Source organism: Ostrinia furnacalis, unplaced genomic scaffold (genome assembly GCF_004193835.3).
Source record: "Ostrinia furnacalis isolate ACB-3 unplaced genomic scaffold, ASM419383v2 OfSCF3549, whole genome shotgun sequence".
Taxonomy (NCBI): domain Eukaryota; kingdom Metazoa; phylum Arthropoda; class Insecta; order Lepidoptera; family Crambidae; genus Ostrinia; species Ostrinia furnacalis.
Window position 1 is genome coordinate 217,012 of NW_021133788.1, and position 144,179 is coordinate 361,190.

A 144,179-nucleotide genomic window follows, 5' to 3' on the forward strand; every position below is an offset into this window, starting at 1 on the left:
ATTTAATACCCGATCACTGTAAAGTTCACACCGCATTACAAATACAATTTAAAAAGTGTTGCGATTTAGAAATAATGGTTGTTGCTGGACTGTAAGTAAGATTTAAAGTAACTTTTAATTATAAGCGAACTTTAGCGGCAGTGAGCGGGGCTCATACCTCGTAGAACTGATGGCCGTTGAGGCAGAAATGTTTTCTAGTGACGACCACAGACTGGAAAACATAGTGTAGGCAGGCCTCCATTCAGTTGACCAACGATCTAGGAAGGGAAGTACCTGGATCTGGTCAACGTAGGACCTAGGAATTACGTGGTGGAGACTGGAGAGGCCTTTGTCCAGCAGTGGATGACGCTGCGTGGAAACGAGACCTAATCATACTTACTTAAGTATTTTTACATTTTTGTTCACTGAGCTTATCGTATTTTTAACTGATTTCAACAAAAGGAGGAGGTTCTCAATTCGGTTGGTACAACCCGATCGAGCTAACTGCGCACCGCGCTGGAATGCGACTCTCCCTCCCACTTACCCGCACACCTCCCCGCGTTCGCCCCGTTCGTACCACAGCCAGGCCTGGCTCACTCCGCGCGGTACATCCGATAATTACCTACAGCGAAGCGCCCCGCCGGCGGGTATTATATCAGTCGAGTGTCACGCGCGCGCCCGTCAGGACGCTGGCGTGCGTTGTAGTACCTAATTCTATGATCGAAGTATTATTACAAAATGGATATAAAGAGAAAGAAATATTATTGTGCGGCGTTCGGGTGTTTAAATTCGAAAAGAAATCTACCGGATTTATCTCTTTTTTCGCTTCCCAAAGATGCTGAAAGGTATGTTGGCCATGTAGATAATCAATAATTCTTAGGATAGTATAGGAACCTAACCTACCATGACTACTGCTCAGAATGCGTTCGTTCGTTTCAGCAAATTAATGACGTCCACTGCTGGACAAAGGCCTCTCCCAAGGTTTTCCATAATGAATGCGTACTTACCTACATACGTACCTCATTACAAATAAGTATATTAATTATTTTTTTACTAGACACTACTAGACAGCAACCCTAACAGCGTAAGAAGAGTTCAGAGGCACGCGATAGAAAGAGACAAAACTTGTAGGTGAATAAAATTGTAGGTACGTAGTGCTGTGCGAGCTGAATTCCACTGTATCGCGTCGTAGCAAGACTCGCATTTATTTAAATCGTCTTGCGGAGTAATCCTTCTGTACCTGTACTATTACTTATTCTGTGCCACAGCGTCGATGTAACGTCACGGCGGCCAGGTGCGCAGTAAGCTAGACTGGTTTGTATGTTATTTTTTTTATCCACAACGAGGAAGCTCTTTGCCTGTATCTCACCTGATGGTAAGTGACGATCAGGCCGAAGGTGGAAGAGAGCTACACCCGGAATCCTCTACCACGGAGGAACTGGCTATCTTACCTCTAACTGCCGGAACACAACAATGCTGTTAACATTGTTGTTATGGCGACAGACTTGACTAAGATGGTGGTAGCTAGCCAGGCGGACTTAGAACAAGCCCTACCACTAACCAAACCGAAACAGACAACAGAAAAATCTGCCCCCACTGGGAATGAAACCCGGGAGCTCTGCGTCTGAAGCAGGTGGTCTTACCACTAGACCACAGAGGCGGTTTAATAATATTAATAGTCCTGAAAGTATTCCTTTTTCAGCGCTCTTCTGACCGGAGCTATCATGGTGACCATATTCCTGGGGGGCCGGTATCTACTGGAGATGGATCGCAAGAACAACGCCGTCCCCATCACCAACCTCACGGGACTAGGTTGAAAGGTTTTATTCCTATAGAAACTATGTTGATTTTAGAAGAATTGTTTGTCAAAGAATGAGATTACTATGGCTGGGTTGCACCATTTTATTTTGACTTTAACAAACGTCAAAAATCTGTCAAACTCCATATAAAACAACACCAGTTATCGTTATAGTTACGGTTAAAGTTTGGTGGTGCAACTCAGCCTAAGTAAGTGGTTCATACATTTTTCAGGAATGTCATTTAGGGCCCAAGCAAACCACGTATTTTTCCAGCACTGTCAACGCTCGTGTGAGGCCAATATTGCGTTTCAGGCAAAATGAATCTAGCAAAGTAATTAAAACCAGCACGGTAAAAGTGCGTCCATGTCCTGAAAAAATGTAGTTTGCAAGGTGCCCTTAATTTGCAGAAAATATTCAGATAATTATTAGTTGAACTTGTTTTTAACATGCTGAACAAAAAGTAGTAGCTATCTTTATTTTATTTGGTTAAAAAACGTTTATTATTTATATTTTAGAGGAAGACAAAATACTGAAGCTGATGACAGGAAGAGGGATATATGGATGAACTAAGATACACTCTTACCCAAAGACTACCTACGAGTTAATTAATCAATTAAGTACTAATTATCTTTATTATCATGTAGGTATTAAGTTCTTTAAACTTGTGAGGCAATTAAGGCCTTATTTAATGCAATATAATAACTTAATTTTTAATCATTTTATCAATAAATTAGTAACTTCTAAGTAACTTGTACACTAATTAATTAAAAAAGTAATAAAAGTTGTGAAGTACCTAAATTATTATTTTTTTGCTCATTCTCCATTTTCACTAAGGGTCTATAGCATACTTTTCGAATTAGGTACTAGTCGACTATTTTTTGATAAGTTAACTGACGGACCAATTATTATACTCTTAATTTTTTACCCAGGAATCATACCTTTTAGTAACCGCCTCGAGTTGATACAATACGATCCGTTCCCTCCCGAGTGCTTCCAGCTTCATCCTTCACCAGTAACACATATTTTTTTAAACTTGTAATCTTTGTTCACGAGTCTTGAATTCTTATAAAACGCAAGAAATTAAAAAATACGACAACCAGGCACATGAATGACCACCCATCTCATTAGGACATAAATTAGTTACACTATTACTGATATTACCACTGCCATAGTTCAATTAGTAAATTGTTTATTTATCTATTAGTTCATTCATAAACAACCAATCTGAAATAATGCATTTGATTTGGATGTTATCAATAACACTTACGTAATTGTGACAGTATATTTGGTAGGTGACAAATTCAGTTACCTTTGAGATGCAGTTAGTGCTGAGAACTAGTGTTAATTGGGTGCTCAGATGGGATTGAACTATTTTCTATTGTCACAGAATAAGTGATATTGGTTATCAATATGGCTGGCGTCGGATTGTAAGTATTTTTGGCTCTATAATAATTCTTTTACATAGATAGAGTTAAGTCTTTGTAAAAATTGTTTTAGTTGTTTTACAAAGAGGAATAATGTTGTCTTTACGTAACGTAACGTGGTACTAAGTCTAAGTAATCCTAGATTTTTTACTGGCAAATACTCTATTGAAATAGAAAATGAGCTATTACTGAACTCAAAATTGTTTCAGTTTACTATCAACGCACGTCACATTACAATCTCCTATAAATATTTCTGATCCTTTTTATTGGCAAATTGCTGAATTATATTGATATTGTAGACTATCCTTGCAGTAAACGTGATTTGTAACAAATCATTTGTTTCCAGTGTCCTTATACTAGGCGCATTTGCTTTCACGTTGTTTTGGACATCGAAATTCGTTCAAGAAATATACCATGCACCCGCGAATAAAACTGCACCAGTGGTGAAAAATGTGTCTGTAGTAAACGAAACCTTCCTACCTGGAGAATTCATTGAATATGTCGAGTGAATTGTATTTTGGATGTATTGTAAGTATTTTTAGTAGCATTTTCACATTCTTATCTAATTTCACAGTCTCACTATACTGAATGTGAGTTTAAATGGAAATGATACTGAATCGCATACCCAATTTAGATCCTAAATGAAGTCGGTTGAAAATACTAATCTTTAACTTAAAAAACACAGACGAAACTAAATTGGAGTTATAAAAGTTTTTAATTATCTGCATGTGGCAAAATGGAGGTTTTAATACAGAAAAATATATAAATCATTAAATATACGTTTTTCAGAGCAAAGTCAAAGTAAGCAAGCTAGTATATGAGATTTTTGCATTTTATTATTATTTACAGAATGATGTTGGTGGGCACAGCTTTCTTTGGACTCTACTTAGTTACAAAAGGGGTGCGGCAGAAATATCTAAAACTGAGCGACGACTTTTCGGACGAAGAGCCGTTATTACCGGAGCACTGGCCTGTCAATACGAGTACAAGTCTCTATTAAGTACTAAATAGTCTCTATAAGCTCGTTATTTCATTAAAGGGTAGCATATTGGTGACTACTGCCCGTTTTCATAATCAATCCCTAATTTTTAAGTGACCCCTATAAAAACAAAATTCCTGTTATGTGTTACCATAGGGGTCACTTAAAAATTAGAGATTGATGGTAAAAACGGGCATAAAGCTCCTATTATTGCTGATTGTGCTTTGACGTGTCTGTTTTTCAGTTTTTACGTATTCTCTATGGGAATACCAATACACGAATAAAAATACATACGTTTAAAATGTACCATTTTAATGCTGTTTTCCAATTATTTTACAGTCAAATGTTTAAGTTTTAAATACAGCAATTTCATTTGCTGAAGTTAATTTTGTTTTGTTGTTAATTTAATTTATGCGTTGATTAATTTCAGGTACCTAAATACTTAAAATTAGGTAACTATACCGAATATATAAAGCTTGTTCGATTAAGTACCGTATATACAGGTCACTAATAACAGTAAAATACCATAACATTAAAAACCAAAAATAAACTCTATCAAATCGTATCCACCAAGTTCATTACAAACACTAACTTTGATGAATCGTTTTGTGTTGATGATTTGTTGTTTTATTGTTTTTTTTACCGAAATGTGGTGTTCATACAAATATATCTTATGCATCAACAAATAAAGGATATCGTTTAACAAACGCCAAAAATATACATTGTTTTATTAGTAAATACTAAAACATAAGTCTGTGCTACATTCGAGACGATTTTAAACATAGAATAATCATACAACATACAAACATTAACATAATGGTAAAATCCAACGGTTCACAGCATAATTTTTATAGCCTTCAAGTCTGCTACATATTCATACGCTACAACATCTAAAACTACATAATATTATAATTAGTTAGTAATATGTATAATACTAAATAATTAAATACTTACAACACTTATAAAATACAAATATTGTGCGTCTCTATAGGCTAAAGCCCGTATTACAAAACGAAGTTTAAAACTTGAACCAATTTCAAGAGTATATTCAACTCCATGCTTAAGATGAAATCGAGTTTTGTGTTTGAGTTTTTGATTTTCGTAATATTGGCCAAAGTGGTCTATAATAAGATGATCAATAGATCACTATGAATCTAACCATAACAATTTTATTACCAATTTTATTGTATAATAAATACTATGGACTGAATTTTGCCTGTAAAAACTGTGATGTAACCTTAGACATGTTATTTCAATTCGAGTTACAAAAAAGAATGATTTATCTTTCAATTATTACATAATATTCGAAGTTTAGACGATAGTCGTATTTTATATTTTACAATTTGGCGTCGAACTAAATTCAATAATTTAAACAACATAAAGTTTTCCTATTCAAAATATTTAAATAGGAAAAAACGACGACAAAAATACGGTGGATGTAACTATAATTTAAAAGAGATGAATTCTTTCTATTACAATCCACTAATAATATGGAAATCAACACAACATTAATTATTCAAACAATATAAAAAGTAAAATGACACATAATAAAAGGCTGGCAAGATATTTTATTTGCTAATAATAATATCATTTTTTTAAGAATTGTGAAATGTGAAACAAAATCGCCTACCTATTTCTAATGAACACCATTACAATAAATATTGTTTGTCGTTTACTCTCTACCGATTATGGACCATCCGTCCATTTAAATATTAAGTACTATGTCGGTTTCATACCAATTTAAGTGTTACAAATAAAGTTGTTTATAAAGTTGAATGTGCTTCATTCATTATTTCCTTTATCAAATTTATCATTATCATTATAATTATCATTTTCCTTTATCACTTTCACTATAAATTGTTGTGATTTTGTGTCGTAATCATGTGTAATATCATAAACTAATGTGATTTTTATAAATAGTTTATACAAAATAGTGAGATTCTACGCCTATTATTATAATATCTATTCTCTGCCAAAATGCCATAAAATTATTCGTGACATAATACGTAGTAGGCAAGTATTTTTTTTTTATTAACAATAATAACGTTCGTATTTGCAAACATTACTATGAGGTTCCACAGTGCGCGTGGACGCACAGGGTGACACACGAATCAATCACAGAGCTCTATTCAACGCTGTGAGTTTGATTTAATGCTTCACATATGCAAGCATTGTTTGTGAATACGGGCGTTAGGGTACGGCAAAGAAGATTAAATAAGCCATGGTCATTGGTCATCCTTAATTTTTAAGTGACCCCTACAGGAATTTTGTTTTCATAGGGGTCACTTAAAAATTAGGGATTTATGGTGAAAACGGGAATAAGCAGATTTAACGGTGCTACAAATATTATTGGGTTGTCAGAACTTCAGAAGTGTTTTAAAATATCGTAGGCAATCAAGAGACTTCGTGCACCGAGGTACATTGAGCCAATTTGTACAGGACATGCAATGTTGCAATATCGAAAGTCAATAAAATTAGGCTGAGTTGCACCACCTAACTTTGACCGTAACTATAACGATAACCGGTGTTTTTTGTATGGAGTTTGATAGATTTTTGACGTTTGTCAAAGTTAAAGTTAGATGGTGCAACCCAGCCTTAATGTTCGTATAGGTCTAGTTCGTGACTCAGTCAATGCCTGAGTTAGGAGGAGGTCAGTGTAACATCAGTGCACCTACCATGAGTTTACGTTAGGTGTGCTCGCTAGCGACTGCGTAAAAAAATGACATTAAATGTATGACATATTGTGTAGCGCCCCTAGTGGCTACTTTCAAGAAATAAAAACTTCATAGATTTCTTCTCGTACTCGCTAGCGACCAAAACTAACGTAAACTCATGGTTAGCACTCAGTGCACCTACCATGAGTTTACGTTAGGTGTGCTCGCTAACGAGTACGTCAAAAATCTCTATGAAGATTTTGTTTCTTGAAAGTAGCCGCTAGGGGCGCTGCACAATATGTCATACAATTAATGTCATTTTTTTACGTAGTCGCTAGCGAGCACACCTAACGTAAACTCATGGTAAGCACACAGGTTTGTATGCTCTGTCACGTCTTAAGTGTCTTAAGTCAATGTCACCCACGCGTGCCGCTCCCATACCTCCTCATAGTTAAGCGACACCTTAAATTAATTTCCTTTTACGTAGATGTTTCATTAAAAATGTTTGTTGTGAAAGACAACCTCACTTCCTATTGTTTATGGTGTGATTTTATACTCAATTGGAACATGCACTTAATCTGATGGCTTAACATTGGTGGTTACCCACTATCATTACCTTTATTGCCTTTTGTTTCGCATAACTGTGTGTACAGCAGGCACTGAAATGTTTACACTTTTTATGGAAATTGCGCTTTACTGCAATATGCTTAAGGGTCTACATTCAACTGACGTAGTAACTATTTCAGTGTAGTGACTGTACTTGCTCACGCACTAGCTTGTTATCCAAGTTATTGTGTTCGCAATGAAATGCAAAATCGTTGTGAAAGCGAAAATGTAATTTTATAGTTGGAAACACAATATCGATAGATGATGTGGTTGTGGTAAACCTGAATTGGTTTCCATTAACCTTTTATTAACATCGAAAATGAAGTCGTACAATTCGGTCGAGTTAATTGAGCACCTGGCAACCGTGACGTCACATCGACGCTCTGTATGGCTAGCTCGAAAAACTTTCGAGTTAGAATCGTTTGCGTATTTGAATCGCCATCAAAAGATTTAGTTCGAAAACCACAACAGCGCCCTTGTGAACGTGTCGGAAATTGAACTTAGTATGAGAAATGATTGCACGAAACTTATTTTGAGAATCAAAATTGTCACGTTATCGTTTAATTCGAAGGTTGAGTATCGAATTTTATTGAATACGCAAACGATTCGAAGACGAAAGTTGTTCATGCTAGAGGTAGGTACTGGTACGGACACGAGGCGAAAGCGGAGAGGTGTGCGAATAAGTGGGAGGGAGTCGCATTCCAGCGAAGGGCGCACTTCGCTCAATCAGGTAGTCTTAAGTTTTGTTTATTTTAAGCTTACTTTGATCTTACAGTTTGAATATGATGGGAGCAATTAAATCATCAGACAGTGGCGGCGTAGCATGGCTTGGCACCCGGGGCGATCAACACNACCCCAGAATGGGTCAGGTCTGCTGGCCCCCAGAATTGATTGAAAAATGTACGAATCAGCTATAATGATACCAAGAAGCTATAATGTAATGTTGTTGGTATACCTCAATAAATAAATACCAATCGTACAATCGTACCACCACATCCCCCCCCCCCACGTATCATGATCTTTGTCATGCAGTGAGCATGAGATGTATATAATTACCTACTTTATCACGATATAATTATGTTTTATTTTATGAAAAAGAGTCAAAGGAAATTAGGGGTTTCAAAACTTCACACATTTATGTACCAATTTTTACTTGCACTAGTTACTTACATCTAGCTGTGTGTGCAACATTGTACGTACAACCAAACGTTGAGTGACCAATAGTATTTTTTTTATAATTTCTAAAGAATCTTGATCCTTAAAACTAACTGGACAAATACTAAGGCTTAAACTCTGAACTCAAGTGGAGTTTTTGTCTAATTTCTTTTTACTCTTCGGGTATAATCCATCCATGCCTTTGCCGAACGGGGAAGCGGAATTCGTTGTCAGGTAGAAATTGCCGTTAGCACTGCAAATAAGAAAAAACACTCGTTATAAAACTATTGTTTAAATAATGAAAACATGAGACCATAAAATATGTAATGGTCAAGAAACGAAAGAGACAGTAATCTAATGGTGTAGGTGATCCATCGCATAAGTAAGAAAGGGACCAAATGAGTTTTTACGCTTTGCATAGGCACAGAAATAGGCACCCCTGCTCCTGTAGCCACTATAGTAAGTGCAACGCCTTGCGCTAATTGAGAATGTTACTAGGTATGCAAAATCACTTGAAACCTATGTTACAGTTAAGCTTTTACATTTACAAATACATTAGTTTTTATTTCATTCAAAAATACCCAGTAGTTATGATTTTATAGGCATTCAAAGTTCGCTTAAATATTGAGTCCCGCCGATGGTCACGTGACCCCGCGTGACGTAAGTACATTCACAGTGTCCGCTCACTAGAAAACGGATATAAGCATACTTAAATATTTTTTTTTTGTAAATACAAACTTATTATACATATTAACACCCAGACCCATCACAGAAATTAAAATTGAACCAAACCCAAACTTGATGCGATTGTGTCGTTTTATTGCGAATTACCTTCCAGCTTCATCATTAGACCCCGATTACTATATAGAATTAAAATACTCATCAATACAAAACGAACGAGCCCAAACTCGATGCATTTAAGTCGTTTTATTATAGAGTTCCTATGGCCACCTTCCAGCTCCATCATCAGATCAGCTCCATGTCATCATAATATTGCATGGTCATCCAAATCACATGTGTTTGCGAAATTTCAGCTTAATCGGTTGCCTGGAAGTGGGTCTTAATTCAGTTTGCAAGATTCCACCCATACAAATATGAGCCAGTCGTTGTAATATGACGTCACGCGCATAAAATGGCGGGCCGGCCGCCGCCCGCACTTTTAAAATTCAATATCTTGGAAACTAATTGACGTATCGAAATAATTCTTTCACGTGTATTTTTTATTTTTAACAGAGAATACAGAAAGCTAATAAACAAAATTAGTGAATATTCTTCATTGGTGAAGGCACGCGCATAAAGGGCAAACTCAATGCAATTTAATGTATGAACTGTGCCCCAGTGGCGTAACTATACCGTCCAAGGCCCGTGGAAATTCTAGGGTATTTTTCAGGGGGGGCCCAGGACCATCGCCCTGAAGCAGCGCAGGGGGGTTGATTAGGGACTTGGGCCGGGGGCCCGTGGTAATTTTCCAGCTCTGCCATCCTATAGTATAGTAACGCCACTGCTCTGCCCTGAAAGAGCAAAAGGCAAGTTTATAACTTACCTAGTATCACATTTGTAGCCCATGTAGATCATGCCCTGCTCAGGACAGGGGTTGTCCCGGAACTTGTGGTAGGAATCGGCGGGCGAGGCCGGGAACGCTTCGGGACTCCGCACCGACTCCGCGTAGAAGCGCCACGAGCGCCAATGGCTGCAGAGATCTGGAAAAGACCACATAATCATCAGCATCTTCAACACCATCAACCCCGAAAAGAAATTTCAGAAAACGAATAAGTTTACAAAACGGTTTTAAAAAAAAGTGTGTACCGCGAGTCATCTGAGATTGTATGCTTTTCCAATGTTCTTTGTAGAAGTTAGATATTCACCGTGGGTGCTTATGTAAAGTCAGGTCGAAGAATTTTGTATTTGATGAGTTGGGTATTAATTCCCTTTTTGGGTTTAAATATTTCCCGACCGCATTGGGGCTCGGCAGTCGCCTGTGTAGCACGTCAAAGAACGCTGAGTATTTGGGAATGTCATTACTTACTATTTATGCTATGCCGCCATTAGGCCAGAAATTCACCATGCTGGATGGGCTCCGTAGCCCCAAGCCTGCGTGAGTACCAATTCGATGAACGCCGAAATTTATAGCTAGTTATGTCATTACTTACTATGTTCAGCAGTGGACGTCCTGTGGCTGAAATGATGATGATGATGATGATGTCATTACTTACAATCATCAGATAGGGACTCAGGGGCGATCCCAGGGCAGGCAGGTTGTATGCTCTTGCCACCGTTAGGCCAGAAGTCCACCGTGCCCGTCCGCACTGGGGCCCCGTAGCCCCCCACATCCATATGGATCACGTCCACAAACTCCCCATCTTTATGGTTATTATGACTCTACTTACTGTCATCTGAGAGAGGTACAGGGGCGAACCGAGGGCAGCCGGGCTGTATGCTCTTGCCACAGTTAGGCCAGAAGTCCACCGTGCCCGTCCGCTCTGGGGCCCCGTAGCCCCCCACATCCATATGGATCACGTTCACAAACTCCGCATCTTTATGGTTATTATGACTCTATTTACTGTTACCTATCAGAGAGAGGTACAGGGGCGAACCGAGGGCAGCCAGACTATGTTATTGCCGCCGTTAGGCTAGAAGTCCACCGTGCCCGTCCCTACTGGGGCTCCGTGTATAGCCCACCCGCATCCATATGGATCACATTCACAAACTCCGCATCTTTATGGTTATTATGACTCTACTTACTGTCATCTGAGAGAGGTACAGGGGCGAACCGAGGGCAGCCGGGCTGTATGCTCTTGCCACCGTTAGGCCAAAAGTCCACCGTGCCCGTCCGCACTGGGGCCCCGTAGCCCCCTGCGTCCGTATGAATCACGCCCACAAACTCCCCATCTTTATGGTTACTATGAATCTACTTACTGTCATCTGAGAGAGGTACAGGGGCGAACCGAGGGCAGCCGGGCTGTATGCTCTTGCCACAGTTAGGCCAGAAGTCCACCGTGCCCGTCCGCACTGGGGCCCCGTAGCCCCCTGCGTCCGTATGAATCACGTCCACAAACTCCCCATCTTTATTTATTTATTTATTTATTTATATTAGGGAAACAAACTTATACTTTATACTTTATGGTTATGATGACTCTACTTACTGTCATCTGAGAGAGGTACAGGGGTGAACCGAGGGCAGCCGGGCTGTATGCTTTTGCCACCGTTAGGCCAAAAGTCCACCGTGCCCGTCCCTACTGGGGCTCCGTGGATAGCCCCCCGCATCCATATGGATCACGTTCACAAACTCCGCATCTTTATGGTTATTATGACTCTACTTACTGTCATCTGAGAGAGGTACAGGGGCGAACCGAGGGCAGCCGGGCTGTATGCTCTTGCCCCCGTTAGGCCAGAAGTCCACCGTGCCCGTCCGCACTGGGGCCCCGTAGCCCCCTGCGTCCGTATGAATCACGTCCACAAACTCCGCGTCTTTCGCGTTGACATGCTCCATCACTACTCCATCGGGGTAGAACGCGGGAAATGCCGGGTCCAAGGCTGTTAACCTGGAAAATAAAAATATTCATAAGTTAACCAAGCTTACTTGAAATCGAATAGGTCTGGAAGTCAGTAAGTATTGCCCTGTAATGGACGACGGACGTATTCTATGTATTTATGACATTAAAAGCGCTTTAAAGTTTAGAAATTGACCATTTAGGCCTGGAACTCTTTGCAATTGGAAATCCCAGCTTATTCAAATAATTTATAACAAGGCAACAACTTGATCATACATGAGTAAGTTTTAATTTAATATGTCACGAACATACCTACTACATGTAAGACGTTATAATAAATTAACACTGTTCAAATACGAATACCATTAATTACATACTTTTGCCACATAATGTACTTATAACGATAATACGGGGTGGAAATTAAACGTAATTTTGGCCTAATTTGCGGTGTATTATCATAGGTTCATTAAGATGAAAAGTAACATACAAGTATAACAGCATACAAATAAGTAAGTACAAAATGAGATTTGTAGTACAGTCACGGAATGAAAAGGTTCGTCAGGTCAGTTTTCAAATTGATTCCTTCAACGAATCGCGAGCACATATTACCTTTTGAAACTATGTTACAGAATAATCTCGAGTTAGAGAAAATAATCTTTAACTGTTCGTCACTGAAGTTTAAAATTATTCAGATCAAAGTTGTTTGACGTTTTAACTTGTCAAGAAGATTATTATGATTGATAAACTAAAACCTTCTTGTTGGTTCCACCTGCCATTATCTATTAAATTAAAAAAAAACTACATTTTGTAACATTTGCACTGATGGGATAGAAAAATAAACAAGCAAAACCTTATTCGTTAGCAAACGTCATATTTATTTAAATGTTAGCAGCACTGTTTCTTGCACGGTTATGTTGGCAGGTTTGACTCTTACAGTACCTAGTGCAAGCGAAAACCGACACTAAGGTGACGAACCTTTTCATTCCGCGACTGTACAAGTACAAAAATTTAAATTTTCAGCGAAATTTTTTAACGGATTTACAACTTACACGTATGCAATGGTCGATGAAACCATCAGTTAAGTTTTTATTGACTAATCCTATTCGCACATTCGACAATCTCACCTTTTAGCTCACCTTGACCGAATCATAATTATTGAATTAAATGTTATTTATGTCTTCATCACTAGTAAGACGACAACGGAGTTAAATTGAATTGATTACTTCGTAAAACTTTCCGTTCAATTATTAAAGTGTTCATGTTTTAAAGTGCTAACTACGAGTACGTTCTGCTCGCTTCGAACTAAAATCCCAAGGTTCTACTGTACTTAGCGACTCGTGATTCAAGGAAAACTGGCTGTCCGTATTATTATGTTAGTTATTTTGATTAATATATTTATATTTAGCCCATTGAAGTTATAAATAAGTTGTTAATATTGTAATTTACATTGGGAAAGTAGTAAAGTAAAACTCCGTTCCTTATCTTATGAGCTATTACACTTTATTCATATTTTATCAATATTTTGGTATCGAGTAATTTTTTTATGAATAGGACAATGCTATTGCTTTGTGATAATTTTAGAAAGTGTGTCAATGATGATTAAAAAAATTACTTTCGCGTGTTACGCTTATTCTTTTAACAATGTTTAGTAACTGAGTCATATTATACTACATTATGAATAGGATATGGTAAATTTTTACTACCATTATCCTGGTTAAAATACCGCATATTTTGAACCGAAATAATGATTACGTTACTTTTGCACGTTACTTCATACTTATTAAAATAATGACGCTTGCATGATGCTATGGTATACAATCGTGAGAAAATAATTGACTCAAACTTTTAGGCTCTTATTACAAAACGAAGTTTGTAGTCTATGATCAAGCTCTAACAGAGGTTCAAGGATAACCCCTCGTGGTAAGCTAAATATGCAGCGAGGATCGAACCCGCGTTCCTCGGATCTCGAGTCGACCAATCCGACCCCTTCACCGTTCGGCTATCGTGGCTTGGCTTGCTTGCGATTGGTAACTCTTTGATATTCATATAATATACCTTTTGACAGTCTTGTTATATGTATGTTGTAGATCCCTCGCCGTGTAGCCGGCCACGTGGCTGCCTAGCGAGTGGCCTATGATATGAACTTTGTCTAGACATAGACCGGCTTCCAGGAGAGAGTTCAGGTGTTCTGCTGCTGCTGCACCCACCTGTAAGGAATATGACTTTGCTTTATATTTATAGGGTTCCGTAGCTAAGGGTATCGGGTCCTATTGATATATACAGGGTGGAATTTTGTAATGCCACCTGGAGGGAAAGTACTCTTAATACTGTAGATAGAAAATTTTACAGAAAGAAAACATTCCTTTATTTTTGAAAAAAAAAACTGCATTCATAGATTTTCGAAAAAAATTCGAAAATTCACTACCATACCTACCTACAATTTTCTGTACGTACTTAATTAAAATAATTTAAGATTTCATGATTTTCCTTTCATTTGATTTATCAAGTTTGTTAGAGAGATTTCATCCTTATACTTAACCCTAACGATCGATGCAATAAAAATACAGGGTGTAATTTTTAACAGATTTTAGTTGGTTCGATTCCCGGGTGTGGCAAGCAAATTTTTGGAAATCTTTGAATGCAGTTCTATTTCTTTTCAAAAATAAAGGAATGTTTTCTTTGAGAATTTTTTCATATCTACAGTATTAGCATTCCAGGTGGCATTACAAAATTCCACCCTGTATACGCTGTTTTTGTCCAGTCAGCGTCAAATAGGTCGTGACACCCAAAGTGGGCAAAAAGTTGGACGACACAACTAACACAACCTCAGATCATGGAAGGGAATAGATGTGAAACGGGGGCGTGGCGCGTGTCTCCGCGATATGCCCAGAAACGAACATCGGCCGCGTAGCTAGGTTAGTCGCGATTCAGTCGTACTAAGGAAATGTTCTCCGAATTTTTTGGATAATGCGTCGTTACGTGCAATAAAACAAGTGAAACGAAGAACTACAGGAACAATGGAGTCATTTACTACATGTAAGTATTGCAAATCCATTGGTATTTTGGTTATAAATAAAAAAAACTTAACATTTTTACGAACGAATTCAGTGCCGTAACAGTTACTGCGATATCGAAATCAGTGGTGATAAAAATTCTAACACACTTGTACATTGACGATTTAGTTAGCAACCACTTTATGTCATGCTCAACTACTGCGCGATGTATTTAATTTCTTCCGATATCCACTGTCGTGTGAAAATACACAGTACGGCCGCATGTGCCGGTCGTAACATAGTGCCGTGCTCGTGTTCTAATGCGGTTTCCTATTATCGATAAATAGAAGTAAATTATGATTTTCTATTTTGTAATTTTAAATAAAAAAATTATGTTTTACAAAAAAAAAAAATAACAGTAGAAGTAATTAGTAACTGTCAACTATGTAATTACTATAACAGCTAGTTGAAAGCCTAATATAGGCATTATTTTTGATAAACATATGCGGTACGCAGATCGCCATAATTAATCCTTCAAGGCCCGCGAATCTAGACACAATAGATAATCAATTGTTATGACATTAATTAATGCCGTCTGGGACTCAAGCGGTTAAAAAGTAAATGCGTGATAGTAGTTAATAATAACGTATAATAATAAAAAGGTTTTCATACATAAGCATTTTGTGAAACCAGTTTCTAGCCTTGCCCCTAGCGATTTAAAGTATCGATATCTTGTCGACTTCATTTTATCTTTGTTCTCTCACTAGTTTTCAAAGTGTGCGTCACGTCACGCGGCCATTGATTGGCCTTAAGGCACGCCTTCTGGCCAATCACAGCACTTTTAAGCCGGTTGCACATGTTGTCGTAGACTCTCAGTCGCTTTGTTTTTACACAGTTGAATGTGTGTGTGGGAGCTGTGGTGGGAGAAATGTGGGGACACTGGTTCTCGTTGTAGTTACGCGCGACTTCATATCTATTCTCTTTCTATGATCTGAGAACACAACCCTATTCCACTTGTAACAAAGACGTGTTGCGAATTTGGACGGCTACTTTGGGTGTCACGAACTATTTGACGCTGTTTGTACTATGAAAATTGAATGTTCATTGAATGCATGTGTTCTCTTGTCCCTTAAAACTAATTGTATTAACAGAAGTACCTACTCGTAGTACTGATACAAAATCATGATTCAATATTGTACGATCTTACGGAACCCTTGTTAGAGCCAGACTCTTGGGTAGTTTTTATTTTATTTCAAAAACTTTGGAGAACACTAGAATGTTTTAATAAATAAATTTAAGCAAGATTCAGGTTAGCTAGACACTCTTATCTGATTGATAACTGATGTTTATCTAGTACATCTCACGTGTGCAAACCTTGGAGTTGCCGCACACGTAAACTGACAGATATATGTGTCCGGGCATGTAGTGATCAAACTTTAAGGGCCAAATCTAGGGACAATTTTATCGATAAAAATATTTCAAATTTGGGGCTTGACCCATTTATCGCAAAATTACAAGGATTTAAGTTTTTAATTTTTACTTTTCACCTCTTCCTTCAAAAACAAGTGAAAGCGTGGGTAGCTTAACATTAATAAGCAAATATTTTATATCATGCGATAGCCAATAAAATTATCTATTAGTAATAGTAGAAAACAGACACAAGTTTCATATATTTTATGGGAGTAAGAATGGTTTTAAATAAAAAAATACATAACTTTTTTCACTTCTTTTTCAGTTATTTTCCAACACAAGAAAAACCAGGTCGTTAAGGTATGTTTTATTTGCATTGTATTATTAGTATTTGAGCTATTCTACAAAACGAATGTAAATTTATTAGTCTACGTCTATTAGTTTCGACGTAATTGTTGAACAAAGATACCCCTTCCCAGCGGTTTCCATAGTAATCGGAATAGGTTGTGTGATTCTTTTACGCAGTCCATTTTCGCATGTCGCGTGCGCTATGGAAACCGCTGGGAAGGGGTATCTTTGTTCAACAATTACGTCGAAACTAATAGACGTAGACTAATAAATTTACATTCGTTTTGTAGAATAGCTCAAATACTAATAATACAATGCAAATAAAACATACCTTAACGACCTGGTTTTTCTTGTGTTGGAAAATAACTGAAAAAGAAGTGAAAAAAGTCATGTATTTTTCTAATTAAATCCATTCTTACTCCCTTAAAATGTATGAAACTTGTATCTGTTTTCTACTTCTGCTAATAGATAATTTTATTGGCTATCGCATGATATAAAATTTTTGCTTATTAGTGTTAAGCTACCCACGCTTTCACTTGTTTTTGAAGGAAGAGGTGAAAACTAAAAATTAAAAACTTAAATCCTCGTAATTTTGCGAGAAATGGGTCAAGCCCCAAATTTGAAGTATTTTCATCGATAAAATTGTCCATAGATTACGCCCTTAAAGTTTGATCACTACATGCCCGGACACACTGTATAATATAGGGTGTCCACGATTATGTCAGCTTACTATATTGCATTACATTTAATACAATTTATTTGATAGTGATTTATTTATTTTTCATTTACAAATAAGGTTAATATAAATAAATTTCATAATATACTGCCTACCAAGTAGAGTTATTAGTTGTAATTAATTGAAGTCTAAAACCTGTAGAGAGACGGCAGGTTAATTAGGCTTTTTAGCCTTAACAGAAAACGTGTTATACGTAACGAAAATATTTATTGTGGAAACGGTAAATTTTTATTACCTGTTTGATTGAGTAATACTCGCATTTACTAATCTTTCAAAGTAATTGAATGATTTCAATAACAAGCAACCAATAAATAAACGTAATAACTTGAAATAATTTAGGGTCTTTTTAATTTTTTTTCCTAAAAACTTAGGTTTTCTTGCTACATCTCAAATATTCACCCCGTATACAACGCTATCTCCGACATTATCTAATGCCATTGCGTGTAAGCATGCATATTGTTCTCGTTGAACATAGTCTCTACATTTGTTTCTGAAATACATTTATATTATCAAAAAATTGTAAAAAAAAAACTTTGTATACTAAGGTAGCACAGTCAGTATATGAATAGATGATTTTCAATGCTATTAACGCTATGTTTCGTAATTATTTAGCATCTCCCACGGTTTGTTTACATAAATCATCGATTTTGAAAATTATCACGTACGAAATGTATAAATGTTTTGCATATTAATAGTTCGACACGTACAAGCCTTGAAGTAATCTTGTGGTACTTAGGAAATAATTATGAATCGTGAATCATACTTTACATTGTCGTTCGTTCTCTGTTTATGTACAAAATTATTGATACTTAAAAAATAGATAAGTTTACAAGTATTTGCTGGGGTCCTAGATGTGGTTAAATGGTAGGTACATACTAATTATTATGTTCGTAACATAGTAATATTTTACTAGGAAAATCTGTGTGATCATACCTTTTTTGTGTTCCTTGCAGCATTAAGTAAATAAGAGCCGTGGGACATATTTGACCAGTCCAGAAGAATCACGTTTGTGCCAGGTCTGGATTCAAGGTAGGCATTTACTACCACCTGAAAAAAAAGCAGAACATATATAAAAGAATCCTTTCGATGAAAAATTACCTCACTATATATTTTTATAAATTGATGTAGGTAATATGCTGTAACATTCCGGTTTTCATTCACTAAAACTGTGTGTGAAAGTAACATTCTCACAAATTATATTACTTTTTTAACTCGTTAAGTTGTATTAGTATGAACTATCTGAAATAATTATGTAAGAAATCATTAACTAAAACTTAAATCTTGATTTTTTTCTGCAAATCTTAATTTAAAAGATTTATTGGATTGGTATTAAGAATCATTAATTTCAGTGATTACAATAAAAATTAATGTTCTTCATGATATATTGATAATTATTAGTACGAAATCTAATTATTACTTGGTTAATTGCTAATGATGATTACGATATTTTTGTACTAATTACTGATCGAGAACCTAAGTAGTCAGGCAATCGGCTCGCACAATTTTTATATTGAACAGCACAGCTTGTCTGAAGGTTTAAAAGATCTTAGTTTCACTTTCATATAAAAGTGAGACTAAGATGCAGGCCAAAGTTATAATTAATCGCTGTCTTTTAAAAACTCATACCTGAATAAATTGGTAAAATCGAACTGCCTAAGGTGGGAATTGAACCCACTACCTTTCGCTTGCCGAGTGACTGCTCTTCTTACTGGATTAACTAGTCGAAATTTTCAAGTGTAATACGCTTAACTTCGAACTCCTCCTGTGTTCTTCTGATTAATTTCGTTGCGGGTCTAATTACAATTTAACTTTCCCCCGGGACAAACTTAACCTACACTGGTTAGTATTTTTTTATGTGACAGGAGGCAAACGAGCAGACGGATCACTTGATGTTAAGTGATTACCGTCGCCCATACACCCGCAGTCCCAGGTGCGTTGCCGGCCTTTAAGGTGAAGATACGCTCTCTTATTGAAAGCGATTAAGCTTTAGATCCTGGGCCTGGCCTACATAAATTGCAGCGGTGGGAACGAGAAGTTAATATTCCCGTTAAGTGTAATACGCTGTAACGGCCAGCTCATACCTGAATGCTCTCCTGCTGCGCTGTCTCTATGAAGCCGTGGATATAGAGCACGGTGGGGCTGTTCTTGTCGAAGCCCTTGATGTCCACCAGCCGGCTGGCTTGCGATAGAGGCATGTCCACGTAGTCTTCTGTACTCGTTCTAGAGGTAAAGAGGCGATTTTTGTTATGGAAGGATTTTGGTAGAGAGTCAGTGCCAAAACGCACGATTATACGTTGCGGCGCTGTGTCGTCACATAGAAATATCTGTGGCGGGCACACGATCGGTGCGGCACGCGCGATACGGCGAAAGCCAAATTGTGGTGCGGCGCCGCAACGCATCATGTGCTTCGGCTCTCAGAAGTGTGAGTAGTCTTATGTATTTGTTCTAGAGAAAAAAGGCAATTTTTTTAAATAGTTCGTGACACTCAAAGTAGCCAAAAAGTTCGCAACACGACGTCTTTGTTGCAATTGGAATAAGAGTGTTGTTTTTGGCCACTTTGGGCGTTACACATGAAATATATTTTCAAAATAACTATCAGGGGGTGATTAGTGATCGATACTGTGTGCTTACCATGAGTTTACGTTAGGTGTGCTCGCTAGCGAGTAGGTACGTCAAAAAATCTATGAAGATTTTATTTCTTGAAAGTAGCCGCTAGAGGCGTTGCACAATATGTCATACATTTTAATGTCATTTTTTTACGCAGTCGCTAGCGAGCACACCTAATGTAAACTCATGGTAAGCACACTGATGTCAAAAATGCAATCAGTAAAATTTTTGTCTGTCTGTGGGAATTCCTAAGTACCTATGCCTGCCCAGGAGTATGAAGTATAATAGTAGAATAGAGTAGTTTTTGTTTCTATAAGGAACATACAGACAGACAGACAGATAAAAATTTTACTGATTGTATTTTTGGCATCAGTATCGATCATTCATCACCCCCTGATAGTTATTTTGAAAATATATTTCATGTACAGAATTGACCTCTCTACAGATTTATTATAAAGTATAGAATAGATGAAGGCAAAGAAGAAAAAGATAACTTCAGAATTAAGTCTTAAATTATATCTACGAGTAGATACCATTGCACTGAAATGAATTCAACATTATAAGGTTTCGTTGTGGTATCTTTGCCGGAAGCCATTGGAATTTAAATAGGTCATTATCAAAGAACATCACCAATTAACTTGCGAATAACTTGTCTTCAGTTCAATTCATTATTACTTGCATATAAAAAGTTAGATTAAGCACGTACGTACTGTATGTAGTTACAAGTGACTTATACGAAATAGACAGTTTAGTACAGCCATTTACGAAGGAAATAAGCAAGTTTTTATTTTAAAACGCAACAATCGTTTTAATAAAATTAAAATCGAAAAAAAAAAAAGGTTTTCGTGTCAGTTACTGTAAGTACTTTTCGGGGTTTTTAATACAACTCAATTAATTTTATTATTATTGAATAATCGAATTTTGTCGTGCTACAATAAAATAAATAAGGTTTTATTTTTATCAACTGTTTTTATTAATGATGTGACCTGTCCATTACTTGATTATGAGTGACAAGAAGCTACGAGTACGAGTCTTAACAAAGAGAACACGTAATTCGTTTGCATTGTAAATGCAATTCATTTACACAAACATTTATAATTACGCATCAATTATTAATAAAATATTTCAGTTTTATTATTGCCACGCTCAAAATACAATAAGATAATTCATCATTATTTCAGCCATAGGACGTCCACTGCTGATTAATATAATTAAATGATACTGATAAAATAATACGACGACCTCATAAAGGTAGCAGGAAGGCGCTGGCCGCTACCAACCGGGCGATGTGGAAATTATTCAGCAGTGGACGTCATGTGGCTGAGATGATGATGATGATGATGATGATGATAAAATAATACGCACTTACCCATTGTAAAACCGCACATAAATATCTTCTATCCGATTGCTTCTGTCGGGTAGGATGCCTGCAACAATAGAACGATGCGAAATTTAAATACAAATAGGATAATTAATTAAATTAAAGCACAATACGATAATAAGGTACAGAGTTTGATAAACATTGTGGATTTTATAAATTAAAATTTGAACATGTTTTCAAAAAGTCATAGAAAAAGTATGTTGACATGATTCTTTAGAAATAACGAAATAATAAATAACACGTTTGGTGTGTGTGTATTAGTCCTTAAAATTTCGGATCAATATCTCTCCAATACCTATACTAGTGACCGTGTGTTTGCTTTCAAAAAGGTGTATTAAGATTTTTAATCAGGAAACTTATTTATATTTAAGTACTTATAAGATTACTTATAAGCCATGTCAAGCTGTATGATTATAATATCATAAATGGAAAAGCGTTTACTTCAATAAAGATTTATTCATTATCTCTGATAGACTATTAATAATCAATGCCCCTGTAGTTATTTGTACGAACACTGATTAAAGGAAGTTATTATTATTTATTAATTATATTTAATTCTGTGGAGCGGCATGAACTTTGCTCGTGATTATTTCATAGTCTAAAGATGAAAAACGGAATAAAAAGCAATCAACACACTTACTTGTTTGATTTTCATTTTCAGCAGTCGTGGATAAAATTAAGCAGAATTTGATCGTGAAAAGTACGAACAACATGCTGAAGAACTTTAGACTTCAGCTCAGTTCTTCAGACTGCCGAGAACAATGCAAGTCGAAGCTACTTATAAAGAAATGATGTGGCTCTATTATACTCTAGGTAGCTAAGTTTTCTTGTAATAATACCAATCGTTTTAGGGTTCCGTGCCTGAAATGGAAAAAACGGAACGCTTATAGGATCACTATGTGGTCATGTCTCCGGAACATTAAAAAAATGAAATGAAATAAAAAAGGGTCTATAGGGAAGGATGGGGCGGCGTACGGTCAAAATTTTGAAGGGAGTTAAACGTGTCATGTGGGGCATATCGTATGAAAGGACTTAATTGGTATAGTTTTCAATTTGTGAGATGACGTAAAAGGAAAAAATAACCTACCTACAAAGTCCGGAACGGAACTCCGACTCGCACTTATCCGGTTTTATATTGTTTTTTTTACTGTGCAGTTTACAGAGATATGAGAGTTTCCACGTAAATTGGCTTTGATCAAAGGTAATAAGTGTGTAAGAAGGAGGCAGTCATGATTACACTTTGAACCACGATTGAACTTTATTCCAAGCGAATAAAGTACAGAATTTGATAATTATTTTCATACAGGCTTTAGCGGCTGACTGTACGTGTGATGTTAAGTGGAGGCTGTCCCAGCAGTGAGCACAAAGCTTTGGTGACGCGAAGGTGTTAAATGGACGCTTTTGACCTAATTAACCGATGGAAATGAGTCCTTACTTCGTAAACCTACGGCGTGAACCTTGCTTGAAAACCACAGGTTTAATTTCGTTTTCATCTTAACTAATAGGAGAGCAGAAGTACAGTATTACAGTACTAAAATAAGTTAGTTCTGAAAATGTGACAAGACAATTTTGTGTAATTTTAATAATAAAGTAACTTGAATAAAACTCTTTTACTATAATAAAAATGTTATTATCCAAAACCCATAGAATATATAAAAACTTAGGAAGTTTTTGCTAGAAGTTTAGATGGTAATTTTCCACCAAACAGCCAAGTCAAGGACACAATTACAAAAACTCATAGCATGGCGCTTTGAAACGTAGGTATACTTTAATGTTTCGTACCTACATTAGCCATGCCCGCGACTTCGTACGCGTTAAAATATGTAGTTTGAATAATATTTCCCGTGTTTGCAACAGTTTTCTTTTGGCTGGCTCTTTTTTTCCCTATTGGCTGTAGAGTGATGCTATAAAGCCTTCATCGACACAAAAATATATTTTTTCAAAACGGACCAGCACTTCCTGAGATTAAGAAAACAAAGAAATAAACACTTTCAGCTTTATAATAATTATTAAGTATAGAGAACAAACAAAAACATACCTACTATCTGGTTGTGTTGATAAGCCGTCTGGCGATGTGATGGGCTGACCTAACAGAGACAAGGGCCAGGCTGACCTGGATTTCACAATTAAAAATTCATCTTAGAAGTCTTTCAACTGACATTATAAATAGCGACAGCCCTTTGAATCGTTAACGATGTAAGTGAAGTGTTTGAAACGTCGAAATTGTAGCGAGAATGTGGCAAGAATGGGTTGTGGGCATTATATTGTGTGTGTGTATAATAGTTTAGGTTTAGGGTCAAAAAACTTAAATTTCATTAAAATTTGTAATACCTATGGTCATACAATTCTATGACATCAGTGTATTCGATTTATCAGAAATCGAATAACAAACCTTTTTACTAAAAAAAACACATTGCGAGAAATTAAACAACCAGAAGTTAAAAATAACAACAAGCGAAAATGGTTCATGTTTAATTGGTTTAATTTATTTTGATTATTTTTCTAATTAAGCAAGCTAATTAAGAAATAAAATTAAAAGTATAAGGAACCATACGAAACTTTTGGCTATCAGTAGCAGTATTATCATGGTAAATTGTTATCTGTTATACATTTGCACTATTTATTACATGCGAATTTGTGAATGTCACTGTGTTCGTTACATTTTTCAGACATTAAGTTTACAGGAATTTCGACATATATATAAATTGGACTTTGGAGAATCACCTAGGTACCACAATGAGGGTTTTCGCGATTGAAAAATCCGCCAGATGGCAATACGTAGACGGGAGGTCCAAATGCTGCATGATTGGTGGATTTTGACATATCTGTCAATTTCATGTCAAAAATAACCAATCATGCAGCATTTGGACCTCGCGTCTACGTATTGCCATCTGGAGGATTTTTCAATCGCGAAAACCCTCATTGCCAAAAAAACTTGGAGTGGGTAAAATAGGTGATAAAAGGTGATAAATAAGAGAGATCTTATTTACTCGTATATGGTAGAAAAGCTCTATGTATACTTTTTGTCGTTCTAAGACCTTACTCATTCTAATTTTAGCCCACGAAGTGAAACCCTTTTTCATGAAGTATTCAAAGAAGTATTGAACCATCTTGGTGTCGATACATTGGAATCCAGCTCCAATTGATTCCAATAAGCCCCGAGTGGCCGCAATAGAACAAACAAACCGATGATATTCATCTTGTCAATGAAAGTATATGGACGCAAAGCAACCAATTAAAACGTCGACATTGGTTGGTTTTAGAATTACATACCCTCGCGTAGGGACTAATAGCATTTACTGTAGGTTTTTTTTCTACCACATGTGATTCACAATATTTTTATGTTCAATACAATTATACCTCGATTGTGCATTGTGTAAGGTTTAGTAGGGTAAACCAGAGAGTGATTGCCCACTGGTAGTGATTGCCCGCTTTAAGAATAATATCGTCAGGTGCTGACTTTGAATCACTCTAGTTAGATTTGAATTGACTAAGTAGATGGCTCCGTGATCAATGTACAGTAGATTTAAAATTTACAATAGGAAACACTAAAAAAAACAGTTATGGCGGATTTTGTCAAGACGGGTGAAAATGTTACTCAAACAGGTAAAGACTTTAACAATTTTACTAAGGAATTACTTGCTTAGAGGTTAATTTTTTTTCCAAGTTATTTAATATTCAACTAATGGTGTATAGTCATGATGAAATTATAAGTGTTTTCTTCATTATCAATGAAAATAACTGATAAAATTTGATTTCTAACGGTCATTTTAACGGTGGGTAATCACTGCACGTAAATCTGTATATTTTTAGTTATTGCCCGCCATCATTTCAGTTATTGCCATAAGTTAATGTATAGTTATTGCCCAGGGCAATTATTATTAGAGTGTTGCCACCATGCAGTAGCAGTGTTTAAGTTGCTCATTGCTAGACTTGTTTTGCAATTTACAGGCATAAATATTGAAATGGCTTTTAATGTTTCATTTTCAGTATGCCAAAGACTCCAAAAGTTCAATATAGCATAGAAAATTTGTAAAAAGCGATCGAAGCTGTACAAGATGTATCCAACAATTTATCTACTTGCTGAAAAATATGGTTTGGCTTGAAAAAATTGAAAAAAATTCAAACGCAAATACAAAAATTGAAAAACCTACGTTAAATATACTAGTGAAAATGTTAATTGTAAGGAAATAATAGATACAACTTTAGGGAAGAATAACCAACAGCTAATTGAACATTCTGAGCAACCACTTGAACTGATATCAAAGAAGATAAAAAAATAAATACATATAAAATTTACATATAAAATTCAAATTTTTGCGTCATCTATGTTTTGAAGTAGATGATTCTGTCTCTACCGATTCTGACTCATCAACATCAGCTTAAGAAATATTTGATAATAATAATATAGTTAATAAGGCCAAACGCAATTTATTTTGAAATTTTGAAAACTGTACTACTAGAATTTAAGTTTAATGTTTTGTTTTGTTTATTTAAAGCCTATTTTGTCATTTTAAAATTGATTATTTTGTTTTAAGAAAGTGGGCAATTACTGTGCTTTGATGTGGGCAATTAGTGTAAGTAATGGGCAATGACTGTACTTTTTGGAGGATTTTAAATTTATTTCAATATTTTCTAAGTTACGTAAGTTTTAACTAAAAACTGTTAATATTCTGTTTAACAGTTTATTGAGTTATAAGAAAAAAGTTATAAATGGTCGATAATTAAAATACTTTCTTTAATTTTTCATCTCAATGTGTTTGAAATCTTTAAGTGGGCAATAGCTATATGGTTTACCTTATCTTAGTATCTTAGGCTGGGTTGCACTATTTTACTTTAACTTTCACAAACGTCAAAAATCTGTCAAATTCCATACAAAAAGCACCGGTTATCGTTATAGTAACCGTTATATTTAGGTGGTGCAACTCAGCCTTAGTAATTAATACCTACAGACGTAAGTAGCGTTTAGTCCTTTTTTTGGGTTTTCATCCAGTCACTGTCATCTTTAGTGATCCCCGTATGCCATTTTATATTTCTACATATACTAAAGTCAAAGTCAAAGTCAAAATTTCTTTATTTGTTTAGACTAATAAATAGTTCTTACAAACTATTTATTAGTCTAAACAAATACGTTATCTATGAGGGAGGACGGATGGATATTTGTTACGCTTTTACGCAAAAACTACTTATTGAACGGATTTTTATGGAACTTTACATTATTTTTGACATAATTTACAACGATATTTTAAACCCACCGCCTCAAACCGCGGGTAAAAGCTAGTCTACTCGTATTAAAATTCGACCATGTTTTGGAAAATGGGTTTTTCCAAATTTCGCACCTTCACGTATTAATTAAGCAGGCTAATTAGTAAAACAATGAAGAGTTTAAAGAGCCATACAAATCGATTGGCTTCAGTATTATCACGGTATTATCATGGTAAATTGGTGTTGTCTATACATTCACGACATCTTACATGTTTAATGAATGTAAATTGTCGACAATCGGACGGGGGCTGAATGTCAATGACATCGGTATTACTAATTAATTAAGTTACGTCATACCGATTGAAGGCGGATTAAAAATTAGGTTCAATATTAATTATATTCATGATGGATATTATCTAACTTAGTATATTATTGGATCTGTTAGCTTTTGTAAGTCGCTTCACTTCAGTTTTCGGTTCCTTTAAAAGTATCTGTTATCGCGCTTCACAGGTTACAAATTACTTTATTTCAGATATTCTTATCAGTTACAGTATGTTTTTAGTCTTCACACGACTAAAAAGATACTTGATTAATTTTATTACCAAAAGTATAATTATTGTTAATTTTAAGATATCTTGTCATTACTTTAATTACAAATTTAATTCCCTAAAGATTTGCGATCTTAGCTAGCTAGCTAGCTAGAGCATGCAGGTGTGTCTATTTAAAAAATACAATTAGAGTAGGCGCACAGCGTTGATTTTTAGTTGGCCGATAGTTGTGCCCGATTTCAATTTGTATGAAGAATCGGCCAAATCGAATCGGCGTAGTGTGCGCACTCCCATACATGCCCATACTGATCAACTGCCCGACTAAACTATCGGCCGACGAAAAATCAACGGTGTGCGCCTACTCTTACGTGTAACGTAATAGGGACGTTTCCTGGGTAAAAAAGCAAGAGTTTTAATTAGTCCGTCAGTTAGCTTATCAAAAACTACTCGACACCTATTTTTCACTTTTTAATGAAAATTTAAATGTAAAGAGATAAAGCGTACCAAAGTTCTAAGAAAAGGCCCGTGACGTCAGTGAGTGCGTAAAATTGCAGCACTTTGTGACGTCGCGCGGAACTTCAACGCACTATAATTTTGTAATTATTTGTTTGATTGACAAACTTATAAATTGCTTCATCAAGCCCGTACATCTGGGTGCACGATCGAGTTTGCGTGGATAAAAGCCCACGTCGGTCTTGAAGGTAATGAAGAAGCTGACTCGGCTGAACCCCAGAATATAGTGCAGTCCCCATTAGCTGTATTAAATTAAAAAATAAACAAAAGAGCAAAGATGCGGCTGAAAAGCTATACATGGACCCTACCACCTGCGTCCACACCAGATCCCTCCTTCCTAGTTATGACGCATTGCAGGAGTACATAAAAACTGTTAAGCCGAATTTCGCAATAACACAAATGTTGACCAACCACGGCTACCACAAATCTTACCTGCATAGGTTCCATATAGTCGCAGATGATCACTGCCCCTGCGACAATCAAACTCCTCAAACATGGAACCACCTTATAACACAATGCCCACGATTTGCGTCTAAACGCCTAGATCATGAATCCATCTCTCACGCACAAAATCTGAACCCATATAGTCTTATAGAAATCATTAAAAAACACGAAACCAGCAACAGCTTTCACACATTCATCCATTATATAGTAAGCCATCTCAAAGAATTCAATAATTAATAATTAACACTAAATAGCCCGGAAAGATAAACACTGCCTTGCTCTCGGAGTAACCCATTAGCTCCGATAGTAAGTGCAAACCGATAGCACTTCAACAAAAAAAAAAAAAAATAAAAAATATAGGTATACGTACGTGTGCAATAGTTTTTATACTAAAATTGACGGACTAAAAAATTTTTTTTAGGAAACTAGCCTTTGTATTTTTGAAATATAATTACGTTACGTGAAGAAGACGGTGGGCGGGAGTTTGCATTGTGCGGTCCACACAGCTGTGGAGGAACACTATCTGTGGTCGCGATCCTCATCAGTGAGGGACCGAGGAAGAAGAAGTAACGTAACACACATTCTACGTGTAGACGGCATTACGAGCATTAAGTACGTGTAAAGTGCTGCTGTCTGCCCATACCTATTGTTTCCATTACATTACACGATACATTCCATTACACGTTACACGCGTCTGCACCCGGCTTTCAAAAAAACGTAGGAAACAAAATAATAAACAGTGTCATTGCAGTGTCCGACAGTTTACTCGAAATAAACGGCCATGACCATAATAATTCCACAGAATGAATGTTCCTTACGTTTTTGTAATATTTACGTGATCATATTCTGTGTGCACGGAGTTCATAACTTCCTTATACTTTATCATAATACACACACATACATACTCTGTGTAAAAAAAGAGATGAAAACATAGAGCTTTTTTAACTGAACAGCAAATTAAATTCCGTCGATTATTTGGTACTCATACAATAAAAGAAAAGCAGTGCGATGAAACTATATCAGATAATTATGTTACATCGTACCTACATCGTTTAACGTAGTCTTATCATTTAATTATGCGAATGGTTGTAGTACACCAATGTTGCCGCACGTATTACTAGGTAGGCTGGGTTGCAGCATCTTACTTTAACTTTGATAAACGTCAAAAATCTGTCAAACTCCATACGAAATACCCGGTGTATTATCGTTAAAGTTACGGTCAAATTTAGGTGGTTCAACTGAGCCTAAGTGTTTATCTGTAAGTGCCGTATTTCAGTCACAATACACATCTAGGACAAAACTAAACTATCCTCATGATCAACATTATTTACAGATTTTGAACCGCAATTTTGTCATTATAATCATACAAGCTATTTGTTTAAACATAGTAAATAATAATAGCGTTTGTTAAGGATCGCGTGCGTTTAAATGCCTGCGGTCAATGTCGTAGGTATCGTACCATAAGATCATTAACTTATATGGAGTAGGTTTATTGTCATGCACGTCTTTAGGCCCTTTTACATTGCGACTTTTTGCAGCGATACAAACGCGATTCAGTTGTGATGCAGCATCGATATAGTCACAAAAACATCTACTTTTACACACATACGATACTAAAAGCAAAAAAGCTAAAAGTAGCAATGTGTAAGCTCCCTTATACAATCATCATTATTATGAACAATACAAAAGTTTTAAAGTTCACGAACAACATAAGCAAATGTAAAGTTACACTACAATAAAATTATTTTAAACAATATTTATGGTTTATTTAAACGAGTAGCTTCTCGTAGTTACTGGAACATTTATTTTACTTTCACTAGCTAATAATAAACTGGCGAAAATACATAAACGTGTATTTTAGAAAACAATTCCTAGGCAGTTTCCTAAAAATGGCACGCCAGACTGACTGGAGATAGCTCAGCTAAAGACCTTTTAGCTAAACATAGCATGCTTATGCTATGCTTTGCTATTTTTGGACAGCATGTATATAAAGTTTATGGTCGTAAAAAGGTAGGTATAGTCAAATACATAGTTTGTGACATCCAAAGTAGCCAAAAAGTTCGCAGCACGGCACAATAAGGATAAAGTAGTGTTGACAACTTTTTGGTCACTTTTTTTTTATTCTTCATTTATTTGGGGCTTGATATGTCAGCTCCATAACTTTTTGATCACTTTGAGTGTCACAAATTATTGTTCGCTGTCGGTACCCACTACCCATTCGTTTTCTGCCTCGCACGATCTAGTAGCTGATTTAGAAGAACCCTATATTTTATGAGAGAGGCTTCTGATCCAAACTCATTTGCGCAATTACGAAGTGCACCGAAGCGTGTGTTATCACCACCATGCTTCGGCACACCACAATTGACTACAGACTGGTTACTGTTTCAATATTTTTAGTTTGAAAACATTTGTATACAGTTTGGTATTATTTTTGTTTATCGAAAATTAATGCGAACAAAAATATTCTTAATCAATGAAAAATATATGCAATCACAAAAGATATACGACTCCCTGAATAAACAGGTTTAAGTATACTACCCAAAGTAAACTGAAAATAAAGCATGTTCTAGTATTTTAAATCTTTAATAGATGTGGTAGAGTCCCATTTTCAATAATTATCATAATTATGTAAAATCCTTTCATTTCTGTGTGTGACGGAATGTTTTCTTAGCGTTTAAACTCATTCCACAATGTAGCTGGTTTCACTCTTGCTTTCATTGAAAATAACGGGATTTGTAGAACTGAGTCAGTCACGTAGAGACTTAAGAGCATCAACCTTTAGTTGTGCAAAATGCATTCTAACGTACAGTCTCACTTTTGCACGTGGGTTTGCTTGGCATTTAACAGTGTATGTCGAGAAAGCTTTTTTTCATCTTAATCTCTTGACCCTCTAAGTAATAAATTATTACGAGAAGTTTGTAAGTCTTCGATGTATTATTGCGATAAAAGAACAACAATCGCATGAACTTACTCAATATTTCAAGAACGATGAATCATTGAGAGCCCTAAGAAAGTAGCTTGGCCTTTTACCTTCGTCGAGGGTAAACATAGTGCGCGCCAATCAATTATTCTCAATTATGTCCATCCATCTATCGGCTTATCGATGCGTTGTAGATTATTGCTATCGAGATCAATTGTTGTATTGTATTGTATATCAAAACCGGAAGGCGAACATTTTATTATCACCTGTCAAGCAAGCCGTACCTTACCCACGTGCGCCGAAATCCCCCGACTGTCTGCGAAGACGAACGAACCAAGGCGGTGCAGCTGTAAATAGTTTTGAACTTGTGTTGCGGCTCGCACTTCGAACCGCTCACTCTCTCATAATAACACTTTGCACACCCAAACCAACTACAAAGAAACTGACCGAATAGTAGTCACAACAAAAAATAACAATGACAGATACCCTTACCTTTTTACTCACTTATAGGGTTGCGGCACAATTGAGCGTTACGAAAAAAATTCCGAGCAAAATTCTCGCCGCATTCTGTGTACAGTCAGTACCGGGCGCTACATGAATGAAGTTTCTCACATAGCGTTTGTCAATTCGGTGCTATTATTGAGGAAGTTGTGATTGCTTGTTCCGTACCTGTTCCCCACCAATACCGCTTCCAGCCATCTGTCACTGCGCGGAACATCGCGGTGCGTGCCGTACGTGCAACGCCGTCAGCGCGTGGCGGCAAACTGAGGCCTGTCACCTCGGATCCAATCACGTTCGCTTCCAAAACATTCGATATTTGAATTGAAAATTTTCTTTTTTCTCTGAAAGTGGCCTGAAAGTTTTGTGCCAACTATAAATTGAATGTCACCTACTTAGATAGAGGTACTTAACTAATCGACGAAGGGCCTTTCGTAGCACCATGATTGAATTAATCTCTAATTAGATGCGAGAGTGCTCTTAAGTAGAGCAGGGGAAATGACATCGTGCCCGTCGCTAGGGTAATGGGGATATGACAGCGTGATAGGTGTCCTTAGAACAAAGCTGACATTGAAAATCAGGTCACTGCTGTGTCAACAGAGGAAAATATAGTGAAAACTTAAAATGCAAAACAGGTATACCGTTTCAAGAAAAACAAGTGAAGACTCTGTGATCTTAATCTCAAAGGTACTACAATTAATTGAAATTAAGTAAAACCTCTGTTGGCAGCTTTTTAAATAATTTTTAATGTCGTTTACATTATTTAATAATATGTACATAACATTTTGAATAATTAAGAAGTTAAAGACGATTGTAGAGTAGACTGAAATCACTAAACACATTATTATAGTTACTACTTACATAATGCTTTTATTTAAATGTAATTTAATGTAATTTAAGTTTATAGCCAAGTTTGTAAATTTTCATTTAAAAGAACGTTGTTTTTCATAAACGCTATTCAAAAGAGATATTTAATATTTAAAAAACTTAAAACTATCTTTACTCAAAGAGGCTGCTCTTTATTTTAGAGCTCTTTTAGTGATTTAAAAAATTATTCCATGACAATTCTGAGATTTTATTTTAAGATCGTTAAAAATGCTTTTTCACTTCTTTCTGAATGCGTGCCGCATCATTATAGAAAAAAAATTTTTTTCGCTCTATAATTTTATATTATCAACATTACCTTATTTTTACCCGACTGCGCTAGAATCAGGGTTAATTTCATTATTCGTTTGCAATTTAGGCAAAATTTAGAACTCTACACCTGCAATAAAAAATTATCAACACAACCTATTTTTTTTTCTTTAGCGCCATCTGCCGGTTAACCGTTGCACTTCCTCAGAAGTGCGCTGATTGGTGCGACCATTGTAGAGCCGCATTGATAATGTCTTCAATACCACATAGATAGCGTTTATTCATATAGTACAGAGGTTCAAAGTATAATTATTTTCTTTTTATAGTAGGCGAGTGAGTTTTAAGTGTGGTGGCGCGATACTATTCGTTTTTCAAAAGTTTTGATAGACATTACACGTTATGTGCATATACACGTACACACACTAACTACTAACTGTATTAAAATAAAAACGTTTGGTGCAACGTGACGTTGGCGGAATGCATTGGGGAGGTCTGCACTTTGTGGGTCGTAATATCCCAAACCTGACCTCAAACAAAAAAAGAACTTTTCATGCAACACAAAGTGTCAGTGTCGGACTACCGATTCAAGAACAGAGGCTATAAAAGTTGGGATTAATCGCTATCCATCTGTTAAAGAGGACACGTGAGATCATTGTTTGGTTTTATAACCATAAAAATTGGTCTAATTGATCCCATAGGTGGGCCCAGAGTGAGGTATTTTTTCAAGTCACATTTATGGTATAGATATGTTAATCATTTATTAAGAAATTAAATGTGTTTTTCTTAAAGGATATTTATTAGGCTTTCAAATAACACCATGATTGTGTCAGAAGAAAATCGTTAAAGTTCGCGTCGCGGAAGGTGCGGTTTATTTGATGTTGAGTATATTATTATTATTATGACGTGACAGAGCACAAATCTAAGACTAGGCGCAGACCACCAATTTTTAGTTGGCCGATAGGTGGGCCCGATTTTAATTTGTATGAAGAATCGGTCAAATAAAATCGGTGTAATGCGCGCACTTCCATACATGCCCATACTGATCAACTGCCCGACTAAACTATCGGCCGACAAAACAATCGATGGTCTGCGCCTAGGCTTAAGGATATCTGAAGTTTCGCCGACGTTTGAGGTCTCAAAAACATCCTCCCGTGCCTCTCCCATACTTCAAGCACTGACTGAGTAGACCTATAGTTTTAGGCGGTTGTTTCAGCCTGACGTCCACAAAGTTTCGTTTGGGCGGAGTTAGGCTTAGACAAAGGAAACTCGAACAGGACGTCGACTGCTAAGTATAAAAGTACGCTTTTGGTTTTCCGTTCCATGCGCTAAAAATATTTCTCGACTATTCGGTTTACATTTTTTTGTACTGTGTTCGTGGATTTTGTTAATTCTTAAAGCATACATGAAATCATCTTTTAAAATGTGATTTCCCAAACAAAACAAATGATAGAGCTAGACAATTCTGCTTAGCTTTTGCGTACTTTTTGCTTATTTTGTGACAGATTTCGAATGGCTGTATCACGAATAACATAATAGCTAGGTATAGCACTCATCCTTGAGTTATGTCAAGTCAACCGTTTATGGCAGTTTATAAAGCTTGTGAGGATGATTAATGAACTTTGAATTGAAAGCATCTGAAATCCATTTATAAATTAAAAATATCCTTGGACAAAATGGACAACCTCTCGGCATAGTAGTCCGTTTTGAACCACTACACCAAACGGCCGACAATTTGGCTTACAACTGCTTACTGTTTGCGTATTTTATGTAATTAGAATCCCGATCCATTAAAATAATGTTTATTTTTGTGCATTAGTCCAATCATTCTCAGCTATTATCCAGAAAAACATTCACCAAAACAAATATTAATATTATATGTTAGATCACAAACATATATCAGTGATTTCCCCAAAAACTATTGGCATAGTACTGACGCAGCGACCATGGTGAATCACCTTGAGCATGGTAAATATTTAGAACCGACCACGATATATCAAGCTTAACACTGTGCCACCTCATATTATTGGAATAAGTGATATTTTAGAACAAAATTTTATAGCCTGATGTGCTGTTGTTTGTACAAAATATGTCCGTCATGCTCATGAGATGCAAAACAGTGAATTTAATCACATCTAGGTGCAAAAGCGATTCATCATCATCATCATCATTTCAGCCATAGGACGTCCACTGCTGAACATAGGCCTCCCCCAATGCTTTCCACGTTGATCGATTGGTAGCGGCCTGCGTCCAGCGCTTCCCTGCTACCTTTACGATGTCGTCGGTCCACCTTGTAGGTGGACGTCCCACGCTGCGTTTTCCGGTACGCGGCCTCCATTCCAGAACTTTGCTGCCCCATCGGCCGTCAGTTCTGTGTGCTATGTGCCCTGCCCATTGCCACGTCAGCTTGCTAATCCGTCGGGCTATGTCAGCGACTAGCAATTCATTCATAGCTATATTTAGAAAGATATTTTTAATTCATAAACAAGAAATAGTATAACTAGTAGGTGCTACAACGTTAGGTCAAAGTACAGTCGCAACCAATTCTGACAAATTTTTAGATGAAAAATAACACCTCTATTACAAACAACAAAAGATGACACACGATGGTTAGTTTGAGATTGACACGGTTTGTCCATTTTGTATTTTTTGTCATATTACATTAAATGGAGACAAACACGGAGTCTTCTTGAGAGGTTTTTGCCAGGAATAAATAATACAATATTTGTCCTCTGGTGACCATGAGTTCGTGTACTTGTGGTTACAGTTAATACTCTTTTACTTTCAAGATAACTCACACCTTATTAATTAACCACAATTTGGCTTCTTATTTTCTGAAAAGCTTCCTTGTAATTTTTAGGCATCAAATTAGGAAAATAATGCCCGTTTTCACCATTAATCCCTAATTTTAAGCGACCCCTATGAAAACAAAATACCTGTTGTGTTACCATAGGGGTCACTTAAAAATTAGGGATTGATGGTGAAAACGGGCATACCTACGTCTTCTTACCTCTGCAAGCTGAAAGTGAACTAAATATTATTTATGTAATACTTAGATGGCCTTACAGCGCGGTTGACGTAGACGGGGATCGAACTGGGAACCTAATTGGCGATCCAAAACCATTGGCCTACTATTGTCACCAATAGGTAAATGTGTTTGCCTTTGAGATTTTAACCAACTGGTCTCATCCCGTGTTATCTTACCAAAACCGTTTTTAGCGATAAAAGTAAAACATCCTCCTACAAATAATTACTTTCAACACTTAGGCTGAGTTACACCATCTTACTTTAACTTTGGCAAACGTCAAAAATCTGTCAAACTCCATGCAAAAAGCACCGGTCATTGTTATGGTTAAAATACGGTGGTGCAACTGAGCCTTATTTTTGTGACTATCAGTAGTAGTGGAGTCAGAAAAGAGTAACAAAAGCCACCTAGCTTTGACCGTAACCTTGACGATAACCGGTGTATTTTGTATGGAGTTTGACAGATTTTTGACGTTTGTCAAAGTTAAAGTAAGATGGTGTAACCCAGCCTAAGTAATATTCAAGACGATGTAGGTAGAGCTACATATTTTGGCGACTACCATTAACCCCAGGTACAGTCGACATTACATCAGATTATACATTATTGTCGCAAAATCGCCTCTATTGCAACAGCATAAGATGACACAGTGTTTCCTTTATCTGCTGTCGTCCGTCTGCCGAGCCGTCAAAGAAACACTAAGGTAACTTTTCAGGATGAATATTTCATTTGGGTAAGGAGCGGTACCTTTGCACAAACTGGTTTATTGATGGAAATCAACGGTTTGGTAAATTTCTATTGCCTTCCTCGCAAGAAACGTAATATGGTCGGAATCGTCAGAAAAAATAAAATTTTAGGGCCATATATTATGTTTAATGTAATATAGAGAAAGAAGCTTGTCTTATAATTAAAAATACAATTCATATTGTATACAATAAAATTCGATCACCACTAATTTATTATTTTCAAAATCATTGAACGGTTGGAAATAATCAACTTCCTTGAAATAAGTTACCAATATTTATGATGATGACCACAAACTTTATCATGTCATTGACGTCACCAATTTGATTATCTTTTCCTCGCCGAATCGCATTAGCCATCAACCTTAAAGTTAGTAACGATTATTTCAATGTCTACGAGCTATTCAAATCAAAGGTAGTGCCAATTATAGAGCAGCGACTAAATGCGGTGTTATAACATACGGAAAATACACAACTACTGATCTATGACAGGTCGCAAGTCGGTTGCCGATAAGGCCAAACGATTTGTCTCATTCTGAATAGGAATCTCACAAGTGACGGACACAGCACTAAAATGTGGAAATTCGACAATATAGTAAAGTTTATGGTGAATGAAAAAATTAATATACCAACTAAAGGGGGTTATAAAACAAGTGAAAAACTTTTAAAAGTGCGGCTATGCGTTTTTATTTCGGCGTTTGTGCATTTAGTTTTTATAGCAACGAAACTGTTGACGATTGACTTCACTAAGGCTGAAGATCCTGCGCTGTGGCCGTATGCGAACGTGAGGTGGAAACTCATAACATGTTGGTTTAATGTAAGTGGTTGATAAATAATAATTATTCGCCTACTTTACAAGTTCCTGCAAATTTCAGTACTGACGTGCATTGTCGTAAACTTTTTAAATGAACAAAAACGTTTATTTCCATAATATTTTTAACAGTAGTTTATTGATACCTAACACTGCACTGCTTTTCAACATTCCTGTGGTGAAGCCGGTAAGAGTCCTAGGTTCGAAGAGGGAAATAAATAAATAAATAATATTACATCTAAAATTTACATGTGTCTACCTAACTTTAAGAGTCTAGTGATTTCTGGGTAGTTGTAGGCTTAATTTTAAAGAGACGAATTTAGATGTTTCTCATAGGTGAACGTGTTCTATATTCGATTAAAAGGTAGTAATAATATCATCTAAGTAGCATAGTACTCAATAATCGAATAAGTTTATTGCTTCCATAATAGTAAATAGGTGTTGGAGATTCCATGCCATGTTGGGAGATGAAGGGAATTTCACGTAGTATGCTGGCAAAAACAGAAAGAAAATACTAGCAAAAGCATTTGGAAACTTGATTAATTTCTTTATTTATTAAGAAAACTTAAATTAAATAAGTATCATACAAGTAGGATTCTAGGAATATCCTGTTACATATTTTATCAATATCCATTTATTTGTCGACTGTCAAATAACATATTTTGGGTTAGTTGTGTGATGATGATAATGCTATCACAACTGTCTTATGTATTCTCGTATGTAGGTAATCAAATTGATAATATTATGCTTTTCATCGGAAAATTTAGGAAATTAAGAGATTAGGGATTATATAGGGTGTTTGGCGGAAGGTTAGACAAACTTCGTGGGTGTATGGGTAAGATCATTTTAAGAATACAAGTTCGCCCGTTTTACCCTAAGTGAGCTATTTTTTTAAATTGATATTTTTGTTTTTATTATTTTATTTCCGATAGACCTAAAAACTGGTTAATTTTTTTTTCAAACACCCACGAAGTTTGTCTAACTTTCCGCCAAACACCCTGTATAATAGTCGTACATTATTTAGAACGATTATAAATAAAATAAAATCTTTGGACAATTTCACACAGCTATAAGAATTTATTTTATTTTAGAGTAAAATTTTAAAATCGTTCTCTTGGTTTGTTTAAGAGCATACAACGGTTCCAAATCAATACTTTTCGCACTTTTATATTTATTAATTAGTGTTTGTTAAAAATTCAAATCATACAGACGTTATTGTTTTCAAGAATATTTGAATCTATGCATTACTTATTTAAAATCTATGCTGCATATTAACCTCGCGCCAAAAGTCAACTTTTTTCTACTACGTCAACGATGTTTACTAATGTTTGGAGTTCTCAGACTGAGTATCTTCTTCATGTTGATGGCAAGAAGAACTTAAATTCCTCTAAAGAGTGTAGCCATGCCCTAAAGGTTCAACCAAACTAGCGCGTGAAGCCCGCATGCGCAATGGCGAGCCATAAGAACTTGAACTCTACATGGATTATTTATTTGACTTTGAAATTAAATTTATAATTTACTTGACAATTTGACATAATATGTTAATTATTTATTAATTAATTTGACATTGTTAATTATTAAATTTTATTTTCATAATTTCTTGAATCATGATTTATTCTGTAACATGCCGATATGGAAAACGTATGATGTGTAACTACATTGTGCAATAATTATAATAAGCAGAGCTAAATTTTAATTATAGGAAGTCCCGGAAAATGTAAAAAAAAAAAAAAAGTTAGCGTTTTTCATTTACAATCAAATAACCAAATTCCATACTAATTTGATACTTTTGTGTTCTTGTAAATTAAAAATATATTACATTTCTTTATTATGAACTTGCTTTGTTATAATGATAATAAAATTATAAAACTATGTTTTAATGGCTTAGCCGCCTAATTGCAGCACCTAACTTTAAAACCGTAACTTTGTAACGAGTTATGGCACATTTTTGACGTTTGTCAAAGTAAAAGTAAAATGGTGCAACTCAGCCTTAGTGTTATTGTGATTTTAACATACACAATAGTAAAAAAAACCTATACTGTTGAGTTAATATAAAAAATACCCATAATGGCAACAAAAATAATCTTACATTTTTTTTGTGTGTGAGAATTTAGGTAAAAATGTGTGAATTAAGGATAAAAGGAATTTGCAAAAAAATATTGTCAATTAACGTATACTTACCTACGTTCGAAGGTCAATTTTCCGGATTTATAAAAAGAAAACAATGATTTTTACTTTAAAGAAAACTACGAGTATGATCAATCGTAGTTTATAATTATTTGGAAGTCCCCGAAACTACTTTATTGCTTCGTGAAATTTTATAAGTCTGATTTGCAGTTGGTAGAACCAATTCTTGAGTAATATATCCAACTTAAGGGTCATTAAACAAAATTAAATTGTAGGTCAATTTGAGATTGCGAATTTTCTGTTAATAATTTTGTAGACCAAGAATTCGGTAGGTATATTACACATATGATTTGTTATTTCATCGTAGTTTATTGACTGAATAAGTCATTACGTGCTAATTTTGCATGTCTATGATTTGTTGACCTTGATCTTCTTAGCTAAGTTGCACGCCGTGATTAAATCTTATCGATGACTAGCTGTGCCTGCGACTTTGTTCGCGTGAAACCCCGTTTTTGCATCATTTTTCGTTGTTTCTTTGTTGCTCTGATCCTATTACTCGTATCGTGATGGTATATAGCCTATAGCCTTCCTCGATAAATGAGCTTTCTAACACTGAAATAATTTTTCAAATCGGACCACTAGTTCCTGAAATTAGCGCGTTCAAGTAAACAAAAAAACAATCAAACAAACAAATTCTTCAGCTTTATAATATTAGTATAGATTTTAAACGGCAAACGTACTTATGTGCTTATCGCGTAAATTCGATAAAATGACACGATAAAAGTTTATCGCAGTGCGCATCAGGATGCGCTACGCATTAGGGCGGCCGCTAGTTCTAAAATTTTCATTTGTTTTGCTTTCGTGCCGTGAACCCGTGACATGACACCAAGGCCACAAACAAAATAAAAAGAAGACATGACCCGAAATAAAAAAGTTTCTGTTACATTCTCCATACAATACGACACCCGTGACGACACTTAACCTTCGGGGAAAAAATGCATTGAATTGCATACCTATCCTGCGGGGACAGGGTAGGTTATGTGGGGCTCACCAAGTCAGAAGGACAAAGGCATACCCACTAAAAAGACCCCGGTCCTCCGTCATTCGCCTTATGTGGGAAGGAACTGTGGGATTCCGGACAAAGCCTTCACTACCACAGTCCGACGACACTTAACCTAACCTAACCTAACCTACATTAGATATAATATAGTTCATTGTCCAGTCCGCACGTTATCAAGGTCTTATTCTTATCACGAAACGTCAACTTTCCGTGCTCTAATCATGAATCTCCTTTTATATGTATGTAGGTAGGATAAAGTACCGTTTTTGGTTATACTAAATAATTTTTCTTTGTAAAACATTTTAAACTTATAAAATGATCCTCATTTTAGCCACAAACGGGGTTTTCTAGATTGATATGATTTCTACTAATCATAATATTTTTTTGTTTTAGCTAGCATCATTGGCATATCTCCCAGTATGTATATATTGCGATTGGAGGGAGATCAGAGGAGAAGCACAATGGGATCACGTGAAGAATCTCAATCAAATCAGATTTTTGGTATTCACCGGCTTCATATTCCCCACTACCGCTGTAAGTTTTTAGAAAACATTTTTCTTGTCTTTATTAATGTAGGAATTGAAACCCAGGTTGTATTTCTTTAGCTTTATTTGTATTTACTCCAGGATAAACCACAAAAAATAGGAACGTCTTAGAACCGTCTTAATACTAATCGTCTTCTGTTTAAATCCCGTCGTTCTTACTTCCTCACTCATTCATTCCGTCTCACTCACTCCCTTGCGTTCCGTTTCACACTCCCACACTCGGCCATCCTGCGTACAGTCCGCCCTCGGACTGTTTCATTTCAAAACTTTACATTAAAGCATCTTATAACTAATCTTGTTTAATACAATTCTTATAATCATCTAATCCTTTGTAATACTTTACTAGCTTGAACATTATACAAGACTACTTTGCAACACAGTTCTTATAACAATGTAATAATAACACATCTTAACACTGGTACAACTCTTAAATACTTGTTACAAAAATACAAATAAAAATGTATGTTGTTTGCCTAATTAAATAAATAATATCAAACTACTTTAGTCTTTTATTCTTCCCATTCAAACACAACTTAAAAATATCATATTAACTTAACTAAAAACTCTAAATCCATTCATTCATCATCTTTCTTACCTGCTGGCCATCTCTTCATATAATCACATGAGGTGGTGGTTACTCTGGGTCCTTCGGTAGAGTCGGTTACCTTCTCTACCTGGTACCGATCTGTACCTNCAATAAGACTCGCCGTAGCTATCGCGTTGTTGTCAACAAATTGAACTTCTTTTAGCGGCCTCGATGTTTTTTACACTTTTGTTGTTTACGGCCCCCTGTCATTGAGTTTGGCGGGACAGTTCAGAGTGGGTCATCTATACCATGAAGTTGGCAGAAGTGTCATCTGTCAGTTCTGCGTTTCGTTCTACGTTCGGTTTCGATCTCCAGTCAGTTGTTGATTGCGTCGTGTTGGCAACACTGTATCGTTCGGGTGTTTTCGTGAACATCGCTCGTTTCGGACTGGCATGACGTTGCTGACGATTGTCTGACTGCCATTTTGAATTTTCACTGGTCACTTGTTGATGATTTGCAGGTTTTGAACATTCACTAGATCTGTGTCCAAACTCATTACACCGGAAACATTTAACCCCTCTTTCCTTGTGAAAACATTGAGCCGAAATATGGTTGCTTCCTCCACAGTTAAAACATCTTGGTCTTGTCGTCTTATTGTAATTTACCGGTGCCGTCGTGCTGCTACTGGAGGGTCTACGTCGTTCATCCACCATTTTCGCCTTTACTGTCTCGTATACTTTCAGTTTCTCTTTCAGCTCACCGTATGTAGTTGCACCGTACAGCATGATTTTATTGGTTTCTACGTCAACAATGCCGTCTATGATATATTTTATTGCGACGTAGTCGGGCATTTTCCCGCGCCTTCCCAACTCCTTCATGACAAGTAGGTAATCAGTACAGCTCTCACTATTGGCCTTCTTTCTCGCACTCATCATTTCGTGGACTGTCTTTACGTCTAACGAATCCGGGAACTCTTTGAGTAAACCAGTTTTGAACTCGTCCCACGACCTGAATGGCTTCTCCGACCGCAACCAGAGTGCCGCTGTTCCAATGAGTGATCTGCGTCCCACAATGAGTTGGTGTAATGGTGACCAACCAAAGATCTCAGCGTTCTCCTCCACCTCTTGGACCCATCTTGATGCGGTGACAGTTTGATCTCGACCACTAAATTTTGGGATCAGCTCCTCGGCATAGGCAAAAGTAGTAGGTATGCGCTGCTCCAGGGTCTTGCTCGGGCCAGCATCTTCCGCATCTTCGAAATCATGCTTACTATGTCGTCGTCTCATGATTGATAAAAATACGTCTCACGTCTCAATCCGTCGTAATCGTCGTGAATCGTCGTGTTTCCTTTTCTTGGGCTATCCCGGACGAGCCCCCAAGCTGTAGGAATTGAAACCCAGGTTGTATTTCTTCAGCTTTATTTGTATTTACTCCAGGATAAACCACAAAAAATAGGAACGTCTTAGAACCGTCTTAATACTAATCGTCTTCTGTTTAAATCCCGTCGTTCTTACTTCCTCACTCATTCATTCCGTCTCACTCACTCCCTTGCGTTCCGTTTCACACTCCCACATTAATGATTGTTTTTTTTTAAGTTGTTTCTGTAGGTATATTGCAGCATTTTTTAATGGCAATCTAATGTGTTTATAGTGATGCAAAAGTAAATATGTCTGTCCATGAATTTTATTATGTACTAGCGGCCGCCCGCGACTTCGTACGCGTGAATCCCATTTTTCCCGCTAATTCCCGTTCCCGTGGGAATTTCGGGAATTCCTTTCTTAGTGCACCTCTACGGTACCTAAGCTACGTCCCTTCCAAATTTCAAGTGCCTACGTTTAGCCGTTTAGGCTGTGCGTTGATCTGTCAGTCAGTCAGTCAGTTTCTCCTTTTATATATTTAGATGGTATAACATGGGATCTAGGGGAAGGAGTAAAGAGAGAAATAAAGTTACTACGTGGGAAGTCGTGTTGGCGATTTGAAAAATCTATTTAGGTACATATTAGACTTTTGAAAATGAATAAAGTGTTATTTTGTATTTTTGTGGTTCTATCGAGCAAAACCGAGGGTGGAAGCTAGTTTCAAATAACAATGATCTAAACAAAGAAAAGTCATACTCTTTTTTTCGAAGTATTTTTTTTTTCGTAATAGCTTTGAGTATTATAATTAAATCATCATTTTTAATTGAGGTTACAGTGCTTGAAAGATCTAATTTTGATAAAACGTTTTTTATAAAATAATAGACATAGTTATTAAAAGATGTTTAGTCTTACAATTAGATAAGAGTGATTGAGTGATTTACTTTAAAATGCTATAAAATGTAAATTCCAGCTGGAAATTCCAATATTTTTAATGACTATAACTTTTTAAAATTGTTCTAGCGGTTTAACACAGAGACAGACAAAACTTCCTTCGTAATAAACTATGCACATAATTAGTATTCATTTTAGGTCAACAAAGTAATGTGATTTACTATCCATTCTTCGGTCCATGTATAAATCCGTCACGCCAAAAAAAGATGATAATTAATTTAGATGTCGTAATTACAGTTCGCAGACATACTTTTTTGGCGGCTGTGGAACAAGGACCATCTGCTTCTAGCACCATCAGGGGTTGATAAACTTGTACCTTTCTGGACCCAGCACTGCATGCACACAGTTTCCCTGGTGTTTACCCTGCTAGACCTGGTGCTAGTACCGCGGAAGAGACCAGCTAGCATGGTGCCTGGTTTATCTATCATGATGACTGTTATCACTGTCTATTGTGGTGTGTAAGTATATTTTCCATTTTCGTCTTTATTTAAAGCTGAGGTTATCACCCATTATTTTCATGAACGTAGTTAAAGACGACTAGAGGGACACTATCCGTTCGCGATAAGTTAGCCGCTGGCGATATGACGTCACTCGAAGGGAAGCGTCTATAACTGCAGCAAATGAAAATATTTTTTATTTATTAATATTGATAAAAATTGTGTATTTGCGTAAAATAAGATACATTAATTGAGTTTCATCACTAACTAATTGCGTTTAATCGCGGTTGGGAGAGGGGACGCGCATTCCACGGACCGGTAAACTTAGCGCGAACGGGTAGTACAATGCGAATAAGGCCTCGCCAGGTCGTCTGGCCAGCGCGGGGATTACAGGCCAAATTATCCCAACTATAATATTATAAATGCAAAAGTAACTCTGTCTGTCTGTCTGTTACGCTTTCCCGCTTAAACCTCACAACCGATTTTGATGAAATTTGGCATAGATATAGTTTGAGTCCCGGGAAAGAACATAGGATAGTTTTTATCCCGGTTTTTGAAACAGGGACGCGCGCGATAATGTTTTTCTGTGACAGACAAAATTCCACGCGGGCGAAGCCGCGGGCGGAAATCTAGTACTTTATATTGGCCGTTGATTTAGGAGAGGGCGTGCTACCGCAGTGAAGACTAAATGACATAATGATTTTATAGAAAGATAATGGCACATCAGGTGGCATCAATAACAAAGTGGCAGGCACTTATTAGTTATAATAGGCGCTATTTTGCATTGTCAACCATTGTTCAGATTTAATTATTTCATATTCACAGTTAACCCTTTTCTTGGCATTGTGCATTTAAAGATACGTTGACCAAAACAAAAATATGCGGGAGAAACCAAAAACTATTTTTTAATGTTTTTTTAATATAACGTTAGCCCAAATACTACAGATTGTGTTACACAGTATAGAATCGCTACAGGCTGCACAGATTTAACAGTAATATTCAAAATGTCAGACCGTTGACAGGCGTCTACGCACCAGCTAATATTTTTTATTCTTTTCGGTGTTTTTTTTAAAGCATATTGGTCATTATCTGTAGTAATATGGATAGTAAATAAAGGTTTCTTGATGATAGTGCTGTTTTTTCATCCCAAAACTTGTATAATTATTCTTGTACGATGCGAATTGTCCGAATGTATCTCTAAATGCACACTGTCAGATACGTAATAATTTACTTTCAATTTTGAATGTATTTATAAAGACACATTGCCAGGTTCTCGTTGACTTTATTTTATGATTTTTTTCATAGATTTTATCGCATAAAAAGGGATCATGTTATTAGTTAGTAATATTTAAAGCTGTAAATTATAAGCCGATGTGAATTTTAATTCATGTACTAAAGAATTTTGTTTTTTGGACAACTTTGTGCTGCAGCAACAAAATCAGGCGCACAAAATGCTGGTTCTGGTTCCAAAATCTGGAACCAGGTCGAAAGTCAGTGGCGGTGACACTTCATCTGATGATTTAGAAGCCGCACTTAGCCTCCTGATTCTCTTGGGTGGTTATCTTCCTACTCCAAACAACCCAGATCACCCCCAAAAAGCGAGCAGCCTTTTCAGGCTGCTGCATGCTTCTGGTTATAAAGCTGGTGATTGAAGAATTTCAGCCAGTTCGACTGCTGCATAGTTTCCCAGAGAGTTCCAGAGATCCATTTCCGCTATCTTGCGTTTCCACTGTAAGTTGGGTATCAAATTATCTTCAATCGAAGACCAATGCCTTACTTTTGAATAAATGGGAAAGTATGAAATTCACGATAGTAATTTATTATCTCCTCATTATTTAGGGAGTAATATTATAAATTAATTCAAATATTAAAATCAAATCAAAATCAAAAATATTTATTCAGTTTAGACCACAAGTGGCACTTATAATTTAATTAATCAGGTTGTCATATTGTCATGGATGAAAATACACTAAAAACTAATTAAAACAAAAAGGATGGGGAAAATATTCCATTATTCTGTGGTAACGCTAACAAAATTAACGCGTGAATTTTTTATAGACAAATGTAATTCAATATAAAAAAGTAGGGTAAAATATTCCGTAGACTTGTGGCAACACTTACAAAATACAACCGTGATTTTTTTTGAAAATTATTATTTAATTAAAATGAATTGGAAATGTGCTACTTACGGATAAAACATGTTCCCATGCACTTTCTTCGTAATTCCAGTAGCATTCCTACATGTTGGAACGGCACAAGACGGCATAATTTAATTTTAAAGTGTCAATCTGACGGATATGTAAACAATGCGCGCGCCGGCCATTGACTAATTGCTCTAAAGTCAAAGTAGTGCGTTTTGGAGTACTTTATATGAATACACATTTACGCCCGTTGACGGTTTCTGGTTTGTTCCGTATTCTGAGGGGGGGAAATGAAACACAACGCGGACGGTTGATATCTGGTTTATTACTGTAATGCTATTGATATATACAAGATTTACATAATGTACACAATCCAATGTGTCCAGTCCAATGTGCCGTCGGTGTAGAGTGCCTACGGTGCACGTTCGTTCAGGGTTCATGGGCCAGTCGGCTAGTTGTGGTCGATGCTGACGTGCTCGTACAGTGTCCTTGTGGGCAAGTAAGATTATAACCAATTCATCTTTTTCCTTGAGGGAAAAAAATTGCCCCCATTTCCTTTTACCATTGTCGTTCTTATCGTTAAATTGCACAACACTACACAAAACATCTTTATATACTGGACTGTCCTGTCGATGACATTGACAGTGGGGCGCCACCGTCAATACCGGATCGCTGGTTCAGATTTTTGCCATGTTGGAAACCATATAGTTGAACGATGGTAGCGCCCCCCTGTCATTGAGTTTGGCGGGACAGTTCAGCATGGGTCATCTATATCAATTTTCATTTTCATTTTCGGTGCAACAGTCATCTTGACATTTACTTTTTTTAAGGCAAAGGAATTACATTATGCACCCAAACTACAGAGTACATAATAGTCTAAATATCCTTTGTGTCTTTAATAATAACTCAAAAATACAAAAATACAAAAAGACATCAGTTTTGGTCAACTAGGTATTTCTAGTGGCTCTAAATTAATGACTGAGACGTTAGAATTGCTCTAGGGCCTTTGAGAAAGCTGCAGACATGTACATTCTCAATTATTTTGTTCTGCAGATAAATCATTTTATTTATGAAGTTGAAGAAACAGGTTCTCGAGAAAACTAGAATAATTTGTTTATTACATAAAAATAAATTCTGATATTGGTACTTTATTCTAAAACCTTTTTTATTATTCAAGTAGGTCAGACTAGTGGTATGTTAGGATTAATTCATTTTTAATTGAGTAAAAACTTTTTAACAGATCCTACTTACTATTTATTACAACGATTTTAAAAAACAGAAACGTCACAGTGACAAATTTCGCGATGATCGCTGATCGCTGCGTGCAGACGCTGCATAGATCGCCGCGACCAATGACAGGACGCGTTGATGTGAACACATCGCTATAAATTCATATAGTTCCAAAATACTGGACTGTCCTGTCGATGACATTGACAGTGGGGCGCCACCGTCAATACCGGATCGCTGGTTCAGATTTTTGCCATGTTGGAAACCATATAGTTGAACGATGGTAGCGCCCCCCTGTCATTGAGTTTGGCGGGACAGTTCAGCGTGGGTCATCTATACACGCTGTCTGGTCGCCATCGCCATCGTCATCGTGCACGCCGGCTGCACGCGTTGGTCTGGTCTAACCTTTACTGTGAATAAATTGCTTATTGCTAGTTGCAAGTACCGAACATTTGTTTTTATATGTTTTATCCCATCCCAACTAATATTATAAATGCGAAAGTAACTCTGTCTGTCTGTCTGTCTGTCTGTCTGTTACGCTTTCCCGCTTAAACCTCGCAACCGATTTTGATGAAATTTGGCATAGAGATAGTTTGAGTCCCGGGAAAGAACATAGGATAGTTTTTATCCCGGTTTTTGAAACAGGGACGCGCGCGATAAAGTTTTTCTGTGACAGACAAAATTCCACGCGGGCGAAGCCGCGGGCGGAAAGCTAGTTATAATATAAAATTAAATGATCTTAATAATTTGATATCAAAGTACACTCGAAAAGTGTCAGTGCATGCGAGCAGCCCTTGCAAGTATGCACTGGCACTTTTCAATTGCAATTTTTTAAGTGGTGTTGGTCGAATCACAGAGTATACAGAGTGTTCAATCCATAATTTGGGCCTTACAATTTATTCTCTGTTTCAGGTGCGCTGAAAGTATTATTGTCCAAGGCGAATACCTGTATCCAGTTATAAAAACAATGAGCAATTTCAAACTCGGCCTCCTGGTGCTGTACATCATTGTCGAACATTTGTTTTATTTCACTGGACAGTTCGTGCTGTATGATTTTTTGTGGGGACAGAGTAAATCTAAAAGTGAGCGCTTACAATTCAGTTCCAGCTAGTAAAATTGTCGTGTCGTCCGCGGCGGGCATTAGTAAAAAATATTGCACATAGGGTGATTTTGTAAACAGTATCCAAAAATTTTTAATAAGCTCTATTGAACAATTTAACAATTTAACAACGTTTATTCCCGATGTCCCCCACTATTTGTCCACCACTGGTGGACATCGAGAAAAAAAGTTGCAATGTCCACCAGTGGGGGACAGTGCTACTGAAATCTTCCCGTTGGGCCCTACTGGTGGACATTGAGAAGAAATGTGTTGCTCTGTCCCTCAGTGGTGGACATCGAAACCAAAAAAGTTCCGTTGTCCCCCACTATTATATTTATTGTGTTCATGAATACAAACATTTTAAGTAAATCTTATACTAATAATTAATACATACATTTTAAATTCATTTTTATTATAGTTTAAAACAATCCTTAATTTAAACTGACGCCCCTAGGAAGTGTGCGTTAATCGGAACGGTTTTGTCTAAGTACTTTATCTTAATTATTATTTTTAATCGTGGTATTTTTCGCAAAAAAATATACTGAAAACATAATTCGCGGGCTTATTTTTACGCACCATAATGTCTAAAGCTTTGCAGTTGCTTGTGTACGTATTTGTCTATGAACGAAGTAAATTATCCACGTGTCCTAATTTTGAAACCGCGTGCAACATATAAAAATAATTAAATATGATAAACAAAATATTTTCTTTACGTAAATCGAATAAATTACTGATTCTGACTGAGTCGCTCCTAAAAATTTGGACATTGCAAATTTACCCTGTATAAGAGAGACCTCTGATTGTCTTCAGTAATCTCTTTGCCAGGTCTCTTTGAATTTTGATATGAAAAAAAAAAAAAAAAAGGTCTGTACTATCAAATGAGAGTTACCGTATTAGAGCTTACTATGTTGACGTCATTTTTCAGGACGGGACCTTGCTTTAATAAAGCGCCATCTGATGAATGCAAATACGATATTCTTGCCTTTAAAGATTAGCTGTACTAAATGCATTCTGCGGTAAGGGATTGAGGTGGGATTGTGTAAAGCAATCGTCATCGTTATCATTTGACAGTTCATAACGTACGATTATTCTGTCAAACGCTTTGTCGTACGTTATGAACTGTCAAATGATAACGATTGATTTACACAATTTCACCTCTAGTCATAGTGAATTTATTTATATTTATTTTGAAAATTCCTTGACATTATTTTGTAAATCTCTTTTCTTCTTCCTAGCATTTACTCAATTTAGGCTGAGTTGCAGCATTTTATTTTAACCGTAACAATAACAATAAATGGGCTTTTTGTATGGAGTTTGAAAGATTTTTGACGTTTGTCTAAAGAGTCTAAGTCTTTGTCTAAGTAAGATGGTGCAACTCAGCTTAAGTTTAGACAGTATTTTTTATATTAACTTTGGTGTTTGTTAATATGTTAAGTTAGGAAATTCGTGTGATCGTTGTAAAAATAAGAATAAAAAACATCAATAAATGTTGTACATAATTTTTTGAACCTGATGATGATGTGCTATTTGTTATGTTTTATCTACGATGTAGGAACGCCGGTACATTATCTAAAATTACATTAAGGGCCGATTTTTCAACCGACCAGTTAACTTTTATCTGAAGAATAAACTTGTCATTTTGACATATTTCCCATACTGAAACTGTCAATGTGCCAAACTTATTCCTCAGTTAAAAGTTATCCAACGATTGAAAAATCAGCCCTAAGACAGCTTAGGACTAAGCCTATGTTTGCATAGGTGGGCAAACAATTTAAAATTGTTACGGCCTTTGCAACATACCGAAAAAAATATTATTTCCCCAAGGCTTCAAACTTTGAAGACCCTTGCTTTAGACGATTGTTAATCCATTTATTTCCTAAACTACATATTCATCTGACTGAAATCAGTATGAAACATTGTCAGAACCATAATCTTAGTCTTTCTGGTCTGCAGAAGTCCTTGTGGGGTCTTTATTATCGAAACCTCTTCACAATAATTGCTTTTAAGTGTAAGACCAACAATATTTTGTTTCAATATTAGTTATGTAAACTTTAAATGACTAGGTAAAGTATGTTATTCTACTTCCTTGAACTTGTTACCTTATTAACATGACAATGGTGAGTATGACCTTATTGTGTGGCTTTAATATGAGTTCGTTCGTTCGTTCGTTTCAGCCATTACCAATATCCACTGCTGGACAAAGTTTTCCACAATGAACGATCCTGCGCTGCCCGCATCCAGCTTCCTCCCACGACCTTTACCAGATCGTCGGTCCACCTAGTATAGTATGAGTTCAGGGAAGGTCCCGATATATGTAATTAATACACGTTCGTAAGAGATTTGAGTCTTGATAAGAAGATATCAGGGAGTAGCAGACCTTCAACCTGATCAAAAAGTAAGTACTAGGTACCTAGGTAAAAAGTAAATAGTACTTGATGAATTGGCAAAGGCTCAAGGCAAAGGCTTAAGTATGATATTTTGGAAATAGATTCGAAGAAAATAACATCTCTATAAAAAGTACAGATTGAAATAAACGTTTTAAACACCGTGCATTTAATTTTGTTCGCAGAGAAATTCGTGTTAAAAGGTACTGGAGTGGACAGTATATTTCTGAGAGATAGGCCTGCTGGTGGTGATTAATATGCAAGAAGCTATTCAATGAAAAACTTCAAATATGGCAAAAACAGTATATTTGCTCAAGACATAAAACTAGACCGTACAAGAGACAGTAAAAAAGCCACTTCAAAATCCAAAAACAATATTTAAAAAAAGTAAAAAACCATAAACAATATCAAAAGAGCATTGCTGGCCAAACTGCCAGCAACAATTCGTTTGATCAATTACCAGTAAAATGGTTTCTGGCATTATGAATATGAATAGAACTGGAGCAGATAGCATAGTACTATTACTATTAGCTATGTGATAGTAACAGTTTAATTAATCTCGCTGGAAATTGCTCGTCTATGTATAGGTTTGCGGTGAGCTTTGGATCGCTTAACATCAAGCTTATGGATGTCGCAGTCTGAATAAAAATCCAGTTTGTTTAGAAATATCTAATTATACCAAAGTCTTAGCGCTTTCGTCCAGCTATGAAGTGAACAAGTGTCCAGCCATGAATTATGATGATGGTCTTTTAAAAATATCCAATTTCCTATAATCCTATAAATATATAAATCCAGCGCCATAAAGGTTCCGCCAAACCAACGCGTGCAGCCTGCGTGCGCGATGTCAGGCACGACAGCGATCTATTAGGCCTAGGATGCGCGCCGCGACAAGCGTTTATCACGCTATGTTCTCGATTTTAATTGATAAGCCCATACATTTGTCGTCTAAAATTATCGATAAGATAGGTATATCACGGCGCGCATCCTAGCCCGGCAGATGTCGTATATGAATTTGTAGCGATGAGTTCACATCAACGCGTCCTGTCATTGGTCGCAGCGATCTGTGCACGCGCAGTGATCGCCATCGCCATCGCCATCGCGGACGCGAGCTGTACGCGTTGGTTTGGCCGGAGCTTAAGACGCAGACGTATGCAGGCAAGTCTGACAAACTTCAGCATAGCGGAAACAAAGTTTTTGGGTAGCATGGCAAATATTTACCAGGCAAGCAAGATTATGCCTGCAGCATCCTACAAACATAGGTAATTTATTAATATCTAACATGTTATCAAAATAATATGTTTTGGCAATTAGCTGGAAATGATAACATATTTCATCATGTTGAAAGATTAGTTAATTTAATCAAAGATGCTGTTGCACAAATGGTTTTTATTTTACTTTTTTCTAACATTATGCATCCAATTTTATAATATAAAACAAAATACTACTTCCTGTATCTAATTACAAAAACATCGAAAGTTCGAGTAGCAAACTAAAAAATTTGCATCACAATGCCAAAAAAATATAAATATTTTTGTATATTTTAATAAAAATAATTTACTACGGGCATATTGAAAAGCGGTTTCCCATAACACTCTATGTTCTAGATACTCAGATGTAAAAAGCATGATAACTTGCATTTTTTATTGTTGAAATATATCCAAATTATAGGAATGTGTTGTTTTGCAAAGTACCATGCGTGTTATGGAATTCATAGTCATGTTGTGGTAATGTTTCAGTAGTTAATTTTACTTTGATCAAAAAGTTAGAGCGGCCTGAATTATTATTAATAATAATAATAGCTTTGTGGCGAGCTGTTGGTGAGTAGCGACACCACGGGGCCAGTTGTTAATCCGAGTGCTCCCGAGAGTCGGTCAAGACCCTCGTCTTCGGCTTGCCGAAGTGGAATCCGAGAGGGTCTGCAGGACTTTCACCTCTGGCTTGCCTTAACCGGCCGGCCAGAGTGGAGTCGCTAGAGCTATATGCTCCAGGGGTGGAAGTGTTAAAGGGCATAACGCCGCGAGTAACCTTGGAGAAAGCGCAGCACACCTCTCTACACCCCTGAGCTGGCAGACGCCAATGTTGCCCCTCAGTCCGGTCTATACGACCCATGACGCCAGGGGGGGCCCATTTAGTCGCTGGCTAGTCACCGCCTGCCATTTTTTTTCAGTCCGAGACTATGAACCAGGCAGATGTCCCGTAGTCTCCATCCATAGCCCAGTAACCAGTCCATCCATCCCTCATCCATAACCCTAGTCCATTCTCCAATAACTGCAATAGCTCCTGTGCACAGGCTGGGGATGGTCTCTGGCTACATCCCATGATATAGTCAGAGACTAGATCCAGCATGTGCACCACTTTCACTTTTGTCGATTATTTTGCGCTTAAAACGGCCTCTACGTGTTGGATCTGTATCCCCACGCAAGCCTTATAAAGGACCGGGCCACTTTTGACCCGTGAGCTCCAAAGCGTACAAACATAATAATAATAATGTCCGCGACGTAATACGCACCATCTCAATGCCAACAATCATTGTCTTTTAGACGGTACGAAGTTCGCCGAGTCAAAATTATAATTGTTTAAGAGTATGCATGCGACAATATTAACGTTTCAGTAGTTTTCGAACAAATATTTTTTAAAAAGTAGCCAAATGTCGATAGCCAGTATGACGCTCATTGCGGCGTGCTCGCACTGTACTGCGTCTAAATCAAAAACCAATACAGACTCCATTTTACAACTTTACACACGTTATTTATAGACTACTAGGTATATTTTAAAATAAAAATAAAAAAAATTAAAAATACCGAAGTTTTGTAAAATTCGATTTTAAAACTTTACTTCCGGTTTTCTATGTGAACAAAAAAGAAATTTCAAATTTGTAGTAAATAGTAAGAAACACAGTTATTTATTCTCAAAAGTCCAATAGTCAGTTTGTTTTTAATCAAATGTAATAATAGCAGTAATAGCTTCAGAAAATCTGTTCCTTAAATTTTACCAATTTCTTGAACGCTCATAAAAAATAAACTAAGCTTCATAAAAAAATTATAATGATGCACATCCATTCAGGTCATATAGCAGTACATTTAATGCAAATATGAACAAAATCCAAAACCTGACTTGATTTTCGCTGTCCGCTTCGCGTGAAAGGCCCCCAATACAATACAATGGTTAAAATAAAACGAAAAAGACAAATGCATGTTAATAGGGCGCCCGCTCAGTTTTAGTTGGGACACCTTGTAGGATGTCCCAACACTGATTTTCAGCAGGAAGCCCTATCAGCTACTGCGCATCCCTACCGGCGAACCTGGTAGAAAAATAAATTAATGTATTAATTTATATTTAAAATTTAGAACAGCACAGAAGGGATACGCAGCAACTATTAGTCGCGGGGTACGTGGACACGAACATAAACTACCAATAACCAATACATTATTTAAAACATTTAACATAAATTTTTACAATAAAACCCCACTTCTATTTACGTACATAGGTAACAATAAAATTGTACCAGTCCTACTATGCCTTCTCCACTTCACTCGAGAACAATTATTTATTATAACAATGAAAAAAAGTTTGTGTATTATATTACAATAATTAAAAGTACCTTTGTAAATGTCTTATTGAGTAACAAATAACAACACTTTATTACGATAAATTACTTTTACATACTATAGTTGTAATTATTTGCGATGCCGCGCACAAAATTTTGTAGGTACGGCTCCCACTCAATTTCAGTGACATCGAAATTGAACGTTTGTCTGTCTGTGCTCTCCATCCTTCTGAGAAGCCCTCTGACGTTGCTGTCCAGGAATAGAAACTGGTGGAGCGTGAAGTACTCCAGGACAGAAGAGAGTTTTCTGAGTTTGTGCAGGGTGTTCAGCATCCTATAACAGTGGAAGATAATAATAAAAACCCAACTGCGTAAAAATGAACTAAAAGATAAAAACAAGCCTTAGTGTTCACAAATGCAGTCGGAGGCATCAATGACTAATTATTTTGTCATTTAGATTGAAGTCTTGATAGTCCGACTCCATAATCGAACCAACAGGAAAAAAAAGTTCACGTGGTCCGATTAGTCGGACAAAGCAGTCGGACCACGTGTCCAGAGGGAGATTTTTTCCGACTCACGTGAACTTTTTTTTCCTGTTGGTTCGATTATGGAGTCGGACTATCAAGACTTTCTGTTCTTAAGGTTTCTCGACTCGCACTGTATAAACAGTGTCACTCTCATGATTAAGACGAATCTAACGACACCCCTCACGCTAAAATCGATCAAGCCCCTCGAAAAATATAACCCTCCTTCTGGCGCAGTCGGGTAAAAATACACTTTAATGTACAAGTAGTGAGTACACTGTAACAAGAACAAAAAAGAAATACACAGAGACAGTACAATTTGGGTGGTCTTATAGCTTTAGCGATCTCTTCCAGAAAACCTATGGAGAGAACAGTGTTATAAAATATTATGTACTAGCGGCCGCCCGCGACTTCGTACGCGTGGACCCCGTTTTACCCTTAGGGGTGAAGTTTCGAGTTTTTTAGGGTTTACCCGGAAATTATTCAAACTTTTCTCGCTGTAAAACCATCCTTGGACTTCAACAAACATTAAAAAAAAAGAATTGGTAAAATTGGTCCAGGCGTTGTTGAGTTATGCGCTTACCAACACATTTTGCGATTCATTTTTATATTATAGATGAATGGGAAGTTGGTGACCATATTAATAGAGTATACCTAAAAGAATAACACGTTCTTAAATGAAATCATCATTTTTTTTAATGAGAAGTTCCGTCACTTATTGACTTTTTTGGTTGACAGGAAATAGTAAGTACCTTGATATGGAGCCATGAAGTTTTTAATAAATGAATATGAGCAAGTAAGTACCTACTTAAGTTAAGCTACCTACATCCAATTCGGTTAGACTTTGGATTGTTTTAGGCTGGGTTGCTCCATCTTACTTTAACTTTGACATACGTCAACAATCTGTCAAACTCCATACAAAAAATACCGGTTATCGTTAAAGTTACGGTCGAAGTTAGGTGGTGCAACTCAGCGTTAAAGTAAAAAGGTAACGTGAGGTTATGGACTCCAAGCTTCTTATGTAACAATTAAAGGTCTTATTAATAAAATATACAGTGTGAGTCACGTTAAAGTGTACATAATGAAAATAGATGAAACTAGACCTATTTTTATCGACAAAAAAGAGGTTAAATTTTTTTTGAGATTTTAAAAAAAAATTATAGAATTTTGTTTCTTCCAATTACTTCTCGTAAAGAAAACGTAATAACTTTTAAATTAAGAGGTATATCCTGATAAAATAAAAACAGTAATAATGCTAAATAATAGGCGATACTAAAATAATACATAAAATACCCAGAAAATGCCAACAAATAATAAAAATTTATACTTTTTGAAAAAAATCTGCTTAAAAATTCGTATTTTTTTGGTTATTTGATAAATTTCTCCAAAAAATGCCCCTATAACCGGTGATTTTTATTACTTTGTATTATTCTCTATCGTATTACCTTCGTAAAACCAAAAATCGCATGTCTCTATCCCTATCACAACGTTTGCAATGATCGTTTGAACTAAGCCTCTCCGGGCGCACCATTCAACGCTTCGTTAACAACGAAACTGAAAATGGCTCTAGATTTGTAATTTTGATAAAGACAAGTTAGATTTCAAATAAAAACAAAAGATTTCGAAGTAAAATAAGCATTTTAGTTAAAATTAAAATTGTCTCTACCTGTAGCGGAGAATAATGTTGTGGCAGGCCTTTGTTCAAACGATCATAGCAAATGTTGTGATAGGGATAGAGACATGCGATTTGTGGTTTTACAAAGATAATACGATAGAAAATAATACAAAGTAATAAAAACCACCTGTTATGGGGGCATTTTTTGGAGAAATTTATCAAATAACCAAAAAAACACGAATTTGAAAGCAGATTTTTTTTCAAAAAATATCATTTTTTATTATTTGTTGGCATTTTTTGTGTATTTTATGTATTTTTTAAGTATTGCCTGTTATTTAACATTATTACTGTTTTTATTTTATCAGGATATACCGCTTAGTTTAAAAGTTATAACGTTTTCTTTACAATAAGTAATTGGAAGAAAAAAAAATCTATAAATGTTTTTTAAAAAATCTCCAAAAAGTTTTGACCTCTTTTTTGTCGATAAAAATAGGTCTAGTTTCATCTATTATCATATGTACATTTTAACGTGACGTACACTGTATTATCCTAGATTAACAGGAGATAACATAGATTACCGATTGTAGGTAATAATTTGCGTTATCTTTTAAGTCTTCTACTTCCTAAACCTAGATATTATTATGGTTAAATGAAATTGAATGACTGAAAACTAGACAAAAAGAGAGGGAGAGATTTACTAAGGTTTGTGAAATAAGGGTCTACCTTACACTAAATCTATTTTCTAATCTAGGAATATAAATAAAATTGAATTTTGTTTATTAATATCATGATGAACTTAATTAAAAAACAAGGTAAGTAAGTTTGGAAATGTTTGCGCACCGTTGCAAATACGTCCCAGTGTAATGAGTATGCGCTCGGCAAATATCTCATAATCATCTTGCTCTGTACGCGACAGACAGCTGCACAATATCCTACATTAAATTATTAGTTACTAGCTTTCCGCCCGCGTGGAATTTTGTATGTCACAGAAAAACAATATCGCGTTCGCGCGCGTATTTGCTCACCGTTTAGACATACCCTGGACTACGACAAACATTTTAAAACCAAAATCAGCTCTATATGGGGGCACGGCAGTGCGGTATATACTTATAACTAAGCCTCTCCAGGCGCGTCATTCAACGCTTCGTTAACATCTGCATATAAAAAGTAGATTTTATATCTTTTTCACTATATAACATTGTTGATTCTCATTTATACTAAAAATATTTACCAAAAACAAAAAACATAGACTAAAATGTATTTCTATACGTGATTTTTTCATGGTGTTGTTTAAAAATTCATATTACATTATTAATTTCATGTATTCGTTTTAATTTTGTTTTATTAGCTCAGTAAAGAACCCTATATACATAGACAGTAATTAAAATTAAGATTACTTGTACCATTTCCTGAAAAATGATCGATGAAATGTGGGTCAATATGACCCGGGGTCATCGTCAATTATTTTCATGTCATTGGCGCCGGGTTAAAAGCAGATTTTTTTTTAAAAGTATCATTATTTATTATTTGTTGGCATTTTTTGTGTATTTTATGTATTTTTTTAGTATCGCCTGTCATTTAGCATTATTACTGTTTTTATTTTATCAGGATATACCTCTCAGTTTAAAAGTTATTACGTTTTCCTTACAATAAGTAATTGGAAGAAAAAAAATTATATAATTTTAAAAAAATCTCAAAAAAATTTTGACCTCTTTTTTGTCGATAAAAATAGGTCTAGTTTCATTTATTTTCATGTGTACACTTTAACGTGACTTACACTGTATATGGCCCGTGGGCCAAGCTAAAAGTGAACCAAGTCACTGGAAGACTCCCTTTTTGAACCTATTCTATGATTTGCAGCGGGAACTGGCCTTTAAAAAAATAATCAGGTATAGTTCCAATATACTGAACTGTCCTATCCATGACATTGACAGCGGGGCGCCACCGTCAATACCGGATCGCTGGTTCCGATTTTTGCCATGTTGGAAACCATTAATATAGTTGAACGATGGTAGCGCCCCCCTGTCATTGACTTTGGTAGGACAGTTCAGCGTGGGTCATCTATATTAGTGTAACTTACATTGGAGTCCGTCCAGTGAGCCAGAAGAAGCCGTCTATTATAGCTGCCGGTATTGTGTGGTAGGTGAAGTACAACAATTTGTAGAGAAAGTAATTCTTTTTCATAATAAATCGTGGGGTAATTATGGACATGGTGCGAGCTGAAACATTCAAATCATCCAGGAGATTAATTATTATCGATAGCTACAAGTTCCGGGGTGACTATCCAAATTTTTAGGAGTGACTCAGAATCAGTAACTTAATCGATTCACGTAAAGAACACAATTTTTTTTTCATATTTAATTATTTTTATCCGCTGCGCGCGGTTTCAAAATTGGCACACGTGGCTAATTTGCTTCGTTCATAGAATACATAAACACTGCAAAGCAAAATTGTAACGTACACGAAAATAAGCCTCAACCATTAAAAAATAAGATATTGGCACTCGCGAATTAGATTTTCAATTTTTTTTCGCGAAAAGTTGTATTGTTAATTGTTCTGTAGTAGAGCTTATTAAAAAAATTTGGACGCTGATTGCAAAATCATCCTGTATTACACGACTAATACCTATATAGCTAGACATTATTCAAGCTAATATTCATACGAGTATTTACTAATGATGATCACTGTACTAGTAAATTAATACTATACCTACTTCCAAAATATTTCCTGTATTTTATGCAAGTGTTCATTACGGTGCTCACGTCTATTGGGTTCCGTAGGCCCGAACAACAGTTGTAAACCTTGACTCCTTTGTTGCCCATTAACCTGAAAAAAATATGTAAAATGAATAGCTTAATCACAGAGGTTTTGTATTTAAATGTTGACTCTACGGATATTAGCCACATTTAATGGCGTCTTAATTTTTGTTCATTATTAGGATAAGGCGGCTTTTATTTTTAATTTATTAATTGCGGCTGTCACATATCGTCATAAATTTTAGTCTGGGTTATAAACAATAATACTGTAAAGTTTCATGAAAATCCCTTCAGTTTTTGCGTGAAAGAGTAACAAACATCCAGACATCCAAACTTTCGGATTTATAATATTAGTAGGAAGTAGGATTTTCTTACGATTCTATCTCGAAAATATATATATAGATTCTGTCTTCCTCCCAATTAAAAACTTCAATTTAGGCTTGATTTTAAACGCGTTTTGAAATGCCTTATCTACCTAATACAGCGCCTATCGCTTTTTATTGAGCAAGAGTGCCTGAATTGGAGTTTCTTAGGCACACATTTTTAAATTAAGTATACATTTCTTTGTGTTTGGATTAAATTAATTTTAAACAAGAAATAGTAGCATTATTCTTTGTAGTAAATATTTTTCATTGTAGTTGTTGCAATTCACGAAGGCGACTGAGCTTTACATGTGTGGTGATTCGCTAGTTCGCTACTGTTCGTTTTTTTTTAAATTGATAGACATTATACACTATCGTTATAAATGTACATTGTCCACATACACACATAAAGTAAAGCTCACTCGCCTTTGTGAGTTGCAAGAACAGTATGCTAAAAAGTGTAAATAGCAAGAAAGCACGACGATACCGTCTTTCGTTGGATTCCCATGCTGCTGCAATTATGAGGTTCGCAACGTGGTCTACAGGTATAACGTCGAAGGCAACTGTACCGTCCCCATGCCACCGCAAGAGGAGCCCCTTGCATGCTGCTTCTACTACCCTAGGGAATCCGTGCGAACCGCTCAACCATCCCGGTATGGGTTCCCGAATCGAAGACGCAACTGAAAGAAAATTGTTTTCAAAAGCTAGAAAAACTCTTCTTGTTTTGCAATGGCAAAGTTACAAGTTGCAACATGGTCGTTAACTGCGCACCTGGCAGCAGTGACGACACATCGAGGTTCTGTACCTCTAGTAGGAAAAACTTTCGAGTTCGTTTCGTTGCGTATTCAAAATGTCATCGAAAAATTTTGTATGAAAAATTAAACAGCGCCCCCTATATTATAGCCGCCCTAGGGGGCGCTGTTTAATTTTTCATACAAAATTTTTCGATGACACTTTGAATACGCAACGAAACGAACTCGAAAGTTTTTCCTACTAGAGGTACTGCTACGGAACGGGACGGTGCGGTTGAATGCGAGGGAGACTCGAAATTCCAGCGAAGTGCGCAGTTAGGCTGGTTTTAGTGTCACGCGGACTTCTACTCCTGGATACTTCCTACACCTGGATATGGTTTTAAGTTAATTTCCATAAATGAAATTGAATGACTGAAAACTAGAAAAAAAGAGAGGGAGAGATTTACTAAGGTTTGTGAAATAAGGGTCTACCTTACACTAAATCTATTTTCTAATCTAAGTACATAAATTCAAATGAGAGGGAGAGTCGAATTGAAATTGTCGAGGTGCGCAGTTAGGCTAGTTTTAGTGTTACGCGGACCGTACGGTGCGGACCCGCTCCGCCCGGCCAATCTGTATGAACTTCTAGGGAGCGTTTTAGAGTAATGCGGTCCGGAGGAACCGCTCCGCTCCCTAGCAGTTCTTAAAGATCGGCTGTGCTGAGCGATCCGCACTGACAGTCTGCGTGACACTAAAACCAGCCTTAGCTCGATCGGGTTGTAAGAATTTGTCATTTGTCATTACTTCCGTTGAAGTGCTTCATTAAAGTGACTCAATTTGTTTCTGTGTAACAATTTTGATAAATCCTGCAAAACGTGCTAATATTTTAGTCTACAGTGTTTTTAGGTGGTTTTTTTGTATAACGTTTGCCTTAGTTGTGAATTTTTACAATAAATAAATTAATAATAAAAATATAAGTACTTATCGAAGGCCGAACAATGGCTGCTGATTCGTCAAATTCTTTTTCAACTACTACTTCTGCAAGAGCTTTTGAATAGGTATACGTATTTGGTCTTTTATCTGAAATTAAAAAAATAATCAAATGTTTTTGATGGGTTAATCAAAATGTTGTTGATGGGTTAATTAAATGTAGTTCGAGCCTTTTCTTGTGATGCGGGTTTTGGCATTCGTGCGTGCAGAATCACGCTGTTGGTTGCATGCAGGACAAAGATTTCGTATTGTGTGCCCGCAGCCAATCCGCGTTCAAAGTCAAAGTCAAAATTTATTTATTTATATAGACTATTAAATAGTTCTTACAAATCGTCAAATATTTTGCTCTTAAGGAGCCTCTACATGTCTCATAATCTTTTTACCCTACCAGCGCTTCGAGACCAACATTTGGCAAGTGCTGAGAAGAAGCGCCGCAACAAACTCAGTCACCACTATCTGCCGGTTAATATAAATAAACAGAAATAGTAGTAGTAGGTACATTTGATTCAGGAGCAGTTCACTGAATTTACCACGCATTCTTGTATGGTGTATCATATAAGAATGGGTGCGTGCTAATATCTAGACTTACAGATTAAGATACTTAAATACTACGTTCCGCGTGCTTATAGGGCGCGTGATAGGAAAAATTAAAGAATTTGCGGGCAGTCCGCATGCGGTTAAATCCGCACGTGTGCCGAAATTCGCATCACAAGAAAAAGGCACTTATACAAAATTCTATGATCAGGCGGCTAAACCAAAATTGAATAATTACCTAAAAAAATATCCATAAGTCGTGTATTTTTTGCATCCAGCGTATCATAAATAGTTTCCAAAGGTACTCCAGTGCTGTACACTTTTTCATCGATTATTTGTTCATTTACATTACTGTATGCGCTAGAGACATAGATGAAAATCTGTAAAAAAGAATTTTCCCTATACGTAGGAGTACCTATACTGAATATTCACAAGATTCTTAGGGCTGTTTTAGTGATTTCCACCTGGCGTGATTCCTATCTCTTCTTGAAACTCATAGGGATTTCAACATAATTGTGGACGTAAAGAAAGAGGCGTTTGTTCATCTCGTAAGAGCACGATCTTCATACAGTCACTGTCATACAGTTACCTAGTAAATCTTAGGTTGTCAGTCAGTAACGGAGTGACTCGTTTGGAACAAATTACATCATCCGTGACGTGGTCTCCCCTCGAACTCTTTTATTAATTTCTTAATAATACAATAGAAAAAAATATAAGAAAAGGATCAACTTACGGGATTACGCCGCATTTTTTTGCAAATCGCTATGAGCTGTTCAGTGGGTTTGGTATTTATATTGACTGCTGCAGTCAAGCTCATTTTAAATATCAATTTTGCAGCTACATGAAAAACGATGGATACCTAATAAAAAATAGAAAATAATTAAGAAAATTCTTATTCTTTTGATAGTCATAAGTGGGTTTAATTTGTAGGTTTTCCTCTTTAGGGACTGTCCCATTTGGCAACATTATCACTAATTAGTAAAATGTAAATTAAATTAACAAACGAATTGAAACCGACTCCAACAAAAAGTTCACAAAAAAGTAGAAAATATTTTTTTATTAAGACAAATACCATGATTGATATTTTTGGAGCCGGGAATACAAAAAAACATACAGTCGAACATAGAACCTCCTTCTTTTTTAAGTCGGTTAATGAGGCACTTAGGTATTCCGGTGGCCATTCAGTTGGCCTTGTTTTTGAGATTGATGAACACTATTGGCGACTATATTAATTCTTCGTCTTCTTGTCGTGTCGACAACAAACCCAAACAGGCTGACAGTGTCAGTAGCATTTATTAAATCTTCCTGCGTGCAGTTGTTTGGACACGCAGGGCACGAGATCATGTGCTTTATCGACTGGGGAACACAACAACACTTGCACTCTAAGTCTGAGCCATCCAAGAATCCCAACTTGAACATATTGTCCTTACTACGGCCGACCTGCGTCCGAAGTCTATTTAAAGACTTCCAGGTAAGCCAGGGGAGCTCATGTCCAGGCGGAGGACTCTCAGACATACATAGGAACATAAGGGCAGGGAAGATCAGCTCTCTCACGCCATAACCTGCATAACTTATTATTTTATTGTTTAATGTATGTACCTCCTCTAGAAGCGTTTTCATGTCGCTGTCGCTGATACCAAGATTTTTATCTTCCAAATTCCCACATATCGGTATAATTTTTTTCATCAACTCTGGGTTTGTATTTTTCACTCTATGAAAAGCCTGAAATTATAAATTGTTAAGCTTGACGGTTCTAATTTAATATTCTTCAAACAGGTCTTGATTGTCTCATAATAACGCCTACAAGCATTTTTAAGTTGACTTGAGGTGCAAGTTTGCTGAACCGAATGGTAGTGGTAAATAGTAAATAAATATTACTTTCATTCACACGTCTATAGGTCACCAATACACCAAAACTTTACTTAAAATAAAATAGGTAATTTATTAAGTATTATAAACAATAAAATAGGTAATTTATTAAGTATTATGTTTATAATATTTACTTAATAAATTACCTGTTTTATTTTAAGTAAAGTTTTGGTGTATTGGTGACCTATAGACGTGTGAATGAAGAAATGTAACGCCTAAAACTTGACCTTTTTCTACTTAATTAAAGATGTACCGATGATAGCAAATCTTGACAATTTAGAATCAGCCATATTAATTGTAATATCTAACTTACCTTCGAATTCAAATAATTTAAAATCCTCGCTTCAATCGTCAGGTCTTCTGTCTGCTTTATCAAAATGTAAATATTATTTATTCCTTTGCAAGAGAACAGCAGTTTCTCGACTAAAACCTTAAACATCAACAATATTATAAATAATACCCGTAATTATTAATAAACGGGAGCTAGGTAATTATTTGTAAATACGGAAAATAATTGGAAAATGGCCGGCACTGTTCTGTATAACCGTTACAATAGGCTAGATGACACAATTATTTCAATTATTTGTCCGACAGACAGATAAAATTTTAGACTCTTATTTTTTATTTTCTTTCATAATTAAATAATAACAGTGCTACATCGAGTTGAAATGTCGCGTGACGTCACTTGAGTAGGTTTTTTACTCAAAAGATCAACTGAATTGAACACTGTAATGATTCGATTGTGGAGAAAATGAAAAAATACGTGTCCAATATTTTTTATTATCTGTCTGATGGACTAAATAGAATTTAGATTTCATACCCACTTACCCAGTCATCATACCATTCAATTAAAGTTGTTGCAATTCACGAAGGCGAGTGAGCTGTACATGTGTGGTGGCTTTCTATTGTTCGTTTTTCAAAAGTTTTGATAGATATTACACTATCGTTATGTACATGTAGGTACGTGTACAAGTACACACACAAGTAAAGCTCACTCGCCTTCGTGAGTTGCAAGAACTGTAACGATTTATTATTGACACATACATACAGGACTATCTTACTAGGTACATACCGTCCCCAGAAATCCTGTAGCTCCAGTAACAAAAACAGATTTTCCAGAGTAAAAATTCACAATTGGTGAATTATAAGTAAATTGTTCATCAGTTTCCATGGTATTTGCTGACATTTTTCTAGACTGTGAAGATGTGAGATGCTATCTGGGTTTATATAAAGCTGTTTCAATACAAAGTAAAGGCTATTCATTTAATATCTCCCCAGTAAAGATGTGTTTACATAAATTTATTGACTAGCTTTTGCCCGCGGCTTCATCCGCGTGAAATTTACACACAGTCACAGATCACCATAAATTATAGCCTAAGATATGTTAAACTGAGTTACAAACAATAATACTGTAAAGTTTCAACAAAATCCGTTCAGTAGTTTTTGCGTGAATGAGTAACAAACATCCATAAATCCAAACTTTCGCATTTATAATATTAGTAGGACTAGCGGCCGCCGGCGACTTCGTACGCGTAGACCCCGTTTTACCCCCATTTACACTCTATGAGGAACCTAGCTGCTTAATATCAAGTTTGTAGGTGTTATAGTTTCTGAGATTTCATGATTAATTAAAATGAAAGTTATGAAGCCCAAACTTTCAGGAATTTTATGATCGCAACGAAATGGCTGACGGTTCAGCCGCCATCTTGTTTTTTAATATTATATGAATGAGGTTCTAAAGAAGACTAAGTATACGAAACATAATATTCAAAATAAAAATCTGAAAAACAATTGCGCTTCGGGAAGTTACTACTCCCTAAACACACCCTTTAAAACCCATTTTCAATCCAAGGTGGCGGCGCGGCAATTTTGTATTTCCACTTGTTTTTCACTTTATTTTTTCCCACTTTGCAACCTCAATCAACCCCTGAAAAAATGCGGATGTTTTTTTTTGTTTTAATGCTAGAGTCCAATTTTTATAATATAATTATATTAGAAAAATTGATTATATATATAATTTATTATATATATATATATGATTATATATAATAGAAAAATTATATTACAAATATCGTCTAATTAGACGCCCTATTAAAATGTCTTTTGGAGGTGATCTTATATAAAGCAAAGTGAAGACACATCCTAAGGTTCGCGTCTTCCATAAATTCAAACATCAATCACTAAGATTTACTACTGCCAGCAGAATGCCTATCCCTAGTACAGACGCCAGCACAGCAGTACATTTTACATTGCAAAATCGCACCTATTTGAACTATTAATAGATGCGATTGGGTTAGTTTCATTTTCCGTTGTCTGTATCGTATACCTACATTGTGTATACTATGTGGCCATATTAACTGTTTTCTTTTAGGTGCTGTTTCATACTCAAAGAATTTTGTTTTCCTGCTATTAGAGACAAGAAAAGATACTTTAAGTTTTGTCAATGATGGATAAATAATATTTATTTTTTCAAAAGACTGACGTCACACTGACATCGGAGGTAGATGGGCCTAAGACGCATCTTTAAATATTATGTCCATTTTAAAAATACTTTCAAATGGTCATTATCTCAAAACTCATGAAACATTCCTAAAAATCGGTCATAACTCAAAAGTCATCAAACTTTTTACGGACATTTCAGACTTGTTCGATGCGTCCATGGATCCATTTACGTCCAGTGTCAGTGTAACATGCAAATTGGTCATCCTAGTCATTATTGATTTTAAACTTTCTCGTTTCATTTCAACTACAATAAAAAGATACGGATCTTAAATAATGTAACTTATTCATAAGACCCGTCTCTTTCTATTTTAGTTATCCTGTGTAATCATGTAAGAAGCTTTCAGAGTTACACCTACATAATCTTTGAAGGGGGCAGGAGTGTAGTTTTCCTCGCTAACGGTTCGGTGACCAGATAAGAGGTATTAAAGACTGAAGCCTCTGTAAGTGAGTAAACACACGGGATTAGACAATAAATACAACTGATATCAACTAGGCTTCGCGAATGGATCGTGAATTCATTCACTTATTACCTACCTATTCTCTTGCGAAAAAATTAATACTAATTAAAATTTAATTTAATAGAGCCTTCGATTCAGAATCGTGATTTCAGTTTACTAAATACCGAGATGGTATAAATCGGTAACTTTAAAACTTGTATTTTTATTGGTGCTTTTGGCTCTTCCTGATTACAGACCCCTGCCCTGCTCTCATTTAAAGTATTTACGAGTTATACTTACTTATGCGTTAGAGGCAATTTAATTTTATTAAATACAAATGAGTAGGTCATCTCCATAGAAACGCCCGAGCGCGGTTTGTATGTGAGCGCGCCAATACGTATGCGGCGCGCACGCACACACTGACAAAATTTAGCGCTGATTAGCGGTGAGTTGCCCCGAATTTTGTCCGAAGTTTCTATGAAGATGACCTACTCATTTGTATTTACTCTGGTTTTAAGTTCTAAAATAACAATAGTCATCAATATTTTGTAGAAATGAAAGAAATATTTTGATAATTATATTATTGCGGTTTACTCAGATTCATATTTTTTATCGATAAATGACTCCTAGAATAACTGGTAGGGTTGTAATTAAAACAAGACATAACTATAAAAATGTTTAATTCATACACCAATTTGGTAAATATACTCTTATTTGCTGCGTTGCAGTCAGAGTTGTGAAGCAACTGGCAATCGTATAGGTATTCTTGCTTTTAGACAAATGGGTAATATCTTTTAGTGTTGGCACGATAAATGCCGTTCCTGAAACAAGAGTTGAAATAACTTTAAAAAAGTATAATTGTTTACTAAAAATTACTTCAACATAATATTAGTTAAGTTTATAATTGATGCAGGATGCTGAAAGTCAAGCATAGATTCTACCCTGCAATTGATTATACAATAGATGTATTTATCATAAACTTGAAAGGTGTATCCTTGGAATTAGTTTGAAATTGGATTTGAACCGAACATTTAAAAAATATGTAGTTTGTTCCTCTTTAGTTTCGACCATCTTACGAAAATAAAGGTGACGAAAGACTGACACTGACATTGCTGATCGAAGTTTACTGGTTCGCACCCCAATGTCCTCAGGGCTATTGTGGCGAACCCATTCCTTACAAAGCATATACTTACTTGTGCTTGTGTTTAGCTTAGCTGCAGGGTAATGGCAAATAATTGTTATATTCTATTTTAAAGAAAAACATTTAACAAATTACCCTCGTTTCTGGAGCGTATTGGTTCCCACTGCAAGTGTCACTCCCCGGCAGAGGTTCAAGGTGTTTTGCAGCGTGGAGCTGCATAGGCGGCCTTCGATATTGTTGTTCATGCTTGCCGCCATGATTTCGTATGCTCGGTTGTGGCTGCACCTGTGTGGATTTAGAGGACTCAGTCATAAGTTCTTTTTTGGCAGGACTGAAGTCTTTTTTACAAAATTTCCAAATTTTGAAGGACTTGAGTTTTAAGTTTTATTTATAAGACTCGAGTCTTCAAAAATAGCTCAAATTTTATTAATTATGATTCTAAGACTCAATTTTCTTACAACGGGTGATTCCATTGTGGGTTCAACATTTTGACGCATTTAAGGCTCTTTAACGATAAAACAAAAATATTTTTTAATGAAATTGATCTTGGAAGAGATACATTTAGTTAGTTACATTTGTTTCGGAAGTGTCGTAAACAAAATAAATATAAAATGAACATGGTAAAATGTAATTCTTTCAGGATTGATTTTATTGAAGGTGGTATTTGTTTTGTTGTCAATGAGCTTTAAATGCGTCTATGTGTTGCACCCGCGATAGTGGAATCGCCCAACGCTACCTGTGGGTCAGACAGCCGGGCTGGTTGCCCCCGCCGTTGACGAAGAAGTCCGCGTCTCCCAAAGCTGTGCCGATGCCGATCGGTGACAAGCCACTGCCATCAGTGTGGATAACTTCTACATAAATCGCGTCACTTTTTGATAAGCGCGGGCTGTTTGTACCCCAGCCTGATCCAGAAGGGTCGAGACCTAAAAAATAAGCAATTAGGTAGTTAACACCTAAAAATTTCAAGACCTGGCCCTGAAAATCAAGTTGGTTTTCAATTTACTGTAAATTTAGTTTTTAATGGCGTTAAAATGTAAAACTAAGGCTCGTTGCATAGTGTCAGAGCATTAAAATTTAATTATTCAGTTATTTACAAAAGCTAATTCATAACTAATGTGAGTTATGAATTGGATGGTGGATTTAAAATTGAACTTTAAATGTTACTTTTTGAGTGGAGTTGTAAATAAAACACATAAGAGTGCTTCTTACTCTATGTAACTTAATCACACTTCATGAGTAGTTTTACCTGTTATTCTGGCGACCTCTCCTCCAAAAGGACGAGCAGCCATGCCACAAATATGCGCGCCAAGTCCAAACCCAATCAGATGGAGGTTACCGAAAGGCAGACTGCTTAGATTCATGATAATAAAACTGTATAGGTACTCGGCGACACTTGGCACAGCGATGTAGGCAGCATTGTAATTATAACTGGCATAAGTAGACCAGTCTACTACAACGACGTTTACGTCGTTATGTTCGAGGATTTCTGAAAGTAGATAACATTTATCGTTTGAGTTGTAACGAATGGGTCACTACCCTGATGTCAGACTTGATGTCTGATGCAGACCTATAACGTTAGAACCAGTAAAATCCTGTCCAAACTAGGAACAGTTGCATCTAGAAATCGAACGCACAATCTCTGGAGTCAAGAGACTTCACCTCTGCACGATTGAAAAGATATAAAAACCTTTCCAAATGAAATATACTGGTTACATTATGAATTTCATATCCTAATCATGATTACTTTTTACAGCATAGCTATCATCATCATCATTCCAGCCACGACGGGACGTCCACTGCTTTACATAGGCCTCCCCCAATGATTTCCACACTGCCTGGTTGGTAGCGGCTTGCACTTAGCGCCTTCCTGCTACCTTTATGAGGTCGTCGGTCCACCTTATGGGACGTAACGTAGCAATATAGTTATGCCAATCTTTAAAGTAATAAATGTCCCCAACAATCTTTTTTAATAAGGTATTTTTGATTGAGACATGCAAATTCACGCGGTCGACAGAAACTAAGGCAAATTAATATCAATATTTTACCGTATTTTACAAGGTCATTGAAGTCGTCTGTGCGGCTGCCTTCGTGGTCGTGGACGAGAATCACGGTTGGCCAGTTGGCCTTAAAATCTGAGCTGGCAGATAGGAAGTCGGACACTAGTACACCTGTAAGTCTGTTGTTCCTGAAAATTTTCAAATCCAATTTTAAAAAAAAGACATAATATTGTCTAACAATGCAGAGACCTCTGCTCGGCAGTTCCAAAGCTAACATTATCATGTGCTGTATAATATTAGAGGTAAATACTCAAATAAACCAGAACTTGACGAGAATCTTACTTTGTATACAGGGTGTACGTGTTGCTAGCACCGGCATTTCGGGCGAGAGCGTCCAGTGGAGTCGCTTCAATGAATGCTGAAAAGATATTAATTTTTAAAATAAGTAAACATAGTGATGTATATAGTATAAATTAGGCGAAATTGCTATATGAAAACGTGTGATTTGTTTAAAGCCCATATAGTTCACTAATAACTTACCCAAAACGGCAAAGAAGCACAGAAATTCCTTAAACATCTTTGTTCGTTGTTCCAACACGGAATAAAACATTCGAGAATAAAATGCTTATTTATAAAACATATCAATTTAGATAATCAATGCGTAGATAATAATCACATTTTTATTATCTCAAAGTGTACTATATGATCAAATTGATTTGGTTTTATCTAATAGTTAAAATTATGTTTTGGCTAAATAAGGGTCACCCCCTTATCTTGAAAATCAGTGCGAAAATGACAATTGTTTTTTTTTGTGGAATCACATTTTAATTATCTCAAAGTGTAGGTACTATGTATAATATGATCAAATTGAATTGGTTTTATCTAATAGCTAAAATTATGTTTTGACAAAAAATAAGGGCCACCCCCTTATCTTGAAAATCAGTGCGAAAATGACAATTGTTTTTTGTTGAATCACATTTTAATTATCTCAAAGTGTACTATATGATCAAATTGATTTGGTTTTATCTAATAGCTAAAATTATGCTTTGGCAAAAAATAAGGGCCACCCCCTTATCTTGAAAATCAGTGCGAAAATGACAATTGTTTTTTGTGGAATCACATTTTAACTATCTCAAAGTGTACCTACTATAATATGATCAAATTGATTTGGTTTTATCTAATAGCTAAAATTATGCTTTGGCAAAAAATAAGGGCCACCCCCTTATCTTGAAAATCAGTGCGAAAATGACAATTGTTTTTTTGTGAAGTTGAAAATTAAAATAACCTTTAATGTCATAATCTTAAGCTCGAGTGCAGACCACGTCTTGGAACCCTACCTAAGTTATTTATTTTCATTAGACCTACCTACCTATTTGTGTTGGGGGAGGCCTATGTTCAGAAGTGGACGTCCTGTTTCTGAAATGACGATGATGAAGATTAGTTAATTGCCTAGCGGGTATCTACAAAATAATAAATATACTATTGTAAACCTTTAAAAACGAGTTTGTAAATTTACTGCACTGGTACATATTCATCATCATCATTACCAAGTCATTTAGTATTTACTACAGGAGCACGACCCTTTCTGATTTCGTTCGTTCGTTTCAGCCGAAAGACGTCCACTGCTGGACAAAGGCCTCCCCCAAGGTTTTTTTCAAAGACCGGTCCTGCGCCACCCGCATCCAGGCACCTTCCTTTCTAATTTACCAAAGACAAATGAAGGATTTAGCCTAAAGCCAGTAACTTGTAAAACTTTATTGATGCTTCTATTACACGTCACAGCCCATGCACAGTGCGAGGTTTGTCGTGTATTCGAGTCCCAGAGGCGTCGTCTGTCAGTTCCAGCGATAAGGGTCTCGATATTAGGTATGTATGTTCGACTGGGCTGAACATCTGTCAATCTTTGAATTTGGTTAGGATCTTGTGAGCGGCTCGATGTCAAGCCGAGATTTCATAGATAATAGACAGAATAGGCGTACATACATCATTATTGTAAGCTCACCACAAATTCATACGTTAGATGATGGTAAATGGTTTGATAAGAGACTAAAAACTGACGACTGACAGCACATCAAGGCACACTAGTTGACTACGGTTAAATGATTTTCTCAGTTATGTATTGTATGCGAAAACATATTGGTGTAAAGCTTCGCGACTTCGTACGCGTGGATCCCGTTTTACCCCCTTAAGGGTGGAGTTTCGTAAAATCCGTTCTTAGTGAACCCCCATGCAATATTTGAGACTCCTAGCACTTGTAGTTTCTGAGATTTCGTGATGAGTGTGTCAGTCAATTAGTGACTTTTCGCTTTTATAGATATAGATAGAAGATACCTGGTTAATAAATCCTAATAAAGTCAATAAATAAACATAACTGTGGACCGTATTCTAAAATACAACAATACCCCAATGGTGTCGGTGTCGGATTGGCCGACTCGAGATCCCAAGAACGCATGTTCGAATCCCTTCGCCACAGGACTATTGTGGTGAACCCACCCGTAACTTATGCATATCTGCTTTTCATGTCGAATGTAGCTCATGCCTCATCGTTTCCTTTTTAGCCTAGCCGCAGACTACAGACTTTATGTCGGCCGACGGTTCATCATCATCATTTCATAGGACGTACACTGCTGAACATAAGCCTCCCCCAATGCATTCCATGTTGGTCGATTGGTAGCAGCCTGCGTCCAGCGCTTCCCTGCTTTACGATGTCGTCGGCCCACCTAGTGGGTTGCTGCGTGTTTGGGTACGCGGCCTCCATTCCAGAACCTTGCTGCCCCGGTTGGGTCGGGTTATTAGTACCTATGGACATGTATGAAAGTGCGCACAATTGGTATCGGAGGATTCTTCGTACAAATTAGAATTGGGTCCATTCGGCCGACTAAAAGTCTGCAGTATGCCCGAGTCTTACAGTATTGTCAATCCTAAAAAATATATGACTGAGATTAGTGCCACAGCCAGACCTGAGACTTGCCTTGAGTACAGATTCAGTGTCGTTTCATAACAAGCTTAAGTTATTTAAGGCGAAGGGTTTGTAGGTCAATAGTTTGGAGGTTGACGCATACAGTAAGAAAGTTGGCAGGAGCTCTCGGAGGTTCGTCCAAGAGGGTTAACTTATGCGCCCTCTCGCAGCCGACCCATATTACTTGGCAATGGAATTATACGATACGCAATATTTCGGTCAAATAAGACTAAGTATCATTTACTTTAAGACAATTCATTTTGTTGACTGAAAAAGAACTCGTATCGTACAATTTTTAATAACAAACAAAGAAGCTTTTCCTTGTTTGAAGTCAGTTAAAAATTGTTTAGGGCAATCTTATAATTGAACTCAAGAATAATGGACAGATTCCTAAAAAATAAATAAAATTAAAACCTTTAGTCCAAGGAATAGAACAGTACCAACCAACATCAAAAAGTCCGAATGAGCAATACCTATTGATAAAAAGAGAGTGCATTACAGTAACTTTTTTTATTTATCTAGATCTCCGATCGGTTTGATTCATTTGCGATTAACCTAATTCCTTATCAAATTAATGTTTTCGAAATAATGAACATGAGTACATTTGCTTCGATAACCGTTAAGATAAATTAATTCAAGTGTAGTATCGTTTACACAGGGGAATTCCTCAAGAAAGGCTTAAAAATAGTGTTTATTTAATCTATTATTAAAATTCATTATCATAAAATCAAATGATTTTAATATCCAGTCGTGTCATGTCACTTTGATTTTGTCATGATACTCGTAATTATGTAGTTTATTAAATAAGTGATTCGCCTTTAAAATAATTTTTAACCGACTTAAAACAGGAGGAGGTTCAGAAGTACACCCTGGGGGAATCCTTTGTCCAACAGTGGACTTCATTCGAACGAACGAACGAGGTGATCAAAGCTCCTAATATCTTCTTACTTCCCCAACAGTTTTCTAACATGAGGATTGAATTCATTGAGCGGTTTGTGAATTTGTCTTGTGTCTATTTGCTGCTTAAATATAATATAAAATAAATAAGTGAATTTGTACTCTTTCAGAAAAATAAATATCAAAAACCATAAAACCTCAACCTTGGCTTTTATCGTCAAAACCCAAACAAAACTAGGTAATGATAAAAGGTTACAAAGATAAGTTTTTGCGATGCACTAATTAAAAGCATTACATTCCATTAAACACTGATATGTGTTATCTGAAAGCTGTTATTAACAAACAAGTACCTATAGCCAACGATAACCACTAAGTTTTGATATTTTTCCTTAAAAATACGCAGTTGGCTTCGAATTTGTAGGGAATTATATGTACTTTCAGGAAATATAAATAGATAGAAAAACTTCATTCATATAAATAAAGATTTAAAATTGTAATTCTCTCACCAAACAACAAATAAGTGACAACACTTTTATGTCACCTCTGCATTGAACCCCGAATTAACGTGCCCTCAGTGGCGAAAAAACGCAAGTTCATCGCCATAAACCAAAGAAGAAGAAGAAGAAGAAGAAGTACTCAATAATTTATTGCATAATATTTAATGTTACAGGAGGTAACAATTAATGTTCCTAACAATCCTAACTTTCTATAATTTTCTGAACGCAAAAATAAATTTGAAGTACCTTTAACTCAATGATATAATATAATGCAGTTGAGATGTTTGGCACAGTATTAGTTTATCAACAAGCATGTCGTAGGTTAGGCAAGTACACTAACGCCCGTGTTCACAAACATTACTATGATATCTCACAGTGCGCGTGCACGCACAGGGTGACACAATAACTAATCACAGAGTTCCATTCAACGCTGTGCGTTCGATTTGCTGCTTCCCCTTAAGCAAGCATCGTTTGTGAATACGGGCGTAAGACTAGGCGCAGACAACAAATTTTTAGTTGGCCGATAGTTGTGCCCGATTTTAAATTGTATGAAGAATCGGGCAAATCAAATCGGTGTAATGTGCGCACTTCCATACATGCCCATACTGATCAACTGCCCGACTAAACTATTGGCCGACGAAAAATCGATGGTGACCATGCTGAAATTTCAATTGAAAGATAAATATTATAAGTAAAAAATATTTTTGATGCTTTTTGTTGACGCTATAGGTATTATACTCGTATTTAATTAAAAACAAGAAAAAGTTTTTTCTGGCGGTTGATTGACCTTTGCCTTTTTACCGTTTCTAATAATATTTTTAATATTTCTATTATTTATTTCTTGATAGTTTGAGTCCCGGGAAAGGACATAAGATAGTTTTTACCCCGGTTTTTGAAACAGAGACGCGCGCGATAACGGTTTTCTGTGACAGACAAAATTCCACGCGGGCGAAGCCGCGGGCGGAAAGCTAGTACATTATAAGGCGTGTTCTAATTTCGAATTGCTCCATTTCAATGTCCGATCGCGGTGCCAACTTAAAGAACTGTCACCAAGTTTTATTGTTATTTTAATGTAACGTTAATAGTGCGGAGGTCAACACAGCGCGTGCGCGGTGCGACGGGAGGTCGCGCGCACTCATCCAGCGGGTAGTCTCTCTCGGGAGCCTGGTACAGAGTGTCGACCCCTCTCTAGCACTCCCGGAAAAGTTCGGCAAAACTTCGTAGCCTTCCTGGCTTTACGCTTCGCGGACTTTATGACGTGTGGTGTGTAAGTTTAAACTCGAAAATGGCGTGGGCTGTGACCACCCTGATCCTCGCTGCGGCGTTTTCTGGTAAGTTTTTTAACCTTAATACCTGTAATCTTAATACTTCAAACTTTTTTAAAACGTGCCAAATATTTTTTAAACAATTTTCGCACTGAACGTAATTGACGGAACATAGTGTCACCGACCCACATGGGTCGAGTCATCTAATTATGTCATCATGGTGTTTGTTCTATTAGTTGGGATGTAGTTCATGAACGAAATATAAATGGACTTCACTACTTTTATGTAGAGCGTTAAAATTTAGCCAACAATTTACACCATAAATGAAGCTGTGAACTACTTTAATTTATTAACATTCATACAAAGCTTCATACGTACATCCATACTAGAAATACAATTTTATTGGCTACGTACCTATTCGCGTGAGAGTGCGTAAAACTGGTTATGGTTAAATTTTTGATGGTTTCACATATTAGTTACTAAGATATCAATAAATAACTTAAAATTACCTTAATTTTAAAGCTACATAATTATAATAGAACTTGAAAACTTAACACCTTGAAAGCATGAACTATGTACTCACAGTATTCATAAGCATTATGACGTAATTTACTATTATTCTAAGTATTTACTCTAGTTACTTTCTAACAAAAATAAATAAAAGAACAAAACTATCTTATTCAGATTTTATTACGTTCAGTGGTGATGATTCCCAAAAGAAGACAGTATTTCTTTCGCTATCTGGCAGATCTTTGGTCCCAGACCTTTCAGGTGAGCTCGTAAAGCTGAATAATTCATTTTTCGACTTCAAGGACTAGTTCTCTTGAGTTTTTCTTTTATGTGGTTTTACCTAAGCTCAAATTGAAAATTAAGGCTTTTATGTGTGTGTGTAACAAAGCTTACACATAAAGACTTCCATTTAGTATACTTGTTCACACATTTACACAAACTTCCCGTTTGCAGTGCCCCGCAAAAAGCAGCTATTCGTTCGAATTTGGGATTCGAATTTCAAATAAAACTTGTATATCTAAACAGGATTCCCGTGGGTAAGGCGGTTATCATACTGCGCCGCGCTCCGCCGCGGAGCGCGGGGCGACAGATTCTCAACGATTGAAACTGAGGTCAGTTTGTATAGAAAACACGCGCGGCACTTCACACTGACAACGCGTCCGCGCGCGTGATTTTTTATATGAAAATCACGCGCTCCGCGGCTGAGCGCGGCGCAGTGTGATAACCGCCTAAAGGCCTTAATTGGTCTTTATTATTTAAAGGATTTCTTATACATTCTCAAATCAAATGGAATGGATAAATGTATCAAAAGTCAGAAAAATCTTAAAATTTTGTGTACTTATTATAGGCGTCATTGGCATATGTTTCTTCATATGAATCTAAACTAGATGTATTAGAAATGATACTGTTCTGCGTCACGATTCAATTCGCTTATTATTGTTCAAGGCAGATTGTCGAATTGGATAATTGGTGTTTGAAGAAATGAACTTCTTTTTCTGGCTTTTGCACAATGTTCTGCACAGCGGAATTATTTTTAATTATTTTTTCTCCATTTTAAGCGATAGGTACTCTAAGTGAGATTTAGCAGATTCTGGACGAATTTCGATTCAGTTTTGGTTTACCAAAGATTTTTTCTTAATATGCCTAAGGATGTAACTATTATCCAGCTTTGTAAGTCACCTATATCTATCATATCTAATATAAACACCTATCAATTCTCAACAGTATTATTGTATGATAGATTGATTGGTATCCATGCTTCAAAGAATTATTGTGAGTCTTCATTATGATTGACAACGCTTGACCTGATATTTCATGTTCTTGGCTAGGTAAGGGACACGACACACGACTGCCTAATGAGTGATAGTTGAAAACTTACTATAATAATTAGTATTGAAAAATATACCTTATACAGTCTAATCTTAAGGCAGTTTTCCCTAATAATAGAAAAGATCATGGGTGCAGATTACGATCATTATCGGCTTTGTCCGCGATACAAGTCGTTAGCGGTCGCGCTACAAACCGAATCAGTTTCCCGCCGTGATATTGGCTTCTTTGATAGAAACCAGTGGAGGATGATCTGTGGAATTAATAAAGGGATATTATTGCTCGATTTCCGGGATAATTCCTGTCACGTTGCGCCCACTCGGAAAAATCTCCCGGTGCGCTATAGCTCGCTCGAGGATCGGGATAGGAACTTAATAACTGGGATTGTCTATGCCAAATAATATTGAAGGTATCTGTTTGTTTTCTCTTGTAATTTATTTGGGAGTACGAATAGACAAGTAAGTACTCTTTGGATCGTCGTCATCAGAGATCATTGAAATCTATCCAGCCATTCTGTAGTCATAAATGGTGTAGGAAACTAATACCAATGTTTTTTGTGTAGGTATAGATTACTACGAATAATGTCGAAAACATCTCGAATACTTAGGAAATAATCGAACTCTTATCACCAGTATGTACAAAAATTATTGATAAGACCTTGGCTTCGTTAATGTGAAATAAACTTGAATTATTAGAAATATAGGTATTTCATGGATGCGACAGTAATGATCATGCATAAATACTATGTATAATATGTATGTATTTACAAAAAAAAAAGTATTTAAGTATGTTTATCCCGTCTTCTAGTACCCATAGTACAAGCTTTGCTTAGTTTGGGACTACAGGCACAGCTCAGTGTAAAAGTCCAAGGATATTTATTTTATTTTATTATACTTAATAATTGTTCGTTCGTGCGTTTCAGCCAAATGACGTCCACTGTTGGACAAAGGCGTCCCCCAAGGATTTCCATAACGATCTGTCCTGCGCTGCCCGCAATCAGGTTCTTCCAGCGACCTTCACCAGATCGTCGGTCCACCTAGTGGGGGGCCTGCCCACGTTACGTCTTCCAGCCCGTGGTCGCCACTCGAGAACTGTTCTGCACAACGGCCGTCAGCTCTATAATATGTTGTATTTTTTTCCCAATCAGGATAATATTCCAGAATATTTCCAACAGGAAGAGAGAGCGTGGCGTGCGCCGCTTACGCGTATTTAATTGGCAGGTCAGCCGGTGTGTCAATTATAGTTCGTTCAACTAATGAGGTTACGCATCAATATAAATGGGAATGACGGTATTGTTATATTACAGATTTTTCAATCTGGTTAATATCAAAGAAATGTTTATTTGACAGTATTTATTGTGACATTGTTAAAATACTTATTGCATAGATAAGATACTAAAGATAAATAAAAAGAAAGAGCTGTAAACAGAATTACTGAACATTATCATCACGATATCAAAAAGTCAAATACCTGCCTTGTTATGCATAAAAAAAAAAAGTTTAACTATTTCTAAGAATCAGGAATAATTATTATTATTAACTTTAGGTTATACTAGTAGAGTTAAGAGAGATTAATTAATTTATTTAATATTATGCACATAAAATCATTCACAGTAAGTACATAAAGCGAACTTAATGTCATTCGTTTTTAATAATGTGTTAATTAATATCTTCCTAAACTAAGCTGCTGCATATTTTACGCGAATAGAATTAATAAAATAGTCGCTTCTGAAAGTGCAAAACTGAGGCTATTTTATTTTGAATGACTATTTTCACGTGCGCTTCGAATAGGTACAAAATTCTGTAAACAAAGTCGCGGGCGATCCCTATTTGTAAACATTTAAGTACTTCCAGTTACGAAAACCATCAAATCTTAAGTACTGCGCTTGCGCTATAATATGAGACGGTAATTTCGTATATTAAAAACCATTCGTTTGACCGAGCGCAGTGTGATCTCCCCCGGGCGTCAAGGAAAATTACTTTTATCATGGATTTTTTGATATTAAACCGATTTACCTTTATTAGATTTGAGGTATAAAACGTCACCTACGAGCCCATAAAAACCTGATAACGGTGTTATGGCTTTCTGGGGCAAAGACTGGCGTTACCAAAAGCGGAGCGAGCGGAGAAGAGCGATGGAGTGACTGTAACCAAAAAACTGGTTTATTTTTGACAATAGGTTATGTTAATTTGTAATGCAGTTGATATAGATGGTTTCATCCACGAAGACGCGCCTCACCTTTCTTCCGCTAATGTTTGAGTGTTATCGGTGCACGCTAAATCATCCATGAGTGCATGCGCACACTACAATAATGACGCTCGGATTGCTCGGATCAAACTCCCCGCACCCCGCGCTTCCCTCGACCAAAAATTGGTGGGGCGCGTCTTCGTGGATGAAACGAACTATACCATAGGTATGAGATTAATAATTTCGTAGCAAAATTAGCATCCATACATTGCATACATGTCGTCTATTGAGTACAAATATCTGCAAAACCATGGTTTGAATTTAATATTGTATTGTCTGTCGATAGTCGATGGTGACGATTTCGTACGAATCTGAATATTAGGTATAGGTACAGCAGGTTTTATTATTCTCGTTTAGCAGGCATTTTCCGAATAATTAATGCAGATAAATGTAATGTGATAGTTGTATTCGATTAAACTTAGGTGTCAGATTCTCTTGTATCACGTTTGACTGACATCTGGTGTCATCAGTCGCCATCAACACCTGTCATAGCTCAATCTGATACTATCGATATTACCTCCACTATCAAAATACACTCAACATCAAATAAATCGCACCTCCCGCAACAAGCACTTTCAAACGTATGCATCCCCACTTCCCACACATATTGGCACCATTTAAAACCCTAGTTCTAAGCTTCATTTCATTAAAGGAAAGGTTTTTACCCCAAAAATGTGTCTTTAGAAGGATCCAGAGTCACTTCTTCAAAAAATAGGCTATTACGCTTGAGCCAACTTTTATGGGTGTAAAACTGTTAAGTTGGGATTAATCGGTATCCATCTGTTAAAGAGGACACGTGTGATCATTATTTGGTTTTACAACCATAAAATTTGGTCTAATTGATCCTAGAGGTCAAAGTGAGGTCTCTTTTCAAGTCACATTTATGGTATATGATAATAATCATTTATTTAGAAATTAAATGTGTTTTTCTTTAAGGATATTTATTGGGCTTTCAAATAACACCAATATTGTTGGGGCATCATGATTGTGTCAGAAGAAAATCTTTAAAGTTCGCGTCGCAGAAGGTGCGGTTTATTTGATGTTGAGTGTATCATCACACTATCACACGAATTAAAGGCGAAAGTTTGTGAGTGTGTATGTTTGTTACTTCTACACGTCTAAACGGCTGGAGCGATTTTAGTAAAATTTGGTATGGAATTAGCTGATACCCTGAATTAATACATAGGCTACGTTTTACTGCGAGTAAAACCGCGGGGCACAGCTAGTTAAAAATTTCATGTGCATGTGGATTGAGTGATCCTTGCTTCAATCTTAACAAAAATCGAGGAAGTTTTACTTAAAATATGTTAAAACATTGCGATGAAGTTTAAAAATTTGTTAAACCTAAGATAAAAATGTTATGGCCAATAAATAGGAACACTCATACCGCACGCTTTAAGAAAACGTCAACATGTTTATTTCAGAAAATAAAGCCTTTCCACTTCTTTTTATAGTATTGAAAAATTGTTAAGAATAATATGTTAAAACTATTAACAAATTCAGAAATTCCTTGCACGTCCCGTTCCAAAGTTATGACGATTATTTAGGATCACTCACACCGCACACGGGCTGTATGAGTGCTCTTCAAATTAATGACTTTTTATTAATAAATACGTTTTATTTCTGTTGGGAAATGTGTGCAAACTGACGAGCGAATTTGTTAAAGAATAAGTGTGACAAAACTTAAAAGCTGAAGGAAGAAATTAACCTTTATTCTTTCCTCCAATATGCCGTGTGAGTGATCCTTACTTTTACCTCTATCTGCTCATATGTAGTTCGTAGGCAGACTGAGATAGTATCTAAAATTGTTAATTGTTTTTAACAATTATTTGGCATATATTTTGCTTTTATTAAGGTCATAATTTAAGAAATATCAGGCTTAGATGATTCCTAAAGGAAAATGTTGATTAGGGTACATATGATTTTTTATTTTGTGAGACTGTTCCGATTCGTCAGACGTGACAATGCAAAACCAATGCAATCTAATATGTAGTAGGTTTAGGGGCCTCCGCTAAAACTCGCGGGGGGCGTCCGTCGCCGCGGTCGGCAGTAGCGCGAGTTTTAGTGGTTTACCCCTACATCTTGAATGATAGAAATAAAGAAACATTACAATTGTTTATAGGATTGAATTCAAATTTGACTTGTAATATGAATTGAGAAAGATACTCACGGTTTTATTTAAATAAATTACAAATTTCTCAACAAAACTTTTTTTTTTTGGTTGGACTATAAAATACGATAAAATAATATTATTAAATCTCACATGTAAACTTCTGATGAATCGAAACAGTCTCTCAAAATAAAAAATCATACGTACCCTAATCAACATTTTCCTTTAGGAATCATCTAAGCCTGATATTTCTTAAATTATGACCTTAATAAAAGCAAAATATATGCCAAATAATTGTTAAAAACAATTAACAATTTTAGATACTATCTCAGTCTGCCTACGAACTACATATGAGCAGATAGAGGTAAAAGTAAGGATCACTCACACGGCATATTGGAGGAAAGAATAAAGGTTAATTTCTTCCTTCAGCTTTTAAGTTTTGTCACACTTATTCTTTAACAAATTCGCTCGTCAGTTTGCACACATTTCCCAACAGAAATAAAACGTATTTATTAATAAAAAGTCATTATTTTGAAGAGCACTCATACGGCCCGTGTGCGGTGTGAGTGATCCTAAATAATCGTCATAACTTTGGAACGGGACGTGCAAGGAATTTCTGAATTTGTTAATAGTTTTAACATAGTCTTAACAATTTTTCAATACTATAAAAAGAAGTGGAAAGGCTTTATTTTCTGAAATAAACATGTTGACGTTTTCTTAAAGCGTGCGGTATGAGTGCTCCTATTTATTGGCCATAACATTTTTATCTTAGGTTTAACAAATTTTTAAACTTCATCGCAATGTTTTAACATATTTTAAGTAAAACTTCCTCGATTTTTGTTAAGATTGAAGCAAGGATCACTCAATCCACATGCACATAAAATTTCCAGTCCAGTCGTAAAGAGGCGCGGCTGCCGTGCCCCGGCTAGATAAACCTTAATTCGCACAAATAGGTCAACGTAACTATGCGACCGCCAAAGCAAAGTAATTAACTATCGAATTTGCACACCTAGTTGTAGTATTGATGGTGATGAGTTCATTGGCTTGCAAGTGTTTAAAGTTCGTCAGTTCGTCTTTTATGGATTCGCCTCTAGGTATAAGGTCGCTTATTCACAATATATGGTTTATAACTTAATGTTATTATATAAAACACACTTTAAAAGTTCTCAAAATATCAAACTTATTTGGTTCCGTTAAAAAGCTTTTTTATTTACCTAGTTGTCCGAATATAGTTCAATGTGTCTGTGTGATGGTTGAATATACAGGGTGTTAGTTAAATGGGTATATGAGCCGGCACTAACCAAGAAAAGCTTAATCTTAAACAGCGTCATTTTACCGAAAATTTAACATAAAATCGCCAGATTTTTATAAGACAGCACGAAATCACCCACCACCTTAGAAGAACGCGTGCCAATTGGTACTGGGATCGTGGATCGGGACGCTCTTGCACTCTACCGGGTTATAGGGCATATGAGTACGTGTCCTTGAAGTATTATCCCAGTTGGATTTATTTATCTCTGTTTTCTGATGCATAGGCCTTATTAGAACGTAGGCCTTATTTGTATCAAGTACCTTATTTATTAAAAATGAAAAGTTCTAATTTCCTGTCATGTTCCATAGAAGTTTTTTTTTTATAAAAATCTAACCCTATCATGCTTTTAGTATACTGGCCTTGGTAACGTCGTTTGTCAAATCCCACTATATTTTGATGAAAGCGTGCCCCTTGTTCATGCGAATAAGCCCCCATAATTATTTATAAATATATCCCAATGAGAATGTGACGTGCATCTCGAGAGACATTCTACTATGAAGATGGAAAATTCAAATCGCTATAACTTCTTAAAAAGCAAATATTTTCGATTTGTAATCGCACTTTTTTATATACATTTGCTTATATAATCAGAATATAATAAGTAAAATCCATGCGCAAAAACAAAATTTTTTTTTGTTGACCGGTGTAATCAACCATCATACAAAATGCTCGATTACTGTCTAAAAACTACTTTTTTAAACTGATGATTAATGAACTGAAATGCGATTTTTATAATTTTAACTCTGTAATCAAGGTTATAATATTGCGTTCCGAAACTCCGTCTCGCTGGTTGCGGCTTGCGAACTATCGCAACTGCAATTCGGAACTCATATGCGTCGTGTTTAATCCTTGCGTACCTACTCTGAGTGCCTACTTGAGATGCTACTTATCTACTTGTTGTTGTTCTGTGCAATATTACCTCTAAACTTTTGACACAATTTCTATTTGATAAGCATAATCTTGTGGATTACGGATTTGAAGCTAGGTAGGATGTTTACACTAATTACTTAGTTCATTATAAACGACCTGTTACAAGAACGTTGCAATTCGTTGGGCGTTAAAATTAGACGATATTTTTATGACTTTTGGTTTAGTAGAGTTTAGTAGTAAGTTAAACCCGAGACGGACTCAAACTGATTTGCAAGTTAAAAGATTGAAATAAGTGATGAAAGTTTTTACTATTTTGCACCGCCTACTTAAATTCTCTGTTTTGTCTAATTTTCTGGTTAGCTGGAAGAGAATGACACATGGCAATAAGCTCGCCTGTTGTATGTAAATCTAAGCGCATCATGAAGATCTAAAAAAAAGTTCATGATTCTTTACTTGTCAGTATTAGGAAGAAAGACTGAGCAAATACGATAAGACGATCGTGCATCCGTCAATTAAGCCACAATTAACTGAGAGTTACACTTGCATGACATTTGGAATATGCATGGATGCAACGACCTAGCTTTTGCACGTCCCATGTCGATGTTTCCCGGTCACATCGCTTACATTTGAATACTGTGATTCACAGTTTATATGCGCGTGCGAGCTTGTGGAACGCGTTATAGCGCAGATGTCGGTAAATTGAATTCGTTGGGCTGCAGGCGGCTAATTGTGATTGTGGCTGTTTGGACCGTGAGCTGGCCTTCTAGATAGACAATTCAGACCAATAGACGCCATGAATGGTGTGAAATCTAAATTATCGTTCGTATAGCTATTAGCAACTTTTATCTAAAGAAAGGAAAAATATTTCATTGAAGAAAGAAAGGAGGAGAAATGATTATTTGGTGCGAAAGTAAAAATGAGAGAGAAACAAGTTATTTCTACTTAACTACCAACGCGAAAAAGGCATCAATATGTATTTCAACTAAACCAGGATTTAGGTGGGTATTAAAATTTTGATCCGCATTATGAGAAGAAGTGACTTTAAGCTAAAAAACTTTCTGTCATCATTGAACAGATATTATTATCTTAGTATGTTTTTTATTCAAGAATAGTACATACTCTCACAATTTTCATGATCCTCACTCCCATATATTAGCTATAGGTGCAGTGCATTCAGTCTTTAATTTTTTGCACATTTTTATCCAACTACAGTCTTTTCAGGCGGAAATTGCCCACGTTACCGATGCTCTCCTTTTCTTGAGCGCGCTCTATATTTCCAATTGGTCGTATAGTTTGCAGTAAGAGCTCAGTCTTTGTCACTAATTACTTAACTGTTAGTTCTTTATTTCATTATACTCGTTGTCTGTTCATATGAGACATAAGTTAAAATAACAAAAGGACGATGAAATATTACATTAAATAAATAATAATTATAAGAATTAATTGATCTTTGGACAATTTCACACAGCGCCCAAGTAAAATAAAATTCATCATTTAAAACCATCCATAATTATGATGCCGACGAAATAAGCTAACATTAGAACACTAATGATAAACTCAAATAACTATGTTACTTTAATAATTATACCTAATTACTGAAACGACTTTGAAGTACAAGTTCGAATTTCGTAATTAACTCTAAGTATTGTGTTCTTTTATTTGAGGTCGCTAACTTAAATCTACTCTGAACTAAAATATTGAAGTAAATTAGTCTGACAATAACTTCACAAAATAAGGGAAAACCAAAACAGATGTAGGTTAATGGCTGCGCCAGCCCGAGTTATAAATCTGGTTATCTTTTGGAAATTTTATAAAATTTGGCAGAAATATTGTCCGCATCGCAACGCGTTGTGCTTACCAAAAATGCAATAACCATCGCCCTTCGACTGGCAAAGAAAATTTTAAATTGCTTGTAATACCTACCTACACTAAAATTCGCATCTTTTTGCAAACTTACCATTAAAGGTATCTTTGCAATAAAAATTTAACGCAAAGTGGTTTCAATAAATTTTATTTTGCGGAGTGATTTATTGTTCGTCATCTCACTTTTATAGTTATTTTATCGGCGGCTATATTTTACATAATGTACGGTTATAACATTATTAGTGGTTAGGCGTCATGCTACTAATGGAATCCCATCTTACTAACTTTATTACGGCGGGTTAAGAGGTTAAATGGTCATATTCACAAGCGACGAAATGCACGAGGGACGTGTGGGTATGCCTTATTAATTTATAACGTAAGTGCTCTTTGGTGCGGTCTGCTTTATGTCCAGTATTATTTTCGGAAGTCCACTGTTATGATTTACAATCAGTCAGTAACTAAATAAAATAAAATAAAATAAAATAAAATAAAATAAATTGTTTATTCAGTACTTACTTAGGCGCTTTCTAGGGCACTTAAACGGTCCCAAATATAGCTTGCCCTACCACCACTTCGGGACAACATATGGGCTGGTGCTGAGAAGTGTGATGATGTTTTACCGCACGTCAATCTCACCTACGAATTGCCTTTAAAGAAAGTAAGTGCAAGGCAAGATATGTGTGTCCAACTTACAAATCCGTATTTTCAGGCATATCTATTCGAGTGAGAGGAATAGAAAGATGCGAAAGCACGCAAAGTCGTAGACAGCTTCCAAAACTTTGACGATATTGACATTGCTGTTGCACATTATACGTGTTCCTGGAAACTTTCAAGAATCTTACTGCGAAATATAAATTGCGCATTATTAGGTAGGGCATACTATATTTGTATGAAAGATTTTCTTTTGAAAAATCCGGAGGAAAAGTCTAATAAATTGGTAACGCAGGCGAAGTTGGTGCAGGCTATTACTTCAGAATAAAGAAACAAGCTTATCTTAATAATGCAGTAAACATAGTGAGTAGTTTTTTGAACATTTCTCGTAAGTTGGACCTAGGAAAGGTTCTAATTACGAGAAATTAAAAAAAAGTAACAAACAATAAAATAAAATAACAATACTCTTGTATAAATTAAAGCAAACTGTCACGGTAAGACACGATTCGAGTTCCCTTGTAGGTACATAATTTGTTTAGAGACAGTAATATAGCTGAACATTTCACATATTGTCATGATTCGGTTTCTGGGAAAAATTGTGAAGCTGAATTCCAAGGATTGGTCGAGCGACATCCGAGCAAATATAGTGACGAATTTCACGTAGATATTCCCAGAAATGGGAAAGACGGAACTGAACTGAAGTTATTGCTAACTGAAATATAGATACCTTTGAAGATCTTCATCGTGGATTATAGATTGGCTAACTTAGTTTAAAATCCTTTTACTTAGTAAGTTAGCTTTTTTTAGCCCTATCCAAAAAAGAGGAAATCCAATAACAATATATATTTAGAAAAACAATAAGTTTATTTTCTTAATACGATCTTTTACTTATTTCGTTGATCTTCATTTAAAAAATATCCGATACAAGATTTAATAAGTACCTATTTTTAGGAAAAAGCGTTCAATCGTATTAGTTTAAATTCCTTTTTATTCTGAAGCATCTATTTATTATTTCTGTGATCTTTTTATTTGTGATTTTCTTAGAAACAAATTCAAATAATCGCAATTAGAGTTCAGACTTACAAATACAATAACTGTGGATGGATAGAATTATTAATTCAATTTGCGTGAACGAATTCGGCAGTGGCGAGTCGGAAGGTCGCGTAATTAGTTAGCGGCCATTTTGAGGCTATTTTTGCCTTAAGTAGGCTAGGGTATTCATTTAAACTTTTATGATTTAAATGAATGTAACCTGAAAATGTAATGTCAATATAGTAAAAGATATTGGCACCTCATTACTATCTTATACGACGCGATGAAAACTGTCATCTCATCCAAGATATTATGCTTATCAGTAGTAGGTACGTCAAGTAGAGGAGACGTATGAATTAAGGAACATTGATGTTTACAGGAAATTCCATTCGTAATGTGATCACCAATAAAATAACAATGTTTTTATTCCTAATAAAGGTCAATCAAGAATTGAAGGTAGGAATAAACGCCCGTATTCACAAACATTACTATGAGGCTGCACAGTGCGCGTGGACGCACAAGGTGACACGAACCTTCACTTCACTTAAGCAATTTATCGTTTGTGGATACGGGCGAAAGGTCCAACTTCAGTATTTAGATATAGTAGGTACGTACTCCTAATTTATTAACTTTAACCAAACATCAGAGAAAGTGACCTTATTTATAACCCAAACATTATTTTAGGCTCACACAATTTGTCTGAGATCCAGTTTAGTACGTAATTTGAGTGGGGCTTCCTCGGGAAGCTATCTGAATGTGTAAGTAGCCCGCAACACCGCCAGATGGCGTCCTGATCCGCCAAGACGTGGGACTATAAAAATACGCGCATGATTTACAAGTTCGATCCAAGTTCGATCTGTGACAATTTACGTACCAAACTTGGTGAATTTGCTGAATGTTATACAAATTTCTTTTATCGTATTTCAAAGTCGTTGGGAGCAGACTTTCTGGATGTATTTTTCTTTAATTTATGCTGCGGAGAAATGTTTTATCTTAGGTTACGTCTTTTGAAGAACACGATGTTTTTATAGAGGTAGGAATGTTTGCATTATGATTGGGAAAAGTCTAACAGCGTTTAACAAAAAGAAAACCATTTCGATTTTTATTTTTATTGTAATTTATGTTGCCGATTCTATTAAAACCTAATTTTAGGGCTGTGTTGATGAATAATTGCAAATGACTGCATTGAGCCCGTAATACCTACTATAACTGGCGTAATAAATAACGGTCATGAATTTTTAAGGGAAGATTCAACCTGCTCCCCATCCGGAATCGTGGTCTGAATTCATGTTTTAACTTTGCCAACTAGACTTATCCTGGCATAATAAATATTAGCGCATTTCTTGCTATACTTATTGTAGGGGCTGATAGTTGGACCAATCTTTTTGTATTTCTGGAGTTTTTATTATCACTGTTATATATTTTTGTACTTTCTATCTAAACAACAAGTATACCTAGTTTTTATTTTATCTTTGTTTCGATTTATCCGATCCGATTTTTTCATCAAATAAACTTTTTCAACGACTTTAGTTTAATTCCAGTCAATCGGTTCTACTGTTTCATTTCTTAAATTAATGTTTAATTTTCCCTAAATGTTTATGGGTACACATAGTTTATCGTGTGTGTAAACCACATAAACACCGTCATGGGTCGCTCAACAGAACGGCGCTATTAAGCCCCACCATTCATTCCGCTTGACCCAGTAAAACAACATGAATGCCTTTTTCAATCAGCCATCGACGGAGTTCTGCAAACGATGAAGCAGTGAAAACAATTTACAGCTGGAACAATTTATACTTCGATGTAAAGTTTTTTCAATTAGCACATACAAAGTAGTGAAGCATTTACGTTGTTATTGAATCAGCGCCATGTACAACTTCAAAAATAACAGTAATGTACAATCATGTAGGTAACTAAAACTGCCACCAACCCCGTTTTATCTTAGGATCGCCTTATCTAAAATTCTATGAATATCGAAAAATGCTGAATGAAGCCGACTTTTGTACAAAACTTGTTGTTTTTGAAATTCAGTTGCATCAGAAGACACTCTTATATTAAACCAATCAATAGAGATCAAATCCTGAAAATTTATGAATGACGTAATAATGTAAAATGCAATTTTTTTTACGTAAAATGAAAATGGAACTATTATTTGGCTAACACACCTTTTTCTCAGTACCTTAAAAATGAGCTCATAAGCCCAAAAAGTTATAACATCAATTACTACATAGAAAATTCCAGGTGTGAAACGAAAGTCGTAATATAACCTCAGAATCCAAGCAAAGTAAAATAAATGGTCGGTGGCATGTTGCACTTAGGTACTTCCTTGAGATTCACGGTGGCTTTCACTATATGAATTTATGGGGGAAAGTCGACCGAACGGCTTTACCCACCAAAAAATCCACGTAAAAAGGGGTGGATTTACATAGCTATGGCTCTGTTTCAGGATTCAGAGGTTCATTGTTTGCCGAACAAAGGCATCTATCATTGAATTGAAATCAATTTATCTTAAAACACAACACTTCAGCCGTTTCAGCCGCCCACGAGATGATAATCAAAGTTACTATTATTATCTGTGATGAATTTAGGTATTAGATTTTAGGAATTATCTCAAATCAAGATGAAAAATTAAGTTGTTCTTGGCGAATTAAAGTTATAGCGCGATTTGGCGAGAAAGAGTATAATTTTACTTGGATATTGTTTTAATGTTTATTTTTAGCTTCAAGTTACAACCCGGTCTTACAGACAATTTAGTAGGTAACATCAAGATGTTATATGAATTTAAGACTTGGTTACATTTGCTAATTATTAAGGAAAAGGAATTGAGATTGGTAAATATTACATCGTATTTCAGCATTTCCTATGAACAAAGAAAGAAAGCAACAAGGTAATTCGCTTGTATGTTTATTTTTAGCTCGACGTGTAACCCTGGTGGGTAGATACCCACACTGGCTAGATAGCCAGTGTCACATTTAATGTCAGATACTATTTCGTAATCGATTCGCTTCATTCTTTAAAAACCAGTTAAATTTTAAACTTTGGGCACGATTTTCAAGTTTTTGGACACGTTTATCCTATTGTATTAACTTTATTGTATTAGTTAACTGGACCTTTAATTTTTGATGATGATTGAAAATACCACCCGTATGTTGTGTTGTTCCGAAGTATGGGAAATGTTGGCCTTGAATTGGGATTCTATGAGACCGAATTTCCATAACGTCTAAAAACCTCCTCTAAAACATGAAAATAAAAATACTACTGCTAAATATCATTACGCAACTATAAAGGCTTTCATTTCATAAACGTATTCGACGTACTCGTAATACAAACTAAATTGGCAATTTGAAAAGCGTATTTTGGAAACTTTAAACGGAATAATTTATCATGATTGAAACGAAAACTCTAAAACTAAGGATTACTGGAAACAGCTGATATTAATATCAGCTCTTTACAGTGATTAATCACTGTTGTAGAGGTAGATAACGTAAATGCGCCTATTACCGCCAGTTTAAGCTGACTTCGGATAAACATTAGAAAATTAGATATAAGACGTGGTGATAGAAAATTCACTTTAATTTATTTATAACAATGATGAAGTAATCTTTGAATTCAAGTAGTAATAATGAGTATACACAATAATTAATAAATAGCAATTTAATCTGAAAAAGCAGTTGTTTCTATTACCGACCTATAGACGAGGTGTGTTTCTATTAACGTTTTTTTCTGTTTCTATTACCGACCGCTAAGAATATTGCTCTTCAATTGGGTATATTCCAAGAGGCACGGGTTCGATTCCCACTCAGAGGCTCGGGAACCACTTGATTTTTTCAAGTTCAATTTGTTTTGCTTTAAGTTTTAGTTAAATTTGCTTTTTTTTCTTCAAGTTAATTTTTTTTTATTATTAAAAGAGAAAAGGCACGCTTCTCGAAAATAAATAAATAATCAAGCAGAAATAGTAGAATAATAAATTCCTCTATTATACTTGATTACGCGGTACCCGGTGTTCTAGTGAGTAGTGGGGGGTCATTATTTAAACTGTATTTGAGTTTTAATAAAATTTATTTTTCATTTAATATTAATTTATTTTTAATTTGACTATAATTCTTAAATAGTTTTTGGTTGATATTAATTGTGTATTTTAATTTAAACTATGAACAATTGGACACTGTCTGTATAATTATTTTAAATTATTTTTTATTATTCAAAAGATCTTAAAAAGTTACATAGTAGTTGTGATACCGCATGATTGGTTTGGTGTCATGTCATAAATGTTAGTTATATACAAAATACAGGCTTATAAGTCTTCGCAAGTGGCGTTATAGTTATGAGGCGGTAATAGAATCCACTATGAATATTACTTTATTCTATTAGCGACCGTAAAAAAAATCAGTAACCAACTAAAATATCTACTTTAATGAAGACGTGATCAGTGAAGTATCATTTTTATTAGGTTTTATTTTATATCAAATAGGTACTAATTAGAATTTAACAGGTTTTTATAAAATCTATTGCCATACATTATTAGAGATATTCTATAATGTTCATTGCAGTTTTATGCCAAACCTATGACAATTAACGTATGGCGTTAATTGATTTAATTATGTGAAATATTCTTATGAATCGATCAAGATAATAAAATGGAGGTAAAATGCGTAATTAAAGATATAAATACTAAAATAAAAAACGTTATCAAAATTCTAACAACGCCATGGGTCGTTATTAGGAACCAAATGATTAAAAGTGTTTCTATTACCGCCCTTATTTAAAATTGTATTTAAGCCACAAAAATACAGCGAGAGGGCTATATTGAGGGTTTATTAAGGAAACTAAAGTACGAATTAATATTGTTATGCAAAAACATGTTGGTATACTCATTTTAAATGTGTTAAAATCGCTAATTAATAACAAGGTGCACCTTAAGTAGCTGGGAGTGCGTCAGTATGAAAAGTGCGTCCGTTGCGGGTGCGTCCCATTTAATGTCAAATAACTCCGTTTACTGGTTATTTACGAACACAAACTTTAATCGTTTTGATAGTCAATAAACATATCTAGATATTTTTAGGTAACGTGTTTTCTGGAACCTGTTATTATGTCTTTTATGAAAGAAAGAAAAATAGGGCGGTAATAGAATACAAATTTTGGGGGGTCGTTAATAGGCGCACTTACGTTAATCTCTTTACAAGTTTAAATCAGGTTACTAGATTCTGTACCACTTCGTCAGTACATTTTGGTATAATAATTAAATTAATATTCTCTTAGTGACCATGAAAGTTTAAAATAATATATTTCGGTATAATTTATATTGTGTTTGTGAGAACTTGAACATTTTTCTAAGATGAAAAGACAAATGTGTCATAGGCATGTCGCTTGTCAGGCATTCTGTTCGAACAATATCTACATAATTATTATTATACTCGAAGTATACATTGTTCGTTTTGTGTTTCTAAAGAAAAACTTATAATACAATGCGTTTACTGTTGTTTATTCCACTTTGTTCGTCTGGGTGATATCACCTGTGTGAAATTGTTCCGAGGTGAAATGAGGACAATAAAAAATCTACTTTGTTCACCCAGTTCAACAAAGTGGAATAAGCCGGGGTCTAGTACTAGTAATATAAAACATTGTAAACTAGTTAACAATAGACTTAAAATACATAGAGTCATGAATGTTGAAAGTAGGTATACCTAACTATAATTATTTACACAGTTACTCCTATGTATCTGTAGTATATTTAACCGTTGTCAAAGTTGCTGAAGTTTTTAGGTAGTAGATAGGTTTATTTTTAACGCGAGACAGCCTAATCCGTAGAGACGCTAGTTAACGATATTTAAGTTTAAAAACTATAAATACTTATAGTTTGTTAGTCTGTTGTTTGGCACAAATATCTAAGAAACCAGCATTCTGTTTCAATTTCAGAATTATACTCGAACTATCGAAGACATAAACTATGTAGTTTGAAATAACTACTTCGAGTGATGAAAGGAAAGCCAAGGGCAACATGTGTTTGCTTCGATATTAGTTTCGCTGTTTTGGGAACTAACAATAATAATAAATGCCCAAGTTAATAAATCCAAGTTACAAACTGAAGACATTGTGCTCATAAATAGGGTTACATAATATTAAAAACTAGTGTTATTAATAATATTTCATAGGGTTACAAATTAGTTATCAACACGAAATGGTCCCTACACTGACAAGCGGAGAGTTGTCAGGAATAATTAAATATGTCAGTCACGTCAGATGTCAATGTGTCTAACATTAGGGTTGGTAACCTACATGACAGGAAAAGTACAGTAAAATGTAAGGGACTAACTAATGCTAATGTTTTACGAACTTCAAGTGTTTACACTAAGTACCTAGGTGGTAAGTGTTATTCCGTGAAAAAGAAGGTAAGTCGAAGTTAAGTTCAGTAGTAACAACAGCCCAGTTCGAAGTCAAATTAGATTGAGTGGTATCTACGAATAATTTTGCAAAGTCTAGAGGCAGTATACTCAATAGGAAAAATATAATTTGATTTCAGCTCCATCAACAGATCAAGATCGTAAATAAAGCTTTAGAAGACCGTAAATTTTCTAACCGAGCTTTTGGGGTTTCTGTCACACGGTTATAAAATAAAAAAGGCTTCATCATAACACGCTTCCAGCTCACAACCCTTCCGTAATATCCCTTCATAATAATTTATGTGTTGTTTCGGGCAGAAACTCATTTGGTACCATAAATATTTTTGTCTCGTAATGTAAAGGGAAATTGGTAGTGAAGGAAAATAATTAGTTGCGAAAATGGCCTTTTATTTGAAACTTTCAGCGTTCATTATCGTCGCCGTTGGACAAGTTAAGAATTACTTAGCAGCTTCTAATTAAGCTCTGTTTAGCTAATCCAGCGTTTGTTATTTTACAGTACGGAATAAAAGGGCAAATCCTTTTATACGTGACTTCCGTAGTGACAAAGCATTTGACCGGGAAGTTAAGCGCTGTTAAAAGCGTACTATTGGAGTAGTTTTGTTGTTATTTTCTTCCAACTTTTAAAGATTTTTCCTGGAGCATGTTAATGAAAAACTCACCGGATAGATAAAGCGTTGTGTATTTCTTCCATTTTGGACAGAAGGGAAATAATTATGTGTGTTGAAGAGAACATGCCCAGGCTCGAGTTTTCTTCAATTTCAATGTATTTCGTTTCAGCCAAATGACGTCCACTGCTGGACGAAGGCCTCCCCCAAGGATTTCCAAACCGACCGTTCCTGCGCTGCCCACAATCCAGGCTCTTCCCGCGACCTTCACCAGATCGTCGGTCCACCTAGTGGGAGGCCTGCCCACGCTACGTCTTTCGGCGTTACGACTATTATCTTCCCACACATTAGAAAAAGAAACGAGTAGGAGTTATAATATAATATTTAAGATACTAAACCAATGTCGAGAAGTTCTGAAAGATATAAAGTTTAATACGACTTGAGATTGAACTACTCCTTAGTAGCTTCCGAAACTAGGAGTGCGGATATTATTTTTAGTTTCCAACTATTTTATTTATACAGAACAAATTGTTTTAAAGTTTGTGGTGGTGTAACAAGTCGGTACAGCTCGAAGTTTATATTGCTTACCTGTAAGGGCTCAACACAAGCCCCCAACTTATCCAATAACACCACAAGCTGCTACCTTTGGTAGGTTCGTAGTACTTTGTTTTATTTCAAACTTAGTAACCAATTAGACATTTTGATATTGGAAAGAGTTTATTGGTCAAGATCTAGTATAGGAAATATTATGACTGATTCCTTTTAAGGTTATTAATCCGACTGAAAGACAATTATATAAAAGTTAATCGAGTACTTTGTTCTTATACAATACTAGCGACCCGCTCCGGCCTCGCAAGGGTGCTAAGTATACAAACCTTCCTCTTAAATCACTATATCTATTAAAAACCGCATCAAAATACGTTGTGTAAGCATATACTTATAGGGATAGACAGCGGAAAACGACTCTGTTTTATACTATGTATAGTAATTTTGGCGGAGTGCTCAGATGCCCTCAATGTGTGAGGGGGTTTGCCGCGAAAATCGGCTACGTAAGCCATCTTCGGGCACACCAGCGCCGCCAAGACAGCTAGGAGTCGGAGTGGTCGCCATGGCCGAAATCGGTCGGATGGATCATCATCATAAGTAATTTTGCTTACCCGTGTCGGTGTGAAATTCGACTAGAACACAGGAGTAGTATAAACGGGACTATTCCCACCTCTCGTTCCCACCACTGCAACTCCTGTGTAGCCAGGATCTACAGCTTGACCGCCACAAAAACCCAACCAATGAAGGTCAAGTTTGTCCCGGGGGAAAGTTAAACTGTCATTGGACCCGCAACGAAATTAATCAGAAGAACATAGGAGGAGTTCGAAATTAAGGTTCGACTTCCCTCCATTGCAAAGCGGATGACAGGTGACAAACAAAGGTTTAAAACCTTTAAGAAAAAGATTATGCACCACGGACAATAAATTAAATTAAGGGGGCCTATCTTATGAGCAATTAGCAACTACCTGCCAATAATATTTTTCACAAAATCGCTTAAAAGCACGGAAATTTTTCCTTGTCGCGACAAGATCGGTGTAATAAATTGCGGAAACAGATGTATGTTGTAGTGAATTATATCACGTTCATGTTTCCAAAGATCACACTCCCACAAGATATGATGGGCAGACTGCTCATGACTGACATCATCAGTGGAACACTCGCAAAAAGGAGACGGAACTAGTTTGAATTCGTGAAGTTTATGTTTAAAGTTGCCATGTCCCGTGAGGAACTGCGACGAGCAATGGTCGATTTCTAACCATCGCCTAGTTAGACGTTCGCGTACATTCGGGAAGAATTTATATAAGTGATGTCTTTTGACTGACGTATCCCATCTTTTTTGCCATTCATTAAGTAAATCTTTTTCAACGACTTCACGGGAATCAAATAATCGACTTATTTTAGAACGATCGCGGCTATTTAAGAAATCGGAGGTTATATTTTCCCTTGATGCGAAGTACATAGCCGCACGCTTTTGTACCTCTAAGTCGACCGGCAGTACACCAGCCAGGACTGGCAGAGCCTCCGTGCTCACAGTTCTGTAAGCTTTGCAAAGAAAAATCAATGCAAGGCGTTGACTTTGGAGTAGTTTCCGTCGAGCGGCTCCTATAGTAGCTCTGTCAGCCCAAACTGGTGCACCATAGCAAATGGAGCTTAAATAAGTGGCCGAATATATTACTCGGAGGATTTTAAACGTTAGACCCCACGTCGAGGTTGAAATGTGACTTAAGGCATAAAAGTTCTTTTTAGCTTTTTCACCGATCTGTTTAATGTGCTCGACAAAACTAAAGTTTTTCTCTAAAATTAGTCCGTAGGAGTAGTATAAGTAATAAATCTCGGGCATTTTTGCACATTGAGTAAATAAATAAATAAGGGAAATGGCCAGACGAGAGCCATGATCAGTGGTCGTAGCCGACTCACGTTTGCAATTTCAAAAGCGGTACTTGCAATTTGCCGCAGGCATTCCAGAACCTTTCAGCCCACAACTTTTCCATTCACGACTTTTTTACTCTGGCCACATCGATGTGGTTTACGTTTCGGCGGAGTTTTCAAAACCTGTAAAGCAACATCTTGATTTTATCGAGCCAAAATGAAACGTTACCCATCTGAAAGTCGATAACGTTTAGCTGTTAAATAAACAATTTCGTAGTTTGAACATTATTATTAATAAATATTCATTGAGTTTCAAACGACTCTACGTCTCACTACGCTTATATCTGAGGTCATAGGTACAGTTGAAATGTTTAAATTAGTGCAAACAGTACCTTCGAGTATGAAGATACTTATTAGAATACTAGCGGCCGCCCGCGACTTCGTACGCGTGGATCCTGTTTTACCCCCTTTGGGCGGAGTTTCGTAAAATCCTTTCTTAGTGGATGTCTACGTCATAACATCTACCTGCATGCCAAATTTCAGCCCGATCCGTCCAGTGGTTTGGGCTGTGCGTTGATAGATCACTATATCAGTCAGTCAGTCAGTCACCTTTGAGTTATAAATATTTAAGATTTACTTATTGAGTAGTAGCACTAATCACTAATATTCCTCCCACTAACTTCACTAACTAAGTTATATATAGGTACATATATGCTGCTTTTAGGAGTTTTGCAACTATCGACAATTAAGTTCGAACAGCACGTAACTGAAAATTAGCAACTTCACAGAATGGCGAAATAACAAAACTTTATCATACATTCGTAGACAAATAAATACCATGAAGTAACTTTTATTCAATTCGAGAGTTTCGTTAGGAAGTTTCTCGTTTACAGTTATAACAAACTCCTTACGTGGTTATTGTTTTAAGTCCATGTTAATGAGGAGTTTTAAAAGGGCTGAAACCTAGAGTCGTAATAATTATTTCGAAAGAGGTAAGGTGTAAGTATTCGTCGTCAATTCTCATTAGAAATGGGGTAGCTAGTTACACATAATGTTTTATTGTCTCTATAGCACTCTTAGATCCTTCAAAGATGTACGTGACCCGAGTAAAATAGGCGAAGATCTTTGGCGTAGGAACGTCATTGGAGCAGTTCCAGGATTGCAGAGCCCAAGCTCGTGAAAATAGTGGATACCCACCTTTAGATACTTTGTGGCGGGCGACTATGGGGCGCGACACGACGGCGCCGAACCCGTGACGTCACCCTCCCTCTAGGTCACCGGAACACACAGACAGGCGACATTCAAGGTTGCTCACGAAATTTTCCCTGTCATTTGACAGTTTAATTAGTTCGTTCCCAATGTTCAAACGAAATTAAGCCGCTAAAAGGTCATTCCGAGTAAATGTCCCTTTCTGCTAGGTCTGGGATATTTCATTATCGAGTAACGTAAGTCCTACTAAAGATTTTATGCTCTGGTGCACATCAAATCAACTGTAAATGTAATGTTAACATAGCTAGGAGATTAGACGTAATTCAATATGTTTTTCCGCTTGTTTTCAAAGGAATTGGTCTGGACAATCCAATTTCACGACTGTGTTGGTGCATTAAGCCGTTTAATCTGTTCCCGGCTGTTGTTTTTCCTCATCATCTTGATGGCTGACGATCAACCAAGCTGCGTTTTAGTCACAATTTTCTACTACCTACTCACAGATCGGTTGAGGATATTGCTTGATTTGACAGTAGCTAAGCTTGCTCGATTTTCTCAAATCAAGTCTTTGAAGAAGTTCCTATAAATCATGAGGTGCATCTTAGTAAAAAGTTTAGCTTATCAAGCTAAACACTGCATCTTAAGCCGGGTCCAGAGGAGTGTAAGGCGTAATGGAATATATCGTGTAATGTTATGGAAATAGTATGTGCAGCATTTTACATGTAATACTCGTAATGCCGTCCACACGTAGAATTTATGTTACATTACACGGTGTAATGTAATCCACATTACAAATTACACCCGTCTGGACCATCCACTTGTAACAAAGACGTGTAGCGAACTTTTTAGCTACTTTGAGTGTCTCAAACTATGTATTTGACACTGACTGTACTCGTAGTGTACACTAGGTACCCAAGTAATCTTGATCGACTCTTCTCGATGTATCTTTCTTATTCCATTGGAATAATATTATAAACCTTAAATTGAGGTCGTCTTCAGCTCGGAGGGTGCGTCGGCGACGGGGCGGCGCGACTGTGCGTCGCCCGTGACGTCACGGGATCGATGCCAGCAGATGACCCGTTTAGCCTTGCTTTGGTTATTCATGGAATTAGTCATGTTTACTTGTTATTCTGAAAACTAAGGTCGAATAAGGCCATCCTCCGAGTAACTTGATATGGTGGATATTTTCTCTCTATTCATAGATAGCACCCACATGGAAACACCTACACCTCTTATTTTGGTCAATTCTTCTTAATCGTTCAATTTTAGCAGACTAGCGCTAAAATAGTGGGATTTTATATGTATGTATAGACACAAATTGTACCTATAGATGTTATTTTTGTTTATATTGAAATCGATAGTACATAACACACATGATGGCCATCGTACAATGATTTCTAAAGCAAGTCCCATAGATGGTAATCCATTTAATTTGAAAGCATTGTCTCACGTCACCGCCACCGCGCCTATTTTATTAGACTATGATCACAAATCCATACTAATATTATAAATGCGAATGTAACTCTGTCTGTCTGTCTCGCTTTCATGTCAAAACTACTGAACCGGTTAAAATGAAATCTGAGAAAGAACGTAGGCTACTTTTTAATAATTAGAAAAAGGGGTTGTAAAGGGGTATGAAAGTATTGTCATTTCTAAAGCTAGAATCGTGAAACTTATTTTTTAGGCTGGTGATTAGATATAATTAAATATTGCCTTTAAAGTTTGTAAAAAAATTACCCTTAAGGGAGTAAAATAAAAATATGGGGTAATAAGTTTGTGTGGAAATTCGTAATTTTTGAAGGTAAAATGATGAGCTTTTTTCTTAGGCTTTTCTACCCAAAGTCATTATTCCACGCGGACGAAGTCACGGGCACATCTATCGTTATAATCGAGTAAGTTTTAATCGATTCCCCGTTTATCACCAATAAACCGACATCACTCGTCCGCAAGCTGTAATATTTTACTGCCAACAAGCCGTAACGGTTAAACAACAGTGTTTAATCGCGTTAATTCATCTGAAAGCTTATTTTAATTGCGTAAAGCGTTTATGCCGGCTCTGGTGCAAACGTTAGTGTAATATGCAAATTTGTGCTAATGCCTCTGATGTGCATTAGGCTTAACGTCCCGTTTTATGACATAATACTTATTAAATAACAACATTATCCTACTTTGGTTATATCATTCACTATTAGGACTGGTGTACATGGTCGTCTAAACTAGTATTACAAAGAGAAAAGATTTGATTGTATGTTTGAATTGAATAGGCTCCGAAACTACTGGACCGATTTGACAAAATCTTTCACCATTAGAATCGTACATAATTTCTGATGAACCTAGGCGGCACAAAGTTCGCCGGGCTATAAATTATGGCCATCTGACAATTTGGCCGTGGGTGTTGCAGTATCAGATTATAGTGGGACGGACGACATACTACTCTTGTCTTGGCATTTCATGTTGACCTTTTTCCCAATTGTATTATCCTTTTTGGGAAGTCAGTGACCCGTGGAATGGAAGGTCATTCTTTTGACAACATTGCAGTATTAAATTCAGGACAATACAAAGGGTGCTTACCCCTCTAATTCAATTGGAACTTATGCGCATACTTAAATGTTGTTTTCCACTAAAGAAGTGCCAACAACGTGCGTAGAGATACTGTAGAAAGGAACCTATGTCTTCAAAGTCATGGCTTATTTAATCAAAGATTCTTCTTGCTCTTCTTCTTTCCAGTCGGTACACTCTTGCCTGAGTGGTCACTGGTCGTGGCCATCTTTGTGAATCACGATCAATCAGTGATGATCTTTGCAACCCGGCGCCATTCCTCGCGGACTATAGCTATCCGGGTACTTTTGTTAACCGATCATTAATTTCGGCTTTGATCTGGATTAATCAAAGATAACTTTTAATATGTTACTATTGTACGTCACTACAATACAAGCAATCTAATAAATTGTACACAGCACTGTTTTTATAACGACCGCAATTTTGTTACCAAAGCTGCTAATAACCAAAGAAGCGTGTTCAAACCACATCCACCAGAACAGCCGTTTAATGCAGCTGAATCATTGGAACAATAGACAGTCGTTGTGAATGAAGTGACACATCAATTTCCGTCAAAGCCAGCACTGGGTGACGTCGCGCCGTGTATGACAGACTATGGAAGGCCATCGAACGCGAGACTTACGTGATCACGTTTCTATCTCTCCCTACTCGGATGGTTTATAATGAATTCATAACATTTTCAGTGGCTAATAAAAAAATTAAAGTAATCCAAACGCAAAATAGCACTCACTGATTCATCACAAAATCTCAGAAACTATAACACCTACAAACTTGAAATTTGGCAGGTAAGTTCCTTTTAGGGTGTAGTAGGTAGACACTAGACATCCGCCAATAACGGATTTTATGAAACTCCACCCCTAAGGGGATAAAACCACAACGGGATCCCCATGTGTACGAAGTCGCTAGCGGCCGCCGGTAGTAGTTTTTATACTAAGTACCCTAAACAATAACTGCTACGAGTATATGCACCAGTCGAAATCCTATTGAAAAATAGCTCTGCAATTTTATCAAAAAATCTGATCTGAAATAAAGTGAAATACGTGCTTATGTTAGAGTCGTGTCGATTCGATTAAAACCCCTAAGATTGAAAAAGATTTAAAGCTATTATATTTATCGCAAGAGGATAATATATGTAGTTAGGTAGGTGGTACCTTCTTTTAATATTACATTTAAAGATATAAAGAGGCATTCGTATATTTTCTTACTCATCAAATTCTCAAAAGGTAGGGGCATAGATTTTTCTCCGTCTTATTCTATATTTATGTGACCTTGCTTTGAAATTCACGAGTGCTTACAAAGATATTATGCTATTAGGCAATAAGAAATTCTTGCTATTTAAACATAATATGCTTAATAAAATTCCACATGATCTAATGAATAGAAAAAAATGTGCGAAATGGAACGTGCGTAACGTTCCATTTCGTATTATATTTTAATTGCTACTATGGGAAGTTCACAAGGGGACACCGATGTGAGTTGTAATACAGGAGAGTTATACATTGTCGATTTTTGGAAACCTATTTAACTATGAGCTCGCTCGCAACAGCGTGCATTTGGTAGCTCGAAACTTGAGCTAAAATACGCGCACTGTTACAAGCTCGCTAGCAGTTAATAAGTTCCAAAAAATCAACAATGTTACAACTTTCTATTAGAACTCACCTCAGTCTCCCCTACTACTCCTGAAGAGATAGTTTTGATGCCATAAAACAATGTTTTGTGTTCAAACTTCATCTTAAAGATCGAGTTAAACTCAAAAGACTGTGTAACGGTAAATTATAAGTAAACTTCGGCGGAAAGCCGTCAGGTTAGTTTCTTTGTCCCGGCTCCTTTGTACATTCTGCCACTCTTCTTTTAAATTAGCATCTTAAAGTCAACGTTAATTAACTTCCTAAACTCGTTATTCGTTTTCTCTTATCTGCACAATAGAACTTAAACCTGATTCAGCGTTCGGATTTTACTATAAGACTTTTCTGTGTAACCTCTTTAATTTGTGAAACAATTGTTTCTGAAAAGTGAAGCGTCACTTCTAAAGATTCGTGTCTCTGGAATATTTAGTATGATATTGAATGAAAGAAGATCGTGTACTTTTTCAAAACTAAATTGGAAGAAACCCGCCTCAAGTACCAGTAGAGTTCTAAAGCTTAGTTTTCAATCATTTTTACCCATATTCAAAAACTACTTATTACTATTTACTATTTTACAGCGCTTTAACTTTCTCGTATTTTGTTTTTACCAAATAATCGTCATGTTAAAATCTAAGCAGTATATCAATTAAACTTTGCAGTAAATGGGTTAAGCAGTGTACCTACCATGAGTTTACGTTAGGTGTGCTCGCTAGCGAGTACGTCAAAAATCTCTATGAAGATTTTGTTTCTTGAAAGTAGCCGCTAGGGGCGCTGCACAATATGACAAATAATTAATGTCATTTTTTTACGCAATCGCTAGCGAGCACACCTGACGTAAACTCATGGTAAGCACACTGATCACATCGCTTTCATTCATGCCAGCTGGTTCTAATATTAGAGACATCTTGTACGTGCTTAATCGGATGAAGCACTTGCAATGTTAAATCTACCTGCACTCGGTTACTCCCCGCTGCGTAACTACAAGTTAGTTGCCTTTGTCGAGAATGTGATACGACTGAACACTAAAGTACTTAATGTACTTGAAATAAGGCCGGTTTTGCTACTAAATGTTAGTGTGATCTGTCGACTGTACTTAAGCCTTTATATCACATGTATTCCATTTCAGCGAATTATTCCTCAGTTGTTTCATAGGACCAAATTTGTAAGCGACAGTATTTAACTGTCTGTATAAGCTACAATGGAGACTATAAAACATTGTATTATTTCCAAATGTTTCAATAATCTATATATATAAAAATGAAACCCGTTTCGCGTTGTCACGGCATCACGTGTGAACGGCTGAACCGATTTCGATAATTCTTTTTTTTAAATGTTTGTGGAAGTCCAAGGATGGTTCTTACGGAAAAAAATATTAAGAAAATCTCTACGCTAAGGCGGTACGAAGTTCGCCGGGTCAGCTAGTAGTTGAATAAAATATTCACAGGAAGATCCAAAGACTGACTGAGGCTACTTTTAGCGCTCAGAATTCTATGTGCAACCAAAAATTCGTGTAGAAGTTAGCTAGTTGACTGCGGCGCCATTTTTAAAAAGGTATATGTTTTTTCTTAAACCCTAAGCTTATGTTTGTTGGGACTGTATACGGACAGGTCGTTTAGTAAACTGCTGGATTTTTCGCAAATGGGTTACTGAAGTGAAATGAAACTTAAAGTAATTAAATGCAAGGTTGATTTATCATTGCTGTCTCTCCTAAACGAAAACTCTCATAACGTGTACGACAAAGCCATCAACAAAATAATATTGACGTATTATATTTTGTGGTGGCCTTATAAAAATGTGCCAGCTTTTTGTAATAACGCGGCCTGTTGTTCGCTCCGTAATGAATTACTCGCTGTAGCCCGTCCGGGCTTGTTAGAAGCGCAAACAAATCCACGTGCCAGCGCAGGTATATGGTATACAATCACAAAGCAAGTACGCTCAGCAGACTCTGTTTTTGTTGACATATACTCGTACTAGAATGCAGTAATTATTTAATATTAAACAGAAGAAAGAAAGGGAGCAGGAAGGCGCTGGACGCAGGCCGCTACCAACCGGACAACATGGAAAGCATTGGGGGAGGTCTATGTTCAGCAGTGGACGTCCTATGGCTGAGATGATGATGATGATGATGAAACAGAAGAATACGTACATATAATCCCATTAAAAATCCACCACGGATAGTCATACTCACTCGACTTTATAAAGACTTTTATCCTGTATCCTGGTTAAGATTTTTAATCATCTCTTTAATTTTTTCTCATACTGTTTTACAACATGTATAAATATCCCACTGTAGAGACCAGGCATTATCCTAATCTGTTAGGCATCCGAAGCTATTGGTCAACATCTCACCTTACAGAGGAACTTATTTATTATTGTTCGTTCGTTTCAGCCAAATGACGTCCACTGCTCATTTCTGATTTGATCTCACAGGGAATTTATTAGAGTCCTTTGTCGTCGTCGTCGTCGTTACAGCCGAAAGACGTCCACTGCTAGACAAAGGCCTCCCCCAAGGATTTCCACGAAGACCGATCCTGCGCCCGGTGTTTCTTAGCACCCCTCGCCCCACCGTTACCGAGACCGCTACCGTGGCCCGGGATAGTGGGGCCGCCGTAGAGTCCTAAGTAGAAAAAATATATTTTGTTCTATAAAATTATCAAAATAGGTGTGTTTTGCCTGCTTATTCATTATGGGGAACACTGCATAAAACTCCACTGTGGTGTAATAGAGATAGCATAATCGGCATGTCTCTCAGGGCCTGTTAAGTGATTACTGTTTCGAGTACCAGTAGCTCATCGGAATACACATTTTTGTTGCTATATCGCACACTACATAAGGTACCCCAGTGTTAACTTGATATACTACAATGACAAAGAAGCGCGTTTAAGTGCGGTATGCTACTCTAATTTTGTACTACATTTAGGCTTTCATGCCTTAACAAAATTGTGTGAGTACTTATTATTATTCCGTGGTTATAGTTCTTGCACCTCACGAAGACGAGTGAACTTTGCTTATATGTGTACGTGTATCTTTAGTGTAATATCTATCAAAACTTTTGAAAAACGAACTGCAGCGAGCCACCACACATGTAAAGCTCACTCACTCGCCTTCGTGAATTGCAACAACTATAATAGACAATATGCAATATTTACCTACGACCATGTTATCGTTCGTTCGTTCGTTTCAGCCGAAAGACGTCCACTGCTGGACAAAGGCCTCCCCCAAGGATTTCCACAAAGATCATGTTATGTAAAGTTCCTATACAATACAATAAAACAGTTTGATACATAGCTGAATTTGTAAAATATTAACTAGAAAATAATTTTCATTTTTTCCCCCCAAGAGAAAAAGAGCGTTTAAAGTTTTCATGAAAAGCCATCATAACCAAAGCTAAGTACAATTTCTATTTTGACTTAAAAATAGAATAAATAAAGAGAAGTCGAATAAAGTAAGGTAAAGTCACGTGATTTTATAAAAGAGGGGGAAAACTGTGGTTTAAAATTTTGTTTGAAAAGTCCGACTATAAATAAATAACAAAAGCAAACACTGAAAGTGGTCTCAACCGGTGTGGACTGTTTTTCTTACAGTTTTATTATGAGCAATTTGAGAGTAAGTTTTACAAGAAAATCGGGTGAGGTTGACAAACGAGAGCTGTAACGAAAGTGTGGTATACATCCATATAATTAATTACGTTCATCATCATCATCATCATTTACAGCCATGGGACGTCCACTGCTGAATATAGGCCTCCCCCAATGATTTCCACAATGGCCGGTTGGTTCCCTCACAATGGAAAACATAAATTAATTACGTTATTAAAACATAATTAAGATTTAACTCTCAATCTAAACATTACAAAAAGACAACATATTACTTACTTTTACAATATTTAGAAAACGTTATAATTTATTTAAGACGCACTGTCTTGTCTGTTCATTGTAGCATAATGCTAATTATCTATTAAAAGTTTATTAATCTAATATGTAAATTAAACAAACCAAGCGAGAATTTATTGATTGCTTGCTACGTAAAAAAACGTAGTCTGCTACGCCATTAGTGCCGTAGCACGTTCTACAAATCTTCGTAGCGCCATTTCAGGTAGATTCAACAAAAACATATCTTCCGTAGTACTCAATTATCCTATCGTATATGAAAACCGGTCAAGTGCGAGTCGAAGTCGAGCACCGAGGGTTCCGTACACACTTGTAGGTAAATAGTTGGTTCCTGAAATTTAGGTTTTCGAGCATAAAACGACAATAAAATGATGCATGCATGGGACCTCCTCCTAAATATTTATTTTATCCTGTTTTTAGTTTTTTTGTTATTCGTGGCAACATAAATACATCATCTGTGAACATTTCGACTGTCAAGCTATCACGGCTCATGAGACAGCCTGTCGACAGAGAGGTAGACAATGGAGTCTTAGTAATAGGGTCCCGTTTTTACTCTCTGGGTACGGAACCCTAAAAACGTTGCGTAATACGTTATAATAACGACGGTCACATCCTTTGAAGCTTCGGGGCCCTGATAAGAACATGAGTAATAGGCTATTTGATGATATTAAAAAAAATGTAAGAATTGCTGACTACCACTAAGGATGCGGGTTCTAAGGCGATTTGTATAAATGTGAATTATAAATAAAAGATTTTTCTCGGAAACACAATGAACTCGTAGTTCAGAATCCATGTGTTTGAAAATGATTCGGATTGCCTAACGCCCGTATCGTCCGTGTTTCATCGTCAATGTCCCGCTAACATGCATGCATAATAGAAGCATTATACGGGGTGATTTTGTAATCAGTATCCAAATTTTTAGGAGCGACTCAAAATCAGTGATCCAATTACCGAAAGAAATTTTTTTTTTACTTTTATCCGCTGCGCGCGGTTTTAAAATTGCCTCACGTGGATAATTTATTAGCTTTGTTCGTAGAAATACGTATATCTAAATATATAAAAGGAGAAACTGACTGACTGACTGACAGATCAACGCACAGCCTAAACGGCTAAACGTAGGCACTTGAAATTTGGAAGGGACGTAGCTTAGGTACCGTAGAGGTGCACTAAGAAAGGAATTCCCGAAATTCCCACGGGAACGGGAATTAGCGGGAAAAACGGGATTCACGCGTACGAAGTCGCGGGCGGCCGCTAGTAGTATATAAAATACGTACCTACACACAGTTTACTAGCTTAATAGACATAATGGTACGCGAAAGTAAACTTTAACCTTTAAAAATTAAGATTTAGGCAAAATACCACGATTAAGTATAAAAGAAAAAGTTGTATTTTTAAATCGTTCTATAGAGCTTATTAAAAAAATTTGGATACTGATAACAAAATCATCCTGTATGACTTACCCAACAGCTCTTCATTTCATTAACTAAAACGCGATGCGACATCGACCTATGGTTTCCCTGTGGACTTTAATTAATACCTTCTGTTATATCGGACGGCGACAGGTGGCGATCTAATTACCATAATAAAAACGGTGACCGCCCGCCATTATAGAATTGATCAAATGTTATTGATACAGATAAATTAATGGACATTGATGCTAAGTACATTGTTGGCGTTTCCCTGCGTGATCGAATCAGAAATGAGGAGATTCGTAGGAGAACCAGAGTGACTGACATAGCCCGCAGAATCGCTAAAATCAAGTAGCAGTGGGCAGGACAGATAGCTCGAAGAGCTGATGGCCGCTGGAGAACACATGTTTGTAGTATTTATTTTCTAACCAGCAAAAAAAACGTGTGTTGTACACGAATATTTGACTTATGGTTTATTTATTCATCGTAAATCTCAACGGATTATTGAAATCAATTCGGTTAAATTTTACCACCAAAACACCAACAGGTTCTCCGTTCTTTACGGGTATTAAAATCAATAACGCTAAATTGGTACAGTTATCTGAGCATCTGTTGTTTGTATTGTTTCTGCTGTTCCATTGTTTTATCATATTGCTTTGTATTATCTTTCGTGGTCCGATGAGCGCGGTAAGTAAATAATGATTTTTTAACGGTTAATGAAAGAGAAAAAAGAGTGTGAAACTGAACGGTACAGCTGTGTTTTAGAAAGCAATTTAAGGAGAAAGGGGAATTACTTTGAGTTTAAATTTGAATAAATTTATTTCTTCATTAACATGTATTTAGCTATACATCTTTCTTGTGAACCAACAGCCCTATTTAAATGCAATTTAAAGTTGTAAGACTATTTTGTATAGGTACAGTAGAGTAATGGTAATACAGTCGAAAAATTTATGGATGAAGTCAAAAACAGTGACAATCGAGTAATTGAAGGGACAGAAAATAACTCCTACACTAGGAGTGTAGGAGTTATTTTCTAAAAAGTTCCATAATAGAAATAGGTGCACGTTGTTAAGATGATGTTATAATAAAAACGAATATTCACTTTCCTAAGTAAAACTATAAGAAAGTACCTACTTCCCAAATATTGGCCAAGTTGGCTGGTCTTCCAAACTTTGGCCAGAATGCGTCAAAGTTGGCTAATACTTAGGCCTGTCAAACTATTGGCCAAACTATACATCTTTGGTACATTGCTGCACTTAACAACTTTGTAAATACTCAAGTTATAAAGGCAAGTTATTTTGAAGAGGTTTCTGAACTGAAGACAACTCACAGAACTCATTTTATTTTTATTTCTATTGAAAGAAATACCTATGTTTTATAAAACGAAACCTTCCTTTGTTATGTTTTATAAAAGGCTTATGCCTAGATTAAGTTAGGAATTGTCTACGGTCGAGTTGATACAGTAATTGTTTGGTAGGCATTAACCTAGTTTCGCTTGATTTTGCAGTATCTAAAGGATTTTGGAATGGATTTTAAAAGTGGGAATTTCAATTAAACACGGTAGTTGTATTCGTACTTCTCTATAAATTCAACACAAGTAGATTCTCCAAGGTATTACAGATAAAATTATCGGTGGATTGAGATTCTTGCATTGAGTATTAAGATAATAACCCAAAAGTGTATCAGACTGCCGATTTGAGGTTCGGTAGTACGATCCCCGATAGTCATATCTTACTAATATTATAAATGCAAAAGTTTGTATGGATGTCTGGATGTTAACATGTTTGTTACTCTTTCATGTAAAAATTACTGAACGGATTTTGATGAAACTTTATAGTATTATTGTTTATAACCCAGAATAACATATTATAGGCTATAATTTATGACGATCTGTGACAAACTAAATTTCACGCGGGTGAAGCCGCGGGCAAAAACTAGTTATTCATATTCAGTCATATTATTTATTTACTAGACTATTGTGGTGAACCTACTCCTAACAGAAGCATAGTTATATTTAGCTCAGCTGGAGGGATTAAGGGGTTTTTGTATTGCGGAATTTTATACAGATACTATCTGAAATAAACAGCTTTCAGAGAAAAAAAAGTAATTATTGAAAAATCGACGCATTCAATATTCTATAGCAGGTAAATGAACCGTATTTTATTTTATTTACTATATTTTGTTTAACAAAGGATTAAACAACATACCCCAAACACATTCATAGTGAATAATCCTTATAAACACGGCGAAGCAACTATCAGCAACCACGAAACTCATTTGTATCCATCGAGGGGTGAACTTTCCCCGTTGTTTAGACAACTATCAATAAAGCCATTAAACTATCTCCAGCTCATCGTACTGTTGTATTTCTACTTATTACTATGATTATCGGAAGCAATTAAGGTAGGTGTACCTCTAATCAACCCTTCGGCGGAATTTGTGTTTGAATTGTACTTTATAGATACGGCTGAAGGGTTGGGTAAGGATAGGATTAGTGAAGTTCGATATCCGCCATTCAACTTGCTCGATGACACTTATGGTATTCGGAGGTAGAGTTTCAGTTTGATTTTATAACGTGGTTATAAATTTAGATTTGGTAATGTTAAAGGAACAATGATATATTAAAACAACCCTCCTTCTGGCTCAGGCGAGTATATAGTAAATACAACCTAATTTTATTTCCTTTCGCATTTAAATTAAAATTAACTAAATGTTAAGATACCTTCTTCGTTTCTCGTTACGATAGCTGTTTAGGATTCAGCCTCTGAGTGCCTACCATGAGTTTACGTTAGGTGAGCTCGCTAGCGAATACGTCAAAAAATTCTATGAAGATTTTATTTCTTGAAAGTAGCTGCTAGGGGCGCTGCACAATATGTCATACATTTAAATGTCATTTTTTTACGCAGTCGCTAGCGAGCACCCCTAACGTAAACTCATGGTAGGCACACTGAGCTCTTTGGTGACCAGATGAAACAAAAACCTTGTTCGTTTCAGCCATATACTTAAAGTCCGCTGCTGGACAAAGGCTGGAAATAAACTTAGTAAAAATTTATATACCGACCTTAATAGGTACCATGAATCCGAATCAAACTAACATTTGCACCCACCGCGACATACTTATGCAAATGCAGGCCAGTCGGCTACCAAATATCAAATAAAAACTATCTATCCAGATAAATCTTCTGCTTCAAACCAAATTTCAGATAACATCTTCAGACCGTTATATCTATTTTATTAAAATATTTGGCTAAAGTACGATATCATTCTTCAAATTAATGAATCATAATGATCATTAAGCTAACAAAAGATATAAACAGCATGCAATAAAAAAAAGATAAAAGAGCATCAAATTAAAAATTAAAAAAAACAAATGACGTTAATTAAATAAAACAGACGCTCTCTTACAAAAAGCGCCCGGACCCGGACCTGATAGAGCGTGTTTCCAATCGAAGGCAAATAAGACCGAGTTCGGTTAATTAAACAGCCGGATTCAAAGGACTTAATCAGGGAATTTGACGGTGATCGCGGAATAATCGCAAGTGACAGCTAATAAAACTCGTGATAACATCGGAATGACTCGCAAATGGCGTGACGCGACCCGACTCAATCTGAAATGATCGGTGTGACACCCCGAAACGACTCAGTGCCTAAAGCTAAAAAGCACTCTAAGATGGTTCTGCCTAAAATAACCTATACCTTTTGGTATAGGTACGTTTTACATCCTGTAACGAGATACTGGGGGCTTTTAACAGTTTAGTGACGGATACGTCTAGATAAGTGCTACTTTAACACCCATCTAAAATAACGAACTTAGGCTGAGTTTCACCGCCTACGCGCCTGACTTTGACCGTAACTTTATCGATAACCGGTGGTTTTTGTATGGAGTTTGACAGATTTTTGACATTTGTCAAAGTTAAAGTAAGATGGTGCAACCCAGCCTTAGAATTTTACTAAAATATAGCTGCCACAAAAATGATGGAGTAAACGAGTTCTTAAGATGACGTGACGTCTGACGTCGTAGCTCGAATGACGATCATATGAGGATATAATAAACATCAATTTCTATAAATGTTCGTCCCATTTTTAAGAAATATTTACCCCTAGGAGTATGAAACCTGCAACCTCACTGGTATACACAATATGACCCACTAAACCAGACCGCGGTCAATTCAATTTCCCCACGGACCCCTAAAAATAGGTCCGTATTTTATTCGTCACTCGTGTCAACGCAATATTTGGGGGTGTGTACGTCATCATTGGCTCGCGAACCATAATTGTGCCCGTCAAATTTTCATCTTGAAATTAATTTGGATTTTGGACCGCTCCCGTAATACACAATCCCCACAGGACTCGCGTGCACTGGGTCATAAATTGGCCGCCTTTGTAAAGTGGAATTGGTTTTTCTGAAAGTTCGATATAGGCACAGATTTTAACAAAAAGAGAGGTCAGCCTGGATATTGAAGGCAAAAGAGTACACCCTACGAAGGCAAAGCGTTTTAGCTAAACATTTTTGGCATTCGAGTAGGGAAAAAATAAATAGGAGTTTATTTTAAGTGCTCAAAGCTTTTTAGGGTTCCGTAGCCAAAATGGCAAAAACGGAACCCTTATAGTTTCGTCATGTCCGTCTGTCCGTCTGTCCGTCTGTCCGTCTGTCCGTCTGTCCGTCTGTCCGTCTGTCACAGCCGATTTACTCGGAAACTATAAGTACTACAGTGATGAAATTTGATGGGAATATGTGTTGTATGAACCGCTACAAAATTATGACACTAAATAGTAAAAAAAAGAATTGGGGGTGGGGCCCCCCATACATGTAACTGAGGGATGAAAATTTTTTTTCGATGTACATACCCGTGTGGGGTATCAATGGAAAGGTCTTTTAAAATGATATAAAGTTTTCTAAAAAACATTTTTCTTAAAGTGAACGGTTTTTGAGATATCAGCTCTCAAAGTCGTAAAAAGTATGTCCCCCCCCCTCTATTTTTATAACTACGGGGTATAAAATTCTAAAAAAAATAGAGGTGATGCATGCTAATTAACTCTTTCAACGATTTTTGGTTTGATCAAAGTATCTCTTATAGTTTTTGAGATAGGTTGATTTAACTGTAATTTTTTCACTTAAGTTAGTTAATATTTGATTTTTCTTCCTTCATCATTATTAATGAAACTTGTACGAAATAAAAGCAGCTCTATTTTTATCTTCGACTTTTTATATAAATCCCAATTCCCAATCCCGAGTAAACTTTTACAAAGGTTTCGAACATTCCATATACCTGGGGTCATCCAAATGATACCTACTCTGTTTACAACATCCTTTAAAGTTGCAGAATGTGTTTTAACCCAGATGAACCTACCGACCCATACATGGGTTGTGAGAAATAAAAAAATCTACTGTCGTTATTTTATTTTATTTATACAAACCAAAGTATTTTTTTAAACTTTAGGAGGTACTTGTTGATTATAATGACAACTAAAGCAGTAAACTGAATCATTTCTCTTTTTTATTTGCAAGTGAACAAGTGCAGAGAAAAAAAATTAAAACATGTCTTCAAAAAGGTAACATTATAGTTACTTGATGTTATTATTTTCAAAATACGGAACTATTACTCTAAAATAGAATACATTATAGATTGATTATGTAAAAAAAATTGAAATCAGCGTTATTTTTTCCCTCTTTTATTTAGCCGTAGATTCCTTGGACCCATACATAGGCCCGTCGGCACAACCATAGTACATTTGATCTATATGAGTAAATATGCTTGATTTTGCTATTTCAGATCGAAACCTTTGTCCTTGCATGAAATATTGAATGAACTAGAAAATAGCAATGATCCGGTCCCAGAATACATTACATTTGAACCACCTGACAACGCAAATACCGTTGTTACTGATGAAGATTCAGCCGTTGGAAGGCCCCAAAAATGGGCGTAACTCTCTTATAAACTATTTTGACCAATTATTCAATGTTACAGCGATAAATGTTAGTAGAACTTCGAGAAAGAGGTCAATCGTCAAATCCAACTCGGTTGGGCAGCATCTGGGAAGCTTCGCGATATACTCAAGTCCAAAATACCGCAGTGTCTCAAGTCAAAAGTCTTTGACCAGTGTATGTTGCCAATGATGGTATATGGATTTGAAACGTGGTCGCTTACTATGGGCCTCATAGGAAGGCTCAAGGTCACCCAAAGGGCGATGGAGCGGGCTATGCTCGGAGTTTCCCTGCGTGATCGAATCAGAAATGAAGAGATCCGCAGGAGAACCAAAGTAACCGATATAGCTCGCAGAATTGCTAAAATCAAGTGGCAGTGGGCGGGGCACATAGCTCGTAGAGACCATGGCCGTTGGGGCAGAAAGGTTCTCGACTGGCGACTACGGGCTGGAAGACGTAACGTGGGCAGGCCTCCTACTAGGTTGACCAACGATCTATTAAAGGTCGCGGGAAGAGCCTGGATGCGGGCAGCGCAAGACCGTTCATTGTGGAAAGCCTTGGGGTAGGCCTTTGTCCAGCAGTGGACGTCATTTGGCTGAAACGAAAGAACGAACGATGGTGGAGATCTTGATCACCTAGGTTTTCCGGCCGGCCTGTTACAAGATCCTTATTAGAAACTTTCAAACGGTGTGAAAAACGTGGGCCTTGCCCTGTACCTGCCACCTTGGAGATTCAAGATACGATCAAATAGGTCATCTAATCAACTATGTCAGTAAGATTCCAAAATGCAAAATATGTAAAAAAAAATTTAACTACATTTGTGTGAAGTGCAACATACATTTACATCCTGAAGAATGTTTTTTTACCTATCACACAATATAAAAATACTGTTACAGACTAACATAATTATCATAAAATAAATAAAAATACCTTTTCATACTAATACATACATGTTTCATTGATAAAAAGTGTTTTATTTATTGATCTTAACAGGTAAGTAAAATGCAGTATTTGTGCCGACCGACCCATTTATGGGTCATCATTTTCCCGCTTTCCCGGAGGTGACTAATTTTTTTAATTATTTTTCGTAGGGTACTGGGATCATAATAAACCGTATATCCAAAAATCTCAAAATTCTAAAGTAAAAATAGTTTCAGGCTCATCTGGGTTAACCTCAATAAACTTTTACGCAGAGGTTTTTCGTAACTGCTATGGTTCACCGTTTAATTTGTAGAATTTTAGACCCTTAGGTAAATTAGTGAAAGGTTGTCGAAATACGTTTTACAATATTGAGTAAAAAAGACATGACTCTGTGAGCGTTACCTATCTGTCAATCTTAGGCTGAGTTAAACCATCTAATTTGACCGTAACTTTAACGATAACTTGTATGGAGTTATACAGATTTTTGACGTTTGTCAAAGTCAAAGTAAGATGGTGCAACCTATCCACAGTTTTTCTAATTACAAAAAGGCTTTTAATTGAAATTAAGTTACACAATAAAAAAATTAAAAAAAAAAATTAATTTAGCTCACAAATATTTTGATTTGACTTATTTCATACCACACTTAATAAAACTCGCGCACCTTTAGTCCACTATGAGCAGCGACTGCGTAAAAAAATTACATTAAATGTATGACAGATTATACAGCGCCCCTAGCGGTTACTTTCAAGAATTAAAGCTAGCTAGTGCTCAGCACTCCTAACGTAAACTCATGGTAAGCACACAGGTACTAATTTCATCATATAATTTTCTCACCAATTATCTTCAATTAACACTTAACAAACAGTATTTGCTTGAATTGGTAAATGGGTAACAAGACGCTAACGTTAATTATTGGGGCTCAGACCGCAATCAGATTATAGAGCGACTATAGTAGCTTACTAGGCTAAGTTATAGGTGTACTAGTCCCACGAGCCATTATTACCGGTTCCGATTTGTATTACTGTGGCTACTAATAAGATCTATCTAAGCAGTAAGGATTCAACCTAACTAAACAAGTAAAAGGAAACCTCCCAAGGGGGAAGAGGGATGATTTAATTGAATCTTTTCTATCAATGCTGGATTTTTCTTCCATCTTAATGTTAGTTTTCTAGACCAAAACTATACGACGACTTATTTCATATAAAAATGAGGGTGCATTTAAGCATTAAAGTAAGAGATATTGCCACACAGATCACTCACTCTACATGACACTTTGATTTTCTTTTCTTTGTCCAATAATACGTTTGGATCCTAGCCGTTAAACCTACATCTTTGCTATCTGATTGTCAATATTAAAAAGGAAATTGGAAACTACCAGCTTGGGACGTTAACTGACTCTATTATAGGACGTTTAATACGAACAGAAATATGATGAAACCATCGACAAAACATTACGGTTTTATTGCTGACTATTTATTATTGTAGAAAGCTGCTTTGCAAATAATAAGCTAAACTGTTAAATACCTACCTTATGCTGTTTTAAATTAAAATTAAAAAGTATTATCGGTAAATAGCCTACGCAGCGTGGACCGACGACATCATAAAGGTAGCAGGAATTATAAAGGTATGAAACAATCATCAACCGCTCAAATTGATGCCAGACACATCGTTATGAGGATAGGTAAGTGAGATACGTCACTAATGCGACGCGAGCCGCATGCATCAGCACGTGCGGGACTGTCGAATATCGCGGGACATAACGCGGCGGGAATACTCGAACGTGCTCGCTCGGACTGATAGAGTGCATCTTTTGTTGCATTTGAGCTGTATGTTTTAGAGATTTATTAACAGCGGTTTAGGTTGATACTAAAAATACTTACTTGTATAGTCTGGTCCGGCAGCACGTAGAATTTTGTCCAATGACCCCAAGCTACCCATCCTTATCGCTCGCGCGTAATTATGTATTGCTGTCGCGACTGTGCGACGGGCGCTCGCAGTGAGTGTGCGATTCTACGTGCTCCCGGACCAGACTACTTATAGTTTTATCGTTTTTGATTATTATTGTAATTGTATTAAACTTCATTGTAGTTTACGTGAATAAATAAATCCTTGTGGTTATTTAAGGGCATTTAATTGGTATGCAATGATTATTAAGCACTTAAATTCAGATAGGTGAGATATTATGTCACTAATGCGCCGCGAGTGGATTACAGAGCCGCATGCATCAGCACGTGCGGGACTGTCGAATATCGCGGGACATAACGCGGCGGGAATACTCGAACGTGCTCGCTCGGACTGATAGAGTGCATCTTTTGTTGCATTTGAGCTACATGTTTTTGAGATTTATTAACAGCAGTTTAGTGTTAGCGTCATATTTATATTTATACAATAACTATTGTTATTTTAGTAATTTTTAAATTGATTGTAACAATGAAGTAATATTTAACCTATTTTATTTAATGTATTTTATTTGATTGCCGTTTATTTGCAACAAATATTATTTTAATAACTACCGGCAATTTTATTAATATTTATTGTCGATTATAATGGTAAAATATAAAACTATTTTTAGAAATATTTTATTATTATACACTTTCTTTAGTTTTCAATCAATTTCTGTTACGAGTTGTTAATTTGACTACAATTACAAAAGCCAATCAGAGACGTCAGCCAATCGGAAGCGTCGACCAATCACAGCACACCGACTTGTGGTGGGGGTGATTGAGCGGGGCATTCGATAGCAGAGCGAGAGTCAGTCTTGATCGAGCGCTGAGCGGAGTAACAGTTAAGGACGAAATATTAATATTGTAAAAGTGTTGTGTGAAATATACTGTGAAAGTGCTGAAAAGTTATACGGAGTTTAATTTCCACTGACCTGACCCAATATTAGGCTGATACTAAAATGCTTGGTTATTTCCGTTTTGATTATTAGTAAACGTTATTAGTAGTTGATAAAGTAAAGTATATGTATAAAACTTCAATGTAGTTTGTGTGAACAAGTAAATCCTTATAGTTATTTTCGTGGGTTCAAACCTTATGAAACGATCACTCGAACGTGCTCGCTCGGACCGATAGAGTGCATTTGTACTGTTGAAATCTCACTAAATTCTCATTTAGGTTACATATTACCGTTACCTAATGAAAATGACAGTTGATAATCAGAAGAAAAAGGTAATTTTATACCAGTGTATCAATGTGAATGATAAATAACGTAAACCTACGTAATTACCTCAGTCTGGTGAGTCATCCCACGCAAAGTACTCATTTTATACATTTAAAGATCGTATCTACATAAATAAAACATTATTATTATTTATAAATAAGCGTACTTTAAATAGCTTCGTCAGTATTAGACAGTTAAAAGGTTCATGTAATATTTAAGTAGGTAACTTAGAAACATATTCACAGGATTCTTGTATCTGAGCCATCGTTTCACGCTCAAAGCGTGTGTTGTAAAATATTGCCCTCTATTTTAGTGAGCGTCCGATCTGATTCAGGAACGCTTGGCACATTTGCACCCATGCCCTGAACGCTGCGCTTTGACGTCACGATACTATCTACCAGTGCTGCGGAAAAATCGACAATACTCATTATTTAACAGACGTCATATCGATAGTAGACAGATTACTATCAAAACTGAATATATCGATGTCATATCGATAGTACATGACTAACAAGAAAGAGTTTGGGAAACGATCTTTTGGGAAATTGGCTCACGTTTAGGTGATAAAAGGTGCCCTGACAAAAATTCTAAATCGAGAAAGCTAGTGCACAGGAATGGAGCGTTTTACTTTTATTATGACAATAGTATTCCTTGTCTAATTCCGAATTAGGTATTCATTTGTTCATGTTAAAAAATATTACTCTCTAAACAAGTAAACGTTTGATTTGAATCAGACACACTTGGCGTATTTGCATTCAGTGCAGATCTTGAACGCTGCGCTTTGACGTTCCGCCGTGCCCGTACCATCTACGATTAGTGCTGCAGGAAATTCGACGTTAATTACTCGCAATCGGATGCCATATCGATAGTACCGATGCTTTCATGAGACAATTCGGGAAAAGTTCTCTTTATTTGGCTTCAAGTCACGTCCAGAAGTACCTTTACGCCATGAAGCATGAAAACGCTAGCTAAGAATCGATATCGAATAAGTTACTAAAATAAAAGATCACTTTGGATTTGGAGCCATGTCGACTGAAATATTGAGATACCACTATTCCGTAGGTAATGTTAAAAATATTATCACAATAAACACATAACATTATGCCTTCATATATTAGCTAATATTCACACATATGGTTTCAGAATTACAATACTCCGGTAATCTTCTGTTTGTTACAAGAAAGATTTTAACAATTAACGTCGTTAATAATATGATTGTAAAACCTTCGATACTCGATACTACCAGTTATCGAGTTTCGACATCACTATTTGATTTGGCTGACAAGATTACGCTACGTGGAGAGAACCGGTTACATTAGCACTAATGCAAATGAAGTGTTCAGTCAAGTTTATGAAAAACCATGAAAACCTAATGCTAGGAAGTTATGTGGTTAAATGAAAACTATCATGTTTCATGAAACTTTAGCACCACAAAACTTGGGTTTTAATTTCTTTATAAAACTTTGACGTAGCATGATCTTTATAAGGCAACCAGTTATTTAGTTGTAAGTACGCTAAATTCATCACAGCATTTTAATGAGATACTAAAACTCAACTTTATTATTTGTGCAGTTATTCCTCTCTATTCATCGTCGGACTCAAATTATATAATAGTTCTGTCTTCGACGACTCATGTCGGGGTTTGGTATGATGTAGACTGCATATTAGTGATACCATCGAGCCTGTTTTTCTACGTTTATTATAATACTAGCGGCCGCCCGCGACTTCGTACGCGTTGATCCCGTTTTACCCCCTTATGGGTTGAGTTTCGTAAAATCCTTTCTTAGCGGATGCCTACGTCATAACATCTACTTGCATGCCTTTCAGCCCGTTTCGTCCAATGGTTTGGGATGTGCGTTGATAGATCACTATGTCAGTCAGTTAGTCAGTCAGTCAGTCAGTCACCTTTGAATTATACATATATATTTAGATAGAAGACTTACGCAAAAGCGAGATAATGTTATAAAGTTAGTGGTTACCATTTTGGAATTTTGATCATTATTAAAAGCAATAATAATTTCACATGCATAATGGAGAATGTAAAACCCTTTAATAAATATTTAACCTCAATCTGGTTGCTGTAAGCCCCGCGGCATCAAAACCATACTCTGAACAATTCACCAGAAAAATCTACAATCAAAATACCAATGAAATCAGTAAATGTGATATTTTCCTCTGCAAACGTGTAATTAATTTAATTATTATACCTTTCGTTTCACTAGAGCAATCGCCTGAGTGACTTCATATCAAGTGAAACTCATCATGAAATGCTCTCAGCATTGGTTTTACTGCAAATATTAATAAAATACGTAATGGTGTGGACTTTTGCGCCACTTTATTTTAACTATTCAATTAAAGTCGGTACCTACTTTATTTTACTCAACTCATAGTTAGTTTGTTTCAGTTAAATGACGTCCACTGCTGCATAAAGGCCTCCCCCAAGGATTTCCATAACGACCGATCATGCGCTACTTGGCTCTTCCCGCGACCTTCACCAGATTGTCGGTCCACCTAGTTCTCATATCGTAATCCACTTTTACATTATTATTGATTACTAGCTTTCCGCCCGCGGCTTCGCCCGCGTGGAATTTTGTCTGTCACAGAAAAACTTTATCGCGCGCGTCCCTGTTTCAAAAACCGGGATAAAAACTATCCTATGTTCTTTCCCGGGACTCAAACTATCTCTATGCCAAATTTCATCAAAATCGGTTGCGAGGTTTAAGCGGGAAAGCGTAACAGACAGACAGACAGACAGACAGACAGACAGACAGAGTTACTTTCGCATTTATAATATTAGTTGGGACTAGTTGGGATAGAAACGGAAGAAAAAGCGTATAATTGAGTAATTTATGTTCCAGAATAATCTATAAAATTAATGTGCTTCACATGCCCTCATAAAAGTTGTAAACAAAACCGTAAGTAACTTACCAACAATTTTCCGTCTCATGTTCTAACTTTTCTAAATTAAGCTAAACTTTATTAATTTGGGTGTCAAGTCGATGTCTATGGAACTGGCTGAAATTTTTTTCTGGCTCGGTTTCCACCAAAGCGGAGAGAAAAGATGTGTTTGAGTAAACAACATTTACGAACCGAAGCTGAGCGGAGTCGTGATGTGGAAATAACAAGTACGATTTAGTACATACCTCTATACTACTACTAGTTTATTTTTATGTTTTCAAATAATGACTGGCAACTAGTGGTGACTGAGTTTGTTCCGGCGTTTCTTCTCAGCACTTGCCAAATGTTTGTCTCGAAGCGCTGGTAGGGCCCAAAAGATAAGGAGACATGTAAAGTGCCCCTTAAGGGCTACATTTTTATTATTATTATTATTTTTGAGGTTTATAAGCGCCAGAATATTGGTCTAAACTGAATAACATATTTTTGATTTTGATAGATTTTTTATTTTGGTTTTATACATACCAGTAACTGTTATATACCTTGCACAATGCACGTGCTATCAACTGTCATTGTATACGTGCTATAACTGTGTGCTTACCATGAGTTTACGTTAGGTGTGCTCGCTAGCGAATACGTCAAAAAATTCTATGAAGATTTTATTTCTTGAAAGTAGCCACTAGGGGCGCTGCACAATATGTCATACATTATAATGTCATTTTTTTACGCAGTCGCTAGCGAGCGCACCTAATGTAAACTCATGGTAAGCACACAGATAACGCTAATTACTGTTTTAATTGGGTCTTACAGTAGGTATCGCCGCCTTTATACCCAAAAAATGAAAGCCATTATGAACATTAAAATAAAGTTTTTCTTTCTACTGATTCAATTCGACCAGTTTGAATTTCAATTGGCATACATTTCTCATGAAATTAATATTCGATTCATGTCGACTACGATACGGAATCCCAATTGCACTTTTGTGAGCTTAATGCATAACTTTACCTTTTAACTTCAGCGTAGTAATAAAAATGGCGACTGAAACATCTAAAAAGGTTAAAACAAAGGAATTTTATTAAAACTGTGAATTATGAAGCAGCATGAAATGCTTTGTACGAGTAATTAGCTTGTTTAGCTACTTAGGGTCTTGTCACAAAAAGCTTAACAAGGCTTATAAGGCTGGGTTGCACCATCTTACTTTAACTTTGACAAACGTCAAAAATGTGTCAAACTCCATACAAAATACACCAGTTATCGTCATAGTTAAGGTCATATTTAAGTGGTGCAACTCAGCCTAAGTATAACAACTGCCGTAAAAACGAGTCACTATAATGTCTAGGTTTTTCTCTTTTATGTTTTAACTTTTTTGGTAGTATACTCGTATAATCGTATTTTATTTCATTCAACTAGTATTAAATAGAGTTCCTAACAATAAGGCCTTCTTCATAGTTATTGTAGGTGAGAAACCATTTTCGTTTTATTTCAAACTAGCGGCCGCCCGCGACTTCGTACGCGTGGATCCCGTTTTACCCCCTTAGAGGTTGAATTTTGCAAATTCCCGTCTTAGTGAACACCTACGTTCTAAAAGGAACCCGTATGCAAAATTTGAGACTCCTATCGCTTATAGTTTCTGAGATTTCGTGATGAGTGAGTGAGTGAGTCACTCAGTGACCTTTCGTTTTTATAGATATAGATTTGTACTATCTTAAGCAAGAAAATAACGGGTTTATTCTATAGTGAATAAAGCTTATTTCTTTACGAACTTTGGTTAAATGCCAGACAATATGACTTTGTTTTTGCAAGCTGCAGCGTACAATGCCTTTGGCCAGTTAGTAGAGCTAGTCGTTAGCTGCAGACAGCGCGGTCGTGCAAAATGCTTTCAGCCGCTGCGAAATAGGAAATAAATTGTTATTCTTTTCACTATTGGCAGAAAACTGTTTTTTTTTTTGCAATGTACATTATTACAACTCGTTTGTGGCCAGGAGTTATAAACTGACTATCACAATAACCCTAGTAAAATATTTAGAGAATGAGGCATCTTTATGATAATCTTTTAACAGTGTGTTCACCATGACTTTACGTTATGTTATGTGTGCTCGCTAGCGACTGCATACAGCGCCCCTAGCGGCTACTTTCAAGAACTAAAATCTTCATAGAATTTTTTGACGCACGCGCTAGCGAGCACACCTAACGTAAAGCACACAGTCACGGATCCGTGACATCGTGACACAGATGCGTAAAGATTTGAACTTAATATTAAGGTACGAGTACTTTAGTTCGCTTGGTTGTATCCTGCAATAGATAACAATACGCTACGAAAATAATAATAAAAAATGTAAATTTTTCGTTCTATATTTAGGGAAGGTCTAAACTTACCGTTAAAGTTTTCACCTTCCTGAAGGACACCCTACGGCACGTTTGTCGAATCGAGGTCTCAAGTACTCGTCACGAGGGTACTTAGAGGCGTCCGAACCTATTCAAAAAAGTTACAGGTCACAGGTCAGTCAAGTGAAAGTGAATTCTGGGAATAAGAATATAAAGCTTCAAATAGGTACACTCTCACTTGAGTGAAATAAGGTTGACGTTTATTTACTTACATAAATTAGGGTTTGTCGTCAAAACTAGATTAGGTAGTTTGTAACCACAAAATGTGAGTGATAGCCTACCTAGAGACGAATTCTTAGACGGTTAGTATATTCATATTATAATAATGATTACCATTTATGTACGCGGGATCGTAGCCTAGTCATCGAATATTATTCGTATAAGCTCTGCTTAGTTGAAGGACAAGATGGGTATGAATAATCAATCAAAAAGCTTTATTAATATCTAACGGAAAATACCATCAGCTTTAATTTCATTCACTCTAGTTAACTTTGGTTTCAGCGCAGTTAAGTGTATGCAAATTAGTGACGTTTCCCTTCATTAATTTCTATTATAATGTACTTCCCTATAAATCAATGTACATTTAGGAAGCGCCCAACAACAGTTAATTGTGGAAATGCGAGTTAAAACTTTGAATTATAGCACAAGTTATGAAATACAATTGTTGTTGCGCGAAGTTTTTAATTATCCATGAACGAATGGAAAACATTTTTGCCATTACGGTTAATGTCCTGCATTACGTTGTTTTTATTATTTGTCTCTTTAAATACCTGGAAACGACCTGGGATTAGAGTGAGACCCACTTTGGAAATAATGAATAGGCACTTACTTATTTGTGACCAAGTATAAAAAAAGTTGTGAGTACTTTTGTGTTTAATATAAAGGTATTAAAGGTCCAGCCCAAGCCCAACGAAAATAATTAGAACAAAACAGGAAATCGAAGCTAGATCGATTTCCTCTGTTACGTGGGACACTATTTAAGTTGTGAGCCTAACTATGAAAACAAAGTAGTTTATTATTAAAATGGTATTGATTGCGTTTATTGGTATTGTCTTTCATGATTTATGTACTTTTTAATGTGTCCGAAACACTTTTCATAGCATTTTTTCCACTCAGCTTGAGGCACCTCCAAAGCATGGTTTTTGACCGCACCGACAGTTGCTTCTGGCTACATAAATCGCTGTTCACGCATTTAATTTTAATATATGGGTACCAAAAGAAGTGCCTAGATTCCAATCAAGAATTTTGTAGCGTTGGACCTGTTTATNATGAGAATGACAGATGATAAAGGTAATAAACTTGTAGGAAAAAATGTTTCCTACCTAATTAGTGGTAAATAGCATTTAATATAATATTAGTTGGAATGACTTATTACCTACTCAAGATCATTTTTTTTTTTTTTTTTTTTTGAAGGGACGCGCGCTGGTAGCTTGAGGAGCTTTTCCAGCTTCACCGGGCAGAGTGGCGAGTACAGAAGGTACTCTAGCCGTTTGGCGATCGTCGGTGCGCGTGCCGACGAGGCCGAGTGTGGGCTTCGCGTAGCGAAGCCCAGGCTCGTCCGCGTCGGTCGCAGACCGACGTTCGCGATCGGGCCGTATCGAGCGCATAAGGCGCCAGATCAGTGGCGAACCCAACTAGAGGGTTGCCCACCGCGGTGTTGGACCAAAGTCCAGCCTACGGCGGGCTCACTCTAGTGGGCCCGATCGAGGGGACTACGGACGCGGCCTGAGGGCGCCACGGTAGGCTCGGACCTCGGCTCAGGCCGTGTCCGGGGGACGGATAGGGGAGAACCGGCCCGGTACATGTCTGTACCGTCCGAAATGGAAAGCAGGGCCTCGTACTCGCCGGCGAGTACGGTGTAACGAGCTACTGTGTTGTGGAGTAGTTGGCGTGCTTAAGGCAGTGATGTCTGTGTTCAGAAATTCGGTAATAGGATCGTCCGGGTCGTCTAGGACATGCCTAGGTCGTCGGTATTGGGCAGCGACATCTTTCTGGGGTGTATACGTGGCGGCGCTAACGATAAGAGGGTTCTTGTGGTTGATCGCTTTATCAAAGTAGCGGCGAGAGGCTTCTTTCATAAAGTGATCAATCGATGGGATCTCGAAATCTCTATGGAGATTCGTATTACGCACGAACCACGGGGCATCCGCGGCTCGGCGTAAGAATTTGTTTTGGAGGGTCTGGAATTTCTTAAGGTCTGTGCAGGAAGTGTGAGCAAACACCGGACTGGCGTAAGTCAACACTGGACGGATGCAGGTTTTGTAAATTGTCAACTTATTTCTAAGTGACAATTTACTTTTCCTTCCAACTAGGTGGTAGAGTCGGTGGATGTAGTGGTTTGCACGGCTCAAGACGCGTCTGAGGTGCGGAGCGAACGTTAATCTCTGGTCGAGGGTGACACCTAAGTATTTGGCCTCACTTTTCCAAGGAATAGTTTGGTCAAATAAGGTGAGATGGGTGGGGACATTAGGACGAGTGCGAACCGGAGGACGTTTCGCAGACAAAGCCCTAGAAAAGTACACTGCTGCACTTTTTTCGGGATTTACCTCGATACGCCACTTCCTGAACCATTCGCCTAATTGTGTGACTGCGCGTTGGAGCGCCAAGATGACGTAATTCCGATTACGTCCGGACTTGTAGAGTGCGGTGTCGTCCGCAAAGAGGGCTAAATCCGTATTCGGATATTTGGGGATGTCATTGACGTACAATGAAAAGAGGATGGGCGAGAGCACGGAGCCCTGGGGGACTCCGGCTCTTATGGGGCGGGGGGAGGAGAGGGAGCCATCTACTCGGTAACGAAAGGTGCGATTCGATAAAAAGTCACGTAAGATGTGCACGAGACTGTCCGGCACACCGAGTTCGTAAAGCTTGTAAATCAAGCCATTGTGCCAGACTTTATCGAATGCCTTCGCTACGTCGAAGAATAGCACTCCTGTCCCTACGGGTGGCTTAGCAGTGAGGCCGCTAAGTATGTGCTCCGTTAAGCGGTGCACCTGTTGTACGCAGGAATGTGAGGCGCGGAAGCCAAACTGTTCGTTTATTAAGAGATTATTAGAAAAAACATAATCTCTTAATCGAGAGACAATTATACGTTCGTATAACTTACCCATGGTCTTTAAGAGACTGATGGGTCTGTAGCTTGTGGGGTCAGCCAGTTTCTTACCGGGCTTCGGGATGCCAATGACTTCTGCCTCTTTCCACGCGTCGGGAAAGATGCAGTGAGACATGGCCGCGTTGAAAATAGCAACCAAGAGGTATACTAGGGGGGCGGGCAGGGCGCGTAAGACTCTATTAGAGATACGGTCCGGGCCGGGGGCTTTGTTGGGACGGAAACCTTTGATTATCGTTCGCACCTCGTCGACGTTGGTCGGGTCTAGGGTTGTGGTCGGAGGGAGGGCGGCTCTACGTTCGACTTCGCTGTCCACCATGCGGAGGTGGGCAGAGTCTACTGGGAGGGTACTGGGGGAGCACTGTGCTTCTAGACTGTCGGCTAGACATTCGGCTTTGGCGTCGTCGTCAAACGCAAGCGTTTGATCGGGACGTAAAAGCGGTGGCGTGGACGCTACGGTGTCAGACTTAAAGGCTCTCGTCAACTTCCAATAGGCTTGGTGAGATGGCGAGATTTCTTTAAGTAGATCATCCCACTGATTGTTACGGAGTTCCGCGATACGAGCCTTGACAGCGCGCTGTAAGGAACGTAGGCGGACTCTGTTTTCCTCGGTTGGATAAGCGTCATAATCGCGAGTGGCTGCGTTCTTTGCCCTCAATAGTTCTCGCGCGTCGTCCGGCAACCTGAGACGGTGGTTAGCCATCGCAGGCACTTGCCTAGACGAGTCGCCGATGGCGACCGAGATGTGACTAGTGAGCGCATCGATCGCGTGAATAGTTTCGTGAGGCGAAACTATATCGTCGGGGATTGAGGACAGTTGTGGGCTCTGACAGTTCCCAAGTTTTACCTTGAGTTTGTCCCAGTCCACAATTGTCTTCATAGTGGGTGTAGACTCAGGAGAGCCTAGTTGTAGTACGACCGGGCGATGGTCAGAAGTGAGCGCGTGCATGGTTTCTATAGAGTGTAGGCGGAGGCCTATATTCTTTAGAATTGCCATGTCCAGAATGTCGGGCCGATGCTCGACATTGTAAGGATAGTGAGTGGGCGTCATAGGGACTAAGATGTCAAAGATGAGTTCCTCAGAGAGTTCGCTTAACATGTTGCCATTGGCAGTGGATGTTACGCAACCCCAATGAGTGTGTTTGCTATTAAAGTCGCCGCCAAGAATGACTGCACTATTCATAGCAAAGAGGGCCTGAAAGTCGCTCCTTAAGGGAGTCTTGTTCGGGGAGAGGTAAACCGAGCCGATGAGGATGGGCTCGTGTCCAGTCATGGCTAGCCGACAGAGTGAGACTTCTAGGTTAGAGAGAGAAGGGGGATCGACTAAAGCACAGTGCAGAGAACGCTTATAATAAATAAGCGTGCCGCCGCCACGTGTGGGCCTATCGTGTCTAATGATATTGTAGTTCGCTATCCTAGGATTGCGAATAGAGGGTGTTAGGAGGGTCTCTTGAACCAGAAAGATGTCGACCTGGTGGTCGGTAAGGAACTGAGTAACCTCGTCCTTCTGCTGTCTAAGACCGTTAGCGTTGAAAAATGCTAAGGTGATTGACCGGGGTTTGATCCTAGCGGTGGGGTTAGCCATTACGGAGCGTGGAAAGAGGAGATAGCGTAGCAAAAGTCTACGTGTTCGGCGAGGATAGATAACCTATCCATGATGTTGCCTTCGCCATTAGTCGCGCGCAGTTTTGCGGCGATCACAAACATCTCGCCGACATTAATTTGGCCAAAGAAGTCTCTGACCAATTTAATGTCAGCCGCAGGTGAATGTGTAGGCTGGGGCTTGGCCTGAGGGGCCGGGACTTTGTGGGCCGGTGCCTTAGGGGCAGGGGGACTAGGGTTAGGCGCCTGATGGGTAGGTGCCTTTGGCGTAGCCTTAGGGGCTGGGTGGGGTTGAGGAGCCTGCTGGGGCGCGGGTGGGGCCACAGCTGTTTGGGCGGGTGCGGGAGTAAGGCTGGCTGCCTGGGTGTAGGCCAGAGGCCTAGCCCAAGCATTGGGCCTATTGGGACGGAGGCTAGGAGCCTCACTTGCTACCGCAAAGTTGCGAGTAGCATTGATCTGCCTGGGGGCAGAGGGGATGGGGGCACGCGGCTGAGTGCGTGGGGCCCGGGGACAACCGCGATAATTCGCAGGATGACCCTGGGTACCACACAGTATGCAGCTCGGTGGTTCGGTGGCTGTGGCCTTGTCACGGACACAGTCGGCTGTGCCGTGATCGCCTAGGCACTTGACGCACCTAGGACGGGCGTGACAATTACGGGCAGCGTGCCCGTAATGTTGACAGCGGTGGCACTGGCCGGGAGCGCCGCGCTTTCGGGGTGGCTCAACTTTGAGCCCGGAGATGAAGCAAACCGATTTCAAGTTGAAAATCGATTTCGCTTCGTCGGAATAGTCCAAGACTACTTGGACAAGGTCAAAAGGTTCGCGTGTACGAGTCCTGTACAGACGATGAACCTGTTTGACGGGGTAGTTTTGGGCCTTGAGGTCGGCCAAGATGGAGGCGGAGTCTAGCTCCTTGGGAATGCCACGGATAACAACCCGCAGCTCCCTTTCCTCCTCGCGGGGGAAAGTATGATAACCGATACGGTTCTCATCTAGGAACCGCGTTAGGGCTCGGTGCTCGTCGGAGGTGGACAAGGACACCTTAATGCCTACATTGCACGACTTAGCGTGCGAGAAGTTGATGTGGCGCTCCTTAAGCGCGCCGGAAATCTTGTTCCAGGACGCCTTGTCCTGGACAAAGACTGGGGGGACTCTGACAGTCCGCCCGGTGCTCGACTGCGAGCCGGATGGCTGGGAAGATTGCGAGGGCTGAGAGAGGCCCGAGTTGGCCTTCAGCGCCTTCGCAGGGGGGGAAGGAGGGGGAGAGGCCGCGGATTTGCGGGTCCTCTTCGGACGACTGACGGTGGTGAAGCCACCGTCATCGGCGTCTGAGACAGAGTCACATTCCATGTCCCTACTGGGGGCATGGGATTGGTGATCTATCACAATAGAGTGCTCGTTCGTGAGCGGGATTGGTAGAGGGGCCGAGTTCGGATCGCACATGGCGTCCTCGGGACATGAAGGGGAAGCAGGCTCCTCATATACGGAGCTTGCGAGGGATTTTGCCCGTATGTGGGCTTTAAACCCGGAGAGGACCTCCGGGTGAGTGGCCCGGAGGAACTTTAGGAGTTCCTCCGTGTCCATGGCATGGAGTTGAGATTCGCGACGCGTGAATCTACACCGGTTCGCAAGTCGCAACCACCGAGAAGAGCCGGCAAGAAACTCGGTGGTTATAGCGGTGTGTAAGTCCCGCACAGTCGGTGTAAACCGAGCGGGGTGTGTCGGAAAAGTGTGCCCTAGCCAATGTAACTACGCCGCAACGTAGCAACGCCGCGACGTAGGGTGAGTACCTACTCCTAGCAGTCCTTCAGGAGGGCCCCGGTCGTAAAAACAACCAGGGATACGCTCCTTCAGGGATGGAAAGTAGGGAGGGGTAGGGGGGGTCACGCCCGGCAGTGAAAAGACTGTGAAACCGAGTGTCTCAAGGGCGAGGAGGAACGCCTCACCCTCTCAAACGTGCCTTCCAGGAGGCCAAGGTTCACAGCCTAATATACCGGCGGCGGCAGGAAATTTCAGCGCCTTGAAAAAGGCACTGTCGGTCGCTCCCAATCGAACCGAACCGCCTTTAGAAAGGCGTTTAACTACGCTTGTTCGTTATCACCGTTAGGTATCCCAAGCGCAGCCGCGGGCAAGCCACGTAATTGTGACAAAACACCACAGAAACAAGACTCGCAGAGCGAGGGCGATAAGCTCGAGGAACTCGGAGCGCAGCGCATGCGAGCGGGCGGGCGAGGCGGAGCGCACGTCCGTACCGTGCGAGCGATGCGAAGCGAATCGCACTCACGATCATAGCTTGGGTTGTTTGAATTTAAGCTCAATAGTATAAAAGCTTCCATACTGGAAGATCCCTTCACTCGCCAATAGCGCCAACTAGTGACTAGAGCAATACAGTAGCCCTCATTCTAAAAACAATATCGAAGCGCTACTACACAAGAACCTCTTTTGTTTTTACATACTTGCTTTTCAGACCATGAAGCAATATCTATCGGCCGTGATTCCTCTTAATGGGGTAGCATACTAAATGGACACTCGCCGACGCAATAACGGGGGTAACGACGAAGGCAGGTGGCGTCTTGCTCGGCCTTGCTTAATGTGCTTTTTTCAACTGGCCCATACAGCTGGAACCGTTCTCAGTGAAATAATTCAACAATTTATCCCGTTTACGACGTTCATTAAGGGATTTGCTTAATTTTTTACAATTACGTAGCTCTGTGGCGGGGTCTGATACAGTTTTGTTCGGTACCTAATGTTGTTTCAGTTGAACGTTGGTCTATTTGTGTAATGTTCCTTAAAAAGTTTAAATAAACTTACACTACCATAGTACTTCTCTCTCTCTCTCTGGTTAGGCAAATATTTTACTTTTAGGATTTTAAGTGTTTGAAAGATGTTTATCTATATCCGTTTGCTAGGAAGCAACTTAGACGCCTCCCTTCACTATAACTTCGTTACATCTCAAAGAAAGGCAATAACTCCCGAGCATACAAGTAAACGTCAAATCGAATCTTAGACCAATGCAATAGTTCCCAGAAAGCCCCGTTGATAGAAATCCTCACTCTGTTCCCTTTTACAATTCTAGGTAAAGCATTGAATTCAGATTCAAGCCATCCCGTCAGAACTGGCCGAAATAGCACATAACCAAAAACTAAACCTCTCTTTATGTTCTCAACTCTCTCGACTGCTGACCTGCCAGGCCGCACAAACTTTGCGCAAGAAATAAAAAAGATGGCAGCACGGTTTTTACCAAAAAATATGGCGGCACGGTCCCTGTTTTGTATGAAGATACTGTCAGAAATAGCTGACGCTTTTGTTTTTATCATCGCTGCATTGTTGTGATGAAACATTTTTGATACACATCAAACACTAATTTAATCAATTGGAATTTTTGTCTTGCTTTTATTAAGAAGATGATAAATCATGCCAAAACATCTTATTGGAGAACCCTGTAAAAGCTTCTAAAAACACTAAAATTAGGATATGTAAAATCTAGGTAAGTTGATATAACATACCTAATTCAATATATTTTCCTTAGCCAGTTTGCCCGCTCGAACTCAGACTCAAACTTTTAAAAGCTAAGCACTTAAAAGATTTTCTATGCAACTTTATACGATGGGAGATTAAATTATACAGCATTTTAACTCTTGCTCGATGTAAAATATTTTAAGAGCGCTTTCATATTCGGACGCTTGGGGGATTTGAAACGTTTCTAAGAAGTTTGATTAATGATCTGCTAACAGAAAATTTGTTTGACTTCTTACTTAACAGATTTTATATTGTAACAGATACTTAACTATGTTCTAAGTAGCCTTTATGCTATGAACTAAGTTCTTAGTTAGGTACTTCACAAAGTAGCCTTTCTACTTGATAATAAGTATTAAGTACGTACCTACCTATAAACAGCAAGAAAACCAACCTATCAACATTTTCCATGGCTTTTATTTTAGACAAAGTCAATTTATTTATTAAATAGGAATATTTTAGGCGTGTTATGTTTAATCTTAAAATATGTTTTAAAATGTTTCACTGCGTACGATCACATTTTACCATTTGACCATTAGACATTGCTAACAACGTGAAACAGGTATTCTGTATTTTTAAATTTCAGCTTTTTATGAGAGCTTTTTCATATAAAAGTTATTTAATTGTAGTGTTATATGCTCGTGGCATAAAAATTATATCGTTAACCCGGTTTGTGTCAAGTGTCTATTTCAGTTTAGTTTTATTATATTGATGCTACTATTTTATTGTATCGTCCCAAGAATTTCATAAGCTCGCGAAGTTCCAATTCGATGCGGTTGCCTTCGACTTAGAAGAGGACTTGAAGTGAGTTGCTAGGTTTTATTACATTGTACGTACGTAAAAGACACTGAGTACAAGTGAAACTTTTATAAAATAAATGTCGTGTACAAACAGCGTAGAAAATGGTGTTGAAATAATACGACGTACCTATTTCATTCAATTTCTTTTCAATGTATACTTTTGGTAATACTCAAGTACCTACTCAACTCGTATGTAACTTAAACTTGAGAATTGATTCAAGTAGATTTATATCTGTATCCAAATTCAAACAAATACATTGACACAAGTGAGATATAGGTGCAAATTATAAAATGAAATTTAGTAACTCTTACGAGTATACTTATGCATATGATGCAGTCATAAGAAATAGACCAATCGGGCCAATGTGGTTCAAAGTAATTACTAACGATAATGATTTCTACACATTTTGTAGTTTTACTTCTGCTGTCGACCATACATCAAAAATTTGAGCAAAATCACAACGTTAAACAGCCGAAATATTACTCCCGTATTTTAAGATAGAATAGAAAAGAATATTGTTTCATTTTAACGGGCGTATGTCCAGGTACGGATAGTAGATAAGAGTTATTTGGCATTTTACTCGTGAAACAGACATTCGTGTTCTTCTGGGAGATTTTTCAAATTTAAAATACATAATTCAGGCGAATTGTGCTGAAGAAAATTGCTAGCCACGAGACTAAATTGGATCGCTAAACAAAAACTCGCGGCCCGAGCGAAATAATTTATTACTGGAATAGAATCCAAACTCTTCTGAGAAATCTAAAAGTTGCTAACAATAGGGGAACCTGTTGTACTTAGGCCAGTTTTTCGAATTTTGATTTTTTGAAAAATAATGGTGATAGTTAAACTTGTCTAGTGCAGTTATATTTAAAGATCATTTAATTAGCTACATAATTCATTCATAAAATTGTGTATAATTTTAAAAATTTGGGCATACTAGCTGCTAGAAAAAAAAAGGGAAAACTGTCCTAGGTACAACAAACCAGATGTACCTTGGACCGTATACGTTGTACCTATTTAAAATTAAATAAATGCTTATATTCGCTTCAATTTGTTAATTTTCTGTTAAATTATTATTTGAAATACCAATTATTACAGTTATTAGCAACAATATCTGAGTAAAAGTATTTTTTTAAAAAGATCCTCATCCATATTTTTTGTACTAATTATTTTTCACAATTTTTTGGCAACAAATCACTTAAGTTTAAGCCGGCTCTCCAGTCCATGTTTAGCCTTACACAATCAACAAAAATATGACAATATTCAACCTTTTTTTTAGAAAATTTTGTTGAATGTTGATATGTTATGTCGTGTAGGACAAAATACGCGCTGGAGTGGCTTTAACTTGCAATCTAGTTTTTTTTATTTCTTATCATTTAACATAAATTCTAGCAAAATATCTATTAAAACCGCTTTATCAACAAAAATAATCTTAAAAAAGTCATATGAAGATACATTAAACGTAAATTTAAAAAACATTAGAAATTAAAAAAATATATATCAAAAACAGACTTTAAATTGCTATTTTGAGGTCTTCGGGGCATTGTATCTATAACAGTATAATATGTTTTTTTATTACAATAAAATTCTCATTAAAACGTAATGAAAATCAGTGACCAAGGTACATCGCTAGTTGGGTGGTCAAGGTACAACATTGCGACTACTTCACTTAATAAGCATAATAAACCCACTTCCATTTAAGCTTAGGATCTGAAACTCATATCGTCCAGTAGCTAGATATATAAAGATTATGTTCTAACTATAACCGTTTTGTCAAACATGCAACATTTTTCATAAATTGACATGAAGTAAACCTCCAAAAACTCACTGCGTCAGTGTAAAATATTAAATTACCATTTTTTCTTGTATTTGCACGGCGTCGGCGAATCTTATCTAACTTCACGTTAATGTTGACAAATAACGTATGTAATACCCTAGACAACTTTTCATAAAACCGCATAGTTTAAAAAATATATACAATTGTTTTAGGTACAACTCTGTCCAAGGTTCAACAGGTTCCCCTACACCTTACAACCTAGCCATTAAGAGTTATGATAAAAATTTCATAAAATACAAACCAATTTTAGTAAATTTTGACTCAAAAGATAAGTTTCAAGAATACTTTTTTTACGAGTGTTTGTGCTATGAGAGAGTAAGATTAATATAAAATTGCTAAGTGATCAAAATATAAAAAGCTACAAGAACATTATCTAAACTAGTATAAGTACCTAAAAACGTATTTCATTTCCCACGAAATTAATTTGTTAATCTTAAGCTTTCACTGAACATTTGATTAAACTTTCTCAATATTGTAGGTACCTCTTTAAAATATTTTTCTTCTCTGTTTCATAAACTTGTTTGTACAAATGTAAACCACACCGGTGACCCTTGTTATCCTGCTAACTAGTTCGCAAAATAGAAAGTTTATCACTGGTGTAATTTATACATATTCATTGCGGCATACAGCCTTTGTTCCCGGTAATTTAATACGTATTGGATCTACCAAATTAACTCCGCCGACCAATAGGATAGAAGCCCGCGATCGTTGTGAACATAACATTCATAAACCTGTGTTTACACACGAACGGGAGCGGAGAAGTTGGACATTATTGTTTATGATGGTGGTAATGTTAACTAGTAAGTACTGATTACCACAGAAATAAACCAGATAAATATAGGTAGATGATTTTAATTAAGTCTCAGGTAAGTACACAGCTTAATCATTTTATTAATTAAACTCTCCTTTGTTAGGAAGGATAGATCTTAGAAAGAGAGTATGGGATTAAGACTGTGCCTTGGAGAACAAATATTACCTACCAATACTTACTACTGTTCGATTTTATTTTAAAACTGCTACAGCTTTTTAACATTCAGTCTTTCTGAAGAAAATTTTATTTTTAGTGCAATCATAACAATATGTAATCATTCAACAAACTGACAAAGAACTTGTGAACAGTCTATAAATAAAACATTTAACAAAGAAATCCACACAATCTAAATCTTTCATAACTAACAACAAACTTTCTAAAAACACACTACCGGTAAAATGAAAGCAAAATGTACCGGAAGTTGTAAGAACTTTGGAAACCAATGTTACAAAAGTACGTATAAACTGTAAGCTGTAATGTTTGTTCGCAAAATAGCAATATCCCTTGATAGTTGCGGCTTGAAGCATGACTTATGTTTTACTCCGCTGCAGAAGTTTCACGTGCCTGAAAAATGTCTAGTGTGTGACACAAGCAATGTTGTTTCTGGGGAGTGGCTACAAACTGTAAAACTGTAAATTGTTACGAAGATTTGAAGGTGTTAACTCCAGGTTGGTTTCCATTTTACCGAATGCTACAATTGTTTTTTTTTTTACTTTACGCAGGTGCAATTTTTTGTATGTTGCATCGAATGTGCTGAAAACCACAGTTTTCAATTGATGCAGCATTGAAATTGAGATGAAATCCCATGAAATGTAATCTGAAAGCGTTCATCCTTTTCATTGATAGACCCAATATTCCACAGTGTTTAGAAACTTTTGTAACTGAAGACAGTAATAAAATCCATAATTTTATTAATTATGTAAAATTAACTTGTCTCTTTGATTGTCTAGATCGCTAAATAATTACACGAGTCGAAGTTTTTTTCTACAAAGACAGATTGGTCCTTAGAGACTGGACCGTGTGAAATAGGGAAAAAAGTTTGTATGCGGCTCTCACTATTTCGAAAGTAGGTATCTGTAAACACGTTGGCGCAAAAAAGTGTGTTTCAGAATACAAGAAAAAACTTTGACATTTTGAAAACCACTCAACTATGGGCAGAAACTAGTATTTAGTTCAATTCAATAAATATGCTATGATCGCATAATAGCATCGAAAAGAGGCGCAAATGGTGCACAATTTCTAAATAACTGTCTGTATTCAAAATGTGACTACATAAGGATATTAAATTTATGATGTCATAGGAAAATTGAACACGGACTCGCGTTATTAAATCGAACAGGCACGGCAGGTGCGGCGCCAATATTACTCTTTGAAAATCATTTTAAATATACAAAGATGTGTTTGCATAATGCGTTGTGTATCTGAGTATGTTGGTTAATGCAAAATACATTACTTTCAGTTCTGTATTTCTTTTTTTACCTTTGTTTATTTGTTACTCGCTTTTATGGCAGTAAGTCGATTGTTAGCTTCAAAGTCTACTAATCTTTCTTTGAGATTCCTGGAGGTTTATTGAAGTGTAATTGGTGATTAAACTGTAGATCCTGGCCACATACGTGGAAACCCCTTCATGAATATAAAAAGGATTCCCACTAAATGATTTTTTTTTTATTTAGATTTTAACGCCTATTAAAGTTAATTGAGAATAAAATAATAATCACCAATTAAAAAAATAACAATTAATTATAAGGAAAAGGAAAAGCTCAATCTACAGTGTGAGTCACGTTAAAGTGTACATATGAAAATAGATGAAACTAGACCTATTTTTATCGACAAAAAAGAGGTCAAAAATTTTTTGAGTTTTTTTTTTATTTTTTTATAGAATTTTTTTTCTTCCAATTACTTATTGTAAAGAAAACGTAATAACTTTTGAACTAAGCGGTATATCCTGATAAAATAAAAACAGTAATAATGCTAAATAACAGGCAATACTAAAAAAATACATAAAATACACAAAAAAGGCCAACAAATAATAAAAAATGATACTTTTTGAAAAAAATCTGCTCTTAAATTCGTGTTTTTTTGGTTATTTGATAAATTTCTCCAAAAAATGCCCCTATAACCGGTGGTTTTTATTACTTTCTATTATTCTCTATCGTATTACCTTCGTAAAACCAAAAATCGCATGTCTCTATCCCTATCACAACGTTTGCAATGATCGTTTGAACTAAGCCTCTCCGGGCGCGCCATTATTACTGTTTTTATTTTATCAGGATATACCGCTTAGTTTAAAAGTTATTACGTTTTCTTTACAATAAGTAATTGGAAGAAAAAAAATTCTATAAAAATTAAAAAAAAAACTCAAAAATTTTTTCACCTTTTTTTTGTCGATAAAAATAGGTCTAGTTTCATCTATTTTCATATGTACACTTTAACGTGACTCACACTGTATAAAAGAAAGTCGTGTTAGTTACTCCACTTATAACTCAAGAACGGCTGAACCGATTTAGCTGAAAATTGTCAGGGAGGTAGTTTAGAGCCAGGAGAAGGACATAGGATACTTTTTATCCCGTTCGAAATAAAAAAAAAGTCTGCTTATTTATTAAGGCGGAACAAAGTTCGCCGGGTCAGCTAGTGTTAGCTAAAGGACAATAACGCAATTAGGACTTCACGTTATCGGTTATTAGCGTTCGGCAAAATACAGAGAGCCAACAAAAAGCTCTACTATCTGCACCCACAAATTATCTCGAACGTTCCATAGCTCCATACTGCTATGAAATATAGTTGCAGGGTCCGCCCGGTCTGCATCAGTGCACGAAGGAAGCCTTTGGAATGCACAAGTGCTATTGTACTACTCGAGGGAACATGATTAGCTGCTGCTACTAAGTTCCTTTTATCCGGGAATTAGAAATGAAACACTTGATAAAGTATTGGACTTAGTCCTTTTACAGCCGGTTTCTCCTTTCAAACGCGCCTTTTCGTGACGGCAATTTAGCCTTATACAAAGGAGCTACATTTTTTGAATGCTAATCAATTTGATTTGCCATGCGGCTTGAATGTAAAAAATAAAAACGTAAAGTAAAACTGGCTCTATTACTACCTCGTAACCACTGCTTAATAAAGATCTAGCTAGATTTTTGTTGAAAAAAGAAACAATTAAGTACTATTCATTGCTTTGTCTTTTGGTATTTGCATGTTTTGTTTTATTTTATATAGATAAGTGAGTGCTATTGGAATGCACTTGCAATTGGAGCTAATGGAGTACTACAATTGCAAGGCAGTTATTGAAATTATGGCTGTATGATTGTTTAAGTATTGTTAAAATCTTTTAGACTGTTGTCAATGATACGTAGACTTTAAAGCTTTTTGTTGTGTCTTCTTTTCTGGTAATTTCTTCAAGGTGCATGTTTTGTTTGCCACTATACCACAAAATAATAAAAGCAATTTGTGAATAAAAAAAAACACCTTACTTATACCAATTTAGCTTAGCCTTCTTATTAATCTTCACTCAGTAAAATCAATACCATCTCGTTGCAGATAAGTCGTAATAGATTGTGAGAACATTACGAGTCGGTAATCCTCTTCCCCCCTATTAATTATGAAGTGATCCTCTCCTTACAACAAAATATCCTAATGCGCGACCGCCATTAATCTCGACAATGTTATTACGTCTAATAAAGATGTAGGACGAAGTAAGGACGGCAGTAAGAGCCAAAGCACACGATGCGTTGCGACGGTGGCGCGACAGGCGGGGTGTAAGGCTTGTTCCCACGGAGATAAGTTATCCCTGTTTTTTTTTGCAGGATCCCGTTTAGTAGTTGGTATACGTTTTAATAATAACGTTCAAACCAACATCCCGTTTGCAGTGTCCCGCGAAAAACCGATTTTATAGTTCGAATTTCAATCAACTTAAATATGAGATTTAACAATATGTATATGTCACAATGACAGTCCAGCAGGCTTACGCCCGTATTCACAAACATTACTATAAGGTCTCACAGTGGGCGTGGACGCACAGGGTGACACACGAACCAAACACAGAGCTCTGTTCAACGCTGTGTGTTCGATTTGCTGCTTCACTTAAGCAAGCATCATTTGCCCACATAAATATCTGTGGAGGGCACACGAGCGCGCGGTGTGACCTGGTGTGACGCCGCGCTGCCCGAAACGGCGAAATCTTTTGCGGTGCGGTGCCGCAACGAATCGTGTGTTTTGGCTCGAAGGTGTAAGAACGCAAGGAACATTTTGACATCGCAAATATCTGTTGTATTTTTCTGTATATTTTATCGAATTGCGTGCTATACTGACACTGTAATTTTTGCGACGTAATATTTTCAAGATATAATTTATTACTTGTGGTGATAAAAATCTTAAATAACACAACGATAATAGCTTCATCATACTAAATTTAAAATTACTTGTAACTAATATGCGAATAGTATCTACTTACCTAATATTAAAGACATTCGGATAAACTTTGAAATTACAATCAAAACTTACTGATTTCCACTAGCATTTCTGAGTAATAGTAGGAGTGGAGGAATGTTTGACTCGGTATTAAATCAAAACTATTCGGTATCGAAAATCGTACTTTCATTCAGCCGAATGTTTGCATAATCAAAGCTTAGAAAACACTATTTCAATCTTAATCAAAACAAGGATCGATGGACTGGTATGCTGGTACACAGACCAATAAATTTGGTTTCAGACACGGCGGGTTCGGCGCGGTGTCAGTATCTTATAGGGATGGGACAGATATCAGATACCGATACCGATTTATCGATGACATCTGAAGCTTGCAAAATTAAACAACTAAAACACCGACAAAGCGAATTTCGTTTAATGGATAACCTACACGTAGGAACGAACGTGTCATCCTTTCTCTTAATAGTTCCTAAATGCGGCTTACATAAAATTCAAATCTGTGTAATAATCTACACGTTTTAAAATCTTTATGGTATCGTCGATACTTTGTTATATCGGTATCGGTATCGAATCGGCAGAAATGTAAATCGATGCGTCCCTACTTACAGCTTGATTTAGCTTTCCAAATAAAACCAACGCTTTATCTTCAACTTTCCAAAGAATAATTACAACCACTTAACAATTCTGTAAACTGAATATATGAAAATCGCACGACTTAAAGAACAATTTTGCAAAAGATACTTATTGTTTACATTTAGTCGGAATAACTGGATAACTTCGAAATGAAGTGAAACAAGCCGTAAAATATGTAAAATACTTCGATGTCCGTATCAGTTTTAAATAGAAAACTTAATGAGCGATCATCAAGATCAAGAATCATGTAATTTCAATTCACGAGGTCTCAGCACTTAAAAAAAAACAATAATATTTTCATAAAATAAATCTTATCCATGACTAACATAACTTTTTTTGTAATAGGACGACCAATAGACGGCAGAGAAACCATCTCGACAATTTTATATTACTTTCTACGGCAAAGCTAAACTTATTTTTTATTACACACGACAAAATATTATTTTCATTTAAGAGCAATTACGGCTATTGAGGTAAAAATAAATTTAGGAAAAAGAAATCACAAAGAAATAATTGTAAGAATACAGTGCGCTAACTCGATACACGCTTGGCTAGTTTTGTTTATTACCAATAACTGTTTGAGTGTTTAGAAAGAAAGAAAGAAAAAATGTTTATTCAGTATCATCGACACTTACAACAATACTTAAAATAAAATAATGCAGTCGGTATCTGTTACGATAGCCGTTACGATCGTTATATTTTTCTCCGTTTGTCATATTAAAATACCACCCGTGTCGTGCTCCTTCAGATGTCAACATCACTCCACCTCAAAGTCGGTAGCATGTACCTACCTACGGATGAGGGCACATCGAGGAAAAACTGTAGCACCTTATGGGTTGTAATAGGGTTTATTTTGCAACAGAAATGTATATTCTGATATGCTGTCGACTGTACACTACAGATAAGCCCGTTACACGTCAGCTGAACCACTCCGCCTCAGAAAGTAGTTTGCCATTCAACTGTTAAAGTTATGGGTTTCCATCGAATCGTATTTCGACTGTCAAGTTGCATTTGCTTGTAGTGGAACAGTTGTTTTTCCCCTTTTGAGGATGGGTGCAGGATAAAGGACGATGGACGACCCTTTTAAAGTCTGCCGATGAATATTCCACGCTTTCAAAACAGATGGCTTTCGTTCGTTCGTTATCGATGGGCTCCAATTTTAGTCAGAGCTATGAGATCCCATGATCTTATCTTAATTCTTCGACTGCCGACATACTAGAAACAATAGAAATTTTACTATTTGAGGGCCGCGTTTCAAAAGACCATCAACTCAGTAATAGCCTGTAATTACATAGGTAAAGTACGTTGTGTTGTTCTCGTTCATTGTAAATTGACTATAGCGCGGCGTCCTTTATCTATAAATTGACTTCATATAGTTTACCTAAATTAAGAAAAAACTGAAAATCGGATCTTCCAAGCTTGCAAGACGATTTGAATTCTCTGACTAAAGAAGATCAGAACTATTCACTAAACCCACTCATACATCTCAGGTTTCAAATGCAGGTTTTCTCAACTCCCAAGTTGAAAATTTAATGGCATGGCGGAACTTCGAAGTCCCTAACAAGATTCTCAGGTCCTCAGATAAAAGCAGGAGGTAAATGATATCCCACCAAAAACATTCTGTAAAAAATTAGCCAAGTCTCGATGGAGCTGCCTGTTTATCTCTAAAAAGTAATGAAATCTAGACAAAGTCGTGCCAAGTCTATGGTTCCTTACTGCGATTTCTTTATTATTATATTTAATGTTGTGTGACTTGGCCGTTGAAGGGTACCAAACCAGATGCTCCATGACACCATTGCACCAATCTGTTGCCAGAACCACTACCCATTGACGATGGAAAATTGCCACTTGGAAAACGTTGATTTAATAACCAGTGAATTGTAGGCTTAATAAAGCTGCGTATTTCAATAATACTTATGCATAATTATTGATTATCTTAATAAAGATTGTTCAACGGCCAAGTCACACAACATTAACTATAATAAAAAAGAAATCGCAGTAAAGAACCATAGACTTGGCACGACTTTGTCTAGATTTCATTACTTTTTAGAGATAAACAAGCAGCTCCATCGAGACTTGGCTAGTTTTTTACAGAATGTTTTTGGTGGGATTTCACTTCTTTTTGTAGAATGTGGCATAATTATTTAACGTCGTCGTCCTTTAATATTATCGTCATTTTTTTTACGATATTAAACACATCTTTAAAAAGGACAACGAATCAGAATTGATTTAATAATAACTAGAGGGGAAAAAAAATCTGGACACCGCGGTGCAGAAAATCGACGCTCAAAGTGCTAGCGCCATCTAGCGGTGAGCGGTACAGGCGAACACCACGGCGCCGGTGTGGCGCTAGTAGTATTGATTATTATGAATGTGGTGTTACTCCAGATCTTCGATTTTCCTAGTTTTTATAGTTTTCCCTTTATGTGGCCATTAAACCCTAACTCTGTACCAAATTTCAGCTCTCTGAGTTAATGGGAAGTACTAGTTCTATTTTGATGATCATCAGTGAGTGAGTGAGTGTCATAAATGCGAAACTTTGCTTTCGCTTAACTTCGGAACTAATTGACCTACAAACTTGAAATTTTGGATTTTAAGTATGTGATTATAGCTTACTAGATGACAAAAATTTCTGCGTTCTGGTCATATCCAGAGGTTCTCAAATAGAGGCCTGAAAATGCGGCGAAATGGTTCCAGTAAAGATGGTACGGCAGTGTTTGCTTCGCGCTCGACTTGGCGGGGGCACTGCCGTGCCCCCAGATGTGAGGGGCCACGTGAGTGCATTAATGCTGTAAACAAGCTCGTAATCCACCCTCCTTTAATATGAGACGTGCCAGAAGGGAATATGAAAAATTTATAGACACCATATAAAACGGTTCGCTCATATTTGAACTATTCTGCGAGCTGTGAGGGCGCTAGTGTGTAAAACTCGCATATTGAATATCAAATATTTGGATGGCACACGTATTTGGATTTCATTTTGAATGTATTAAAAAAATGAAAATTTAGTGCACCATCCGGGCTAGGATGCGCGCCGTGATATACTTTATCGACGTCAAAATAAATGGGCAAAATCAATCAAATGGCGTGATAACCGCTTATCGCGGCGCGCATTCTAGGCCTTGATATGTACCTGTTTGTATCTGGCATAGCATGGATGATGCCCAATAAGCTTAATTCTGGCAGCATAATTATGTAGGTAAATTAATAGTTCGATTTTCAATATTAAAGAATAAAGCAGCCATTTTGCGACAAAAATCTACAATACATTATGTTTTAATAACGGATACCTATTGTACTTCTTAATGTGCCTGTACAAAGTGACCAGTTTAATACCCTATCATTAGAATTCGCGAAAATTATTTAATTTTTCATGGAAATCGATTAGATAAGTAGAACAAAAAGCGTGTAGTTTACAATTTTGAAATTTACTACGAATATTTACAATTCGTCGATTCGTCATGTTCGTCGGCCGTTTGGTGTAGTGGTTCGAAACGGACTACTATTCCGGAGGTAGCGGGTTCGATTCCCGCACAGTACAAACATTTGTGTGCATGAACATATTTGTTTGTATTGGACTGGGTGTTTTTTATGTATAATAAGTATGTATTTATAAGTATGTTTATTTCCGTTGTCTAGTACCCATAGTACAAGCCTTGCTTTGTTTGGGACTAGAAGCGCAGTGTAAAATGTCCAAGGATATTTATTTATTTATTTATTAAATCTGAAGTCATGAATAATGTACCCATTGTTATGAAATAAATTATTTATTTATTTATTATTATGTGTCAGAAAAATTACCCATAAATTCATCAGGAATCCATCAGAAATCCATTATTGTTACCTCAACTAGAACTTTCACATACCAGAAATTAGTATATAACAAACATAATACACCAAGCCTTAACACGGCAAACGTCATACCCAGTAATAGCTGATGTTAATGAATGGGCGAAGTCGTTCTCCAAAGCTAGTCTAAAATGGCGACAAAACTCCGCCGTTATAAGCTTGTACCAAAGTTTAATTAAGGTCGACAAGGCGAAATAGTCCTCGCCAAGGCACTATTTATTTATGGAATACTTTGGAGCTTGTCACTGTCTATAGCAACGCGGATGGTAATAACTTGATGTTTATGAGCTGCAAAATTACAGGTGTTCAGTAAAGAATGAAAGGAATTGAAAAGGAGATGATTCTACCTTTTAGATAAAACCCGGATGGAATAAATATTAATCCAATAATTGTTGTAATTCA

General features: G+C 36.8%; 4 protein-coding genes across 6 annotated transcripts; 1 reads left to right on the top strand and 3 right to left on the bottom strand.

Annotated features, from left to right (window-relative positions):
* Positions 1 to 8,490: 8,490 nt before the first annotated feature.
* On the bottom strand, positions 8,491 to 31,945 carry LOC114357991 (inactive pancreatic lipase-related protein 1). 2 transcript variants are annotated; one of them, XM_028311835.1, is made up of 8 exons: positions 31,862 to 31,945; positions 21,551 to 21,608; positions 19,656 to 19,794; positions 18,508 to 18,621; positions 14,143 to 14,294; positions 11,918 to 12,138; positions 10,140 to 10,296; positions 8,491 to 8,849 (listed from the first exon to the last, which is right to left on the bottom strand). In XM_028311835.1, exons 1-8 carry the CDS (start codon positions 31,908 to 31,910, stop codon positions 8,741 to 8,743), a joined length of 999 nt encoding a protein of 332 aa, XP_028167636.1. In that variant the 5' UTR covers positions 31,911 to 31,945; the 3' UTR covers positions 8,491 to 8,740. The 2 variants fall into 2 exon arrangements, with proteins under 2 accessions (XP_028167636.1, XP_028167635.1); XM_028311834.1 differs by lacking the exon at positions 31,862 to 31,945 and adding an exon at positions 22,203 to 22,328.
* A 5,016-nt stretch (positions 31,946 to 36,961) lies between these two features.
* On the top strand, positions 36,962 to 49,912 carry LOC114357992 (androgen-dependent TFPI-regulating protein). Of its 2 annotated transcripts, XR_003656347.1 has the most exons (5): positions 36,962 to 37,403; positions 40,978 to 41,118; positions 44,202 to 44,422; positions 48,682 to 49,693; positions 49,733 to 49,912. XR_003656347.1 is itself a non-coding variant. In XM_028311836.1 (4 exons), the coding sequence occupies exons 1-4, from the start codon at positions 37,161 to 37,163 to the stop codon at positions 48,878 to 48,880; spliced, it is 804 nt and encodes a 267-aa protein (XP_028167637.1). In that variant the 5' UTR covers positions 36,962 to 37,160; the 3' UTR covers positions 48,881 to 49,912. The 2 variants fall into 2 exon arrangements, 1 of the variants encoding a protein (XP_028167637.1); XM_028311836.1 differs by having other exon boundaries at positions 48,682 to 49,912.
* A 4,766-nt stretch (positions 49,913 to 54,678) lies between these two features.
* Positions 54,679 to 65,373, bottom strand: LOC114357990 (fatty acyl-CoA reductase 1). The gene is made up of 10 exons (XM_028311833.1): positions 65,253 to 65,373; positions 64,494 to 64,610; positions 63,911 to 64,033; positions 63,045 to 63,170; positions 62,550 to 62,691; positions 61,769 to 61,867; positions 60,544 to 60,736; positions 59,652 to 59,764; positions 59,019 to 59,157; positions 54,679 to 55,133 (listed from the first exon to the last, which is right to left on the bottom strand). Exons 1-10 carry the CDS (start codon positions 65,364 to 65,366, stop codon positions 54,911 to 54,913), a joined length of 1,389 nt encoding a protein of 462 aa, XP_028167634.1. The 5' UTR covers positions 65,367 to 65,373; the 3' UTR covers positions 54,679 to 54,910.
* A 2,409-nt stretch (positions 65,374 to 67,782) lies between these two features.
* Positions 67,783 to 71,042, bottom strand: LOC114357995 (lipase member I). The gene is made up of 7 exons (XM_028311845.1): positions 70,798 to 71,042; positions 70,600 to 70,675; positions 70,306 to 70,445; positions 69,507 to 69,746; positions 68,997 to 69,183; positions 68,396 to 68,545; positions 67,783 to 67,940 (listed from the first exon to the last, which is right to left on the bottom strand). Exons 1-7 carry the CDS (start codon positions 70,865 to 70,867, stop codon positions 67,892 to 67,894), a joined length of 912 nt encoding a protein of 303 aa, XP_028167646.1. The 5' UTR covers positions 70,868 to 71,042; the 3' UTR covers positions 67,783 to 67,891.
* Positions 71,043 to 144,179: the final 73,137 nt, after the last annotated feature.

Coding starts and splice junctions, on each gene's coding strand:
- LOC114357991 (XM_028311834.1), bottom strand. CDS start 22,275: ATGTTGTTCGTACTTTTCACGATCAAATTCTGCTTAATTTTATCCACG. Junction 21,609..22,202: donor TGAAAATGAAAATCAAACAA/GTAAGTGTGTTG, acceptor CTATTGTTGCAG/GCATCCTACCCGACAGAAGC. Junction 12,139..14,142: donor TATAACAAGACTGTCAAAAG/GTATATTATATG, acceptor TTTATTTTCCAG/GTTAACAGCCTTGGACCCGG.
- LOC114357992 (XM_028311836.1), top strand. CDS start 37,161: ATGTGGAAATTCGACAATATAGTAAAGTTTATGGTGAATGAAAAAATT. Junction 37,404..40,977: donor TCATAACATGTTGGTTTAAT/GTAAGTGGTTGA, acceptor TTTTTGTTTTAG/CTAGCATCATTGGCATATCT. Junction 41,119..44,201: donor TCATATTCCCCACTACCGCT/GTAAGTTTTTAG, acceptor TCGTAATTACAG/TTCGCAGACATACTTTTTTG.
- LOC114357990 (XM_028311833.1), bottom strand. CDS start 65,366: ATGTCAGCAAATACCATGGAAACTGATGAACAATTTACTTATAATTCA. Junction 63,171..63,910: donor TGAAAACGCTTCTAGAGGAG/GTACATACATTA, acceptor ATTTTTTATTAG/GTATCCATCGTTTTTCATGT. Junction 62,692..63,044: donor AAAAAATGCGGCGTAATCCC/GTAAGTTGATCC, acceptor TCTTTTTTACAG/ATTTTCATCTATGTCTCTAG.
- LOC114357995 (XM_028311845.1), bottom strand. CDS start 70,867: ATGTTTTATTCCGTGTTGGAACAACGAACAAAGATGTTTAAGGAATTT. Junction 70,676..70,797: donor GTGCTTCTTTGCCGTTTTGG/GTAAGTTATTAG, acceptor ATATCTTTTCAG/CATTCATTGAAGCGACTCCA. Junction 67,941..68,395: donor AATACGCTCCAGAAACGAGG/GTAATTTGTTAA, acceptor CTCTTGTTTCAG/GAACGGCATTTATCGTGCCA.